The sequence below is a fragment of the Eschscholzia californica genome, unplaced genomic scaffold (assembly GCF_041429995.1).
Source record: "Eschscholzia californica isolate CP2 unplaced genomic scaffold, dmEscCali1.0.p SCAF_5, whole genome shotgun sequence".
Classification (NCBI taxonomy): Eukaryota; Viridiplantae; Streptophyta; class Magnoliopsida; order Ranunculales; family Papaveraceae; genus Eschscholzia; species Eschscholzia californica.
The window spans coordinates 5,693,760-5,813,223 of NW_028238472.1; the positions used below are offsets into that span (position 1 = coordinate 5,693,760).

Consider the following 119,464-nt stretch of genomic DNA (forward strand, 5'->3'; position numbering starts at 1 on the left):
AACATATAATTTATAACCATAATAAAACATTCATTTACATCCTAATAAAGTATATATAATTTATTATTAAGTTAAGATATGGAGTTCACAAAGTCAAAATCATTGAGCTGCAGATGTTTGCCTAATTTATATTAAACTACGATACTTTATGTTAAAGTACAGGAATTTATAATTCTGTTACGATGAACCGTACGGAAAAAACAAGATTCAAATCTCCAGAAGGATTGAAAACCGGATCTGAACAAAAAGTAAATTTCATTGAGCTTAATCTACATATCTTTAGAGGATTGAATCTTTCTGTATTAAAAAGTCAAGTAAGATTCAGTAATGAATAGTTAATTCATCAAAACAACTATCATTCAATAGATCCTTAGAGAGAGAAAGAAAAATCATAGATTCGTAACCATATGAATCATAAACAATAAATAGAAGATTGTTTACCTGACTTTGATTAGCTGTAATGAAATTTTAACAATTCCTTTGCATTAATGGAAGATTTAGATTGTTAATCAACATCTTGATAAACTAAAACAAATTCAAAGAAAGTTATAATCATATGAATGTTTTACCTGATACAGAATGGTGATTATGATTGCTGCAACTCAAAATGATTTTGTTTTAATGGAGATTAATGGAGGATTTACGTTCGAAACAGATGAAAGGAGAGAGAGTGAAACGATGATTAGGAACTTTTTTGATTTCAGTTACAATACTTGCTTATTATGATAAGATCACGATTGCTTAATATAAAACGTGATTGGAGAGAGAGAAAGTGAGATAAAAATGGAAAATATCTTAACGAATTGTGATCTTATAACTGTTTAGATATTTAAGAAAGGTTACTATGGGTATTAATAAATTATAATTATTCTAGGGATTTGTGATTGCTCTCTAGATTGAACCAAAAGAATTAGATATCTATTTCTAGGATTATTTTGGTTTTTATACCCTTTATGGGATTAGGGAGGACTAAAAGTCCTATTAGGGCCACTTTTTTGGGCCATACACCCAAAAATTCTTAAATTTATTTGTTATCGACAACAATTTAGGGACAAATCTTATTCATATTTGATATTTCTATGATAAGGTGATGTATATATGTTTGTGGGTCATAAATTAGTTTATTTTCCTTTTCATTAGCAACATAATATGTGTTGTATTTAGTTTTGTTTTCATGTTTTCCGTTTCTTAAATGAGATATGTGGAGGGGAAACTTCTGCATGTAATTAAAACACGTTCTACGTAAAAAGATCTCAATTTAGATAGCAGTGTAAATTTTACGAAAATTTTGTCGTACTAAAGAAATAAATAAAAGTCTATTACATGATCTACATTATGATTAATACTAACTTCCGGCAGAAGGAGCTTGTTGGTGAAATATTTCTAAATTACAAATTGTATAAACGAAAATAAAATCTAAATTCAATGTGGCAAGAGTCGATCAATTATAAATCACTAAATGTTTCTAGTATAAACTCGAAGAAGAGCCTTCAGTATATATATATATATATAAAAGGTATCATTGTGTTATATAGTATGTACTAGGTTTAAGTTAAATAATTAGTTCTTTCGGCTTCTAACTCAGTTTGCAATATTGTTTTTATTTTATCACTTTCAATATTAATGTAAATAATCTACTACTCATATGCAGATTTCTTTTCCTTGATTTACTACAGATATTACAATATGTGTTGTAATATATTTATCACTAAGAAATATTAGAGATTTCACACATCTGAAAGATTGGATTTTTTGTTATGTAATTAGAAAGTATTAACAACTTAATATATATATATCCTACGAGTCTCTACCCCTTTTGTCTCCCTGTCACCTCTATATATAACTTCATAGACATCAACATCCTCACTCCTCATCCTATTTTTCCTTCCTTAGTATTTCTCTTGTGTGGAGAGGTGAATAGGGTTTACGTTTAGGTTTTGAATATCATATTCTCAACCATTCAGAAACCACTGGGAAGGGTGATTCATATGATTGTTGTCGTATCGAGTTCGCTTGGTGCAGGCCGGTATCACTTCACACTGTGTTAAGATTATCTTATGATCGGTTCGTGAGAGGTGTTCCCGGCTTGCATCAAATGAATCCGATACTGCATCGAGTTTTCTTCAATTTCTTTTGCCACTATATATACTCCACCCCAGGTCAGTTCTTGATCTCATTCTTGTTCTTTTTATAATCTTTTTTAATTAAATTATCTTTGTTATTTAAGAATCAAAGCTAGATATTTTGTAGGTTTAGACTTTATTCAGTTTGTTATTAAATCTAAATAACATGACTCACTTGTCAAAGTTAACTTTGAATAAATTCATATATATATATCTTTTTGCATTGCAGATTTCATGAGTCAATCAGATCAATATTTTTAAGAAGTGTCAACAATGGCTTAACTAGTTGGTTGTACATCTAATCAAAAGGTATATAAATAATGTAAAGGTAAAACAAGTACTCATCTTACCCATGAGTTTGGGGAAATCACTATATGTTTATCAATATAGTATATTTTTACTTTCTTGTCGAAAATTACGTGCATTTACAGATACGTGATCTTAAAGTAGAGAACCTTAGGCTGAATGAAATCCAAAGGAAGGGCTTCCAGGATTTCAGATATCTTGATGATAGAAGAACCGGAGAGGCTTTTGTGCAGAGCAAATAGGGCACTCCTCTTCAAACAGAAGAGGATAATTCCTCTTAGGACTATGGCGGGGTTACTACGAAGGAACATTTGATGCAGAAAACGAAGGGGGCGGATGAAGGGTTATGAAAGAAAGAGAATTGTATTTAATTGACTTGATATCCCTTGATATTACATATGATCTTTATAAGATTTTTGCAAGACAAGTTTTTACAATTGCACTATGTAGGACTACATAACTATTCTAACATTCCCCCTTAAACGAATGACTTTTGCTAGTGAAAAATTCATGAGTTTGCTAAAAATTTGTAGAGTTTGACTTGTTATTGATATGGGACATCATTGTGAGGTTGCCCGTGTATTTGTATTTTGTTGTTGTTGTTATTCTTGTTGTTGTTGTTGTTGTTGTTTTTTGTTGTAGTTGTTGTTGTTGTTTCGTCGTCGTCGTCTTTTCTCTATTTGAAGAAAAGTCGGTGTCTATCTGTATCGTGTGCCTATCTTTTGATCGTCAGATCTTTTGTCTCTCGAGTATCTTCAAGTATCTTGAACTCTTGTTGGTTGTCAAATCTTTTGTCTCTCGATCCATCACGTTAATCACTCATATATATCATTATAACTTCTTCGTTCAGGAATCAATCAAGCATCATAGAAAAGAAGCTGGACACAATAGTAAAGATAAATTACCCCTAACCTAAACAATCAGGTGAACTTGAGATTTGATTATAAGTAATAATCCGAGTGACCGATGGAATGGTTTAACAACTAATGGGGATAATAATTAGTGAAGTATTTGTTTTTCTCGGAGTGAGACTTAAAATCTGAGTCAAGCTCCAATTTTCCTCGGTCAAACTTCATGCTGATTATTTTTCTCTTAGTGTATATGACTCATCTGAATGGTTGGTTTTGACATAGATTTGATTCAGACGATAAAATTCAGAGGCACAAATACCACCTAATTAATGTTCTCTCGAAAGCTCTAACAAATATTTGAGAATTCAATTCACATCCAAACTGATGATCTATCATATCTTTGTCAGTGGTGGATCTAAGTTGGGACTAGGGGGTCTATAACCCCCCTCAACTTTTAACAAACATATAATATTTAATTACAAAAAACAAAAGAAAAATATTAAAATAGAATAACTAAATGTGCCTTGCCTTTCTAATCAATTGTTGTTGGTGGCTCAATGGGTTGTGGTGTTGTGATGAGGTCGCGGATTTTACTCCGAGCAATGAAAGTGATATACTAAGGAGATCGATAATGAGATAATTATGAACAATTTCCAATCATTGGAAACTCGTAGTGATCTATTATGAATGTATGACTTACAAAAGTAAGAAACCAATTTAAAATATTGAGGCTTTGAATATCTTAGCATCAATTATTGGTAGCAAATACTTTTATCAATACATTTTTACTATTTGTTCAAGTTTGTATGGTTGTACATTTTGGACATAGTAATTTTTAGACCCCCTAAAAGTATTTTCTGGGCGCGCAACTGATCTCTGAAGAGAGGATTTGGACCGATTATATACTTGAATTATTGATATTAAAGACAAGAAAACCAAACAGCGTAAAAGAGTTTCAAACTAAGAAGTTTCCTCACTAAATCACAAAACTCAACTCACTCCTGCTCAAGACATATGATTGGGGTTGTTCCCTACCTCTAGTGACCGGGTCATGTTTCCTTATTAAGCCATCGTGTTCTTTTTTCTTCTGTTTTTGTACCCCTTGTCACATCTTCGTGGCAATTTGGGAATTATTTCTAGTTCTGGTATGGATATTGCATCAATAAGTATAGTAACGAAGATGTGCATCATTAAGTGCTCGGCTTGACACCGTCGAGTAACATGGTCACTATTATCAAACAGTACCTCAAACGTCATCAGACGGTTGAGTAATCACACGCCCATCAAAGGCTGTCGTAAACTCTTTTTCAACTACAAAATCTTTCTCCATATATATATAAGGTTACATAAAACCTTAAACACCACCTGTGAATAGTCCTGCATTTAGACGAATGGATGTTTCCGACAATCAGACTTGAAGGTTGGGTTTCGGGTCTACCGAGATCCAGTGCCAACCTTTAGATCCCCAACGTATCTACCATAGAAGGCGCTCAACATCTCGGCCGTCGGATCTCCCAGATCCGTTGATTACATCTCCATCGTCGGATCAAATCTTTGCTCTTAAAAACCAAGGGCATCGCTCATGGCGATGCAAAGTGGGTGCGCCTCTAATGCGCCCTATACGCCCACGCCACGCGCGTGGGTATTACGTGGTTAAGCACCTATCGTTTAAAGGACTCTACCATTAGTATGTGGAAAAGTCTATATGAGGATGTCAAACTTTCCTTATTTTTTCGATACAGTACTAATAATAAATTAGACGTTGTAGTTATCCTTACATATTCCCCAAGTAAATCAGTGATAAATCATTCATATGAAACCGGATTGACAAAATTTATGTTTAAATTCAAGAGTTAGACAATACAAATCCGATGGTTCGTGTTATTCCTGATTTGGACAACGTTTAGTTGCCCAGATTGGCCAAAAACAGATCCGGTTCCAACAGACTTTACGACTTTACAGTATTTCATGGTAGAATAGGAAGCAATCTTAGCCTCATTGTGATATTTTGGTAATTTAGATGTCATATTGTCATTATAGACCTTTCCTCTCCAAACCAACCTAAATAGTAGGTGGTTCATCGTTCTAATTGTATTATCAAATTTATCAAACAAGCACAAAAACAATTTATGTCAAACAAGAATCGAAAGAATTTATGCACATTTTGGTTGCTCTTCATCATGGCCACTAACTGCACAAATCATCAGAAAGAAGGTAACCCTTGGATGGCTACAAGAAAATAATCGCAAATATAGGCAATATTCACATGCAAGGTTTTATTTAGAGAGGGTTAGATTCGAACCTTGGGTTTTCCTGCATAGAGAAACATGTGATCAATGAACTAACTAACGTAAATGACGGTACGTTTTCTTTTGCGCGCTTATAAGCTAAAAATTAGGTTATTCATTACAATTTTTTTTATTATATGCAACAATTAATGGACAAATCTTATTCATATTTCTATTATGAATAAGATTTATATTATGTTTATGAATCTTTAGTTAGATTTCCTTTCCTTCTTATATTCAACATAATATGACATATGTGTTGTAATACATAATTCTTAATATTTATAACTAAGATATATTAGAGATTTCATATATCTAAAAGGTTGAATTTTTATGTAATTAGAAATATTTAACAAATTAACATACTATATCCTAGGACAATATGATAAAAATTTTACTATTTTTAACTTAATCACATATTCCACAAACAAGTCTCTGCCCCTTTTGTCTCGCTCTCACATCTATATATACATTTCTAACTTCATAGACTTCAGCATCCTCACTCCTCATCCTCTTTTTCCTTCCTTAGTATTTCTCTTGTGTGGAGAGGTGGATAGGGTTTATGTGTAGGTTTTGAATATCATATTCTCAACCATTCAGAAACCTCAGGGAAGGTTACTGATTCATATGATTGTTGTTGTATCGAGTTCGCTTGATGCAGGTCGGGAACTCTTCACACCATGATAAGATTATCTTATCAGTTGGTGAGAAGGTGTTCCCGCCTAGCATCAAACGGACCCGATACTACATCGAATATTCCTCAATTACTTTTGCCAATGTATACTCTCCACCCTAGGTCAACTCTTCTTCTTCTAGTTATTTTATACTTTTTGTTCTTTAATTTATCTATTTTTATTTAAGAATCAAATCTAGATATTGTAGGTTTAGAATTGTTTTCAGTTTGTTATTAGATCTATATAGCATGATTATCAAATTTAACTCTCAATCAGTTCATATATATCTTTTTGCATGAAAACGATTTCATGAGTCAATCAGATCAATATCCTAAAAAGGTGCCAACAATTGCTTGACCAATTGGTTGTGCATCTACTCAACCTATGCAGAAGTCACATGTTCGATTATACTCGGAAGTCATATGTTCGATTTACGGTGGAGGTAAAATCTATCTTTTATTTATTTTTATTAAAAGGTATATAAATAAAGTAAAGGAATATTTTTTTACTTTCTTGTCGAAAATTACGTGCATTTACAGATACGTTATCTTAAAGAAAAGAACATTAGGCTGAATGAAATTCAAGGGAAGGCCTTCCAGGGTTTCAGATATCATGATGAACAAAAGTAAACCTGTGGAAACTAGGGTTTCCTGGTAAGAGAGTAAAGAGGAGATTAGGGCAACACTTGAGTTTATATTTGGTCAACATGAATTGGTCATATGTCAACGGATATTGACCAAGCACAGTCAACAGGACCGGCCCAAAGTGACTTCTCCAAGACTTGTCTAAAGGCAGCTTCTATTCCTGTCTAAAGGCCACCATCACCTGAAATGGAAACAAGAAAGGTTGTTAACAAACTTTATTGTTTCAATTCAGTTTTCTGTTTTTAGTTTCTGTTAGTTGTGTAACTGTTTTTTTTTACCCTTTCTTCTCTAATCCTTTTTCTATATAAAGAGAATTGTAAAGACAAGACAATAATTGAATAAAATAGAGTTGAGAGCTTCTTCTTACATGGTATCAGTTAGGTTTTTAAAGATCCATAGCTAGGTTTTCTGCTCAACAACTCAAGAACAATCAGTCCACAATCTCGCAAAACAAACAACAAAGATCAAAATTCAGTTAAAATGGATCAATACTCAAAGATTATATCAAGTTTATACAACAAAGGTCAAAATTAGATAATAAAGATCAAATTCAAGCTACAAACTAAGTGATTGGAATCACTTACTCCTTTTTCAGACTCATCTTCCAGCTTTCTCCTGGTTCTTTGATCATCTCTTCATTTTCTTATCATGGCAGCTACTTTTCAAGGTAATCTTCCACCTATATCTTCTGTAACTAGCTTTATCACAGAAAAGCTAGATGATAGTAACTTTTTAATGTGGAAAGACCAAGTTGAAACATTACTTGGAACATATGATTTGATAGGGTTTGTTAATGGTACCATAGAAGAACCCCCACAACTTAAGATCATTCATGGTGTAGAACAAGTAAACCCAGATTTTTTAATTTGGAGAACAAAAGAAAGTTTTGTAAGATCATACATCAAAAGCACTTTGTCAAAATCTGTATACTTTGACACTTATGGATTAAAGACTGCAAAAGAGATATGGGATTACTTAGATCTTACCAATAATGAGGGTCTAGAATCAAAAAAAGATCAACTTAGAAGGAAAATACAGAATATTAAGAAGGGTAATGCTTCTATTTCTGAATATCTTAGAGAATTAAAACTTCTTGCTGATTCTCTAACAGCAGTCCATGATAAAATCAGTGAGTCTGAACTTGTAAGGATAGCATTACATGGGTTAAGTTCTGAATATGATCAGTTTATCATAGCTATTAGGGCAAATAATGAGCAACTAACATTAGCCCATTTAAAGTCAAGGTTGATTCAACATGAGCAGTGGCTAATTCAAAAAGAAACTGACCAAGAAGCTTACTATGTTAAGAGATATAATTCAAGACAACCCACAAGACAGCAAAATAAACCTTCTCCATCTTATTATAAAAATCAAGCTTATGCTAAAAGAGAGGGTTCTCCTCCTAAGGGAAATTCTTCCATGAATAATCAATTAAAAGGTCAAAAGGCTGAGGATTTTGATTTCTCCTCAGTCCCTTGTGGTCTCTGTAAAAGATGGGGGCATACACCAAATGTGTGCTATTTCAGGTATAAGCCAAACAGAAACTACCCTAGTTATCATACTGAAGCATACAATCCTCAAGAAGATATAGTTGAATGCAATAATGATGAAAATGCAGAAATGAAGTCTTATCCTTATGAAGAAGAGGGTATGCTGGAGTGTAATAATGCTGTTATCACACATTATAGCAGTGATGGTGATGATTTTCAGGAATGCTATACAGCTATTATGACAACAGATTTACATGATGAAATATTTTATGATTGTGAAACACATGATGAAGAATGCTATGTTTCTACAGACTCCTCAACCAAGGATAAATCTTGGTTGGCTGACACAGGAGCCAGTAGTCATATGACTCACAGTGAAGATAATCTTACTCTTATTCATCCCTATACTGGGTCAGATGCAGTTATGGTGGGTAGTGGCAAATTTTTGCCTATCTCTAGCACTGGTATGTCCAAATTGTCTACTTCTACTCATGATTTTGACCTAAATAAGGTTTTATGTGTTCCTCACCTAAAAAGAAATCTGTTGTCTATATCAAAGTTTACTAAAGACAATTCCTGCTCAGTTGAGTTTCTACCATGGGGCTATACTATAAAAGATATTCACTCTAAACAAATTCTAGCAGAGGGACCAGTGAAAAACAATTTATATCCAATAGAAGTTCACAATGTGGTGTTACAACATAGAGTAAATTCAGCCCTTTTATCTCAGACAGCATCACAGTATCATATATGGCATGCTAGATTAGGACATGCTCACAGTGGTGTTATAAAACAACTTCAAGAAGAACACAAAATTGAGTTATCTACTAAAATTGATAAGATTTTTTGTAAGTCTTGTGAACTAGGTAAAAGCAAGTGTTTGCCTTTTGAAAATTCTTCTACCACTACAAATACACCCTTATATTTGGTCCATTGTGATATTTGGGGACCAGCCCCTGTTAACACTCCAAATGGTGCAAGATATTATATACTTTTTCTTGATGACTTCAGCAAATATAGTTGGATTTATGCAATGAAACTCAGGTCTGACAACATAAAATGCTTCAGTCACTTCAAAGCCACAAATGAAAACCTTCTCAAGGAAAAGATTGTATATTTCCAGTCAGATGGGGCACCAGAACTCAAGAATGGTGAATTCAGAAAATTCTTGGACAAATGTGGTATTCTTTTCAGGTGTTCATGTCCTTATACTCCACAACAAAATGGAAAGGCTGAGAGGAAACATAGACATATCACAGAACTAGGTAATACTCTCTCTTTTCATTGCTCTTTACCAAAGCAATTATGGTTTGATGCCTTTTCTACTGCAGTCTATATCATAAATAGACTTCCCACAAAAACTCTACAAGGAAATACTCCATATGAGACACTTTTTCATCATTCTCCTAAGTATTCATCTCTGAAAATATTTGGATGTGCCTGTTATCCACATCTAGGAGAACTTAGAAAGGACAAACTTAGTCCAAAAAGTGTTCAATGTGTGTTTCTAGGTTATAGCAATGAACACAAGGGTTATAGATGCTATGACCCTTTAACAAAAAGACTCTATATGTCTAGACATGTTACTTTTGAAGAAGACAATTTTCCTTATGTCAACCTCAACAACAATATGTCTAGTGGTGATCAGATAATAAAGCCACACATTTCATTACCACTGCCTCCTATTGATAAACCTTTAACTAGGGCTACTGAATTAGGGACACCTAATATATCTATTAGTTCACCAGCTAATTCAGTCTCTAGATGTCTGGCTTCACATGATGAGGGCATTACTAGTACATCAACTAGCACACCAGCAACATCAATAGTACCATTACACTCTACACAGCCTAATCAGATTACAACAAGAGGCAGGAATGGAATTATCAAAAGTAAACAGCTACCTACTGATTTTGTGGCTCATTATACATCCCCTCACACATTAGATGTTGCTTATTTGTCTATTTTACAATTACCCTCTGAACCATCAAGCTATAAGGAAGCAGCTAAGCATACTGCATGGGTTCAAGCCATGAATGAGGAGTATCAAGCTCTCATTGATAATCAAACATGGTCTTTAGTTCCTTATCAACATAATATGAATGTACTTGGGTGCAAGTGGGTATTCAAAATAAAGCAAAAGAGTGATGGGACTATTGAGAGATACAAAGCAAGACTTGTAGCAAAAGGGTTTCATCAACAAGAGGGGGTTGACTATGATGAAACTTTCAGTCCAGTGGTCAAAGCAAATACAATCAGGCTGATTCTTACTATAGCCATCACAAAAGATTGGCAAATAAAGCAACTTGATGTCTCTAATGCTTTCTTGCATGGAGTTTTAGATGAAGATGTATTCATGATTCAACCACCTGGTTTTTGTTAAACCAGGAACAGAGAAGCTTGTGTGTCATCTCCATAAGGCTCTATATGGCCTTAAACAGGCCCCAAGAGCATGGTTCAACAAATTTGCATCTTTTCTTCTGACTTATGGGTTTCAAAAGAGTAAGTCAGATCATTCAATGTTTACATATCATCAGGCATCAACAACAATGATATTACTACTTTATGTTGATGATATCATTTTGACTGGAAGCTCAACTTCTCATATTACTACTCTTATCAGTGACTTAAGCAAGAACTTCAAAATGAAGGATTTGGGACCATTATCTTATTTTTTGGGGATTGAAGTATCTACTGATTCAATCAAAGGGAAATTACTTCTCACACAGAATAAGTATACACTACAACTCCTTCAGAAATCAAACTTGCTTGATTCAAAGCCATCAAAATTACCAGTTTCTAGTGGAAAAAGAGTTTCACTTACAGAGGGTGATGAGCTCCCAAACCCCACTGAATACAGAAGCCTTGTGGGAGCCTTGCAATATCTTACTCTCACTCGACCAGATGTGTCTTTTGCAGTAAATTACACGGCTCAGTTCATGCACAAACCCACAACAGTACATTTAGTAGTAGTTAAAAAGATCCTGAGATACTTAAAAGGTTCAATGGGATCTGGAATTACTTTATCCAGAGGAGATCTTACTACATTTACTGCCTATTCAGATTCAGACTGGGCTGGATGCCCTGACTCGAGAAAATCAACAGGGGGATATTGTATTTTCTTAGGGACGAGTCTTATTTCATGGAGTTCGAAAAAGCAAGCCACAGTGGCGAAATCATCTACAGAGGCTGAATACAAATCTTTATCTAATACAGCTACAGAGTTGGTGTGGTTATCATACCTTATGGATGAACTTCGACTTCCTCTAAATCGACCTTTCCATCTGTTTTGTGACAACATCAGCGCAAAATACCTTGCTTCAAACCCTATCTTCCATGCCCGAACGAAGCACATTGAAGTCGACTTTCATTACGTTAGGGATTTAGTTGCAAATGGATCGGTATTGGTTAATCACATCCCAACGAAAGATCAGCTTGCAGATATCTTTACGAAAGGATTATCAGAAGATCTATTTCAAAAGTTTCGAGACAAACTGATGGTGTTTCGTCTCTCCTCACCATCGGTTTGAGGGGGGCTGTGGAAACTAGGGTTTCCTAGGGTTTCCTGGTAAGAGAGTAAAGAGGAGATTAGGGCAACACTTGAGTTTATATTTGGTCAACATGAATTGGTCATATGTCAACAGATATTGACCAAGCACAGTCAACAGGACCGGCCCAAAGTGACTTCTCCAAGACTTGTCTAAAGGCAGCTTCTATTCCTGTCTAAAGGCCACCATCACCTGAAATGGAAACAAGAAAGGTTGTTAACAAACTTTATTGTTTTAATTCAGTTTTCTGTTTTTAGTTTCTGTTAGTTGTGTAACTGTTTTTTTTTACCCTTTCTTCTCTAATCCTTTTTCTATATAAAGAGAATTGTAAAGACAAGACAATAATTGAATAAAATAGAGTTGAGAGCTTCTTCTTACAAAACCAATAAAAAAAGATGATTTTCAAAATAGGAACGAAAAGCGATGGCTCTTTCATAGCATCCCTGCCTAAAACTGGAGGGCTAATGGTAGTAGACGAGGTGATAGATCGAAGAAGGGAGGTAGCTCTTTCACAGTCTTTTTTACTATCACTTTTGGTAGGTTTGATCATATGGAAGGCAGAAGATCCATGCATACCTCTCTAGTGGTTGCTCTTTACAGTGTAGTTGGCATGTCTGTAAAAGGTGTAATTCAGTTCTTCTCCACTGTGAAGAATAAACAAACATCAGATGAAGTGGCTTTGTTAAGCATTTGCTCTAAGGCTTGCTACTCTAACCATTTACATGTATCAAAGTAGGTTTCAAATGCTGAAAGAAAAATAGTGTGTGTAACTTTTTTTTTTTTGGTTTAGGTTGTGGTTGTTTTTTCAATTGTTCTCCTCTTTCTCCAACAACATTAGACAATTCTTTCAACAAAAAAAAATACAAAACTAGACAATTAACCAGTCCTTAGTAGGCTGCTCTCTAAGGATAAAAGGGGGCAAAAAGTTGGGGATTTGTCTTTGAAAATGGTAGAGAATAAGAGGTAGACCTATTCTTGATCCGAGTAGAGAGCGAAGATAAGTCATTTTCTCAACGACTACTCTCCTCACCTTCGGTTGTTCTGATCCAATGTTCAAAAATTCACTTTCCTACTTGCGCAGAATGTCAGTTTCTTATTTCTTCTTCTTCTTGGATTCTTCCTCTTTTTCAAATTAGAATTCATATACGAGCGATACGAAAGGGATTTCATCATCAATTGTCACCGTGGAACTTGTTCTTCTTCTTCGTTTCAAATCTAATAAATTGGAAATTATGAAGGGTGGTAGTGAAGTATTTCTTGTGATCATTAATTATCAACATGAAATATGTTTGATGGGAGATTTGTTGTTTGGATCCCCTTTCATACAATTAACTTACTGTTTGACTCCCTTTTTCCAGTGTTGCACTTTGGACTTTTTTTTTCAAAATAAAAGTTAAATATAACTTCTCCGAAACATCAAAGACTATTTTACCCTTCTTCATGATGTTAGAGAGAGAATGAGTCGAGAAGAGTTTTGGTTGGTGTTTAGCATGGAGACAGTTCTCTTAGATCTGGATAGGCAGTGCTATCTTTAACTCATCAGGATAGTGCTCCTGCAGAAAACTCTAATATAACTTCTTTCTTCTCTCACTTAGATCATCGAAGATGATGATCTCTCAGCAATTTCTTCAACATGAATCCATCTTAATCTAGGTAAATTCATTAAAATCACTTCAACTCCTTCTTCCCCATTTTTACAACACTGTTTAACAAAGTTAGGTGCGACGTTCCACCAACTAGCATTTGCCAGCGGATCAGCGAAAACATTTCCTTCTTTGTAAATATGTGGGGATTCAAAACATCATTTCTCCAATCCGAACTATTATGTTTCTCCAATGTTTCTGCAAGAACCAAGGAACGATGGAGGTGTCGCGAAATGCATGCAAAATTAACATAAAATAATATTCCAACCAGATATTCTTCCAACCCATAGTCCACGCCATGTTTACAGTCTGTATTACTGGCATCAGATCCGAGTAGACCGAATTTTGAATACCCAAAGGTATTGCAAAACAACCTAATACAAAGCCTCTTTTATTGTTGAATATCCCTCACCCTCCGCAATCAGAAACCTCTCAATTAGCGGCTCTATGCAACTATCAGGTGAACTTGAGATCGGATTATAAGTAATAATCTGTGTGAACGATGGAATGGTTCAACAACTAATAGGGATAATAATTAGTAAAGTATTTGTTTTTCTCGGACTGAGATTTAAAATCCGAGTCAAGCTTCAGTTTCCCTTAAGTCAAACTTGATGCTGATTATTTTTTTCTCTTCATGTATATGACTCATTTGAATGATTGGTTTTGACATAGATTTGATTCAAAAGATAAAATTTCAGAGACCCAATAATGTTCTCTCGGAAGCTCTAACAAACATTTTAAAATTCAATTCACATTTAGACTAATGATCTTTCATATTTTGTAGAGAGGACTTAGGTCAATTATATACTTGAATTTGTTGATATTGAAGACGAGAAAGGAAAACAACATAATAGAGTTCGAAATTAAAAAGTTTCCTCATTAAAGCACAAAATTCAATTCACTCCGACCCTAGACTTGTGATCGGGGTTTGCTCCTCACGTCTAGTGACAGGTCATGTTTCCTTATTAAGCCATTGTGCTCTTTTATCTTCTGTTTTTGTACGCCTTGTCACCTCTTCGTGGTATTTTGGATTTTCTTCTAGCTCAGGTTTGGATATTGCATCGAAACTGTAGTAACGAAGATGTGCATCATTAAGTGGCCGACTGACATCGTAAATGCCATATGGCAGCTTATAATTTCTTTGGCTTAGCACCGTCGCAGTAGCATAGTCACTATTATCAAACATTACCTCGTATCTCATCGGGTGATTGATGTATCATAAGCCCATCCAAGACCGCTGTAAAATATTTTTCAACTACAAACTCTTTCTATTTATAAGTAAGATTATGTAAAACCTTAAACACCTCAGTAAATTCCTCAATAAGTCTCTTATGAAACTAGACATGTCCTAGAAATGACTAATCTTCTTAGCGACATTAGCCTCATTTGAGAAATCCAGTCAAATTTGGCACAGGACTTTACTATATGTCACAGTAGAGGTGGAGTTAACATCCGAGTTTACTGTATTTCATGGTAGAATAGGGAGCAACATTATCCTCATTGTGATTTTTTGACAATTTAGATTTCATTATAGACCTCTGCTTTTCCAACCAACCTAAGTAGAGGTGGTTCATCTTTCTTGTTCTATTATCCATCTATACTTCACATAATAAAATTCATCAAACAAGAGCAAAAGGAATTTATATAAAACAAGAACCAAAGGAATCCATACACATTTTGGTTACTCTTCGTCATGGCCACTAGCTATAAATAGGCCCAACGTAACGTATTAATCATCAAACAATAGTTAGCCCTGGAGATGGCTACAAGAATATAATCACAAATACGGGAAATATTCACAGATAAGTTTTTATTTAGGAATGGTAAGTTCCACCGAACCTTGGTTTTTCCTGTGGAGAGATATACATGTGATCAATGAACTAACCAATGTAAATGATGGTACGTTTTCTTTTGCGCGCTAATAGACTTAATTTTAGGTTATTCATTAAAAGAAAATTTATTATATGCAACAATTAATGAACAAATCTTATTCATATTTCTATTATGAATAAGATTTATATTATGTTTGTGAGTCTTTAGTTAGATTTCCTTTCCTTCTTATTTTCAACATAAAATGAGATATGTGTTGTAATACATAATTCTTAATATTTATAACTAAGAAATATTAGAGATTTCAAATATCTAAAAGGTTGAAGTTTTTTTCTTATGTAATTAGAAAGATTTAACAACTTAACATACTATATCCTAGGAGAATATGATAATCTTTTTACTATTTTTAACTTATCACATACTCCACAAACAACAAGTCTCTCTGCCCCTATTGTCTCCCTCTCACCTCTATATATACATTTCTAACTTCATAGACTTCAGCATCCTCACTCCTCATCCTCTTTTTCCTTCCTTAGTATTTCTCTTGTGTGGAGAGGTGGATAGGGTTTATGTTTAGGTTTTGAATATCATATTCTCAACCATTCAGAAACCTGTGCGAAGGTTACTTATTCATATGATTGTTGTTGTATCGAGTCCGCTTGATGCAGGTCGGGAACTCTTCACACCATGTTAAGATTATCTTATCAGTTGGTGAGAAGGTGTTCCCGCCTAGCATCAAATGGACCCGATACTACATCGAATATTCCTCAATTACTATTGCCAATGTATACTCTCCACCCTAGGTCAACTCTTCTTCTTCTAGTTATTTTTTACTTTTTGTTCTTTAATTTATCTGTTGTTGTTTAAGAATCAAATTTATATATTGTAGGTTTAGAATTTTTTTTCAGTTTGTTATTAGATCTATATAGCATGATTATCGAATGGCCGCGGCTTTGGGGAATAAAGAAAATTCTCCGGGGAATAAATTCTCGAGGGAATCCAGATTTTTTTGAAAATTCTTCGGGGAATAAATTTTTATGGGGAACACAGAATACATTTTTTTGAAAGTTCTCCTCCATCTCATCTGTTCTCTCAGCCACTTCATCTTCTCGACACCTCATCATCTTCTCCGGCGAAGGTCGTCGGCCGACCAATTTTCCGGCCGACGACCTTCAAACATTAAAAAAAAAAAATCATTTTTTTTGCTCTCTCTCTCTCCAAATTTTTTTTTTTTCCCTTTCCTCTCTCTCTCTAGATCTATAAATTAATCTAGAACTCAACGATGCTAATCTCAATCATCTGGATGCCAATACAATTTTAGTGTGACAACAACTAAGCCCTAGGAAAGTAATGCAATTCCTATAAAATTGACAAGCAATAAGTACTTTCAGGTAATCAGGCAAATGATTAAACCTCCATTTATGATAAAGCTAAGGATGTCGAGAATCGAGACTGGACCCTAAGAATTTTCGACGATAATAACAATAGAATATTAAAAAAATCAAAAATTTTATATGCCTCAAAGTCAGAATTCAAGAATTCTGAACAGAATATCAACAAACAGATCTAGAACTCAACGATTAGAACCAATCAAACCCAATTTTTTATGAAATGCACATGGTAGGATTAGAATTTAACGAAGAAACTCATACTTACACTAATTATATTTCATTAATTGATAGATTCATAGAAGAGACTAACAAGAATTAATCCAAAACCAGATCAAGTCAACAAACCTGCCCATAATACCATTAACCATAACAACTAGGTGAGCCGGAAGGCGACGATCTTCTCCAGTCAGATTAACCGACTCTAACTCCATATAGTCTTTCTTATTTGATTCATCGGTAGTAGGATAATCATCATGTCCTGATTTTAAGCAACCAAACCTGAAACTCAAACTAGTATTCTTCATTTTCTTGCAATTGTTAATTTGCTTCTGGGATGAATCATTAAAAGATGAACTACTAGGTTCAGATTTTGTAACAGTTTCTGAAATCTTTTTAGATTCCATTATTTCTTTTCAACAACAAATCATGGGGAGAGTTATTGATCCAAAATTTCCTCAAATTCCTTCTTCCGTTTGGATTTTAAGTAGTTTTAAATTTTAATTGTATGAGAAGTGAGAACAGACCTTCTCTCTCTCTAGATCTTTTCTAGAGAGAGAGAAAAGAAAAAAAAAATTTAAAGAGAGAGAGAGAAAATTAAAAAAAGAATTTTTTTTTATGTTTAAAGGTCGCCGGCCGGAAAATTGGCCGGCCGGAGACTTTCGCCGGAGAAGATGATGAGGTGTCGGGAAGATGAAGTGGTAGAGAGAGGTGATGAGATGGAGGAGTCTTTTTTATAGCATCTTCTAAAATTAGAAGCCCCTTAGCAATAGAAAGAAACATAAAAAGTCAATCTTATTTGACTAATTTTAAGAAAAATCTTTATTTCGCGTAGAATTTTCTTTATTCCCCAAAGCCGCAGCCTTATCGAATTTAACTCTGAATCCGATCATATATATCTTTTTGCATGGAAACGATTTCATAAGTCAATCAGATCAATATTCTAAAAAGGTGCCAACAATTGCTTGACCAATTGGTTGTGCACCTACTCAACATATCCAGAATTCACATGTTCGTGAAAAACTAAGTTTCTTGAAGAACAATATTCGATTACTTCTCAACTTAATTGGTTTGTTTCAATTACAATGATCTCTTTATATAGAAGAGGTTTAGAGAGAGAGAGAGATAATCGATCTTAACTACCACTAACTAACACTAACTAACAGTTAATACTAATCAAATATAACACTATTCGCAGACACTCCTGGCTGCCTCTTATCGATAATGTGGGTGCTTCACTTTAAGCACAAGGGTGCGTATAACCGTACGACCGGTAATTCAGTTAAGCTGGCCATCTTCATCCTCAAGGTGTTCGACGAAATGCTTAGAGAGTTGTTCTCTCTTACAGCCCCCCTCAAACTCATGATCCGAAGAGGAAGGCATCATGAGTTTGCTTCGAATGAAATCAAACTGCGAGAAGACGAGTCCCTTTGTAAATATATCAGCCAGATTCTCTTCAGACGAGACGAACTTAATACTCAAAGTAGAATTCATCACCAAGTCTCGGATAAAATGGTAGTCTATCTCGATATGTTTAGTCCTAGCATGGAAGACCGGATTGGAAGCCAAAAATTTTGCACCCATATTATCACATGACAGACTAAGAGGAGTAGCAATTGAGACCCCAAGTTCTTCTAACAAGTAGGATAACCATAATAACTCTGAAGTTGCCAGTGAAAGAGCACGATACTCGGCCTCAGTTGAGGACCTAGACACAGTAGCTTGCTTCTTAGAGGACCAGGACACCAATGACGAACCCAAGAACACACAATAGCCACTTGTTGACCTCCTAGTATCCGGACATCCTGCCCAGTCAGAATCAGAAAAGCCTTGTAGAATAGACACATCTCCTGAATTAAGTATAATTCCTGCTCCAATAGTCCCTTTCAAGTACCTCAACACTTTCTTAAGAAGAATCAAATGAGCAGACCTGGGTTCATGCATGAATTGAGACAAGTAATTGACACTAAAGGTCAAATCAGGTCTGGTCATGGTGGCATATTGTAACCCACCAACCATACTTCTGTAAAAAATGGGATTATCTATAAGATCACCATCAATTTTAGAGAGTCTCTTTCCTGAAGAAATAGGAACCAGGCTAGGCTTGGAATCAGAAAGACCAGACTTGTCTAATAATTCAAGAGTGTACTTAGTTTGAGTAAGGATCAAAGAGGATGGAGTTCTCTGAACTTCAATACCCAAAAAATAATTGATGTTGCCAAGTCTCTTCATAGCAAATTCATCAGCCAAAGCAGCAAATAACTGGTCCAAAAGAGAAGTTGAAGTACCAGTAAGGATGATATTATCCACATAGAGAAGAAGAATCATCATTTGGCCAGAAGAGATGAACACAAACATTGAAGTATCAGAAATACTCCTAGTAAAGCCCCAATTTTGAAGATAAGTGGAAAACCTTGTGAACCAAGCTCTTGGAGCTTGTTTCAGGCCATACAGAGCCTTATGAAGATGACACACATAGGTTGGAGATTGAGGATCAGTAAAGCCTGGTGGCTGTTTCATATAAACAGTTTCAGAAAGATGCCCATGGAGAAAGGCATTTGACACATCAAGCTGTTGAATTGGCCAGTGATGAGAAATTGCCAAAGTTAATATCACCCTAATGGTCTGAATTTTCACTACTGGGCTAAAAGTCTCCACATAGTCAATTCCTTCTTGTTGGGAATAGCCTTGAGCTACAAGCCTTGCCTTGTATCTCTCAACAGTCCCATTTGAGTTGTACTTAACCTTGAAGACCCACTTACAACCAAGTATATTCATGTTTGAAGTTTTGGGTATGAGAGACCAAGTTTTATTCCTCAATAAAGCCTGAAATTCATCTTCCATTGCTTTCTTCCAATTCGAATCTTTAATAGCACTCTTATAGCTTGTAGGTTCTAGTATAGAATGGAGTTGACCCTTATGAACAGGAGCAAGAGCATGAGGAACAGAAAAATGAGCCACATGATCTGGAATGGATTTGGGTTTGATAATGCCACTTTTAAGCCTTGTCTGCATAGGATGAGAATTGAATTCCATAGGGTTAGGATTGAGTTCACTAACAACTTCTTCTTGAGGAGGGTCAGGTGAAGTAGGATTATGTGAAGAATGAAGAGAAGGATCATGAGATTCTGAAGTAGAAGGAGAGGATGGAAATACTTGATCATCTAGGGAGTATGTAGAGTGATAAGATGGACTTGTTATATTCACATTTGAGGGAAGTGAAGGAAGCTCAAAAATTTGATAAGTAGAGGTGGTAGTGATGTCTGACTTAGGTGATTTCTTCATTGTAGCATAAGGAAATGTGAATTCATCAAAAATAACATGTCTTGAGACATATTCTCTTCCTGTCTCAATGTCAAGACATTTATATCCCTTATGTGTAGGACTATACCCAATGAATACACATTTAGATGATTTGGGACTCAACTTATCACTCTTAGTATTTCCTAAATATGGATAGCAAAGTGATCCAAATACCTTGATCATATCATAAGCAGGTATTTTATCAAAGAGTAGTTCATAAGGAGTTTTATAGGAGAGAAGCTTACTTGGGGTTCTGTTTATGATATAAGTGGCAACTGCATAGGCATGAAACCAAAATTCTTTGGGCATGGAGGCTTGAAACAGTAATGTATTACCCACAGAAGTGATTTGTCTATTCTTCCTTTCAGCCCTACCATTTTGTTCAGGGGTGTATGGACAAGAGCTTCTGAAAACAATTCCACACTTAGTGAGATGAGCATGGAACTCTCCTTTGCTAAGTTCTGGTGCTCCATCACTTTGAAAATACTTTATTGGTAGTGAAAAGAGCCTTTCATTTTGTGTTTGAAAATGCTCAAAACACTTTAAGCTTTCTGACCTAACCTTCATAGGATATATCCAAAAGAATCGACTGTAGTCATCAAGGAAGAGAATGTAGTATCTCACTCCTGTCTTTGTAGTGACTGGGGCTGGTCCCCAAATGTCACAGTGAATTAGTTGAAGAGGAACTGATGATGAGCTACTAGATGTGTGAAAAGGAAGTCTCTGGCTCTTCCCTAATTGACAAGATGAGCACACATCCTTAAAGTTCTTAGATGTAATCTTGATTTTATTTTCTCTCTCTAAGAGCAAAATTAGCTCTTGAGAAGCATGTCCCAGTCTGTTATGCCAAGTCTCATCTGTCCCTCTTGCTAAACAAGCTATTTCATTATCTTCCTTAGGTGAAACATAAGGATTCATTTGAAAATCAATGCTATATAGATTATTCACCATTGGTCCTTCTCCTAAGACATCTTTAGACCATAAATCTCTAATAAGAAATCCCCAAGGAAGGAATTCCACACTACAGAAGTTCTCTTTAGTGAACTTTGAGATGGATAAGAGATTCTTCTGTATTTGTGGAACATGAAGTACTTTCTTAAGGTGGAAAGTGTTTGGGCCAGTAGCTAAGTTTGCTTGGCCTGTACTCACTATGTCTAAACACTTGCCATCCCCAATCATAACACCATTAGTACCTTGATAAGGAGTAATAGATTGCAAATTCTCTTGTGTATGTGTCATGTGGCTGGTTGCTCCTGTATCAGCTATCCAATTTTTATCTTTTGTACTCAAGGACAGGTAACTCTTCTCATCTTTCAAGGACTCAACCTCTTGTTCAGTCACAAAATGGGCTTGTTCCTCTTCTTCTTCTTGTAGATTTGAGCTATCTTCCTCTTCTTCTTCTTCTTCATCAATCTCTTGAAGATGAAGGTTAGCAAAATTTCTGGTTGCTGACCATGAATTCTCAGAGGAGAAATCTTTAAATCTTAACCTGCATTGTCTAGCAGTGTGCCCCCACTTGTAACATATCCCACAAGGAACTGTGGTGAAATCAAAAAATGCACTTCTTGGCTGAGAAGGAGCCCTCATATTCGACCTAAAAGATGGTTTTTGACCATTTTCAAAACTTTGGGTCTGGTTTGCAAACCTCATAGGTGATGATCTAGTGCTACTTCTGTTTTGAAATTTCTTAACAAGATATGATTCACTTGGGTCCTCATGTGTTTCTTGCTCCTTCAACCATTGTTCATGGTGAATTAACCTACTTCTTAATTCTCCAAAACTAAAGACACCATCTCTATTCTGAATAGTAACAACAAATTGGGAGTATTCTCTCCCTAGGCCTTGAAGAGCTATCCTAGTTAACTCAGAATCACTCACTTTGTCATTAACTGCTACAAGAGAGTCAGCCAAATTTTTAATCTTGCTCAAGAATTCAGCAATAGAAGAAGACCCTTTCTTTAAATTTTGAAGTTTATTTCTTAGAGAGGATTTTTGGGCTTCAAATTCTTGAAGAAAAACCATTTCCAAATAACACCAAATCTCTCTTGAGGTTTTTAAACCTAAAATGTCAGAAGCAATTGAATGGGTAATGGTTGCCTTTATGCAAGACTTAACGAAACTATCTGTTTTCCTCCATTGAAGATAGGTTGGATTTACCACCTCTCTTCCTTCCTCTACAACTAACTGAGAGGGTTCACTCATAGTGCCATCAATGTAGCACACTAGGTCGTTTCCAATCAGGGCATTCTCTACCTGATCTTTCCAAACCAGAAAGTTTGTTCCATCTAATCTAGCCGATATTAAATTTGTAAGATTTGGATTATAGGTTACCTGGTTTTGATTTGGATTCATCTTTCAATGGTTGAAGTTTGATTTCTTTAATGGTTGAAGAAGAAGACTGTATCTCTGATTCCTTGATGACAGAAGATCAGCTCCCTTTGTTGTTTCTTGATTTCAATCTTTCTTGAAAATCGATTTCTAGGGTTTCTTTATGGCTCTGATACCATGAAAAACTAAGTTTCTTGAAGAACAATATTCGATTACTTCTCAACTTAATTGGTTTGTTTCAATTACAATGATCTCTTTATATAGAAGAGGTTTAGAGAGAGAGAGAGATAATCGATCTTAACTACCACTAACTAACACTAACTAACAGTTAATACTAATCAAATATAACACTATTCGCAGACACTCCTGGCTGCCTCTTATCGATAATGTGGGTGCTTCACTTTAAGCACAAGGGTGCGTATAACCGTACGACCGGTAATTCAGTTAAGCTGGCCATCTTCATCCTCAAGGTGTTCGACGAAACGCTTAGAGAGTTGTTCTCTCTTACAGTTCGATTATACTCAGAAGTCATGTGTTCGGTTTACGGTGGAGGGTGAAATCTATCTTTTATTTATTTGTATTAAAAGGTATATAAATAAAGTAAAGGTATATTTTTTACTTTCTTGTCGAAAATTACGTGCATTTACAGATACGTTATCTTAAATAAGAGAACCTTAGGCTGAATGAAATTCAAGGGAAGGGCTTCCACGATTTCAGATATCATGATGAACAAAAGTAAATCAATCAAAAAAGATGATCTTCAAAATAGGATCGAAAAGCGATGGCTCTTTCATAGCATCCCTGTCTAAAACTGGAGGGCTAATGGTAGTAGACGAGGTGATAGATCGAAGAAGGGAGGTAGCTCTTTCACAGTCTTTTTACTATCACTTTTGGTAGGTTTGATCATATGGAAGGCAGAAGATCCATGCATACCTCTCTAGCGGTTGCTCTTTACAGCGTAGTTGGCATGTCTGTAAAAAGTGTAATTCACTTCTTCTCCGTTGTGAAGAATAAAGAAACATCAGATGAAGTGCCTTTTTTAAGCCTTTGCTCTAAGGCTTGCTACTCTAACCATTTACATTTATCAAAGTAGGTTTCAAATGCTAAAAGAAAAATAGTGTGTGTAACTTTCTTTTTTTCTTTGTTTAGGTTGTGGTTGTTTTCTCTGTTGTTCTCCTCTCTCTCCAAAAAAATTAGACAATTCTTTCAACAAAAAAAAATACAAAACTAGACAATTAACCAGTCCTTAGTAAGCTGCTCTCTAAGGATAAAAGGGGGGCAAAAAGTTGGGGATTTGTCTTAGAAAATGGTAGAGAATAAGACGTAGACCTATTCTTGATCCGAGCAGAGAGCGAAGATAAGTCGTTTTCTCAACGACTACTCTCCTCACCTTCGGTTGTTCTGATCCAATGTTCAAAAATTCACTTTCCTACTTGCGCAGAATGTCAGTTTCTCATTTCTTCTTCTTCTTGGATTCTTCCTCTTTTTCAAATTAGAATTCATATAGGAGCGATATGAAAGGGATTTCCTCATCAATTGTCACCGTGGAACTTGTTCTTCTTCTTCGTTTCAAATCTAATAAATTGGAAATTATGAAGGGTGGTAGTGAAGTATTTCTTGTTATCATAAAATTTCAACATGAAATATGTTCGATGAGAGATTTGCTGTTTGGATCCCCTTTCATACAATTAACTTACTGTTTGACTCCCTTTTTCCAGTGTTGCACTTTGGACTTTTTTTTCTAAATAAAAGTTAAGTATAACTTCTCCGAAACAACAAGGACTATTTTACCCTTCTTCATGATGTTAGAGAGAGAATGAGTCGAGAAGAGTTTTGGTTGGTGTTTAGCATGGAGACAGTTCTCTTAGATCTGGATAGGCAGTACTATCTTTAACTCATCAAGATAGTGCTCCTGCAGAAAACTCTAATATAACTTCTTTCTTCTCTCACTTAGATCATCGAAGATGATGATCTCTCTGCAATTTCTTCAACATGAATCCATCTTAATCTAGGTAGATTCATTAAAATCACTTCAACTCCTTCTTCCCCAATTTTACAACACTGTTTAATAAAGTTAGGTGCGACATTCCACCAACTAGCCTTTGTCAGCCGATCAGCGAAAACATTTCCTTCTTTGTAAATATGTGAGATTCGAATCTCCATCTCTCCAATCCGAACTATTATGTTTCTCCAATGTTTCTGCAAGAACCAAGGAACGATGGAGGTGTCGCGAAATGCATGCAAAATTAACATAAAATCACATTCCAACCAGATATTCTTCCAACCCCTAGTCCACGCCATGTTTAAAGTCTGTATTATTGGCATCAGATCCGAGTAGAACGAATTTTGAATACCCAAAGGTATTGCAAAACAACCTAATACAAAGCCTCTATTATTGTTGAATATCCCCCCGCAATCAGAAACCCCTCGATTAGCGGCTCTATGCAACTATCAGGTGAACTTGAGATCGGATTATAAGTAATAATCTGTGTGAACGATGGAATGGTTCAACAACTAATAGGGATAATAATTAGTAAAGTATTTGTTTTTCGTGGATTGAGATTTAAAATCCAAGTCAAGCTTCAGTTTCCCTTAAGTCAAACTTGATGCTGATTATTTTTTTCTCTTCTGTATATGACTCATTTGAATGATTGGTTTTGACATAGATTTGATTCAGAAGATAAAATTTCAGAGACCCAATAATGTTCTCTCGGAAGCTCTAACAAACATTTTAAAATTCAATTCACATTTAGACTAATGATCTTTCATATTTTGTAGAGAGGACTTAGGTCAATTATATACTTGAATTTGTTGATATTGAAGACGAGAAAAGAAAACAACATAATAGAGTTCGAAATTAAAGAGGGATTGGGCTGGACGTCCAAAAGGAGGCCCAAAATGGGCTGGGCGTCCACGGTTGCCCATAAATAAACGAGAGGTCCAAAATGTCAGGCCGGGACTTAAAATGACGGAAACAACCCTATAGCACAAAATTCAATTCACTCCGACCCTAGACTTGTGATCGGGGTTTGCTCCTCACCTCTAGTGACGGGTCATGTTTCCTTATTAAGCCATTGTGCTCTTTTATCTTCTGTTTTTGTACGCCTTGTCACCTCTTCGTGGTATTTTGGATTTTCTTCTAGCTGAGGTTTGGATATTGCATCGAAACTGTAGTAACGAAGATGTGCATCATTAAGTGGTCGACTGACATCGTAAATGCCATATGGTAGCTTATAATTTCTTTGGCTTAGCACCGTCGCAGTAGCATAGTCACTATTATCAAACATTACCTCGTATCTCATCGGGTGATTGACGTATCATAGGCCCATCCAAGACCGCTGTAAAATATTTTTCAACTACAAACTCTTTCTATTTATAAGTAAGATTATGTCAAACCTTAAACACCTCAGTAAATTCCTCAATAAGTGTCTTATGAAACTAGACATGTCCTAGAAATGACCTAATCTCCTCAGCAACATTAGCCTCATTGTGAGAAATCCAGTCAATTTTGGCACAGGACTTTACTATATATAATAGTAGAGGTGGAGTTAACACCCAGACTTTACTGTATTTCATGGTAGAATAGGGAGCAACATTAGCCTCATTGTGATTTTTTGACAATTTAGATGTTATGTAGACCTTTGCTTTCCCAACAACCCTAAGTAGAGGTGGTTCATCTTTCTTGTTCTGTTATCCATCTAGCCTTCACATAATAAAATTCATCAAACAAGAGAAAAAGGAATTTATATCAAACAAGAACCAAAGGAGTCCATACACATTTTGGTTGCTCTTCGGCATGGCTACTAGCTAAATGGGCCCAACGTAACGTATTAATCATCAAACAAAAGTTAGCCCTGGAGAAGGCTACAAGAATATAATCACAAATATGGGAAATATTCACAGATAAGTTTTTATTTAGGAATGGTAAGATCCTCTGAACCTCGGTTTCTCCCGTGGAGAGATATACATGTGATCAATGAACTAACCAATGTAAATGATGGTACGTTTTCTTTTGCGCGCTTATAGACTAAAAATTAGGTTATTCATTAAAAGAAAATTTATTGTATGCAACAATTAATGGACAAATCTTATTCATATTTCTATTATGAATAAGATTTATATTAATTTTGTGATTCTTTAGTTAGATTTCCTTTCCTTCTTATTTAGTTATTTTCAACATAATATGAGATATGTGTTGTAATACATAACTCTTAATATTTATAACTAAGAAATATTAGAGATTTCATATATCTAAAAGGTTGAATTTTTTTCTTATGTAGTTAGAAAGATTTAACTACTTAACATATTATAGTGAAACTAGTTACTACTTCAATTTTATTTGTAAATTAATCAAAAACACTTTCTTTCCAAATTAATGGAGAAAAACTAAGGAATAAAACAACTCAATATCTTTCGTATTTCTAACCGATAATGTCTGTTATCCAGAACAGATTATTCGTAGTCGAATCTCACTATCGATTTAAGATCGGAAAGAGGAATTGTATCCTTCTGTGTTTACTGATTTATTACTTTAAAAAATCAACACACTTCTGATTTGGAAAATCAGATTTTCTTTGATTAAGAAATCAGATAGACTAAAAAGAAAAAGAAAAATCGGAGGATAAGAAGAATAATAATTTTTTAATCGAGGCGAGGTATTCCTCTTTCCTTAATACAATTGACGCCCTGTATAGTACCAAAAAGTTACTGGCGTTTGTCTCCAACGATTACCTTTCGATTCAATGGTACTTCGAATCAGAAAGCAGTCGAGCTTGAAAGTATACTAACCTCTGACTTATGCAAATGGACCAAACTTCTTGCTTATGAAACTCCTTGAAAACTCTGCTAAATATTTATCTTAGACTCTCTAATATGATCTTCTCACAATGCTTGATGCTCTGGAAAAAACGGATTGAAATTTGGAGTTGATTTGGGTCCTATAAATAGGTTTCGAATAGATGCATTCATAAGGGACACTTCTGTTGGGGTTTTAGAGACGCATCTGTTGAGAAAGTAAAGTGACGGGTCACTTCTTTAGCAACAGACATGTCGGCTGGGGTTTGGGCCCTCAGATCTCGCTTAAAAGCGCGGAGGAAACGCCCTCCGTTAGATCTGATGGACAGATACCGAAAGTAGCCCGAAATCTAAGAAGATCAGCCGTTGGATGAAGTTTCGGGTTATGCCACTCCGTGCCCGACACGGACCTAACGCCATCCATTGGATCTGGCCTTTAGCGCGGAGAGAATGCCAACCGTCAGATCTGGACGTGTTCCCTTTGCGAGAATGGCCCCCAGACAAACTTTTCCGTATTGCCTTTTGGTCCCTAACTTAACCATTTTCCGTCCAAACTTCAGACTTGAATATCTCATTCATCCAGAATCGGATTTGAGTGATTCTTGGCTCTAAACTTAAGAGTTTGACGAGACAAACGCAATGGTGTGCTTCGTTTCTGAGTTTGACGACTTGAACCGATCCAAAATCGGCTCCGATTCCAACACATCTTTCTTGTTCTATTATCCATCTATACTTCACATAATAAAATTCATCAAACAAGAGCAAAAGGAATTTATATAAAACAAGAACCAAGGAATCCATACACATTTTGGTTGCTCTTCGTCATGGCCACTAGCTAAATGGGCCCAACGTAACGTATTAATCATCAAACAATAGTTAGCCCTGGAGATGGCTACAAGAATATAATCACAAACACGGGAAATATTCACAGATAAGTTTTTATTTAGGAATGGTAAGTTCCTCCGAACCTTGGTTTCTCATGTGGAGAGATATACATGTGATCTATGAACTAACCAATGTAAATGATGGTACGTTTTCTTTTGCGCGCTAATAGACTTAATTTAGGTTATTCATTAAAGGGTTATTTCCCTAATGGCCCCCTACTTTGTGACCAGCTTCCCGCCTGGCCCCCTACTTTACGAGAAATACCCATATGGCCCCCTAAAACCGTTAACTTTAACTTTCCGTCACTCTCTCTCCTCCATCTATTTTTCTCTCTCTGCCATGTCACGCCAACTCATCTGTTAGGCCACCTCATCACCTTCTCCGGCAGAGGTCGCCGGCCGGCCAAATTTCCGGCCGGCGACCTTCAAACTAAAAAAAAAAAAAAAAAAAAATTTTAATCTCTCTCCTCTCTCTCTCTCTAAGAACTCCGGCGAAGGAACCCTTCGCCGGAGTTCGTCTGTTCTCACGACAGACCAGATCTGTTCGTGAGAACAGACGGATCTGTTCTCACGAACAGATCTGGTCTGTTCGCCGGAGTTCTTAGAGAGAGAGAGAGGAGAGAGATAAAAAAAAAAAATTTTTTTTTTTTTAGTTTGAAGGTCGCCGGCCGGAAATTTGGCCGGCCGGCGACCTCTGCCGGAGAAGGTGATGAGGTGGCCTAACAGATGAGTTGGCGTGACATGGCAGAGAGAGAAAAAGAAATGGAGGAGAGAGAGTGACGGAAAGTTAAAGTTAACGGTTTTAGGGGGCCATATGGGTATTTCTCGTAAAGTAGGGGGCCAGGCGGGAAGCTGGTCACAAAGTAGGAGGCCATTAGGGAAATAACCCTTCATTAAAAGAAAATTTATTATATGCAACAATTAATGGACAAATCTTATTCATATTTCTATTATGAATAAGATTTATATTATGTTTATGAGTCTTTAGTTAGATTTCCTTTCCTTCTTATTTTCAACATAATATGAGATATGTGTTGTAATACATAATTCTTAATATTTATAACTAAAATATTAGAGATTTCAAATATCTAAAAGGTTGAATTTTTTTCTTATGTAATTAGAAAGATTTAACAACTTAACATACTATATCCTAGGAGAATATGATAATCTTTTTACTATTTTTAACTTATCACATACTCCACAAACAACAAGTCTCTCTGCCCCTTTTGTCTCCCTCTCACCTCTATATATACATTTCTAACTTCATAGACTTCAGCATCCTCACTCCTCATCCTCTTTTTCCTTCCTTAGTATTTCTCTTGTGTGGAGAGGTGGATAGGGTTTATGTTTAATTAGGTTTTGAATATCATATTCTCAACCATTCACAAACCTCTGGGAAAGTTACTGATTCATATGATTGTTGTCGTATCGAGTCCGCTTGATGCAGGTCGGGAACTCTTCACACCATGTTAAGATTATCTTATCAGTTGGTGAGAAGGTGTTCCCGCCTAGCATCAAATGGATATGATACTACATGGAATATTCCTCAATTACTTTTGCCAATGTATACTCTCCACCCTAGGTCAACTCTTCTTCTTCTAGTTATTTTATACTCTTTGTTCTTTAATTTATTTGTTGTTGTTTAAGAATCAAATCTATATATTGTAGGTTTAGAAATTTTTTTTCAGTTTGTTATTAGATCTATATAGCATGATTATCAAATTTAACTCTGAATCCGTTCATATATATCTTTTTGCATGGAAACGGTTTCATGAGTCAATCAGATCAATATTTTAAAAAGTTTCCAACAATTGCTTGACCAATTGGTTGTGCAGCTACTCAACATATCCAGAATTCACATGTTCGACTATACTCGGAAGTCATGTGTTCGGTTTACGGTGGAGGGTGAAATCTATCTTTTATTTATTTGTATTAAAAGGTATATAAATCAAGTAAAGGTAAAACAAATACTCAGCTTACCCATGAGTTTGGGGAAATCAACTATATGTTCATCAATATGATATATTGTTACTTTCTCGAAATTACGTGCATTTACAGATACATGATCTGAAAGAAGAGAACTTTAGGCTGAATGAAATCCAAGGGAAGGGTTTCTAGGATTTCAGATATCATGATGACAGAAGAACTGGATGAGATTATGGCAGACAACCAAATATGACACTCCTCTTCTAACAGAAGACGATAATTCCTCATGGGATTATGGCAGGGTTACTACGAAGGAACCTTTGATGCACAAAATCGAAAGGGAGGGACGAAGGATGAGAACAAAAGTAGACCGTTGGACAGAATAGTAAAAACAAATAAATAGCCCCTAACCTAAACAATCAGATGAACTTGAAATTGCACTGTATCCTCAAGCCGATAAAATTTAGATAAATGTTTCCATCATATTAGTTTAGATCTTGGACTAGCAGTAATAATTCGCATAAACAACGGAATGGTTCAACAACTAATAGAGATAATAATCAGCGAAGTTTTTGTTTATCTGTAAGTGAGATTTAAAATCTGAGTCAAGCTCCTGTTTGCCTCAAGTCAAACTTTATCCTGATTATTTTTGTCTCTAAATGCATGACACATCTGAATGGTTGGTTTTGGCATAGATTTGATTCTGACGATAAAAATTTAGAGATCAAATACCACCTAATGTTCTCTCGAAAGCTCTAACAAACATTTGAGAATTCAATTCACATTCAAACTGGTGATCTCTTATATCTTTGTAGAGAGGATTTAGGTCAGTTATTGTGAGAACTATTACTTTGATAGTTCTATAAAGATTAACTTGTAAATAAAGAGGAAGAATGCTAGGAAAGTAAAGAAGATTGTAGAGATTAATTCTTCTCTGTATATTGATTACATTCAGGTTTACATGTATTTATAGCAATAGAAAACCTAATTAGGGTAAATATATGATAACATACAATAAAAGATTCTTGCTAATCTTAATTACAAAGAGGAGGTGAAACCGGTGGGACCCATTACTAGACCCGACCGGGTCGGTCGTGGATGGCATATGGATCGGGTGGCCGATCCATATCCATTACTCTAACACTCCCCCTCAAGTTGGAGCTGGAATGCTAATGAGGCCCAACTTGCCAATATTGTTTCGGAAGGCTTCTGCACCAAGTGGCTTTGTAAAGATGTCTGCGAGTTGTTCCGAAGAGGGAGTGAATTGCGGAGAGATTAACTTTCCTTTAATCTTCTCACGAACCAAGTGACAGTCAATTTCTATGTGCTTGGTCCGTTCGTGAAAAACCGGATTTTCTGCAATATGAAGTGCAGCCTTATTGTCACAATGGACTGGCATAGGAGAAGAATGATTAATGCCGAGATCAGAGAGAAGTGATTTGAGCCATTGAAGCTCACAAGTCAGAGTAGCAAGGGCCCGATATTCGGCTTCCGCAGAAGATCGGGCTATTGTGTGTTGCTTTTTAGATTTCCAAGAAAGCGGACTTGAACCAAGCATGGTGACATAACCAGTGGTAGAACGACGGGTTGTCGGGCATCCAGCCCAATCAGAGTCACAAAATCCAGAGATAAGTAGCTTGCTAGAGGAAGACAGAAGAATGCCTTTCCCTATGGAGCCTTTGAGATAGCGAAGAACGCGATAAGCGGCGTCTAAGTGAGCGGAGCGTGGGTCCTGCATGAACTGACTAAGACTGTTAACAGCATAGGTGATATCAGGACGAGTGACGGTTAAATAGATAAGACGGCCAATGAGGCGGCGATACACGGAAGGATCCTGGAGTGGAACACCATCGGTGGGACTAAGCTTTAATTTTTGATCCATGGGAAACGGGGAAGTCTTGGAGGCTGTAAAACCAGAATCTTTGAGGATGTCGACAATATATTTTCGTTGACAGAGAAATATACCTTTGGAAGAGCGAGAGACCTCAATCCCTAAAAAGTACTGAAGGCGGCCAAGATCCTTCATGGAAAAGGCCGATCGGAGGAAACGTTTTAGAGAGGAAATTGCGGCATCATTATTTCCTGTAATGATGATGTCATCAACGTAGACCAGCACATATAATGAGGTGGTCGAATTTTGATAAGTGAAAAGTGAGTAGTCAGACAGGGATTGAACAAAACCCCGTTTGAGAAGGACGGAAGAAAACTTGGAAAACCATTGACGAGATGCCTGTTTGAGTCCGTAAAGAGATTTGTTAAGGCGACAGACCCTTGTTTCTCCTTTAGGAGAGAATCCAGGTGGTAATTTCATGAACACTTCTTCATCTAGGTCTCCCTGGAGGAAAGCGTTGTTAACATCGAGCTGATGAAGGGACCAGCCTTTGATAGCTGCGATAGAAAGAAGTACGCGGACGGTGACTAATTTTGCGACCGGAGCAAATGTGTCATTGTAATCAAGTCCTTCGACCTGGGTGTATCCTTTAGCGACTAGACGGGCTTTATAACGTTCAATGGACCCGTCAGCCCGAAATTTGATCTTATAGACCCATTTACATCCAATGGGTTTCTTACCATTAGGAAGATTAGTTAGAGTCCAAGTTTTATTGGATTGGAGAGCCTTTATCTCATTAGCCATAGCTTCTCTCCAATGAGGTGAAGTCATGGCCTGAGTGAAGGAGGTAGGTTCAGAATGAGACAGAACCGAAGTTAAGAAGACTTTATGAGAGGGAGAAAAAGAGTCAACGGATAAAAAATCAGTTAGTGGATAAGGAGTATCCGATTTAGAATTTAAAAACGGGAAGGAAACATTGTTACAATCATAATCCGCAAGATGAGCCGGAGGTCGTCGATTGCGAACCGGACGGACTAAAGTATCAACATTAGTCGGTATGTCGGCAGAGGCGGAACCGGAGAGAGCACGGTCAGAGGTGATCTGGACGGGAGAAGAGTCCATTGGGGTGCCTGTAAGATGTTGGCCCGTGGCTGTGTTGGCAGGAGCCGAAGCTGATGGGAATAGAGGAGTGCCTCCAGAGGAGGTGCCTGTAAGATTTCGTACAGTGGGTGTGTCGGCAGAAGCCGAAGTTGACGAAATTGGAGGAGTGCCTCCAGAGGAGGTGCCTGTAGAAATGTCATCATGAACGTGACCAGGAGGAGGTAGACTTGGACCCGTTAGATGCTCCCCCTGTGACCGAACCGAGGAGCTGCCGTTAGATATTGAGGCAGTGGGCTGAACCGAGCCCAGTGGTGCCGATAGAGGAGCACTACCGCGGCCAGAAGGGTAGTGAAAAGACCCATCATCCCTAATCGAAAGGAATGGGGCTGATGGTGAGGGAGGTGGCCGATCAAATTCTTGCATCGAGAAACGATCTTCTTGGAAGGTGACATTACGAGTCGTAAAAATTTTATGACTTGATAAGTCATAGACACGATATCCCTTTTGTCCGTTAGGATATCCTATAAATATTCCACGTGTAGCACGAGGATCGAATTTATGTTTTATATTTGTGTTATGTGCGTAACATAAGCAACCAAATACTCGAAGATGGTTAAGAGATGGAGGAGAACCGAGAAGGACTTCATGAGGAGATTTTCCTTGAAGGATGGGGGTTGGGATTTTGTTGATTAGGTAGACGGCCGTAAGAACACATTCCCCCCAAAATTTGAGAGATAAGTGGGCTTGAAAACGTAAAGCCCTAGCCACATCAAGAATGTGGCGATGTTTGCGTTCTACCACACCATTTTGTTGAGGTGTGTATACGCAACTTCTTTGGTGAATGATACCTTTTTTAAGAAATAGTAGTTGAAGTTCACGAGAAAGAAATTCCGAACCATTGTCGGATCGTATTGTTTGTATTTGAGGAAAGAGATTTTCACCATTACCGGAATGAACGTTTGAGATTTTATAGTGAAATTGATTGATTGTGTAGTTAATAAAATTGGAAAGTATGGCGAAAGTTTCCGATTTGGAGTGTAGTAAATATACCCAAGTACATCGGGAGAAATCATCAACTATAGTAATGAAGTATCGACAACCGGAATTAGAAATGACATTAAATGGTCCCCATAAATCTATGTGGACTAATTCAAAAGGTCGCGTAGTATTTGAAGTACTAGAAGAAAAAGAGAGACGCGGTTGTTTAGATATTGGACAAACATCACACGGAATTTTATTCATTGATCCACTCTTAATACATGGATTTTTAGAAATAATAAAATTAAAACGATCTAAAGAAGGGTGGCCTAGACGCCAGTGCCATAAATTGAAACTACTAGAAGAAAAAGGAAAAGTAGAAAATATTCTAGGTTCCGTGCGATAGAAATATAGCCCATCATGAGGATCACCAAGTCCAATCGTCCTTGTCGTTAATGGGTCCTGAAAGATACAAGATTTAGAGTCAAAAATAACACTACAATCAAGAGACTTTGTAACTTCAGAAACGGAGATTAGATTGAATTTAAACGATGGTATATGTAAAACATGATGTAGAATAAAAGTTTTACTAAACGGGACGGATCCAATGTGAAGGACATGAGAGCGAGATCCGTCCGGTAATCGAACATAATAATAAGGAGGTGCTTTTCTATAAGAAGAGAAAGATGATAAGTTTGCACAAATATTTTTAGCGGCACCGGAATCGATGACCCATGGAAGGGAATAAGAGTTGTTACCTGCTAGATTGACGAATGGGTCAGTGGTGCCCGCAGCCGAGGTGCCTCCAGCAGCATTGCCTTGTTCATATAAACGAACAAGGTGATGGTATTGCTCTTGGGTCATGGACGTCGCTGAAGGCGCCCCCTGCTGAGGTGGGTCAGAGACCGAACCGTTAACGGCAGAACCGTTAACCACCGAACCGGCGAGTTGATTGCTTCGCTGACGTGGCGGATAGCCGTGGAGCTTGTAACACGTTGCCTGTAGGTGACCGAGCTGGTGACAGTTATCGCAGTAGGGTCGGGTTCGTTTGGATCGGTTTCGGTCTTGTCGACCGGACCGATCGAACCGTCCAACCGAGGACTGCTGCCCGACAGCTAGGGCTGCGGTTTCCGAGCTTGCAAGATCCGAGTTAGTTAGGTTTTGTTGAATCTCCTCCTGTTTGACCATGCTATGAATCTTGAGGACCGATGGGAAAGGGTCCATGAGTAGTATTTGACTCCGAATAGCAGCAAATCGATCATGGAGTCCTTGAAGAAACTCCATGGCTCGATCTTGATTAGACCTATCAATGAGAGCTTTTCCATGACCACATAAACATGGTTCAATGGCAAGGAGAGATTGAAGCTCATCCTGATGTGATTTGAGAAGAGTAAAATAGGTTGAGACATCCGAACCTTCCTGTTTCAAGGTAGAAATAGCACGCTTAAGTTGAAAGATCTTAGGCGCGTTTGTTTGATGAAATCTTTCATAAAGATTTTGCCAGATTTCTGCAGCAGATTCATCATAAAGAATAGACTGACGGATGTCAGGATTGACTGAGTTGACTAGCCAGCTTGACACAAGGTCATTACATCTCTCCCATGCATGTAAATCAATGGGAGTTGTTGGTTTTTGAATTGAACCGTCAACAAATCCGAGCTTATCTTTTGCTCGTAAAGCCATCTTCATCCCTCGAGACCAGGAGGCATAGTTATCTCCACTTAAAAGAGGGGTAATCAGAATGGTGGTGGGTGAATCAGAATGGTGAATTCCAAACAAAGTAGAGGAGTTTGGTGGAGTACCAGGAGTATATTCAGAACTAGCATCAGTAGTCATGGTGAAATAAGAGAAGCAAAAAATTAATTATTTTCAAAGAAAAAAAACTTTATGGCTCTTATACCATGTGAGAACTATTACTTTGATAGTTCTATAAAGATTAACTTGTAAATAAAGAGGAAGAATGCTAGGAAAGTAAAGAAGATTGTAGAGATTAATTCTTCTCTGTATATTGATTACATTCAGGTTTACATGTATTTATAGCAATAGAAAACCTAATTAGGGTAAATATATGATAACATACAATAAAAGATTCTTGCTAATCTTAATTACAAAGAGGAGGTGAAACCGGTGGGACCCATTACTAGACCCGACCGGGTCGGTCGTGGATGGCATATGGATCGGGTGGCCGATCCATATCCATTACTCTAACAGTTATGTACTTGAATTTGTAGATATTAAAGATGAGAAAATAAAACAACATGAAAAATATCGAAATTAAGAAGTTTCCTCGTTAAACCACAAAATTCAATTCACTCAGGCTCTAGACTTGTGATCGTGGCTTTTTCCGCACCTCTAGTGACGGGTCATCCGGTCATGTTTCTTCATTAAGCAATCATGCTCTTTTATCTTTTGTTCTTCTAGGCCTCCTCACCTCTTCGCGGTATTTTGGGATTTTCTTCTAGTTTTGGTATGGATCAAAATTGTAGCAACGAAGATGTGCATCATTAAGTTTCCAACTAGCATTTTAAACGCTATATGGTAGGTTATATTTTTTTTTTTTGCTTAGCACCGTCGTAGTAACATTGTCATTATTGTCAAACATTACCTCAAACGTCATCAAAATAATCATAAGTCCATCAAAGACTGCAGTAAAATTATAGAATGTCCGGCCACAATCCCGGCCAAGGTAAGTGGCAAGCTGAGAGAGAGAAAGCTAAGTACTTTCCCTCTCGAAAGCTCAGCCCGCGACATACCCCGGCCGGGATTGTGGCCGGGCTTTCTCCCATTTTCCAACCAAGATTGTGGTAAAAGAAAGTTCAACTACAAACTCTTCTCAAACAGACATGTGAGAGATCCAGTCGATTTTGGCACAAGATTTTACTGTATTTCATGGTACATAGGAAGCAACTTTGGTTTCCAACCCAACCTAAACGGTAGGTGGTTCATCTTTCTAATTCTATTATCCATCTATCCTTCACATAATAAAATTCATCAAACAATAGCAAAAGGAATTTATATCAAACAAGAAAGAAAGGAATCTATGCACATTTTGGTTTCTCTTCGTCACGGCCACTAGCTAAATGGGCCAGATGTAACCTATTAATCATCAAACAAAATCAGCCCTAGAGATGGCTACAAGAATGTAATCATGAATATGGGAAGTATTCATTCACAAATTTTTATTTAGAAATGGTAAAATCGGAACCTTGGTTCTCTAGTGGAGAGATGTACATGTGATCGAGAACTAACCAACGTAAATGATGGTACGTTTTCTTCTGTGCCTATAAGCTAAAATTAGGTTATTCATTAAAAAAACGTTTATTATATGCGGTAATTAATGGACAAATCTTATGCATATTTCTATGATAAGGTGATATATATATTATGTTTGTGAGTCTTTAATTAGTCTTCTTTTCCTTTTTATTTTCAACATAACATGAGTTGTACTTGGTTTTGTTTTCATCTTTTCCTTTTCTCAGATAAGATATGTGGAGCCGAAACTTTTGCATGTAATTAAAACACGTTCGACGTAAAAGTCTTCAGTTTAGATAGCAGAAGACTGCAAATTTTATGAAAATTTTGTTGCACACATAGTAAAAAAATAAATAAAAGTATATTACATGATCTACATTTTGATAAATAAATTGTATAAGCGAAAATAAAATCTAAAGTTTAATATGGAAAAAGTCGATCAATTGCAAATCGCGAAATGTTTCTATTCCAAACTCGAAGAAGAGGCTTCATATATATATATATATATATATATATATATATATATATATACAAGTAGTGTTATATAGTATGTTCTAGGTTTAAGTTAAATAATTAATTATTTCGACTTCTAACTCAGTATGCAATATTATTTTTATTTTATCACTTCACGTATCAATATAAATAAACTACTTCGCATATGGAGATTTGTTTTCCTTGATTTACTATAGATATTGCAATATGTGTTGTAATACTATACTAGGGTATATCTCGTGTCATAGGGCATGAACAATTGCATTAATTAAATTTGACAAATTTTAATCTAGTGCTTCTGTAGGTGTCCCGAACATGTCACTCGACTCCCCATTATTTATTATTGTTACATTGTGGATACCCTAACTTTTTATATTCTACTTAAATTAGTTTTTTTTTAGTAAAATCAGAATTTTCATTCGTACAAAGAAATTCAATCCAATACATTACATGGTCAGAGCCTTTTGTCTCCTTTGAGTACAACATGGATTTTCTAAAGTAAATTACAACAGGAAACTTACCAAAGTAAGGACAAAGATCTTAAAGATCACAAATAAATTAGTTATTGTATTGAGAGGACAATTTCTTTTTTAAACCCTTACAATTTCTTTTGTTTCCTAAGAAAGATACGGGTTTTTTTTTAATGGATTATGTTATTTCTAAAAAGGACTACATCTTAAATTTTGAGAATGGCTTTTAGAAAATATCTTCTATTAAATAAAAAGATATTTGTCAATCATTGTTTCTCCTTTTGTTGTACTATATAGATTCTTAACATTTATGACTAAAAAATATTAGAGATTTCGTATATCTAAAAGGTTGAGTTTTTTTCCTTTATCCAACGAGAATATGATAGCTTCTTACTATTTTTAACTCCACCGACAACTAGTCTCTGCCCCTTTTGAGTTTTGTTTCCCTCTCACCTCTATATATAACTTCACAGACATCAACATCCTCACTCCTCATACTCCTTTTCCTTCCTTAGTATTTCTCCTGGTTGAGAGGTGAATAGGGTTTACGTTTAGGTTTTAAATATCATATTCTGAACCGTGCAGAAACCACTGAGAAGGGTGATTCATATGATTGTTGTATCGGGTTCACTTGGTGCAGGTCCGAAACTCTTTGAATCCGATACTGCTTTGAGATTTCTTCAATTTCATTTGTCATTCTATATACTCCACCCTTGGTCAGTTCTTCTTATCTTGTTCTTTTAAAATCTTTTTTGATTAAATTCATATAAAATGACCTCTTTTTTTATTAAAGCTGGCCCTCCTGATATAAGAATGAAGTATGAATTTGGTCAAGAGCTAGGAAGAGGTCAATATGGGGTCATATATTTGTGCAAAAATAAATGGACGGGGAAATCTTATGCTTGTAAATTGATTCGTAAGTATAATGCATTACAAGTCGAAAAAACTCGAGTGGAAGTAAATATTATGAAAAATCACTTACCTCAACATCCCAACTTTATAGGGTTCAAAGAAACATATGAAGACGAAAATAATGTATATATCATAATGGAACTTTGTAAAGGAGGTGATTTATATGATAGAGTTGTCGAGGTAGGACATTACAAGGAACGAGAAGCAGCGATTATCATTCGAACCATCGTCGAAGTTATTCAAGTATGTCATAACAATGGAATAATTCATAGAGATATTAAACTCGAGAATTTTTTATTTGTTGATGAAAAGAAAATAGAACCGATGAAAGTTATTGATTTTGGATTATCACTTATTTTTAAACCGGGCGAACGATTTTCTGAAATGGCCGGGAGTTTAAAGTACTTTGCCCCGGAAATGTTTAAAAAGAATTACGGGCCTGAAATTGATATATGGAGCGCGGGTGTGGCATTATATTGTTTACTTGCTGGAGCTTTTCCGTTCGATGGTAGAACTAACGAAGAAGTTAAACGTTCAATTCAAGAAAAAGAGGTTGATTTTAACAAAGATCCTTGGCATCAAGTTTCGCTTTATGCTAAGAGTCTAGTTTGTTGGATGCTTGAACCTGACCCAAGTATTCGAATAACAGCCGCAGAAATATTGGAGCATCCTTGGATAAAACAATATGCTCACTAAATGTCATACAGTTCATAACTCTCTTTCATTTTGCTTAAATCTCAAAGGCACTACCTGAATAACAAAACCTAACCTAGCTTTAGAAATTTTGTACAATCGGCTGCATCTCATTGTTTTTTCTAGACAATCCCTTATATAGAGAGAGAGATGGGGCAGAAGCATTTGTTTAATGAAGCCACTGAGCGCACAAAGGTTCTTGAAGACACCAAGCAAAAGAAGAAGCACCATGAGGGTACTAGTGACAAAATCAAAGAACTACATGACGAAATCAAGCAGCTACTGAAGGGGCGGATGCATGTCAGGAAAGCCGCCTTGTCCCCCACACAAAATGCTGTCTCTAAAGAAGGTACTACAGATGAAAATAAGGTCGACGAGAGAGAAAAATATTCAATGAAATGGTGGAGGAGATGACATATGTTGTAGAATGCAAAAAGAAACGTGGAAAGAAACTTCTTGCCGAGAGAAAGGTCGCGTTGAAGAAACGTGAAGAGAAACTTCTTGCCGAGAGAAGTTCGCACTGCCGAGAGAATGGACGCGCTGAATTTTGACATTATGTTTTTTCCGTTTATAGTTTAATGCTATTTACCCTATCAATAAGATTTGATCCAAATATTTCTTTAGTTTGTACCCAATTCTAAGTTTATATTTAATGTTGTTTACTTTATGGAATAATTCTAACTTAAGCTTCATGTTTTGCATAGGAAGAACAATAGTCTGAAATTTCCAATATCAAACGAGTATGACTAATAAAAGTGACTTTATCGAATAATTCTAACTTAAGCTTCATGTTTAGTGCTGCTTACTTATGGACTCGTTGTAATGGGCTCCATTTGATTTGGAGAAAAAGTTTCTTTGGTCGATAATGGGTTGAGCTTAGTATACCGAAGCAGCAAATGGTCCACGGGTAAGTGGTTAACCGAAAGAAAAAAGCTAAAACTAACAAACTAATATAGGAATAAACTAAATTGCACCGGAAAAACATTCTTCTCCCCGGACTACATTGTAAGGACTATGTACTTAATTCATACTTTTTTTCTTATCGTTTTAAAAATTAAACCAATGAAAAGACATGTAGTTCGAGTCAACAAGTGAGTTTCTAAATACCTTCTTCAGTATAATACTAGTGCGTATTATACTTGACTACTTGTACCTACTAGTAGATCTTAATAAAACAGTAAAAGTGAGAATCGGGTAGATGCAACAATCAAGGGGGATCTAGGATTCATGGAAGACATTAATGTGTGTTTGGAGAGTTGAGGAGGTGTTTGTAAGGAGGGAACAGTTGGGGTCGGCAATAACATCTTTTTTTTTGTAGTGAACTAAACCAATTGCCCATGGAAGAAGGAGGGAGAGACAGATTGTAGGCAACTAGGAGGCTTTTGGGTTCTATAAGTGGCCAGCATAAAGACCCTATATGATATTACTAAGTACACGATTAGGGGGCCAAGTAATCGGATGTGGTTAGTTAATTTACCAAATCCAATATGATACGAAAATCCAAAAATTCTACGTGTACATAAATTGGCAACCATCCCTTTGCTTAAACATCTCAAAATGGATTTGCTACAACCCAACTTGCCATGCCTTAGTCATGTTGTGATATCCTTACAAGTTCGTTACAAATTAATAATCTAAACCATTGTTGAAGTTTATAAGAAAATGTTGTTTCACCTCTAAGTAAGTCGATCACTTGGAATTAGTAGTTTTATTTTTGTTACTTTCTTATAAAGTACTTTAAGATGGTAATATTTTCAACAAATGTTGAATGTAAACCTAGTAGCTATATAATGATGGTACACTAAAATAACCAAAACCTAACTTTTCTTAGACATATATAATACTAATGCAATTGTGGGTACCAATAAATATGCTTTTTTTTTGTTGGAATAGTTGCTCTATATAGATTATAATAAAATATTTTTACAATACTGCTTAACTAAAAAATAAGGCACTTGCTTCCATATCTTGGCTCGTTTTTTTCTTTCTAGCCCACTTTGCCAGCTTGGCTGCATGAGAGTTTAACGTCCTCCTTGTATATTGAAAAAGGATGCTGTCGAAATTTCCTATCATATCTCGGATTTTGTGGATGTGAATCTTTGATTGCCATTTGATCGTATGCTTTCGATCTTGGATGTGCTTGATGAGGTTATAGTTGTCACTTTCGATGATGATGTGCTTATAGGCTCGGAATTTTGCCCATTCCATCCCATTGCAGATAGCGATAGCTTCACTTTCTTCACTATTCCTTGCTCTGGAGTAAGATGTAGCAGCTTTATGAACTTCGCTTCCTTATTATGCACGACTAGCCCCGTGCCTATAAAGGCATCAATAGATGTAAATGAGGCGTCGACATTAATTTTGAGGTACGGTTCGATGGGGGGGGATCCATTTTTCAATGCTCGTCTTATTTTCCGTGATGTTCTCATTAGGTTTTTCCGGGAAACTTTTAATGGTGTTAATTATATTATTAGTCTCGGCTTTAGTGCATTGAAAGCAACTGTCACATCTAGTTTTCCATATAATCCACAGTATAGTAGCAAAATGGGTCTTGTTTTTTGTATTGCATCTATGGGGAGAGTTTTTCCAAGAGAAAATCCACTCTTTAATAGATTCAATGTTTTCCGAGATGATATTAAAATGGAACCAGACGTTTTTGGCTATTGGGCAATGAAGGAGCGCGTGCTCAATCGTCTCGATTTTGGTGCATATGTGACAATTCATGTTGTTCCCTATGTATTTACCTATACGGGCTTTCACTGGGAGCGCCTTATTGCAAATTTTCCATAAAAATAGTTTGATTCTTGGGATGACGGGAAGTCCCTAAAGGAAATTCCAGTTTAATTGGTCGAGGTTCGGGGCTAGGTTTTCCCTTATTAGGTGATTGTACAACGATTTGACAATTCATGTTGTTCCCTATGTATTTACCTATACGGTCTTTCACTGGGAGCATCTTATTGCAAATTTTCCATAAAAATAGTTTGATTCTTGGGATGACGGGAAGTCCCCACAGGAAATTCCAGTTTAATTGGTCGAGGTTCGGGGCTAGTTTTTCCCTTATTAGGTGATTGTACAACGATTTGACCGTGAAGTTTCCGGACTCGGATAGGACCCATTTCAGTTCGTCCCTTCCTTCCTGTCGGATTGGAATCGCTTTTATCAGGTTTCGAGTGTTTTCGTCGAAATTGTCAATCAGGAGATTTTCATTCCATTCGTTATTTGTGATGAGTTGTGACACTTTTGTAAGATTAGAGTTTTGTTGATTCGTAATTGGATTGTTTGTAGTCGGAATCCAAATGTCGTGCCATATCTTCATGTCCTCACCAGTGTGGACTTCCCAGATGCTCAAATTGTTTATTTGGTTGAGAGATTTGCAAATATTCTTCCAGATCCACGAGTGGTGCTGCTTTGCTGGACCTGGATTTTCCGTATTAGGGTAGTATTTCGCTTTTAAGAATTTTACCCACGCTGCTTCCGGATTTGTCTTAATTCTCCATGCTTGTTTACTTAATAGAGCCTTGTTATCAATATCTGGAATGTGTATGCCAAGACCTCCCAAGTCTTTTGGGAGGCAAATCGACTTCCAAGATTTAGTGCATATGCCTTTTGACTTACCCCACCAAAAAGACTTTTGAAGAGTCATAATGCGTTTGCTTATGCCCTTTGGGATGGCGAAGCATTGCATCTGGTATCGGGGTACGGCCGTTGCGATCGCCGAGATGACCACCGTTCGACCAGCTTGGGAGAGGAACGCGTTGTTCCATCTCGAGAGTTTTTGGTTTATTTTATCCACCAAGTCATTGAATACTCTAGTTTTGTTGGGACCTATGAATAGCTGAGATCCTAGGTATTTCTCTAACGTGGACGCGTATTTGACCTTTAGGGATCTCATGATCATACGCTTCAATTTCGGATGAGAGTTCTTTGAGTAAAATATATTCGATTTCGAGTAGTTTATCATTTGTCCAGAGGCCTCTCCGAAGGTATTAAGGATGTTTTTAAGTTGCGCAATATTCTCTAGAGAGTTATGTCCAAAAATGATACAATCATCTGCAAACAGTAGATGATTTATCTCAAAGTTGTTGCTATTACTCGGGAATCCTTGAAATTTTCCATTCCCTAAATCAGAATTAATTAGTCTGCTGAGCCCTTCTATAGCCAGTGTAAATAGGAACGGGGATAGGGGGTCTCCTTGTCTAATTCCTCTGGAAGGGAAGAATGTCTTGCTTGGGCGCCCGGTCACTAAAATTGCCATTGAGGATGTCGATATACAGTTGTGAATCATGTTGATCCATTGGTCGGAGTAGCCCAGATTCCTCATATTAATATTAGTGATGAACGACCATTCTATTCTGTCGAAAGCTTTTGACATGTCTAATTTGAGCCCAAAGTATCCCTTTGCCCCTTTCATCTTTTTGTAGGAGTGGATGATCTCTTGACCTATAATAATGTTATCTGTTATTTGTCTACCCGGAACATAAGCCGCCTAGAAAGGAGATATGATGTCGTTCAGTGTATGTTTAAGCCGGTCTGCTAAAATTTTCGTGATGATTTTGTATGTGGTGTTACCTATAAATATGTTAGTAGTAATCACTTAGAAAACGCCAACAGAGGCCTAAATAAACAAAGAGTTGATGCATGAGCTGTAAACATATTCTCTTTGTAACTTAATCTAAGATAACACCAATATTAAGCATTACAATTTGTATGAATACTTGGTATGACCCGTGCCCGAATATATTTGATATTCTAAAATAAGAAAAGGGAAAAGAAGAAACTAGCAACCAAGAATATAATGTATAGGTTCTCTCTACTCACTGTCAATTGATTTTGAGTTGGACGGCCACAAACTTAATATGGTATTAGAGTTAGGCCCACACCTGATAGGCTTAAAAGCCACACGTGCTCCACCCGAAAAAAAAAACAATACGTGTTAGGCTAATCACACCACACGGGAGGGGGCATGTGATGATAGTCCCACATAAGAGAAAGGGTAACTAGCAACAAAGAATATAATGTATAGGTCTTCTCTACTCATTTTTAATTGATTTTGAGTTGGATGGTCACAAACTTAAGAAAGAAGACAAAGATAGTAAATAGAAAAAGAAACATTGTGAATGGAGAAGAAAATGAATGCAGCCAAATAATCCATTAATATGGCTTACAATTTTACAAAACCCACAACAAACCCACATCTTTTATCCAATTACAAAAAAATTAAATCAAGAAAAAAAAGGGGGAAAAACGTGAAAATGACATAGATTTGCTGACCTAGATTCATATCAAACAAAACTTTATTTAAAGGACATATATACACCTAACTAGTTAAAACAGGTAGGTGGCATTAGGGGTGGGAAAACGGTCCGAGAACTCGAGATCCGGCCCAATTCGTTCGGATCGTTGGAACCCGCTGCCCGATGTAAGTCCGAGTCGGGCTTCACCGGCCTGTTATTTCGGGTTATAGTGGGCGGGACTAGGACAAGGGCCTCTACCCGAGTCCCGGCCCAATATACCCGCCCGTTTAAGACCGCCCGCCCGTCTGCCCGTTACCCGAAACTTTAAGACCGCCCGATCCGTCCGGTTGTAAAAACCCTAGGACACCCCTTTATAAATCCCCTCATTGCTCCCCCCTTTTTCTTTCACGCCTCCTCTCTAGGTCTCTCTCTTCTCTTCCGTCTTCTCACTCTTCTCTAAAACTCTAACCAACCGAAACCCTAATCTTTACACTATACAAAATCCATAATCTTTAGTAACCGAAGCTTATCTTTGATGGTTAATGACGAGTAACACCACCTTCTAAAGCTCTAAAGTGTAAGATCTTCAACCTTGATGTACTGAACAATGAAGTTGTAGACTTTCTAAAACAGATCTTTCACTCGCTTAAGTCAGATATGTTTGATCAGACGAATCTAACCTTTGATCTGTTTGATCAAACAGATCATAGATATGTTTCAGTAAGGTGAAAAAAAGTGTATTTTTTTGTTGGTGTTGTTTATAGAATGTAGTTTATGGATATGTTTTAGAGACTTTAGTTATCTTTATTTTGGATCATGTAACTTTTTGTGATGTAAATTTTAGTTATCTTTAGTTTGTAGATTTGTTTCAGAAAAATAAGAGATATCATGTAATTTTTCATTTTTTTGTGGTGATGATGAATAAATGCAAGCAAGCCATTAACATTATGGGCCTCCATGACATAGGATACACGGGAAACCTCTTCACTTGGACCAACAAACAATTTTCGGGCAACTTAATCCAGGAGAGACTAGACTGCGCTCTGGTCAATCACAAATGGCTTTCCACTTTTCAGCACTCTAAACTCACTCACCTTCCCACCTTAGGTTTTGATCATAACCCCATTATCCTCACCACCAAAATCCCTTCTTCTTTGGGTCGAAAACCGTTCAAGTTCATCAAGAATATTACAAACAAACTTCAAAACATCCAAGACCCAGAGAGCTTTAATTACACCTACAACCACATCGAGACTCTCCTCCTTCAGCAAGAGAGCCTGTGGAAGGAAAAATCTAGGACAGCAAACATCAATTTGGGCGACAGAAACACTAAATTCTTCCATGTCAAAGTTGTCACCCGCAATCGTAAAAACCAAATCACTTCCATTAAAAAAGCAGATAACTCGTCGACCAATGACGAAGAGGAAATCTCGGCCATTTTCTCCACTCACCTCCAAAGCATTTCCACTATGGTCGGTTCCACTTGCTCCTCCAATCTTAGAGTGCTTCTCCCACCAAATCACTCCTTCTCAAAATGATACCCTTTCTCGATCCCTTTGAAAGAAGACATTAGGAAATCGATTTTCTCCCTCAAATCGGAAGCTGCTCCCGGTCCAGATGGCTACCCCCCTTTCTTCTACCAATCTAATTGGGAGACAGTGAAGGTAGACATTATTGAGATAGTCTCTCAATTCTTCAGAACTGTCACGCTTCCGCCTCAGTCGAATCACACCCATATCTGCCCCATCCCGTAAACCAAAACCCCTCAATCTCCGACTGATTTTAGGCCGATAAGCCTTCTCAACACTACCTACAAAATCATTACGAAAATTTTGGCCAGTTGTCTTAAAACTGTCCTCCCCGATCTCATCTCTCATTTCCAAGTTGCATATGTGCCTGGTAGGCAAATCACTGACAATAAAAAAATTTGGCCAGTTGTCTCTAACCTATCCATAAAGCATCTCCTCTTTGCGGACGACTGTAGCATTTTCGGCCAAAATACTCTGGAGAATGTGCACAACCTCAAGCAAATCTTGCATGATTTTAGTGAAGCCTCTGGCCAAATTATCATTTACGCTAAATCAAATATTTTCTTCTCCAAAAATGCGCACCCTAAATTCAAAAGAATGATCATCTGTAATCTCAAAGTCCATCAATCATCCACCAGATACAAGTACCTCAGCACTAATCTCTTCATCAATAGAAACAAAAGGCAAGCTTTCAATACTCTTCTAGCCCAAATAAAAAACAAACTCTCCAAGTGGCAAACAAACCTTCTCTCTCAAGCTGATCGCTCCATAGTAATCACTACTATTGCAGCGGCCGTTCCTCGATACCAAATGCAGTGCTTTGCCATTCTTAAAGGCATTAGTAACAGCATCGAGTCCCTCCATGGACTTTCTGGTGGGGAAAATCCAAAACTTTCCATACCATCAACTGGTCGGCAATATGTAAGCCCCGTAAATTAGGAGGGCTTGGCTTTAGGCTTCCTCACCTCGATAATCAAGTCTTTCTCAACAAAATCAACTGGCGCCTTCTCAACAACCCCCAGTCTATGTGGGCTCAGGTCTTCAAAGCGAAATACTTCCCTAAGTCTGTCAAGCCCACTGCCTCGAAACCAACCCATTCTTGGCCTTAGAAAGCTATCAGCAAACAGTTTAGCCATGTAGACAAACTAATCATCTAGGATGTCAACAAAGGCGAGAAGATAAATATCTGGCACGGTCACTGGATCCCCAACCACCCCCCTCCCATCACTAATCAGAGCAACGTTAATCTCACCTGGGTTGCCCAACTCATTACCAATAATAACTGGAATACTAACTTAATTAACAGTTGCTTTGATAGTGATACGTGCAGTGCGATTTTAAGCATTAATTTGCAGGCTGATAAGGAAGATGTAGCTACATGGTCTCTAACCAATTTAGGTAATTTCTCGATTAAATCTATGTATACCTACTTGAGAACAAGCAGTAATGAACCAATGCATGACGCAACAGACTGGTTTTTTATCTGGAATATGAACACAATACCGCGCATCAAACTATTCTTGTGAAAATGTTGCACTAATAGTCTACCCGTTAGAGACAAAATTAGAAAATATATAGGTAATATATATATATATATATATATATATATATATATATTTGTATCAATTGCAATGCTGACGAAACTCTAGATCACGTGTTATTGCACTGTGACTTTGCCAGAGCAATTTGGTTTCATTTTCAGGTAAGATCGGAGCAAATAACCACAGTCACGCAATGGATTCAGCAATGGAAACTATTAGATGAGGAACTTACTACATTATATGCTAGAATTCTATAGTTTATTTGGAAAGCTAGATGCGAAAATTGTTTTAACTCCCCCAAACAAACCCCAGTCCAGATGATAGAACGTATTAAACTGACGTCAACCACTCCACTCAAGTTTACGTCCGTACTAACAAATAAATTCAGGAACAAACCACGGCAACAACAATGGAGACCTCCATCGACACCATTCCTAAAGATCAACGGTGATGCTTCTTTTATGACGCTTACGGAACCGGCTGGAATAGGATGCATTATCCATGATAATGAAGCGAATTTTGTAATGGCGGTAGCAGACACAATTAGAGGCCAGAACGCAAAAGAATGTGAAAGTTTAGTTCTTCACTACAGTATCATGTGGGCAATCCAACTACACATCAAATACGTTCACATTGAAAGCGATAATCTTAATCAAATCAACTTCACAAACAACCAGATTGACGGACTTCACTGGCAATCACGACGTATCATAATTTCGTTGTTGAATCTCAGGAATCAATTCACTGAAATCATTTTCACTCATGTGCCAAGGGAATGTAATTCAAAAGCAGATGCACTAGCCAAATGGGGTAGAACCAGTGGTCAGAAGAAAGTCTGGAATGTTTTCCTCCTTTATTTCTGCGTTTATTTAGTTTGCTTGAGTTGTAAGAATTTTTAGTTTGGTTTAATATATCTCATCAAAAACAAAATAACAAAGGACATTGTCTGTAAAACTTCTTTTTTATGGTGCATTTTTTCTGACCAAATTTGAACTTGTCCTTTTGTTTTTGTCATTTACACCCATGACTCCCACAAACAAAAGACCCTAACCCTAAAAAGTTATACGTACAAATATTTAATCATGTGGTTTCGAAAATAATAAATGAAAATAAATATCCTGTGGTTTCTAAAATAATAAATGAAAATAACTTAGAAAAATTATGTCAAAAGTCAGAAATTTTTTATTGTATAATTATCAAAAATTCTATTTATCCCTCCATTTTGGTCCCTCCTCCAGCCCTCCGCTCATGTGGCGACATATCATTAGAGTATATGATGCACCCGAAAAGGTTGCAAACCCAAGCGGAGGTATCAAGTAGTAATCCGGCAAAGCCGGGATCGATCCAAGGATAGGAATGTAGCTTGGATATCGAATGGTCTTATTCGTCAGTTTAGATATCAAAGACTTACTTAGACAAAAGCGGAAATAAACGAAGATAATGTGAGGTTTATAATCGAATAAGCAATAAGAAAATAAAGTAAGTAAAACAAACTAAATTATCAATGTAAACGGGCGAGAGAGATTCGAGAAAAGAGTCGAAGGAACAAGAGTCGGGAAGCAACAAAAGTCGAGAGACAAATAAGTGAGCGAGGTGTCGAAGTCCGGGATTCCATGATAATAAACCTATAACTATGTACGGTCCAATCGAATGGATTGATGTAAATCTAGTCTCGATTCCTAAGGTGGACGTTCATAAGCACTACGTATGTCCGGAGATAATACTTAGTCAAACAAACTTCCTAAACGATTAAAACCGAATCATCGAAAGTGTTGTCTAGCCGCCTAACTATGTGAAGTGCATGACAAGACACATGAAATTTGGACGTAGACTACGATCGAGATCGATCACTTTGCCTAACCGATTAACTATGCGAAGTACTTGATAAGACACATGAAAAACAATTGACAAGTGTAATCGAAATATTATCAAAATATTAAATCATCCCATAAATAATCACGAATTCATCACATTTCATCTCATATAATCGACACACTAAGGTTAGGTAAACATGGTGACTGAATAAGAAATGGAAAGAAAATGATGAAAGAATCCCCCTTTTTCGATGTGGTTCGAGGCTAGGATCGTCGGGAAATATGAGTCTTTAAGGTGCAGTCGATCTCCCCTTAGCAAATTTTTGGGTTCCCCATAGCGACCATCATCATCTTCTCCATTTAGAACACAACTTCCATTAAAGCTAACCCTAGCTTTCTCTCTCTAGAAATTTCTTGTCCAAAATCAAATCAAACTACATGGGAAGCTAGCCAAGATGATGGGGAATAAAAGCCCTAAGGTTTCCGGCCAAGGAAGTGGCCGGAACACCATGAAAATCCGGCCAAAGAAAGACATGAAATCCGGCCAAAAACCATGAAATCCGGCCAAAACACTTAGATCCGGGCCAAAGGAGCTACTGGCCCTTGTTGCGCGTCCCGAGCACGCGTCCCTTGCTGCCGTCCCGAGCTAGGAACACTCCCGAGCTGCTTTGGAGCAGCTCGGGTTGCTGTTGTTCGGAGCAGCTGTTCACACGTTCTTCCCGTGCTCCAATAGCTGCTGCTCGGCCGCTCCCGTGTAGCTGCATGCTCCCGTGTTGCTCCCGAGCTGCTGCTCGTGTTGCTGCCCGAGCAGCAGCTCGGCCGGCCAAAGCTAAGCCGGCCTAGTGTGCTGGCCGGCCTATGCTTTGGCCGGATCCTCCTCCTTCCTCCTCTCTTTCTAGCCCTCAACCCAACCAAACTCAAGAACCCTAAAACCCTAAGTTGTAGCCCCCTTTTCTCTCTCTTCCTTCTTGCCTCTTTTCCCAGGTTGAAGATGATGAATAGTGTAACTTGAATAAAAACCCTAGACCCTTGACTTTGTCCATCATTAAAGACTCTTGACTTGGACCAAAAAGGGTGCCCATAGAATCTCTATTGTTCTCTTCCTCTTTGGGCTCTTGGGTTGGCTTCTTTCTAAAGCAAGGGAGTGCCTTCATAGAATCCTTGTTTTAAGACCGAACCTCGGCTTCTTTCATTCACAACTTTTCCGTCCGAACTCCGAATCGACTTCCGTTTTCACCGTCGGACTCGTCATTGAACTCACTTGTTGTTTGACTTCTGATATTGACCAAAATACCCCTGGTGCTCTTTTCTTCCCTTTTGCCGCATAAGATGAAAATGTGATAATTCGCTCTCTTTATTCCGAATTACACGCCAAACCCCAAATAAACTACCTAGCAATGAAAACACATAAATAATTAGAAATAAAACTCGAAACGAACTAACTCATCAAAGTTAAGTGACCTAAATGTGGCATTTTCACGCCACATCAGTATATTTTCTCACAATTTTCTCTCTAATTGCTCCACACTCAAGTGATAAATTGCCACATCGATGGAGGGCTGAGGGAGAGACCAAAATAGAGAGATGAATAGAATTTCTCATTAATTATTGTTATAGTGTACGATTAATTTTGAGGTTTTTATTGAGATGAATTAACGGGGGGGGGGGGTTGTTTGACAGTATTATCATTAACAACAAAATTGAGTTGATTTTGGTGTGTTGTTTATTTAGAAATATAAGAGAACTAATAAACCCATATCGACAGCTAAGCCAATGGAGGATGTATTTAGGTCATATGAGAAGGCCCCACAAAATAAAACAAACAAAGGCCCTACCCCATGGGTGTTGTTTTCCCTTTCTTGTCCAAACTCTGACTTAATAGCACAAAAACGGGTCCTTCAATTTCCATCAGTCCACCCCTGTTTCTCTCTAACTTACTACTTCCTATTAGTCACTGCTTTAGGGACATCTGAAATTTATAAAATTTTATATAATTGGTTGAGGGACATTTATAATATTTCCCCTCATCTTTATCCTCTTCCCAGAAATACCCCTATTTATCTTCTTCACCACTACCACATCACTACCACAATGCCACTACTACAACCATTATCACCATTGTCGTCGTTGTCGCCATCTTTTATCTTCCTTCATCTTGGTATCGTCTTAGTCGCAATCATCCCCTCCTCTTTCTCCTTGTTTTCTCCTTATTGATGGCGGAAGAACTTTTATTGAGACGAAGAGATTTGAAAGCCTTCATCTTTTAACAAAAAGAAGAAACCTTGTAAGATAAATAAATTCCTTCGGAGACAAGATGAAATCATTTTGTCCGACTTAAGTCCCTTCATTTAAGACGAGATAAACGGTTGTTGAGCAAATAAAAAGAGGAGATTGAGGACATATGCAGTTCCTTTCGACACTAAAATCAGTAATATGTTATATGGATTGATTTGGCCCCCCAATGTGTAACGACCTGGCTGCTTTGACCCCTGTAAGTGTCTGGTAGTTTGTTTTAGTTCCCAAAACCTAATCTTTTTTCATTTATTTCTGAAAGTATCTTTATGGAATTATTGTAAAAATGATTTTTTTTTAATGTATACACCTCGTCCCCTTTTTCTTCCTCCACCCTCAACTATTCTTCTTCTTGATAGTAACCGGATGAAGGTGCCGACGAATCATTCTCCTTCTTCTTCTTCCTCCGCTACAACCATCAACACCTCTTCTCTTTCTTAGCTTATCTTTTATGTTGCCCACTTGCCCTAGCTTTTTTTCCTCTCTCTTTGAGTTTCTGCTAGTAGGATTCTCGAAAGAAGAATTCCAGAGGAATTCTTTCATGAAAAGAATTGTCCATATCGAAAACCCTTCTTCACGAAGAAGTTCCTCTACAACTCCTTTTGGGCTCCCGGGGGTGAATTGACGGTGAAGAAGAACCTAAAGAGAGAGACAAAGACATAAAGAGAGGGAGTGAGTGAGTGAGCGACTGAGAGAGAGAGAGAAAAAAAAATATATAAAAAAAAAAGAGAAAGAAAAGGCGGTGGTGGGAGAAGAAGAAGAAATGTTTTTTTTTTAAGTCAGCGGAGAAGGTTGACGACCAACGACTTAAAACAATAATAAGAGGTGCGGTGGAGATTTTGATTCAAAAGCGAACCTTAAGCAAATCAAACATACGGTTCTCTAAAAAAAAGAAACTTTAAGCTCCAAGTTCAAACCAACATAAATCCATGAATCTCCTAAAAAGATAAACCTATAGAGATTGGAGAATCCGGTTTAATCTTCTCGAGGGAGAAGCCTATTTAATCTTCTAGGATTTTAGGTTTAATCTTCCCGAAGGAGAAGAAGAAGTGATTGAATCTTCTTCAAGTAACTTTTTAGATTTAGCGAAATTGATGATCAAATTATCAAGAGCTTCCCAATTTACAAGTATCAAGGAATCTATGGTTCTTTTCTTTTCCCAGATTTAGAGAGAGAAAGAGAAACATTATGTTGTTTTGAGGAATTCAGACACACTCGGACTAGATCAAGTCTGAGGCCCAAAGCATGGCCCTAGACTAGGCCCAGTCTGAAACCAGTCAAACTGGACAGTTCGACTCCTTTTAGACTGGGTTAGTTCGAAGTAATGCTTTGGGCGACCAGTCCAAAGGGAGCGCCTACAGTTGTCGAGGTTTGACCACGGTCAAACCCTCTTAGGAGGCACCTACAACAATGTTTGGAGGCGCCTCTAGATGCTATGGTCAGTCTGTCACAAATTTGGGGCCAAAACGGAATTAACCCCAACAACGAAATGTCTCCATAAATTGATGGCCCGATACAATTAGTAGGTGTCCCTATACCGGTGACCTTCCTTTACTAGCACTAGCTAGAATTGTGCCCTAAGAGAGAGAAAGCTATAGAAGAAGTAAAACCAAAAACAGACAAACAAAAGTTTTTCAAAAGAATTCAAATTTAGGTTAAAATGAGCCGTTCATCATCAATTCCTGATCTGTATCATTCCCAACTAAAACATTATCTTGCTGTCACCTCCCCCAAATTTTCTTTATTTTAAGGGTTTCTTCCATTAAAATCGCATAACTAAATTCCTTAAAATCTGGATCAGCCTGGGTTTTCATGTTACCAACCAGTTCACCCATTTGATTTCATTTCATTTCATTTCTAGGGTTTCTTTTTTGGGGTTAATCAATGATGAGGAGTTCTTCTTCTTCTTTTGATGGATCGGAAATATATTGTTGTTAGATTTTTAGTAAAACTTGAAGGAGATGGGGTCGAGTAGTAGTAAAAGTACTGTTGAATCATCATCTTCTTCATCGCAGAATGGTAGGAGGAATCGATTGATTGGAGGAAGTAGTAGGTCATTTCAGTGTTCTTGCCTTGGTCAATCATCTGGATCTTATGATAATGATAATGACGATGAGGTAAGGGTTTATAAAGCACTAATCTTTCTTCAATTTCTTGTGATTTTTTTGTTGGGAATTTTGTAATCTTGTTTTCTGTTCTAAATTTGGTTAAGAACATAGAGTAGAGCTGCAATTTCATTGAGAAAGTTGTGTTATTTATAAGGAATTTTGTGTATTTAAACCTTGTAATATGTGTTTTTAATCTGGTATAGAGGAGTCAAATTTAGGGCTTTTATTCTGCATAATGTGGTATATAATAGATTTAAGATTCATTCACTATTTATTTTGCTGTCTTAGTATGATTTTCTGAACTGTTCTTGTTCATATTCCAACTCGGAGTTGATTTCTCTCATCAAACTGAAATGGTGTCAATGTTATGTGTATCAGGTCTCTTATGGAAGGAAGAAAGAGATTAGGAGTTTGAGTAACGAAATTTCGTGTTCCGAACGAACTAGAACAGAATCCAATCAAGTGAAGCATGGAAGAAAGGATAAAGTTCGAAATAATGCTAATGAAGTACCTTCTATCAATAATGATGTGGATTGTCATGAATGGGATGGTGATAATGTTTCTCGAAACGATTCTAGAGCTGATAACAGTTACTCCGAAGTTACAAGTAATAGATCTTTGGCTCCTTCGGATCGTTCTCGTTCACGCTTTAGTTTCTTTCCTGGAAGTATAAGTTTCAGACTGAGTAGAGCAGCTAGTTTGGGGTCATCAAGTGCTTATTCTCTCTTCCCTAATGGTCTGAGAGATTCGAACACGGAAGAAGGTTTTCCTGTGAATACTGGTTTGACTACTAGTTCAATTAATGGGAACGGGGCTCATCTTAGTAGAGACTTGCTTCCAATTCACGGAATTAATAGATTGCCTGTACCTCAGTATGAAGAAACCACTTCATCCTCTGGGCTACAGTTAGAAAACCCGGATTCCAGGCCTCCAGTTCATCTTCAGAATGGTGAAATTATATCTACCCGAAATATTGCCAGAGATAATGAAAATGATGGGTTTCCAGCTGATCAAAATGGGCTCAGGAGTTTAGCAGATATAGAGAACACTGAAGCAAGACGTCCAGATAGACGGGTTAGAGCTCGAGAACCTGTTGAGAGAAGTGTTAGATTTAGCAGGACTCTGAGTGTTGGCAGACTACGGGATAGGGTTCTTCGTAGATCCTCATTTTCTGAGGCGTTGTTTGGTCGGCTGCAAGACGACAGGGAAACGAGAGATTCTAGTCAGGATAACAGGGGACAGGTTTGGGGTGGTACGGCGAGATCAGCAGATTTAAATGGGAGTGCTGAAACAATGCAAGCTTCGTCGAATTATCCTACATCTAGTGAGTTGAACTCTATGTATAATGGTCAAAATTATGATGTGGAGAATCCACGATCCAGAGATGGTAGGTATCAAGATATAGTGGAGCGTAGAACAGATTTTCTGGAGAGGAGAAGAAGAATAAGATCTCAGGTTGGTAATATCTTTCCTCAATTGTCTTGATAATAATACGGCAAAGAAGAACAACATATCCTGCAGAGTAAATAGGGGTGTCTGTCACTATACGCAGGGGCATAACCTGCCATTCGTACGGCATCTCAGAGGCTAATCCCAGTAAAAATACCAAATGATAAGGAAACCATTAACTTGATATGTCGTTTATGAATATCTTTATGTGGCTGTAACTTGTGAAGTAGAGCAGAAATGAGCTGAATGTTTCTGATCACTCATATTGTTAGGTTGAAGGTGGCGCTCGGTTTGGGAACAAATAATTGTAGACTGATACAGTTTTGACCTTAATATAACTTTTAATCATTTCGTCTTTTACCAATCTTCGTTAACTGATTTTTGGCAGACAGACAATAACCATTGTTTCTGCTTAAATTCAGGTCCGCGCACTTCAGCGTCTGGGTAGTCGCTTTGAGAATTTGTCTGGACATGAAAGGTCTTGTATATTGTCCGGTCAACATAGAACGGGCCGTTGTACATGCCGTACAACTAACCGCGCTACGAATCCGGATGATGACACAAATGCTAGAGCTAGCATATCTAGAATAGTTATGTTGGCAGAAGCTTTATTTGAGGTAAAGTTGTGTCACACTGTCTATTTTATTACATCCTTGTTAAAGATATTTAGTTTCATGAACATAAATTAAAAGTTTCACATTATTTTTCTGTTAGGTTCTGGATGAAATTCACCAGCAATCAGTGGTTTTATCCTCTCGTCCTTCTGTATCCTCAATTGGGTCTGTTCCAGCACCAAAAGAAGTGGTTGAGTCCATGCCTTTGAAGATATTCAAGAAGTCGCAGAAATGTCAGAACGAGGATGCTGCACAGTAAGTTGGTGTTAACTGTTATGTCCTTACAATTTGATGCAAAAATGGAAGTCCTTTACAAATATTTTACGAGTCAACTGGTGTTTTGTATTGAATTAACATAACAATCATCTTAAAACATATTATTTGGAAATCGCTTTTAACTCCATATACTTATCATTCATTGGGGTAAGTATCCCGTTCCAATCTCTAGAATGAATGCTTTTCCGATACCCAGTTTCATGTGAAAGTCATTTTTTTTTTTCATTTATCGAGATCTTTGTTTTGTTCTGCGTTTAAATAAAATATGATTTACTTACAGAAAACTAGTATCATCACCCTTGTTTTCGATTTTGTCACCAGATGTTACATATGTCTTGTGGAGTACGAGGAAGGAGACAGCGTGAGGATTTTGCCTTGCCATCATGAATTTCACCAGATGTGTATTGATAAATGGCTCAAAGAGATTCACAGGTACAAGCAAAGGATCGTATTAATTGTTTCCCACAACTATTGAGTATCCATTCTAGTTCTAGATTATCATGTATGAGGGTCATTTATAAAATTCCATATTAAGCTGTGAATCTAAAGAAACATAATTCTGTAAATGGTCTGAAGTCAAACACTACTATATCTTAGTCCATCGAACACATTCGACAGTTTTAAGTAAAACTAATACTACTGGTCGAGTCCGACAATTAGGTCCTTTATCGATGTAGCACTGGCAAGGGCATATTTATTGTTAACCAAAAAAGCTATTCATCTAATGATATTCCAACTGTTTGACAACAAGAGTCCATTTATGTGTGGACACAGTTTTTCCGACTCAATTTCATTTAATGTTTTGTAGTTCCAGAATTTGTTGAAAACAACTAAAACCACACAAATATGAATTTGTTATAGTTATAATTTTCTTGTATTAAATTAGGTATTTGAGCAAGTGGACTCATCTTCAATTTCTTTTCCTTCTCTTGTAGGGTATGTCCACTTTGTCGTGGGGATGTTTGCCGAACAAATTCTCTTGCCACCGAAAATTGAGATCAAAGCTTTGATCTTTCTACTCCTCCCCCAGAAAGACCTGGTCAAGGTTTACATATCTTGAAGTCTTGACCAAAAAAACCATTGATGGCCGGTGAGCTTTCTATCAGTTCGAGGAAAGAATGATTGTGGGCATTTGTGGCACAAAATGCAACCAAGGAAATACAGTATTACAGATTGGAGGATGAAGGAGGATATATCTTTAACCTCTATAAATTTGGTTTGGCCAAAAAATGAAGACAGTTTTGCTAAAATCGTCTATCAGAACACAGACATCACCCAAAAGGCTCGTTATTCTCCGATTTTGTTGTTTAAAGATGGAAAATATTAACAATATTATGTTTCATGAAAAAGCCAACAAAGTTCAAAATCTGGTTATACAGTGTTAGTTCTGTTTCTCTAAAATGTATCAGATGAACCTTTTAGATTGTTGGTGATATTTGTGGTGGGGGCTATATTTCAAGGTTTTCAGGTGAAAAGTTGGAATTGTAAAAGTGAAATCTGCAAATGTTGTAGTTCAAAATGTTTTTTGATTGATGTTGATTGTTGGGTAACTTTTTATGCCTATTTCTGTTACAGTTTGAAAAACATTCAAAATTTCACCTCAATGACTCAATTGGATACTTTTCAGCCTTGGGTGGTGTTTGTTGTATGGGACATCTAGGATAGGAATAGCAAATGTGCTATCTGTTTGCATATTCGAAGCCGATTCAGATACTGTATAATTTGTTCCTGTCAGCCCCTTTTGACAACCCTGACAAGTAACATCCTTTTGAGTTCCGATGCAAGGAAATCTAAGATGGAAAACCAAATCTATTTGTTCATTTGGAGAACTTGGTCCGAGTTATGTTACCGAGTTATATTTTGTTGATAGAATCCATTTTGTTTATACATCCAGATGAAGAAAATTTATGTATCCCGTGGACAAAGATGGAGGAGGTTTGTGTATTCAAAATTATAAAGGAGCACAAGTAATTATGTGCCCTCACGTACGATAATGAACAGATCCGGATGGAACTAAGGAGTCGAAGCACCAGGGAATCCAAGAACTGTATCCTACTTGAAACTTACAAAATTAGTGGTAAACAAACAAAAGTGGAATAAAGGCGTCCTTTGTTGCTATCGGCAGCCCTCTAAAGTTGTCTTGAGGGGGCGCTAATAGCATCAAATACGCCATTAAAACACCCCTAAACTGATTATGTGAACACATCGTATTTTTCAGATAACGCTCAAGTTTTCACATTTGTAAATGTATTTTTGACGATGTAGCTAAAATTCTACACTTTTGGACGCATTAGTCTATGTTAAGTACTCGGACAATTTACTAGTTAGCTCGTAATCGTGCACCCTCTGTATATACAACATATTCTCTAGTATACTTCAAGATAAAATCACATTTACCTCTTAATTTTATTTCATTCATGCATGATGTATCTATGCTTTAAATTTGGAAAGCAAGGAGTCAAGGACTAAAACAACAAAAACTACATGATTTCTTCAGTAAGAAAAGCAAATCCAACAGTTGCAAATAACAAATTAATTACTTTCACCGTCCCTAAAGATGACCAAATTTTTTAAATATAGAGAGAGAGAGAAAGAAGATAAATAAGCAGATATATATTATGGGGAGGAAATACACAATCACATTATCACAAGAAAAACAACAACCATGGCAACAATGGCCATGGCTTCTACTACTCTTCCTCTCCCAATTCCCACCACCACCTCTCAAACTTCCACCAACCAAAATCCCCCATTTTCAAATCTTCCCACCACTACCCACAATTCAAATCCCCATTCATCTGAATCAAAACCCAAAAACAAAATCCCCACAATTCGATCTCGTCTTAGTCAATTATGTCAACAAGGTCGACCAGATCTTGCTCGTCGTCTCTTTGATTCTATACCCAAACCTAATACTGTCTTATGGAACACAATTATCATTGGGTTTATCTGTAATGGTATCCCTCATGAAGCTCTTCACTTGTTTACTAAAATGATGAACTCTGTTTCTCTCTCTAAATCTGATACTTATACTTTTTCTTCTGCACTTAAAGCTTGTGCTGAAACTAAACAACTCAAATTAGGAAAATCTGTACATTGTAAACTTCTTAGGTCTCATTCTAATCTCACTAGAATTGTTAGTAATTCACTTCTTAATATGTATTCTAATTGTTTATACCCATCTTTTGAAATTGGTGTTGAAGAAAGAGAAAGTTTTTTACAATTTGATTTAGTACAGAAAGTGTTTGATAATATGCGTAAGAGAAATGTTGTTGCTTGGAATACTATGATTTCTTGGTACATTAAGACCGGAAGGTTTGATCTAGCATTGAGATATTTTAGAACTATGATGAAAATGGGTATTAAGCCAACTGTTGTTAGTTTTATTAATGTTTTCCCGGCTGTTGCAGCTATTGGGGATCGAAATAATTCGAATGTTCTTTACGGGATGCTTGTGAAATTGGGTAATGATTATGTTAACAATTTGTTTGCTGTAAGTTCTGCAATATTCATGTTTTCGGAGCTAGGGGAAATTGATTCTTCTAGACTAGTTTTCGATATGTCTAGTGAGAGAAATATAGAAGTTTGGAACACTATGATTAGTGGGTATGTTCAGAATGACTGTTTTGATGAAGGTCTCAATCTATTTCTTCGAGTTTTAGAGTTGGACGAGATTGTTCCTGATACTGTGACTTTTCTTGCTACCCTGACAGCGGTTTCGCAGTTGCAGAGGTTGGGTTTGGGGCAACAACTTCATGCTTATCTTATTAAGAATTCAATGGTGAAGTCTGTAGTGATTTCAAATGCACTTATTGCGATGTATTCTAGGTGTAATTGTGTTGAGATAGGATTTGGAGTTTTCGATAAGATGCCCGAAAGAGATATAGTTTCTTGGAATACCATGATTTCTGCTTTTGTGCAGAATGGGTTGGATGATGAAGGATTGATGTTAGTATATGGGATGCAGAAAGAAGGGATCTCGATTGATTCTATAACTGCCACTGCTCTGTTATCAGCGGCGTCAAATCTTAAGAACCATAGGTTTGGGAAGCAAACGCATGCTTATCTCTTCCGACATGGGATTCGATTTGAGGGAATGGACAGTTATCTGATAGATATGTATGCTAAATCTGGTTTAATCGGTACAGCAAAATTACTATTTGAGAACAATTATACTCATTCTACAGATATAGTCACGTGGAACTCAATGATTTCAGGTTATACACAAAATGGACAGATCGAACAGGCCTTCACTACTTTCAGAGAGATGATTAGTCAAAATGAAATCCCTAATTCTGTAACTCTGGCATCTGTTCTTCCTGCTTGCAATCCAGCAGGTGGAATCAGTTTAGGGAAACAACTCCAATGTTTTGCTTTCCGCCACTCCTTGGAGCAAAATGTCTTTGTCGGCACGGCTCTTTTGGACATGTATTCCAAATGTGGTGCTATAAGTCACGCAGAGAAAGTTTTCGATAGTATACGAGATAAGAACTCAGTCACATATACCACTATGATACTTGGCTATGGTCAACATGGGTTGGGTCAGAGAGCTCTCTCTCTATTCCGATACATGTCAGGATCGAACATGAAACCTGACGCAATCACATTCGTTGCAGTTTTATCAGCTTGTAGTTATTCTTGCTTAGTTGATGAAGGCATGGAAATATTCAATTCAATGGTGAAGGAATATAAGATCCAACCGACAGCTGAGCATTATTGTTGTGTAGTAGATATGTTAGGTAGGGCAGGAAGAGTAGTGGAAGCTTATGAATTTGTGAAGGAACTAGGCGACGAAGGTAATCTTGTGGGAATTTGGGGTTCACTTCTTGGTGCTTGTAGAATTCATGGGGAACTTGAATTAGGAAAAGTCGTTTCTGAGAAGTTGTTTGAACTCGAGAAAGGAGATCGTGCTTCGGGATATCACGTTCTGTTGTCGAATATATATGCTGAAGAGGGGATATGGGAAAGTGTTGATAGAGTGAGAAAAGGGATGAGAGAGATGGGTTTCAAAAAGGAAGTTGGTTGCAGTTGGATTGAAACCGGCGGTGTTACAAACTGCTTCACGTCAAGAGACCAAAAGCATCCCAAGTGTGACGAAATTTATGCTAAACTAGAAGAATTAGCTCAAGAGATGGAAGCTGATTATAATCTTACTCTTAGTTTGGAGAACGAATTCATCTAATTTTTGCGAAGTACGATTTGAGTTTTAGCCTACAAATCAGAAACTGGTCACCGAGACCACGCATGGGATGGTTTGCCATGGATTCCTACCGATGATCTGCCAATAGATTCACAAATCATTGACAAAATGTAGTTTGGGCTTCAAAATTTGAGTTAATCTAAAGCACTTAGAATCAGCATGACAGATTCAGACACAAATAGCTAATTGCTAGGTGATTGGTTTAACCTCAAATAGATCTTGAGATATAGTTCAAAACCAGGTTTTGAAGCGTCATGAGTTGAACTCATTTGTTCAAGGCTTTGTTATGTTGAATATTGTATGTAATCTTCAATGAAGAATGAACTACTTGTCTAATTTGAGGCACAAAGTTTCGGGTTAGGGGTGGCTAGTTCTTCTCACACAATGACAGAAATGTAAATTATTTGTCGAAGAAATTTTCTTGTACACATCAATTATGAAACCCAAGTTTGATTAGTGTGTCAGATGCTGAAGTTGTATTTGCAGTTTCTTGCCGGTAATCTAATGTACAAAATTAGGGTTGTATTTTGACATACTTGTAGCCATTTTAACACTGACAATATACAAAATTTGAAACCGATCCCACTTTTCTCTGACCTATCACTATATTTGCAGTGTGTACATGATTTTGTACTGGGCTAAGGCTCCACAAAACTCACCTAAAAGGCACAAAACTCACCTAAAAGGCACAAAACTTCCTAAGCTTGAAACTACAGATGTAGCTCGGGCTCTTGAACGAAACTACACCTATAGCTCAGCCTCTTGAACTCTCCTGCGAGACGTGAGACTATCACATTCCCTCACCTCATATTCAAGCGGCTGTCGGCCGTTGTACCAATTGAAATGACCGAAGCTCGGGTAGTAGTCGATGTTGTCTTCAACATTGTCACCCGAGTCAAGTCTAATGCATGCAAAGTTTTATTTCAACCCATTAATATAAATTTTGGAATTAAATACCATTCAATATGTTTGACTACCAAATAACTCTAAAATAAAGGTATAGGACCAGCTAAAGAAGATTTCAATTATGAAAATGATTACAGGTATAATAGTCTCGTAATATGAGCACAATACCTTACTTCAGTGTTTGGTTTGAAAAAAGAGTAGGTTGAAAGAAATTTAGTTGGTTTATTTATTAGTATTTGATATGTTTTCAAGTAAAAGAAATCACACACCAATCACTGCTCCGGTGGGTGTCTGGGATCCTTTCTCCAAAGTATACTATTTTTTTTTTCTAGAAATCGACTATGTTCTACGTTAGTCGTTACAAGGCATTAATACATCACGAAGATGTGATAAGCACGATAACAACCTAAGTTAAACTAAAAAATAGAAGAGGCCTAAAGTCTAACAAAATGAAAGAGGCTTAAAACTCAAGAAGATGAAAGAGGCCTAAAACCCAACAAACTTATTAAATTATTTATACGTATAATAACCCAAGTTTAATATTAGTCGAATTTCCACTTCTAGTAGATCGAACGTGGAACCTCTGCATTGCAGAGTAATGCACTAATCAAGCGTAATGCACTAACCAACTGAGCTACCAGTTGTTGACAACTATCCTATTATGTTGAGAAGCAATTGCTGATATATTTCCGTGTACCAAAATACAGGTTTTCTCGCATTCCACTCTACTGATATATTTCCGTGTACCAAATACATTTCTTTTCGCATTCCACTCTAGTGCACCAAAATGACCCATGAGTTAAAGGTCTCTTCATTCATGAGAGGGTCCCAAATCCCAATCTTTCGACCCCTATGAGAAAAGACTGTGCTCGTTGGTCACTGGCAGTGGCACTATGTTCACTTTTTTATCTTCACTATCATACTGAGAGAGTTTTCCCAATTCACCACCTAGAGAGAGAAAAGCGAGAGTGATTTCTAGAGAGAGAGAGAGATGAACAGCTAGAGTTGGAGATTTCTAGAGTTGAAGAGAAAGAGATGAACAACAACTATAACAAACAAGATCTGGTTGATCCTCAAAGTGATCACAGTTCCGATCAGTTCTCACAACAACCACAACCGCTACACCGCCGTCCTCGAGGTTTCGCTGCTAGAGCAGCTGCAGCTTCCGATGTGATGACCGTCGAGAACAGCGATGGAGGAGGAAGCGGGAAAGGAAAGAAAGAGAGAGAAAGAGAAAAGGAAAGGACAAAACTCAGAGAACGTCATCGCCGTGCTATAACCAGTAGAATGTTGGCCGGACTTCGTCAGTACGGTAATTTCACTTTACCGGCACGAGCGGACATGAACGACGTTCTTGCTGCTCTTGCTCGTGAAGCTGGTTGGACAGTTGATCCTGATGGAACAACTTATCGTTCTTCACCTCCTCATCCTCTACTACATTCTATTACTCCTTCTCCACTGGTAACTCAATTTCTCTCTCTAGAATTGCAAATCTACAAGTTTACTTGAAAGAATTTGAGTTTCTAATTGTTATGCAAAATTGAATTTCAAGTTGAGAAAGTTGTGTTTGAAAGTTCGTTGAATTTAATTTCAATTCTGAAAATAAATTCAGAATTCAATTTGACTGAAATTAGGTATTTTTACCCCTTTTGGAATGATGGATAAAAAGATGAAACTTGGAAGAGAATTAGTGAATGTCTGGTATTAATGATAAACAACTAGAAGTGTACTTTGTATACCATGCCCATTTATGTAGACAAACTGATATTCTGTCTTTACTTCATAATTATAAGTGGCATATGTATGTTGGCTGAATACCAGTAGAACGATTTCTGGGAATACCCAAAACAGACGTCGATATTCTCTCATCCTTCTCTTTTTTGTTGTTTTCTACCAGTAATTTCGACCGAAAATTTGCTGTGATATATATGCATGCAATTTCTAGTATCCCAATGTGATTAGTGGGAGTTAATATGGTAAGGGTGTTGTTTTAACACGGTCTGGATGCCCTTCTGATTTTGAAAGGTGGAAGGTATATGTAATTGCACTGGCTTGTAACTTGGAAGAGACTAATTTGTGCTTCTCTGATGAGCTTTGTAGTATAAGCTAGAATTCTCAATATTTGGGTTAATGCTATGTTAATTTCAATGAAATCTGATCCCATTGATCTCTCTATATTACATTCACAAATTACTACCGAACTATAGTTAAAGAACAAGAGATACTAAACATCAACAAAATTCTGAAAAGACTGCGTGCCACTAAGATTGAAGGTTTTGTTCGGATTAGTAGGTGGCACGGTATGGAGTATGCAATTATTAGTAGAGAACAAAACAGCAATATCTCAAAGAGAGTTCTGTATTATAAAAGTTAGATTTATTCTTACACAAAAACTTGATAAACTTGCCCCCTTTCAACATGTTTATCAGTATGCTGAAGATGATTCATGCTTACTCTCTTTTCTCCTTTTCACAATACTTTCTTTGCTTATGGGTTTTCACCTCTGGCACTCTCATGAATCTTTTTGCAGATACCATATCCTGTTAGATCCATAGAGACCCTCGTATCTACACCATCATCAAAAAATGGTGCCCCTAAAGCATCTGTAGACTGCCAAGCTTCCGTTCTTAGAATTGACGGTAGTTTATCACCAGCATCTCTGGATTCTGTTGTTGCTGCAGAGAGGGACCAAAGGAGTGAGAAATTCGGAAGTGGGAGCCCTATCAGCTCGTCACAGTGCATAGATGCTGATCAGGTAATTTAAATCTTTTTTGATATCCTAGTGAACATAGCAAACACAACAACAAACTATTTCCCTTCTCTCATGATTATGAACAAAAAAGCCCCCTATTGCCTTTTTCATTAGCTTGCATTAGTGGTTTTGATTGTACGATGAGAACATGGGTAAGTTAGAGATTTTATACTAGGGTGATCATATGTTTCAATGAAGTTGAAACTCGAAAAGCTTTATACTCTTGTTACATCTTCATCTCCAGTAAAATTAGAACACCTAGTGAGTAATGGGCAAGTTTAATTCCCTTTAAATATTCCCGGAGAGCTTGAAGCTAGAGTTACTTGAAAATTGAATTCATCAGTTCTAACGTAGAGAATTGTGTAGAAATCGAACTTCTAATTTTGAAGTCTAGTCATGTTGTTTCATATTTTCCGTCCATTTCAAATAATTAAGTGCTGTACTGGAGAAGCTGAACCTACATTATTCAAGGACACTATACACTCAATTATGTTGCTCAGAAGCTAGAGGTTTATCGTTTTTAGCTAATGATGGTGCTTATTTTGCGAACTCCTTGAATCCTAACACTGCGACATTCTTTCTGCTGTATGCTATGCAGGTTTTCTCTTTCTTATTTTCAGTATATAGAAGATATACGCTTTTTTCATTTTGAAGCTTTGCATTGTCATTTGATTTTTGCTATCAATGCATGCAGTTTATGCGGGATGTAGGTCCTCAGGAGCATGTGAACGATTTTACAGGAACTCCTTATGTTCCTGTATATGTGATGCTTGCTGTAAGTATGTGCTGCCTACTGCGTTATTGTGTATTCTGGTTATTAATGTATACATAGCTGAAGCAGTAGCTTAGTCAAGCAAGGGAACCTTGTCCCAAAATTTATGTTAGGTTTTAACTTTACGGATCTTCTCCACTCAACGCCAGCGCCATAAACTGTGTTTTCCCTTTCCTTTGCAACTGTGAAAGCCTAATCGACCTTGGGTCCTTGATGTTTATTCCTTGAAAATTTTGTTCTACTAGTTCAGTGTGGGATGGACATATTTGTGGTGTTTTAGTTAACTATAACTATTTGATTATTATTACTGTGGCAGACTAGTGTCATCAATGCTCTCTGTCAACTAGTTGATCCGGAAGGCATAAGACAGGAACTGCAGCAGCTAAAGTCTTCTCATGTAGATGGTGTGGTTGTAAATTGTTGGTGGGGCATCGTAGAAGGATGGAACCCACAGAAATACGAATGGTCAGGATATAGAGAACTTTTCAATATCATCCGGGAATTTCGTCTGAAATTACAGGTAACTCAAATGATTCTGTTATTATGCACGTATGGGTTTACCAGCACCTCTTGGTTTCTCTCCATTGCAGCTATGCCTCAAGTGGCACATGCATGATTTTAGTTTTTTTTCTTCAATTAGAGTGATTGAAATCAATAAAACCGAGTCATATTAAATTCGAGTAACATGGTGCCGGCGGCAATCTTTTGGAATCTATGGAAGGATCGTAACAATAAAATCTTTAAGGAAGCCAATTTAGATTCTAGCTTAGATGTGGAGGATGTAAAAGGAACAATCTTTATTTGGGCCAAAGTTTAAGCACTCATCTTTTGTCGATGTAGTGGGTAATTGGGAGGCCTGGATATCGTGAGCGGTATCCTCGCCTCCTTCTCTGTTTGTACAGTTCTCTTCTTTTAATATATTCATTCAACTTTTCAAAAAAAAAAATATTAAATTTGAGTGTAACATTCAATAGATTTAAATTCTTTCTAATTCATTTATATCTAACTTCTGTTTTTCTCGCTTATTCTTCAGTTGTAATCATCTCTTGTCAATGGTGATGAATTATATCAGTGAAAAGCTGTTGATTGACTTAAGAGATTCTTCTTATGTTTCCGTAGGTTGTAATGGCATTTCATGAGTCCGAAGAAAACGAATCCGGTGATGTACCAGTTTCTCTACCCAAGTGGATCCTAGAGATTGGAAGAGATAACCAAGATATATTTTTCACAGATCGCGAAGGAAGAAGAAATATTGAATGTCTATCTTGGGGGATTGACAAAGAAAGAGCACTAAAAGGAAGAACTGGTATAGAGGTACTGAGTTATGAATTGCTTTTATCATTATACCCAGATATTGAACTTCGAATGATGCATTTTTATTGCTATATTTGTTTCAGCTTTGTCTTACTGTCAATGGACTCCAAGTGGCTAGTTATTGTTAATTGTTTTTCGCTGTTGCCTTTCTTGTTACCTAAGCTCCTAACTTGTGCATAGGTTTATTTTGACTTCATGAGAAGCTTCCGCTCGGAGTTTGATGACTTTTTCGCCGAGGGGCTCATTTCTGCTGTTGAAATCGGACTTGGTGCTTCAGGAGAGATGAAGTACCCTTCTTTCCCAGATAAGATTGGATGGAGATACCCTGGTATCGGTGAGTTTCAGGTACTTGATATCAGTTAACTCTACTTTGTAGCTCTAATTCTGCAACTTTGATCATACCCGAGTCTTCTATATATCACAAAAGAGTGCTTCTTACACTGGTATTAGTTCTGAGAAAGAAGTACTTAACCATGATAACATAATATCTTGCAGTGCTATGACAAATATTTACAACAGAGTTTAGCAAAAGCAGCAGCTACACGTGGACACTTATTCTGGGCAAGGGTACCAGATAATGCAGGTCAATATAATTCTAGGCCACATGAGACAGGATTCTTTTGTGATCAAGGTGATTACAATAACTACTATGGGCGTTTTTTCCTCCATTGGTATTCCCAAACTCTGATAGAGCACGCAGATAACGTCCTATCTCTTGCTAGTCTCGCTTTTGAGGGGACACAGATAATCGTAAAGGTACGCAAAAATGAGCTTAGAAGTTTTTAATAGTATCCCTACGTTTATCTACTTTATTAGTTTATCTTTCTTGATGAATTGATAACTTTTGTCCTTCACTAGATATTACCTTGAACTCATCTTCGTTAACACATATTGAATAAATGAAGCATGAAACTTGCTTATTCAGAAACCAAGTGTGATAGTATAGCTGAAACCAAATGGTACGAGAGATACGAACTAAAATTTTTACCCTGAAATCTTCAAATGTACAGATTCCATCAATTTATTGGTGGTACAAGACATCTAGCCACGCAGCTGAGCTCACAGCAGGTTATTACAATCCTGCAAATCATGATGGCTATTCTCCACTTTTCAAGGTTCTTAAGAACCATTCTGTAACAATAAAGTACGTTTGCCCTGGGTTGAAGCTAGCTGCTTCAGAAAATGATGAAGCTTTTGCCGATCCAGATGGTTTGACTTGGCAGGTATCTCCTTGTTATTATTTGCACATTCTATACAACAGAATTAGTGTGTTTCTTCGGGTTTTGGTTAAACATTAAGATATGAAACCAATAGATACTTGGGAGATTTTATAGGGCCCCCTCATTTTTGTTAAAAGGCCCCCCTCAATGATTATTTCTCAAGTGAAATGGTTCATGGGGAGGCCTTTTAACAAAAATGGGGAGGCCCTATAAAACTTCCCACTCTTCAAAGATTAGGAAATAAGATTCCATCCGGTCTTTTGATAGGTACTAAATGCAGCTTGGGATCATGGAATCGATGTTGCTGGTCAAAACACAGTTTCATGTTACGATAAAGACGACTACCTTAGAATCGTTGAAACTTCGAAGCCAAGAAATGATCCTGATGGACACCATCTCTCATTCTTCGTTTACCAACAACCGTCTTCATTATTGCAGAGAGAAGCTTGCTTCTCGGAATTGGATTCATTCATCAAATGTATGCATGGTAGCAGCTATGAGGTTGCACAGTTTTGAATCTACCGCTAAACGGAAACCGCTCAAGAAGAGAAGATTAGGTGTTCGGAGTTATTGTGATCCTGCTAGTTTATGGGGAAATTGTATTTACAGTTAGTTGTTTCTAGTCTAAAATTCATCCCCTAAGTTAATTTTTTTTTCTTGATAGGAAGAGGAAATACTAAGGATGTCGTAAAGATATAATGAATCAATTGTCATCAAACCCTGCCATTATCAACCCTAGTTTTAATAACATGACCTATTTCAGTAAGAAAAAGAAGTTGCAAATCTTGAGTTTCCAAACGTTGTTTTTCTTGCCTCATCACAGCTGCTGAAATTAAAAATAAGGTTTCTTTGATTCAATAACTTAATTTGGAATTAGTAACTTGTTAATTCGACTGATTTATATTCCATGACAATTACATCCTCGATCACAAAGAAAGTTAGCCCTAGTGGCCTACATCAGCCAGCACAAAAAATTCTGACTGAAATCATATTTAAGAACTTTTAAGTTATAACGAGGAGCTTTAAGATGATTTCGTCTTCCGCCCTAAAAGGGTAACCTTGTGGAGCAAAATCACACTACTACTTGACTCAGATATCTATCAATTCACTACCAAAGATTCGATCTCTTCGGACCTCTGAGAATCACAGTACTGAGGAAATTCGCAGTTACATGGTCCGTTCCTCACCTGTGAAAGACAAAAACCAACTCTGGTTACAAATAATTTGCATATTAGATAAGAAATATGTAGTCTCTAGGGGTAATTGAACAAAAAAAAATGGAACTATAGACTTCCACAATCATAAAGGTGAAACGTTCGTTTTACTCGCACAAGTTTCATATTTCAACAATAAATTTTTCTATGAATCACATATAGGGTAGAACTAACTAGATCTTGTTAGATGTCAGATGAGTAAAATTTTATTCGGCTCTTTTTCCAGCTTCATAGTTCATACATTTGTTTTCTCATTATAAGGAAGTAACTCGATACCAGTGGATGGCCTTCATTATTCCTCTTAATATAAGCAAGTAGTACTGATTTGTCTAAATTCAAGGCTATATTTATAAACACATGATACGTAAAAACGTATTAAAAAGTACAAGATAGAGACAATCTATTGATCACATTTGAAATGAAAATCACACAAACCTTACGAAACGTGAAGGAAACTCTCCTATTGTTCCTTCTTATTGTGTCTCCTTTCACTACATCAACCTGTGACATAAAAAAAAAAGTCATTGACCACATTGAGCATAATATTGTCCATTTAGACTTTAATACCCCACCATTGTTATCTGATCTTTGTGTGTCATTAGTTTAGGCATTAAATGATATGGATCGACAAACTACTGTCTTGAGAACCATTATATCGTCGTCCACAGTTTTGCTGGACGGTAGTTCTATTGAAAGCTATCCACCAGGAGAAGGGATGGTATTCCTCCTAATGTATCCGTTATCTAGGTATCCACTTAGCAACACTTAAGCAACTCAAATGATTGAAGTCATCATTTTCTTCTATATCTTTTTATTGGATCACCGTGCTGCGAGACAAACGATCTCTCTTACTTTATTAGGCTGCCCAAGATTTTATGAAGCAAGGATTGCTGTATTCTTATTTAACGGGTTCCGAACAATAAATTGGGTCAACTCAAAAACATGATTATCAGAAAAGAACCTTCAAAAATGTGACCACTTAATAATGGTTATTATGTACCTTGTGATGTGGTATATAGTGATGCCAAGCATACCGCGCCTCACCAGACAACAAAAGCATTGACCGAGGAGGGAGGAAAAGCGATTTCCTTAGAAAGGTGGAGCAACTATCAGGGTTTTCACCTTTCTCATTAGCACTATCAGATGGAGGACGCCAAGAGCCTTGTGGGTATCTCCTGAACTCCATAATACATGGGCCTGCTAATGAAAGGCTGAAAATCGATCCCTCAAATGCTGAATGTGTGTCTATATGTGGGGACAAACCCACCCCAGGTGGGTATTCATTAACCTGTGACAAATCTATCAGATATATTAAGTCCTGAAAATAAAATTTATGGGAGCAAGAATGTAAACCAGCATATTGTGCTTACCGTTAGCTGGTCCAGAGTGTCCTTTCCAGCATCATCGAAGTCCGTAGAGGAATTGATCCTTTGAAGTATGGTAGAGACAAATGATGGAAGTTCCCCTATACGGTGCTTCGTATTAACATTCCTCGTCTGTGGAGAAAGTAGAAAAGGTTGAGTAGAACTGAAGGGGTTTCTATCAGTTACCATCAAAACATACAGAGCCAGCATTACAGAAACTAGATTAAACAATTATACACAGTCCAATGCTGTCAAATGAGCAATTAGGTGTTGCTCGAGGAGGTGCTTCATACGTATAGTAACTCGACTCGTTCCTTTAAATTTCCACATGTTTGTGAAGATAGCATTAAGCACGCTTAAGTCTTGCTCTAACCTAACCCGAAAGACCTTGCATACTTGGTATTGCCAACCATCTTGGAAGGCCAAAAATAGAAAAAAATGATACTATGTAGTTTTTATTATTCTGTAGCAGAAAATACGTTAATTAAAAATTGTTAATTATAGATTTTCTGCGTTTAAGTTTTCACTTTATCCAAACTGATATCCTACAGAGATGGAAGAGAGAAAGGGAATGGCCCATTCGTGCTTCCATATAAAGCTTTTATTTTGTCATAGCAAGATTGTGTTCCTTAATTTTATTTGATTATTTTTCATGTTTGATGAAAAACATTTAATTCAGAAACACAGACGTTAAAACAACAGTCACATATTTAGATTCAGAAAATTAAATGTAAAAAGCGAAGGATGATCTAAAATCCCTAGAGCTATGTGATGAGTGTCATAACTGAACTGCAGAGGAGGTTGAGAAAGTAATGCCACTATAGCAGTTTCAAGAAAAATGCAACACCATTAGAAAACATCTGCCTGGAAGTAATTATCAGCATAAGAGAAGACACGTATATGACTAGATGTAAGTCTCAACTCCTACATATAGTCATGAATCATTTCAGTTGTAACGACTTACTTCATACATAAACTCGTAGCCGTAGTGTTGAACTCTTCGTTTCGCAAGACCCTTCCATGGTCTATCATCCACTGCCGCAAGTAATTCCTGAATACAAACGCATATACAAAACAAATAAACAACGAAAGCCAAATGAAGCTTATGGCACTTTAACTCGAAGGAATGTAGTAAAACGAGCAATCACTTCAAGTTCCTAACCTCCTCCTCTATAGGACTAATGAAGTCATGTATCAAGTAGAGACCTGGAATTTGCAACTCTGAAGCCACCAAAGACACTGGAACAGAATCTTTAACCTGACAGCATAATAAATGAATTACTCATTTTAGTAGTGTACAACTACATCTATTATTATCGAGATCGTTAATATGTTAGTAAAGTAATAACTTAATAACTAAATTGTTCCATCCCATCCCTAGATATTAGACCGGGCGGTCTAGTAAATCACGAGAGTCCGTAATATAGTAGCTAAGCAATTGGGACATATCGATCCTCCCGAGTAACTTGGCGTCCGGGAGCGAGAGCAACCACAGCAGAATCCCCAAGTTAAGTGTTATGCTTGGGACTTTGAATTTGTGGGTTTACTTCGAATTATTCAAGGAATACTACAGTATCAAAAATGGGAGTGGAGACTTGGTATCAATTGGAAAACGATCACAAGAAACATGTAATTTTATCTAATTCGTTTCTAATTTTTTGTAACTTTTCCATCTCAGCATTTCAGTTCAATATATGATCAGTTTCTAAAAAAGGGAACGAAGAATCATACATAATCAGCCAAGTCACTCAACTCGGAACGAGGGATCGTGGAATCTCCCTCTCAACTGCTTGGCATAATCGCTAGTTGAAATATTTAAGATTTCAACTACACAACAATGTTAAGTTCTTCATCTTTGGAAGATAAACCTTTCAACAATAATTAAGTTAATCTAGGTCTCTGTCTGTTGGGTATTTAAGCATTCGACTAAGAAGTTATGAAATTATGATCCATGGGGTGGGTGTTCATTCAAGAACTGAATGTTATTAGGGTTTCAAAAACTAAGGAACCTCATTGGATGGGAGTTACAAAATTCAACCATTACAGTTAATTGAACTACAAAAACTATAATTTGAAACAAAATACTATAAAATAAGGGTAAATAAAAGTTGAGGATTAAAACCTGAGAAGAAGGTTGAAGAATAGAATAACGAATATGAAGAATACGACCACCAAAATTAGGGCAAGGAATACCGTCAAAAGCATTTAAAGCATTTTGAGCAGAAATTTGATCAAAGTAAGAAACAACAACACGAGCACCAGATTCATCAGCTGGATGAACACCTTTGATTTCTCCAAAGATGCTAAAAACTGATTTAATATCATCATATGAAACACCAACAGCTGGTCCACAGTTGGCTATATAAAGATTAGGGCTTGATTGAGAATTCAATCCTACTTTATTATTAGGACGGATGAACCTTGAACTAACCATTGTCAATTCACTCTACCCACAACACAAAAGAGAGAGAGAGAGAGGGGGAGGGAGGGTCTGGCCGCCGGCGCCTTGTAACCACCCTAGGAAGAGAAACAGAGACTTGGGAGGGTCCGCGCCGGGGAAACCACCCTGGCCAATATTAAGGGTGATAGAGTGTTTTGGGTGCACGCGTGGGCGAATGGGCGTTTAGGGTGCTTTAATTTTGTACTTCGCAGGTATGGGTCCTCGCGAAGAGCGATTGGAGCACTTCTCTTTTTGAGTTTGAGATATACTCGGTGCGGTTTAAGATATCGCGACCCAATAGTCCATATAACATGAGCCATTCGCATAGATCTGTTGGAGATCCAATAGTGAGGTGATGCGCGGACATGACCATTGAAGATTCTAGGATCTGGGCCCCTAGCTGCACTTGACTGTTGGTAATCCGTAATGGAAGCATTAGACTTCTAAGCAGACATTTAGTTCGTTAGAAATCCGTATTATTTGCTCACAGTGCGACAAATGTGCGGATCAAATTTTCAAAAGGTAACGTCGTTTTAACATGGGCAATAAACACAGATTTATGGTAAGTAACAAGGTATAAATTGTGTTTAGAATAGAGATTACTAAACTCTGTTATTCTCTGTTCTCTTGTTCTTTTAGTATTACTATTTCTTTTGTTTTATTAACTTCTGGTTTTAAAACAAAAGTTTGTATTTATATTAGAAAGTAATGGTTTTCAAATGGATTCTCAAGCAAAAAGAAAAAAAAATGAAACAGTCTACCTCTGAATTCCAAGAAAGAACTTTTATTAGTTTATCAGTACTTTAGATATTGTTAGTAAAGATGGAGATACCGAAGAAATATAATATCGATGGTCGTGTAACCGTCTTTCTTTCTTTTTAGCTATAGTAGCTACTTGTGATTTTTGGGGGCGTACAACCTCTCAGGACAGCAGTCCGAATCACTCCTTGCTCAATGAAGTTGTATTCTAGCAATTGTAGCTACCAGTACTGTATGTTTGAATTGCTTATTAAACCGACAAACTTGTGTTCTTGCCAATGTCTTGGCACTATTTTCACAAGCTTGTCTCGATTTCAAAATACTTCATTTCTCTCCAAAAAAAACTTAGAAACATCTATTTGTAATCCCCAGCCCCTTGGTTTACTCTGCCTCCTTTTTTATCAAGCGGTGGTTCATTCCGAGGTGAATCATTTCGTTCAAAGACAGACAACATTTTCTTCAAATCTCGTTCTTTACATTTGAATAAATACAGGAGTATCCGTGTTTATAAAATATTTATCGACCTTTGCATTACAGTATCCTTCAGCGGTAAGATCATTGAAGCCCTGCAAATTCATTGAAGACATCTGAGTATCGGGGACATGTGAGAAATGATCGTCCCACCTGATTTAAGAAAGAAAAAGAAGGAAATTGTTATTCCCATAAAAACAAAGAGCTGACACCAAATATGTCATCTAGTGTTTAGGAAGAACACACCAATTTCCCAAGCTACATAGTAGGTAGTGTCGAGCCAAGTCGTCTGTATAACTACTCGATTGATCTGTCTGAGTGTAGTTTGCTTTCAATGTTGTGAAATTTTCTTACAAAACATAATTTTCAATGCAAAAACACTAGAAACGAGATGATTGTGTACCTCTTTGGTCGATGAATCTTCTCTCTTCATTATTTTGTTGCGACCATAATAAAATTTTGACATAGTTTCAACCGTTGAAACACCAATATAAAGCTTCAACAATAATGGGAGGGATCATACAGGGAAAGAAGCTTGAAGTGGTGGGGTTGGTGCTAGGGTTAATCGCCGAGACAATAGAGAGAAAATAGAGGGCTTTCATTAACTTGGTGTGAATTTGACTTGAACTGCATATAACACTTGACTTTGTCATAATAAATTAACCAAGTCAAGCGTTGTTCGTGTGAATAACAGTTTATTTGGGTTTGACTAATATCCCTTCGTGTAGTGGAGAAAATGAGCAGCGTAAACTTATCTAACACCAGAGTAATTGCTAAAATTTTAGGGGATAACTTCCATCAAAATATCCATTGAATTTTTTTTCAGCCTTCGAGTTTGGACAAGCATCCAAATAAGACTTGCATAGACTAACACAAATTCTATATATTGTTCAAGTTTGCAGTGTTTGCATAGGGACCAAACCGGGATGAAATAATGAGGAAGTTGTTTCTAGCAAGATCAACACATAGATTTTACGAGAAACTTAGGTGTGCAGATTGTATAGTCCTAGCCTCCTAGATAATGGCTAGCCTCCTAGATAATGGTTAGTTTATTCCTGATATGGTGATATCCAACGCCTATCGTTTTGAAACAAAAGTGTCTAGATGTACCGATTTTATCACTTTCATATTTTAAGCTAGGGTTAACTACCAGTATGTCGGCATCTGATGAGTGATGGCAATAGTATACTACCAAGATCTTTAAAACACTAGGAAAACAGCCTAACAAAGTCATAATAGCTACTTAAGATGTTATTTGTTTTTTTCTTTCTCAAAATTATATCGGAATCTGACTCAAAACTTAATTTCGCTATACTCATTAACAAACAAGCAAAACTTGGACGAGTCGACAACTGAAAAAAAAAATCACTACCAGAGCCTCAATTTACTGATGCTGAAAAATTCTCTTTGAACAGGCTGATACTGGATACACTTTGGGTTCCTGCCTTAAGTTACAGAAAGTTACAAGGAAAGTTGCAGAAGCATTCTTAAAATATATGTTTGTAAGTTAAAAGACTGCAATGTGATTACTGCAACATTAACCATCTGAACAAAAAGCCCTTAGGTTAGTAAAATTTGTCACCGGCTATTTCCCAGCTGAAATTTGAAGATGTTTACTGAAACAAGTAGTCAAGTACTTTTAAGATGCAGAGAGTGGGATAGGTCTCATGGCAGTATGGATCCGTCGAAAAGCTGTCCTAACTCTTTCTTTGAGACCTTCATTCTCGCTTTCAACATCTCCACTCTGACCGTCAAGATGTGCTACGTTTCCATCCACAGTGATTACCAGCTTCCCTTGCTCACCGATTTTCACATCACCGAATAGTGAAACCAAAAGAGACTGGATCACTTTCTCTGTTGTTTTCCCAGTTTCTTCCTCTGTTTTAGCAGTCTCTGCCTCTGTCGTGATTTTCGGCATTTCCCTACTAATGTTCAATATTAAAGCAACAATTGAGTCTGAAACCATATCGCTGATTGGCTCTGATGTCCACTGAACAGAAACATGCTTCTCTGATTCCTGCTTCACTGTTACTCTCTCGTGCACTAGTATAGCAGGACCTTCAGATTCTTCCTCGGGGGTTGATTCCACATTCTCGTAGATTTGTTTTAGCCTGTGCGTTATCACACCAAATGCCCCGGAGTATGGTACAGAGATCCTCTGAATAATGTTTGCAGTAGATAGCTGTGAGAAGACATGAAGATCATCTGGAGCCATTATCTGATAAGTAAACCCTTTCTTTACTAGTAAGCCGCTAACTGTTTCGCCTACTTCTGGGGTTTGCGCAGCAAGTTTTCCCACTGTTTTAGCCATTTTCTCAGAGTTGAAGTACATTTCAACAGACTGACAATTCTTCGGAGACATGATTTTGGTGTTTTTATCAGCAAATTGGGTAATGAGCTTCTGTTTGAGCCTCCCCATCTCATTGGCTTCTCCGTGAACAAGAATTATGTTTGGGGGCATCAACTCCTTTAAGAATGTACTTGTCTGTGCGAAGTCCGCGTGAGCTGAGAAGGAAATGTAGTGAACTTGCATGTTGAGAGGTGCAGTTAGACCGTTCATAAGGGTCACTTCTTTGGGTTCGTTGATAATACTCTTTGCCAGTGTTCCTTCGACAACATATCCTGGTATTACACATGCATTTTTCTTATCAGAGCACCACTTATCGAATAACTGCCTTGACAAACCACTTTGTAACCCACTTGGACTTGCCATCACAACTGACGGGCCTACATCGTCGAAGTTCTCGATGCTCTTTAATGGTGATATATGCTTGAAGTCGAAGGGATTTGAGTTAGCAAATTGAGTCCTGATTCTATCATTCATGGAATTGATGTAGGTTTGATAAACAGCCATGCACCTCTTGGCAAGAGGTGATGCATAGTAGATGGGTATATTATGGAGCTCTGGGTGGTTTGCCCAGTATTCATCGAGAATGAGAAGCAACTCCTGTGCACGACCCAAGGCAAATGCCGGAATGAGGACACGACCACCTTGGGAGATAGTCGAGTGAATCACATCAGTGAAACGTTTTTCACGGACAATCCGTGGCTGGTGAAGCTGGACACCATATGTGGACTCAATTATGCAGATATCAGGGGAGAACTGAGGAGTCTCAGCAGCACGAAGGTGACGATCTTCCTCACGGGAGTAGTCTCCTGTGTAAAGGACCCGTACTCCAGCAATGTCAACCATGAACATGGCCGCACCAAGGACATGACCGGCAGTGTAGCACCAGAAGCGGATTCCGTTCACTTCAAGAGTTTGGTGGAAGTCAATAACCTGCATAACAAATTATGTGCAATTAACATGAGAATGGAATTCGAAGTCTTAAAAAGAGAGCTACCTATAACTTTTTAACCGGGAAAGACCTAGTTATCATGGGAAGATTAATTGTCAATTTAGTCAGTTTCTATCATATTAGCAGTAGCAAAATCACATTCTAAAATTTTAAGCTATCTGCTTTACTAGAAATAACAAACATAAAATGCACCACAGATCAGTTATATATGAAGACTTGACGAATGCAATAATAAAGCAAGTGTAGCTGATAGCTCACTCTTCAACATCATGAAAGCTTATGATAATTCAAAATGTACAGGCCTATGTTCTCAAATGGGTCGGTTCATACATTTCCAGTAATAGATAGATGAAAGTGATAAGCCATGTTCTTAGCTACGGTTTCGTAGCTCAAAGAATTGTACAAAACTTGCTAATTTGATAAAGGGCTTTTCGAGTGTAGAAGAACAATAAGTGTAGATGGAGAGTAGACCTATTAAGTTATGGGAAATAAAGATCAAAGAGATAATGTACCTCTATTTTATCCATGGAGCGCAGAATGTCTTGCTCGTCGTATAACATATCTTCAACTGAAACCTTGCTCACTTTTACATAATCCGACAAAAGTAACCTGTAAATGGCTTTTGTTGCATGCGTCATAAAAACACGGCCTTTGAAGGTAGTCTGCCAAGCATATCAGCACAATAAAAGTTTATAAGCAGTATACACGGATAAACGAGTTACGGTACATACTTGTCAGTAGAAGACTAGAAGTTACATACCTTCTCCAGAAAATATGGAAGTGATGCCGCATGATCCAAATGAAAGCTGCAATAAAAATCAACTGTCGTAAATCTCATAAAACTAGTTTCAAAAGAATATATTAAATAATAGCTTGGATCTCTACATGCAGATGCAAAATAGCTCTGGATTGGGAAAGAAATTTTTTTTTCCTTTTTCATACTTCTGCAAATACCAACACATTCAGTCTAAAGTATGTTATCTTATTAAGAGTTATTGCAGAAGGCAAAGAAACTAAAAAAAATAATAGTTAAACGTTCCTGAACTAAAAAAGAACTCCACTTGTTGGTAGTAGTTCCAGTAAATTCTTGAAACCACCCCCAAACACGGAAACTGCTAGTAACGAATTATAAATCATAGAGCCTTTTCAAATGAACAATCTTTGAAACTCGTAATAGTTCCATCAAGGGTAAGCTTTGTAACCAATGAAATTTGCTAATACAGACATCCCATTTATGCCTTAACATTATCCTATGATAGGATTACTTATTAGTCAGACATGAATTTAGCAAAATAGTGTGTTGAAATTTGTAGTTTTTAACATAGCTACAGATATGCAAAACCTATTCGGCAAATTCATATCAGCTAACTTGAAATTGGCTTATATAATGACACATTAGTCAGCACCGCCAAGGCATAACTGAGATGTGAACATTTGCAAAAATTCTAATGGTACCAAGCCAAAGACTTTCGTACATGAATTCTTTTGACGGGCAAGCACAAAATACACTCGTACAGTACTTATATATATATATATATATATATATATATATATATATATATAGGTATAGATTATGAATTAAAGATTGGGCATACCCCAGGTTACATTCTTAGGTCTTCATCAAGTAAATCAATTGTTTCAACCCCCCACATGAAAAGTAGGGTTTCAAATTGAGATAAATAATTGGTTGCTTCTTAAATAATTGCAAATATTCACTAAAAGGAACAATTTTTAGGGATGCAAGATAAAGGAAGAAACTTGAAGGAACCATACTGAGTAACTAGAAGAACATCAATGGCTGAAGGATCAATTTCATCAAAGTAGGGCAAAGCAGCCATTCCTGAGTAAGCTGGGTGAATTCCACAATCGAACTACCAATCAAAGAAACAATTAAAAACAAATTAAAATAAAAGGAACAAAACCCTAAACCCCTGAACCTGAGAAGAGAAGTAAAATGACAGGAAGAAATGAAAGAAGGGTGGATGGGAGTACCAAGACAGTTTTGCCTTTGTAAGACATGAATACACAAGAACGACCTACTTCACTTCCTGCACCTAATGGGGTAATTATGAGCTGATCTCCTGCTTCTCTTGTTACCGACGAACTCCTTTTCAGAGACTTAGTTGACGGATCTTCTCCAGTTGTTGCCATCTCTCTCTATCTTCTTCTCTCTTTCACTGGGGATGGTAGTGATGATGAACCTGCGTACCGGACGTCTGAACCCTAGTTACAATTCCTAGTGATGTACCGGTCCCATTACCGATTCTATCCAAATTAGGACAGCTTTAAAGGCGCCCTGTCTAGTGTAAACGGCGCCCCCTCCCCCAGGGCCCGCCAAAAAGAAAAATTCGAGATCAACTGATCAAGATTGTATTTCAACAAAAAAAAAAAAAAAAAGTGGTCATGATTGTGAGGTGAATTTTTTATTTAAAAACCCAAAAAATGGGGTCAAATACTAGATTAGGCCCACCATACATTAATATTTCTTTGAAAACACATTTTCATAAAAATAATCAATATCAAACCCAATTTCGGATCCCCATGTACTGTTTCCCATCTCTAGGAACCCACTACTTTAGATAATCCCATCTCTACCCTTTATATATAAAGGTTTCCCTCAAAATTTCAATATAATATTTCTTTCCCTCTACACCAGATTTCCTTCCATATTTTTCCTCTCTCTTCTCTCCTCTCTTTTTCCCTCTCTCTCGAGATTTCATAACAGGAGCCGAAACTATTCCTCCGGAAATCTCACCCTTCCATCCACCGGTAATATCTCTTTCATTTGTTTTCTTTCTCTCTCATCTTCATCATTTTCTCTTTGGTTTATTTGGTTGCTTTCTTCATCTCTCATCTCTCATCTTCATCATATTTTCTTTAAATTTTCTCTTTCTAGATTCATCTTCATCTTCATTGCTTGCTTTCTCTCTCATCTTCATCATTTTTTTTTGGTTTATTTGGTTTCTTTCTTCATCTCTCATCTTCATCAAATTTTCTTTAAACTTTCTCTTTCTAGATTCATCTTCATTATAATATTTCTTTCATACTATCATCTTCATTGCACCTTCCTTCCTTTACACTTTCTCTCTCTGAAATTTCGTTTTGATAAAACTTTTACAAAGTTTTTTGTTTAAGAACTGAAAAAGTACAAACTTAGATCTATTTTTCGGTTTCTCTCTCTAGAAATTACGTGTTAGTAGATATTGATGTTTAACAGACAAATTGACAAGTATTGTAAGCATTTTAGAATATGTTGTTAGCACAATGTTAATACAACGAGCAAACTGAAAAATGTTTTCTGTATTTTTATAGTTGTTACCATCAAAATCCAGATTTTGTGTCTTACAAAAATTGATTCGTGTTTTAAGCATTTTAAATTTGTTGTAGAAACAATGTTGATTCAGGGGCCAAACTCGAAAATGCTTGCTCCAAATATTCACTTAGTGATTGTGTTTTTTAACTTGTATAAATATTTTCGGCAATGATGATTTTTTGGTTGCAGTTCCTTGGTTGATGTTTGCAATTCCTAACTTGCTATCAACATCTTCTTAGATGTTTATGTTTTTGCAATTATGCTTTGAGCACGAAACTATTATTAGCAATAAAGATTTAATTACTTCATTTGTCATCCTTCTCTCTGCAAGTACATTAATGTTCCAAACAATTTCAAATATGTTTTAGTTATACCAAGGGTTTGGTTTCTTTTATTAAGTTGCTCTCTGATAGTTTTTATTTGTTTGAGACATATTTTAAAATGTTACTGTACATTTTCAGAATAATAATCAAATTGTGAAATGTTGACAACATTTATGTTTGTGTCCAAGTTTGCATGCTATATGTTTTCGGAAAATTTCTGAAGCTGATAACAATGTTATAATTGTCCTATGCAAGGAACCATTTGCTGCCATAAAGCGGAAAGAAAAGGGAGAAATGAGAAAGAAACAGAGGTGGTTGAAGGAGAGAGGAAAAACATCCTTGGGATAAAAAAGTTGTCCAGATTAAATGTACCTTAAAGTCGGGCTAGAAGAAACTTGCACAAAGAAAACGGGCAGAATTGACAACTTTAACGAAGATTGGAAAATTAATGAAAATAATTGTTTTCGTGTCAACAAAACTCAAAATGTTTTGGATTCTTAGAGTGGGATTTCCGCTGTAACTACATGTTTATATAGGTTGGATTTTGTTGTGAGGAAATTTGTAGATGCTTTTGCAATAAGCTTCTTTTGTTTATTGGAAAACCGAAAAAACAAGAGCAAATTTGTTTTCGCTTTGAACAAACTGAGATGTGTCAGAAGTATTTTGATGTGTTGTATTTGTCAATATGATTTGTTCGATAATAGTGTTCTGTTTTATTTTCTTTTTTTTGTTTGCAAAAAAATGGATGTTATCTTCGAACAAAATCGGAAATGTAGATAAAACTGACTAAATAAATCAAACATTTTCGAGTTTGCTCGTTGCATGAACATTGTTTCTAAAACAAATTTAAAATGTTTAAAACATCAATTAATTTTTTTAAGGCACAAAATCTGGATTTTGGTGGTAACATCAATCAAGTTATGTTGAAGACATTTGGGGTTCTTTTTCAAACATTTATGGTTTTGTTGACGACATATTGTGTTCAGTTTCAGACATTCAGGCAAATGTTGATGATTTTTAAGTGCTTTACTTGGTAAAAAAAACTTTTGTCTACGTTTAGCATTTTGGGTGGTTTTGAAAACATTTATAGTTATGTTAAAGACATTTTGGGTTCTGTTTCAAATATTTACGGGTTTGTTGTAGTTATTTTGGGTTTTGTCCCAGACATTCATTGATTTGTTGATGAATTTTGGGTGTTTTACTGAGTAAATAAGTCTTTGTTCTTAGTTTAGAATTTTGGAGAGTTTTTGAAAACATTTAAAAATATGTTGAAGACATTTTGGGTTTTGTTTCAGACATTCAGGGGAATGTTGATGATTGTTTAGGGTTTTACTTGGTAAAAAAACTTTTGTCATTCGTTTAACATTTTGGGGTTTTTTTGAAACATTTAAAGTTATGTTGAAAACATATTGGGTTATGATTTAAACATTTGCGGTTTTATTCTTGACATTTTCAAGAATGTCACCTACAATGTTGGACATGTTCATAACATTTTATGATTAAGTTAACAAAAAATTTGTTCTTCAAAATATATGAGATGCAGAGACAATAAACAGTTTGTCTCAAGAATTAAACAAAATATGAAGAAACAATCAATAATGTTATGGACATTCTTCAGGTGCGCTTTTGTACATTGTTTGACACTCTTTTGGATGAATAAGAAATTTACAAAATAAGAGTTAGCCATGTAAGGATCCATTCACTACAACATGAGTTAGAATGTCTGGAACAATATATAAAATTCATAGACAAAAAGAAGAGTTTCTAAGACAAATAAGCAACATATGCAAATATCTAATTCATGTTGGAGACATACGGAAGAATGACAATTACAATTGGGTTTGACATGATTCACAAACTAGCTTTTCTTATCATTATTTTGAGAAGTAACAGGTACTCTATCCGGTTCCATAGATGAAAATTCTGCAAGCGGAATGAACAAATGATTATATGCAGTAGGAATATTGGAAAATGCTCGAGACATTAAAACGAACGTTATCAACATTTCTAAAAATGTTTAGAATTAGCGAAAAATGTCAAAGACATTCTCATTCAGAATGAATCCCGAATATGAAGAGCAAAAATATAGATTAAACAATTGATAAGTATGCTTCTAACAAAAGAGAAAGTGTTCTCATTATTGAAGAAGTGTCGGTATTTTGAACAACAAAAAATGTTTAACGAAGAACAATCACTTTTGTACCAAGTAAAAAAAAAAAAATCATCAACAAACCCCTAAATGTTTGAAACATAACCCAAAATGTCTTCAACTTAACTTTAAATTTTTCCCAAACCCCTAAAATGCTTAACGAAGAACAAAATCTTTTTTACCAAGTAAAACACCCAAAAATCAACAACAAAATCCTAAATGTTTGAAACATAATCCCAAATGTCTTCAACATAACTGTAAATGTCTCCAAAAAAACTCCTAAAATGCTTAGCGAAGAACAATAGCTTTTTACCAAGTAAAACCCCAAAAAATCATCAACAAACTCCTAAATGTTTGAAACAAAACCCCTTAACGAACAACATATTCTAAAATGCTTAAAACACCTGAAAATTTGTCTGTTAAACATCAACATCTGCTAAAACGTAATTTCTAGAGAGAGAAACCGAAAAATAGATCTAACTTTGTACTTTTTGGGTTTTGTCCCAGACATTCATGGGTTTGTTGATGAATTTCGAGTGTTTTACTGAGTAAATAAGTATTTGTTCTTGGTTTAGCATTTTGGGGGGTTTTTGGAAACATTTTCAAATATGTTGAAGACATTTTGGGTTATGTTTCAGCCATTCACGGGAATGTTGATGATTGTTTAGGGTTTTACTTGGTAAAAAAAACCTTTTTTATTCGTTTAACATTTTGGGGGGTTTTTTGAAACATTTAAAGTTATGTTGCAAACATGTTGGGTTCTGATCTAAACATTTGCGATTTTGTTCCGGACATTTTGAAGAATGTCAACTACAATGTTGGAAACAGACCCCCTTAACGAACAACATATTCTAACATGCTTAAAACACCTGACAATTTGTCTGTTAAACATCAACATCTGCTTAAACGTAATTTCTAGAGAGAGAAACCGAAAAATAGATCTAACTTTGTACTTTTTAGTTTCTTAGAACAAAAAACTGTATAATGGATTTTACCTTGTTAAAGAAATTAGAGAATGTAGAAGTAAAACTCAAAAATCTTATAAGAAGATTGAACATCATTAAATAAAACTTATGATTGTATGATGATGAAGATTAAAGAAGAAGAAGAAGAAGATGAAACATTAAAGAAGATGCAGCATTAAAGAAGATGAAGATGAAATCATACCGGTAGTTCAATGGTCGGACTTCGTTTCCGAAGAAACTAATTTCATGTCCGATCACCCAATTCCGGTGAAGGTAGAAAGAGAAAACGATTATGGTCTTTAGCTTCTGGGAAAGTAAAAAAGAATGAAGAAAGAAAAAGTAAAAAGTAAAAAATCTTGGTTTTTGTAATAAGAAGACTGACCAAATTAATTTGGATGGGAAAGTGGGTGGGATTTTATGGGCATGATTTTGTGTAATAAAGGGTATAGTGGTACTTGTACATAGTGGGTTTTTTTCTCATTAATATTTAAGATTGGGCCTCTTTCTTGTTATTCCTCATATTTTGGGCCTTAGAATAACGGGCCCTTGTGAGGTAAGGGTAGGTCAATAATACTTTTCGCAATTATTCGAAAAAGTATTGCGAAATTTTTTAAATGGAAGATGAAAATTTTACAAGATTATTCGAAAAATTAATTTTTAAGGGAAAATAAAATATTTGTTTTTCTTCTGTAACTCCCCTGCACATTTTATGTAGCAGAAGAACCGTGGGATCCTTGGATATGACTTTTTCTGTGGGTTTTATACAGTCCTCCGAGGCTAAATGTTTGTTTTTTTGTCGAATTCAGATATGAAATGTGATATGAATTTTAAATTAGATGGAGTTAAATTTGGGAAGTATTTATCTTACTGCATGAGTGTAAATAGTCTAAAATTACATCAGACGGCCCTTGACATGTAATTACGATGGTCAGTCATATCGAACACAAAATTATTTTTTAAAAATTTGGGAGTGTTTACTCCTTGCTTGCGTGAACGTAATATTGCACCCTATTTGTTGGCAGCATACGTTACTGAACGATTCTTTCAGATTTTTGAGATATTCAATATATTTCAGATCACCTTGTATCCTGTTTTTAAGTGAGACTCATTGATGAAGTAATATTAGCATTATTTTCCTTGCCCAAAAAAATTCGTCTAAAACAAAAATTAGAACAGATTTCGAGTAAATTATATCTCATAAATAATCTGACAAACTATTTAGACCATGACTATATCATTGTAGTCTGACACTTTTGTCGAGGTGATATATGATACAAAGATTGATTATAAGAGACTTATCAGAACACTATACGCGTCTGATCTATGTGACAAGGGTCGTATCAAACTATCATTACAAGATTAGAAGTATTACGAATAGCAATTGTACTCAAAGAATACATCAAAATAATAAATGCAATCACCCATTTGCATCCCCTTGCTTATTTTGGAGAGTCATCAATGAATTTCATCCTCTTATTTCTTCTATGTGACCTTGTTTTAATCATTTAATTAATATGAACTAATTCTAATCTTTTAATTATGTATAAGAAATTTCGTTTGGGTCAAACACACGGTTATGGCACGATGAATCACACGGGTAAGGACAATCAATCTTCTGAAATGGTTTTCGATCGTAAAACCAATCTCCAATTGCCTTTGCAATAGGCTGCAAACTCAAACGACATTCGATAAGTATAAAACTCTTAAGCAAAGTAGCTAATAATATAATATAAGGATCGAATCGAAATAGAACTGCTTACAGTATTGTTCAATACAGGAGAGTTATTCATTAACCAAGTTTCCTGCATTTCTGTTTGACAATGAGCATAACAGGAGTTGATGTACATTCCTCTTGATGTTGATTTCCCTAGTACTGTCAATGTACTTAGAAACTCTAACCTGAAACCTGTTCAAACCATAGTGTTTCTCTTCAATCTTAGATGCCATATATACATCAAGAATTCTAACATAATTTCAAGAATATGACTATAATGACTCAAAGCTTATTGGTTAGTGATATTGCCCATGCCATCTAGGCCCAAGCCCAACGAGTACATGGTTTTGTTTATGGAAATCGGTCTACGAGCCCATGTAAGAAACCTCGACACTAACTAAGCTCTTGATCTTGCACCTATAGTCCAGTCTCTGGGCACTCACCTAGAAAATATTAGTCTCCACCCTAAGAGGCGAGTCGTTCTGACTTTTATACCCTTTGTAATGACCCAAGTCCGAAGAGTTATTTGTATTGTTATTGTTTTCACCGTTCAAGCTCAAGCCAATTCAGTATAAAATTTTGTTCTTGGCCAATGCTCCATGAGCCCCACATAAGGCCTTCAAACTTATTAAGCTTGATGTTGCATCTGTAGCCAGTCTCTAGAGCTCTTGAAAGTGATATGAGGCCAATACCATAAACCAGAAAGATCTTTTCTTGTCTTCTGACTCGGAGGCTAATATCAACTCATTGGTCATATATTCGGGCAGATATATCCGTTATAAACGTGTGGGCATACAAGTTCAACTCTAAGAGCAAGCCGTTCAAAGTTAGAAGTTTTTTAACAGAGTTGTGTTATATTGAGATATGGAAGATATATTGGATATGGTGACTACTAATATACAAGATATGGAAGATATCGGAAGATACAAAATATATGAGACGGATCGAGATGAAGAGATCCGACGATAAAAGAAGAGACCAAGACATATGAAGATCAGAAGATATATTCATATATTCAAGATATCTCTTATATTGTATTCTTTCCTAACTAATCCATATCTTGTATATTAGTAGTCACCATATCCAATATATCTTCCATATCTCAATATGTTAAAAGGCACATTATTTATAAACCAAAGACGAAAATAGTAGAAAGAAGCAGGAAAAGTTCAGAAGCTAACCTTGCATTATATGAATCTGACTTGGAGAACATTTCCTTATATCCATCTTACAAGAATGCCATGTTCCATTAAGATCAGCAACTTCTGGTACAAAAATGTTCTTTATCTAGAAACAAAATAGAGTGGAGTGATAGTATAAGATATTACAATTCATCCTTCAGAGTTTAGATCAATTACAAACAGAAAAAGTAATAGGATACGTGATATAAGACGGATCAAGATGAAGAGATCCGACGATGAAGATGTGTCCAAGCAAAGAGATACGTGTGTAACACGTGTATGTAAGTGACGGATCAAGAAGACGAGATCCGACGATCAAGAATAATTCAAGATATGTGAAGATATTTCAAGATATATGAAGATCCATGATATTTACTTTCTTATATTCAGAATATCTCTTGTAACTATCTAATGGTAAGATTAGATAGATTTTATATTATTTCTTAGTTTAGTTAGGAGAAACTAGGAAACCCTAAACCCAAGTTATCTATAAATAGGAGAAGGTTCTAGAGATTAAATCATCGAGTTATGTTTGACCAATGTAACCGATCAAACCCACAATTGTATGTGGTGATTATTAATAAAGAAGTTATTCTCCGTGGATGTAGGTTTTGAGTATCCGACCGAACCACGTTAAATTATCGTGTCACTATTTATCAGTATATCTCCGATTATTATATAATGGTGATTTTAACAAAAAAGAAAAACATTTGCAGTTCCCGTCGAAGTTGAATGAGTCTTAGCTAGGTGGTTTTTGTTTTTTCTGATTGTCTGCTTCTGACTATCTGACTTGTTGAATCTATATAGTCTGACCCAGATGAACCCAAAATAGACGTCATGAGTCAGACAAAAACATATATTCTGAAATCTTACTCGAGTTAATTCAGACCTCGAGTCTAAATTTAGATCTGACTTCAAAACAAAATACATATACTACCTTAGAACAAAATTCAAAATAGTACCTACATATACTACCTCAGAACAAATTCAAAATAGTACCTGCCATGAATCGTAAGCTGCATTCAGTATAAAAAGTGGCGTCCTGATCTGTTGCGCTATATGTTGTGGGAAAAAGCACTGCAGTCATATATATATCGTTAGGATGATAATATAGAAAGAGTAGAATTTTTGCCGAAAGAACACCGTGAATTCACTTACCAAATTTGGGTTACTAAACTTTGAAGTGCAAAATGCAGGCAAATTCTTTACCGATCCCTATATATATCGAAAGTAAGATGATTATTCAAGTCATGTGTTTTGATCAACTAAATAAAACAATAAACAATACACTTACGTGCGTTTTGACCACATCGTTAAAATATTCTTGTATATGCATAGCTCCAGATATATCTTTTCTGTTATGAAGAAGAAGAATAATTCGATCTTATTAAATCAAACTAACGAAAATAAGTTCATTTCTTCTTCTGATTTAGACCCAAAACTCAAAAGTAAGTATACAAAGGAGTAGTCATAGGAGCTTACACATTTACAAAGAAACCAGCATCGGCAATGCATTTTGCTTTAGTGCCCGTAGGTAGAAGAGCACGAAAACTGTCACAGTGAAGAATGGACGTCAAACCACCAGCAGAACAACCAGACAGAATAGCCTATAAACAATTTGTTTTCATTATTTTGGGGATAAGTTGGTAAAACGAAAGAAAATATCGATTTTCTTCGTTTTGGATTGTTTGTTTAGGATCATACATTTTCAGCATTTTTCATTCCTTTTGCTAGTAACTCCTCGATAACAGCAATCCAAACTCTAGCTCCTCTATGATGAAGATTGGTTGCCTAGTCAAATTTTTCGAGTACCCATTTTAGAAATAAAAAGAATAGTAAGTCGAATTCATAAACTTTTCACTCTTAAGTTTCATGAAATGACTCACTGGATCTACTGCTTCTATGTCTCCAGTAAATGAAGAACCATCACAATATCGAATCTTGACTCTATTCCAATTATGAAAGTCTGAATCGAAATCCCAAAATCAAGTTTCAGCGAACGAAAAGGAATTATGCGGCGAAGCTCTAAACAGACAACTCGTTGGTAGATTTAGAAGTCTTACCAGGGTTGAACATTGCCATATTGTGCAGAATACCAGAGAAAGGGAGGTCCTTTGCCATTTTCTTAGACGAACCTAAACGATTGTCTTTACGTGCTAGGCAAGTTGTAACATTGTTACACCATCCTCCTCCCTGTAAACGGGAACACATTTGGATCAATAACCACATATAATGAAGAGTTTAACAAAAGCAACAACCTTAAGCACGGATGACGGATCATCTAGAACCGAGACGTTGAATTGCAGAAAACTATTAAAACTTGATTAAAAAAAAAACTAGTGACTCTACAGGTGTAGATTATGGTTGGGCGAAGAATTTTACGTATAAAGAATGCAAGTTTAGTGCAAATCAATGTTAGATTGTTCATCACTTTGGAACCGAATGAGTTGAGATTAGAGTGCGAGGATAATCTGACATGGACGAAGGGTATCTCATAACCAAATATATAATATCTACGTCCTCTCAACTCATTGTTAATTGGTTTAGACTCGGATGTCTACAAATTTAACATTGTACCAGAGCTAAGACAACAAGTCCTAGGGCAACGCGATCACTTGTTCCACGTAATCACGTAATGCAACAAAAAGAGACGTGTTAGGCTCAAAGAACCCATACATTGGGGGGGGGGGGGGGGGGGGGGGGGGGGGGGGGGGAGTAGAGTAATCCCACATAGACAAAGGTACTATCAATACCAAAAATATAATAGCAACGCCCCTTACACTCATGTCCAATTGGTTTTGAGTTGGATGTCCACAAAGTGAATTCCGTGTTTTATGATGTCTAACAGACTCAAATACATACAAGAGAATCATTTGGGTGGTCAAAATTTAACTCTGAAGGACTCTGAGATGATGGAATTCGACTTCTTAAGAATGAAACAAAACTATGTACAAGTGACGTAACAATTTTTTCCGATTTCCAAGTGAATACTGATTCTTGAAGGAAGCTCAATCAATACGTATTCAAGACTTAAAAATCCAGTAGATGGTTGGACTTAAAGAACAAACCTCAATATGAACTAACCAACTGTTAATTCCAGAGCCAAATCCTTTATCAATATGGTAAGCTGGAGGACTCCCATCCAAACAAACTGCAGAAATGCCACACGAAAGTAGTAAAATTTAGACTAAGAATCTATAAGAATGAAAGCTCTAATCAGATTTAATTAGTAAGATGAGCTTCTAACTCATGAACACTTAAAGTTTATACCAGCTCCTTTTGCTACCGCGTTCTCGACATAAGTGATTCCCACATAGCCTCCGCTCGTCTTTAGAGTGGTCGATAAGAAGACTAGTGCACATACTAATCCAAGTAATTTTATGTCGATCATTCTGCAAATGCAAAGGAAAATCGATAGAGTCAAAATAAATAAAGTAATAGTTACGACCCATGTCTTAGAAAATATCGATATTGTTCCTCCTTTAGACAATCAGGCCCAAGCCCGACAGGTACAGGAGTTTGTTCCTAGGAAAGACTCGACAAGCCCACCCAAAAGGCCTTCGACACTAATTAGTCACGCACCTATAGCCCAAACTCCGAACATTCTTCTAAACAATATGGATCTGTCACATTAGATCTAATCACGAATCCCCACAAACAAACCCTCCTATCTGTTGGGCTTGGGTATCTAAAGCGAAGACAACATCGCCTTTAATGTGGTGGATTAACAGAGTAAAATAATTACTAATTCACATCGAATAATCGATAAAATCAAAACTAAGTAAGTAGTAATCTAAATTATGAACTTCCGTTAAAACTTCTCTCATTCAATCATTAGGCCTAATATAATAGAGTAAAGTTTCTAGCAATAAAACAGAAGATTGGTATCACCAATCAAGATACTCATTATGATCTTCAATCAACAAAAACTACTTATATAACCCTTAAAACCAGAAAAAATTGATTACCCTTTTCTTCTTTCAATCAAATTTAACACTTTCATGATTCAAAATTCAAACTTATCAAACTAACAGAAATCTCCAAATTCAGCCATTCTTCAAATAAACAAACTTAGAACAATAGAACTTACCTTAAGAAAAACTGAAGGAGAATATGGAACAATGGTGAATTTGTACTGGTTCACTTAAGTTGCCGGAATCTGACCCAATACTCTGTTTGATATGTTAGTTGAGTATGGATGATCTGACCCACTACAGTTAAGGTATACCTACAAGCTATTAGTATTAAAAAATTTGGGGAAGAAGAACAGAACCCAATAGCCGACACTTATTCACTTAGATTTCTTAAACTTAACTAAAAAGGTGTTTTTTTTAATTCAATTCTAGAGAGAGAGAGAGAGAGAGACTCTAGTACTATTTTTTTAATGAGATACAATTCAGAGTATTAAATAATTTTGTGGGGATCCAAAAAAAAACAGAGAAACTGTGAAAGAATAGTGCTACTTAGTTATGTGAAATAAATGGTGGTGGTGAAATTTGAGTGGATGAAAGAGAAAGGGTAAAGAGAAGATTAGCTAGAGAACCATTAGAATTTAGAGAGAGAGAGAGAAAGAAAGAAAGAAATGTGTTAAATTATGATTGTCGTTAGTTAGATCAAGGAGTATGGATGGACCCAATAGCTTTTATTATCTTGGTATAAGTTAGTAGCTGTCATCCAATTAGAAAAAGAATGAGAAAAGAGGAAAGCACAAAAAGAAAAAAGATGGGAAATTTTCAAAAAGGAGAGAGAAAAAGGAACTCAATTTGTTGATGATGATGATAATAAAGAAAGAAAGTAGTTTGTGGTTTTTGGACTTCACATGAAAAAAAAAAGGAAGGGGTTTCTATCTCTTGGAATTTCTTTCAAATCTCCTTTTGGATTTCCCACTTTCTAAACTAATTTTGAAAGAAAAATAGCAAGTTCACACTTCTTGTTAATCTTGTGCACATAAACTCAACTTAAAGACATTATATAAGAGTGTCCTATTTAGATTTTACTAAAATTAGGTATCAATCTTTAATGGTGTCTATATTAGATATATATTTATGATAGTTTCACCACAATGACTCTCACTATAAGAAGGGCAAGACAGCTAGAGTACTTTTATGATGGTAATATGGTGTAGTTTTAGCTCTAGTATTCTAATAATTTTTTATGTTAAAAGCATAGTTTTCATATCGTTTCGAGTGAAGATTATATTTTTAAATTACATTTTGTCATTAAAAATATGAAAAAGGTTCTTTTACCTAGTCAATATTCCATTTGAGTCCCAATCACATACGTCGGTTGGGATTCGGCCAAATAGAAGAACACGCCTGAAAAATAATGTGAAGCCTACAGTTATGGATACACATTTTAAGACTCAATGCTACTGAGACAATCGAGTCAAATAAATATTTGTGGAGGAAATGAAAGAAACACTCTGCCTTATACATTGCTAGCTAAAAAAAATTCTTTTCTTTATTTTTGGTAAAGAAAATGAGATGAATAATAAACCTCTTAGACATATATATATATAAGCCGGAACTTTTGTAGTATCTCTTTTCTCAAGCAGGTTATCCCGCATCAAGGTAGTACTAATGAACAAGGTGTAGCTAAAAGCACCTAACCTTTGTGCCATAAGCAGGCGACTTATTAGTTTGCCATAAGCAGGCGACTTATTAGTTTAAGTAGGGTCATGAAAATTGACCTAAACCTAAACACTTTGTAAGCTTCCAGATTTGAAGTGTTCCCTTCTATCCTTTTCTTTCTAAAATATATAAATAATCAATTAGAGTTTTTCCCAACCCATTTTCAGGCAAGTAAATATCTCTAATGATATGTATAAATATTCCCTAACCAATTATTTGATGTTTAAATGTGTCATGTATAAAGGTCAACAAGCGTTTAGTGGAAAAACAGAGTACATATAGATTTTATGAAAAATAGTTCAAGTGCTAATAGATCCGCGCATATAGCACAAAACTCTAATGCCTTTAGCAGCACCCTAATAAATCTAATCTACCATTAATGTGGTAGGCCAACGGAAGCCGGCAAACTCTCATTGTAGTAGTTTAGTTGCAACCAAGTTTACGTCATTTAGTTTTTGAGTTTCCTGTATTAGAGCATTTCCAATGCATCATTCGATTTTAAAAATTTGACTGTCACATTAGATTTTTAGAAGGGAAATGATAGAGTGACTTAGAAATTGGTACTTAGAGGGTGACATATTTCCTCATTTAGAAACAAAAGCGGTCCCCCACCGTAGTCAAACTTTGAAAAAATCTTGTCTTTTAGTGATTCCACATCAGCTGGGCATTAAAATGCCAAAAAAACTGGGCACTCTAGCATCTCCCTTTTTAGAATTTGGTAAACTTAGTTTGGATCTCTAAGATGATGCAAAGGTAGTTAGATAGAGATATCTCAAGAGGACAGTCTAAAAATACAGTGTCCTCTTAAGATATTTCTCATTGTCTAACTCATCAATATCTGAATTCCAACCAATAGAAATCAAGTCACATAAGTAAAAAAGAATAAGTTTAGAGTTTTGCATTGGAAACGCAGAATAATTGAAGGTCTATATTATTGCTTCTTTAGGAATAAAATTCTCAATTAGTACTTGACACGCAATTTAATATAATTTTTTTTGAGTTTTGCATTGGAGATGCTCTTGGAGTGTTGGAGAATTAGGAAATGACATTGCTTCATCATCTTAGGATACGAAGAAAACCTTTGGTTGCACATTTTATTTTTATTTTATGTGTGTTAGTCACTTCCTTTTTAATCGTTATTTTATTTCTTTTATGCAAATGCATCTCCATTAAGTAGTATTCATGGTTACTTCGTCTTCTCTATCTACTCTACTGTTTTCTCATTGCTTAAAGAAACTCAAGGTTACTTCGTCTTCTCTATCTACTCTACCGTTTTCTTCTTCTATTATACTTCCCGAATTAGGAACATGATCGACGGATATTCAAGAACTCATAGAAGCTATCAAGTACTTGACACCCCTAGCTTTCAAACTATAAATCTGGACTATCGCATCTCAGACTTCCAAGAAAGTGAGAAGTCCATTTTTCTCTCTTTCTCGTTCGACAATAGCATACCCTTACCCCATTAGCATTGACCCGAACGCTTTCCACCACCCACTAGGGCCACGACTCCACATACAAGCACCCATGAGTTGTTGACCCACCCCAAGTCCCTTTAGGCACCCATAGGTTGCCCAATACCAACAACACTTTCATATACTGCTATAGGCAGCCACCAGACCATTCAGACTTGTATGATTTTTTTGTTGTTGAGAGATTCAGACTTATATGATTGACAGGGCCGTGCCTGAGAGTTTAAGGGCCCCGTGCGAAATTTGTTTCTGGGCCTTTTACAACAAACAAAATTTGAATAAAGTATAATTTCTTTGTTAAAATGTATTCTTTCTTTGTACAAGATATAGTATAGAATCTAAAAGTGGGTTTTTGTATCATGATTTTCACATGCATACCATCGAGTTTTTTTTACGAATTTTAGATATCTATTTCTAAAAATACTTCAAAAAACGAATCCAAATACGTAACAAAATGGTAAAAAGAAGTGTAACAAAGTAAAAAATTAAGAGTCAATTAGCAATGTACCATCAACATTAATTACAAAACCGGCTAAAGAGCAAAATTAATTTGCAAGAAGTGGGTTTCGAACCCTGGCCAAACAGGTAGACTTAGCCACTTCCAACCAGCCCAGCTAAGAGATGTTTTACATATGTGCTTGTGTCTATATTTTTTAAGTAATAGCTATAAGGATATTATTGCAAATGGGCCCTTGTCGGTGGGGGGCCCTGTGCGGTCGCCCTGCCGGCACGGGCCCAAGCACGGCCCTGATGATTGATAGATCATTTTTTCTACATCAGTGGTATGGCCACCTTCAAGAGGAAAGACGTTCTCTAAGATGTTTTCCGTTTTATTCTAATCGTCTATGTACGTTTTATCTTGATCAACCAGTCTCCATGTTAGAAAGAAGAAGATGAATGAATATGAATCTCTTATTTCTTGTGTTAATCTAATTACAACTTGAGATTACATATAAATAGAGTTTTGGAAAGAGAAAGAGTAGTGAGAGAAAGTTGTTATAGTAACCAACTAACTTTCTAACAGAATCATAACTAATATTTTCTCTAACTAACTTTTCACATTTTAACTAACTTAGTATTAACCAACTAATTGTGATTAATGAATATCCTTAACAGCCCCCTTCAAACTCAACATGGGTGGAACAATGTTGAGTTTGGATCGAAGAGTAGAAAATCGAGAAAGAGATAGAGGCTTGGTTAGGATGTCAGCTAGCTGATCATGAGTTGATATATGTCTAACTTGAAGTTTTTGTTGCTTGACCATGTCTCTTACAAAGTGATAAGCAATCTCAACATGCTTCATTCGATGATGAAAGATAGGATTAGAAGTGAGATAAGTAGCTCCCAAATTATCACACCAAAGTAAAGGACATGATGTAGAAATGATACCCAATTCATGAAACAGTGATTGAATCCAAATCAATTCAGAAGTAGCATCTGCAATAGCCTTGTATTCTGCCTCTGTGCTGGATCTTGCTACTGTGGTTTGCTTCTTAGAGCACCAAGAAATCAAATTAGAACCCATGAAAACCAAAATACCTCCAGTAGATTTCCTATCATCAAGACAACCAGCCCAATCAGCATCTGAATAGGCTTGAAGATTATTATCAGAAAATCCAGTAAGAGAAAGAGTGGATTTGGTAATGGTAAAAGTGTGATCAATAGTGCTTTTGAGGTATCTAAGAATTCTCTTGACAGCACACCAATGATCTTGTGTGGGTTGTTGAAGAAATTGACATACTTTATTGACTGAGAAGGAAATATCAGGTCTTGTAATAGTTGCATATTGAAGAGCACCAACTGTGCTTCGATATAGCTTAGTGTCAGAGTCATTTAAAGGATACCCAACATCTTTCTTAAGAACACAATTAGTTGCCATTGGAGTAGAGACTGGATTGGCCTCAGACATCTTGGTTTTGAGTAGAAGGTTGCTAATATATTGCCTTTGAGATAGCAGCAAACCATTGGAGGAAGGAAGAACCTAAATACCAAGAAAGAAATTAAGGGAACCAAGATCAGTAATAGCAAATTCAGAAGACATGGTAGCAATTGTCGATTGGACAAGAGAGGGATCACTGCCTGTGATGATAATGTCATCAACATAGATAAGTATATATAAAGCATGAGAAGAAGTAACTTTATAAAATAAGGAAGTGTCTGTTTGAGAAGCTAAGAAACCATGGCTGAGAAGAAAAATACTTAGTCTATCAAACCAAGCTCTTGGAGCCTGTTTCAACCCATAGAGAGATCTTTGAAGTTTGCAAACATGATGTGGGTGATCTGAGTCTATGAAACCAGGTGGTTGACACATGTATACCTCCTCTTTGAGAAAACCATTGAGAAAGGCATTCTTAATGTCCAATTGTCTGAGTACCCAGCCTTTAGACACTGCAAGAGATAGAATGATTCGAATTGAGACTGGTTTAATAACTGGACTAAATGTGTCCTCATAGTCAATACCCTCAACTTGATTGTATCCTTTAGCAACCAGTCTTGCCTTGTATCTTGAAATAGTCCCATCAGCATTCTTTTTTATTCTAAAGACCCATTTGCACCCAATAACATTCATGGAGGATGTGAATGGAGTAAGAGACCAAGTTCCAGTTTGAATTAGTGCATTAATCTCATCAGACATAGCTTGTCTCCATTTAGGATCTTTAGAAGCTTGAAGATAGGTGGTAGGAGTGATAGTGGAGAGATCATCAGAGGTAGAGACAGTATAGACTTTGGGTTTTCGAGTACCAACCTTACCTCTTGTAATCATAGGATGAGAGTTAGTAATGAGAGTAGAAGGAGATGGAGAGGGAGCAGAAGATTGAACATTAGGAAGAGATGGTATATTGAGAAGAGATGGATCAGTGGGAAGAGATGGATTAGTGGGAAGAGATGGATCAGTGGGAAGAGATGGATCAGTGGGAAGAAATGGATCAGTGGGAAGAGATGAAATATTAGGAAAAGAGGAGACAATAGGAAGAGATGGAGTAGTAGTAGAAGCTGGGATATGAATAGAAGAAGGAGAAGGAAATGGTGGAGGAGGAAGAGAAAAGGATGAAGAAGGAGAAGAGTCAAAAGAAGAGGAAGATAGAGACTCATAGGGAAAAGAGGCTTCATCAAAGATAACATTGGAAGAAATGATAATTTGATGAGTTTTAGGATTCAGGCATCTGTATCCTTTGTGCTTAGGACTATAGCCAAGAAAGATATGACATGAGCTTCTATAATCAAGCTTATGCTTGTTAAATGGTCTTAGACAAGGAAAGCAAGCACAGCCAAAAGTTTTGAGATAATCATAATCAGGCTTAGTATGAAATAAGGCTTCTAGTGGTGAGCTATGTTGTAGCAATGGAGTGGGTAGTCTGTTTATTAGATATACTGCTGTTTCAAAAGCAAAATCCCAAAAACTTAGAGGCAAATTAGCATGAGCTAAGAGAGCTAAACCAGTTTCCACAATGTGTCTGTGTTTTCTCTCAATCATACCATTTTGAGCATGATCATGTGGACAAGAAACTCTATGACTTATGCCATTTTGCTTAAGATAAGTGGAGACATTTCGAAATTCTCCTCCCCAATCAGACTGAATACTTTTAATCTTAAGAGAAAACATAGTTTCAACATGAGATTTAAAAAGTAGAAAGGTAGAGAAGACATCAGACTTATGCACAATAGGAAATATCCATGTATATCTTGTGAAAGTGTCTAAAAAGGTAACATAATACCTGTAACCATTAGAGGAAGAACAAGAGGCTGGACCCCAAACATCTGAATGTATTAATTCCAATGGAGAAGTAACATTTGAGGTACAAGACTTATGAGGCAAAGAATGGCTCTTAGCCATTTGACAAGAAGTACAGACAAAAGGTAGAAGAGAAGAAAAGGGAAGCTTATTTGATTGAATAATATGCTTCATGGTTCGAAAAGCTGGATGTCCCAATCGAGAGTGCCAGTCAGGAGCAAATGTGGAGGAAAGGACAGCACTCTGTGGTGAAGAAGTAGTCTGAAGCTTGAGATGATACAAACCATCCTCACAAGGACCATGAACAAGCTCTTGATCAGTTTGAAGATCCTTGATATTGAAAAAATCAGGATAAAATTGGAAATAACAATTGTTATCTTTTGCAAACTTATGAACAGACAAGAGATTCTTTGTAATTGAAGGAACATGAAGTATATTATGCAACAAAAAGGAGTTAGAATTTGAAGAAACATAAGTAGAACCAGAATGAGAAATAGACAAACCTGTGCCATTGCCAATCTTCACTTGTCCTTTGCCTTTGAATTCAGATTGAATATTGAGATTAGATAAATCAGAAGTAACATGATGAGTGGCACCTGAGTCAGGATTCCAAATGGTAGAGTTTGGAGCAGAAGTGGTGGATGGAATGGAAGAATTGGGAAAAGAATAAGTGTTATGAATCTCTGGAAAATAGGTTTCATTATCAGTTGCTTGATATACATCAAGAGATTGTGAAGGATAGTGATAATCTGATTCAACATATGGATGGCCTTCTATAGGATAATAGGAGTAATCTGGAAGAAAAGTATTTGAATCATCAAACTCAGTGACATAGGATTGATGATCTTGAGAGGAAACCCCAGATTTAGGCTGAAAATTGGCATTATTTTTGTTGTAACAGTAGTAAGCTGAATGACCAGACTTACCACATATTTGACAAATGACTGGTGAGGACGAAACAGAAGATCTGCCTTTAAAGATCATTCTGCCATGAGAACGCAAGTCATGACGACCTCTGCCTCTATAATGAGAATAAGAAGAAGGACCTCTATGAAATCCTCTGAAATTAGAAGCTTGAGTCAGATTAATGGAAGAATTGGCAAGATTAAATGAATTCTCATGTTGTAAACGATTTTCATCAATGAGTAGAAGGCCAAGTAACTCACTGATAGAAAAGGATTGAGAGTTGAGAGAGAATGCTGCTCGAAAGGAACCAAAATCAGAGGTTAAGCCTCTAAGAATTATATCACAAAGATCATCATCATCAATTGGTTTGGAAGCTTGTCTTAACTGTAAAGCAATCGATTTTGCCTTATTAAAGTATGTTTGAATGGAGTCTGAACCTTTTCTTAGGTTTTGAAGATCATTTTTGAGATTAGAAACTCTAGCTTTCGAATGAGATGAATATGACTTTTCAAGTTCAGACCAGACTTCATGAGAAGTTGTTAAATCAAGAACTTGACTGTGTGTTTCTTCTGTGAGAGAAGCTAGAAGCCAACTAAGAATCATCTGATCTTGCTTATGCCAATTGATATAGTCAGGATTAAGAGTAGGTGGATCAGAAGGATGAAGATGAATGAATTTGTTTGGACATGGTGATGATCCATCAACAATACCAAGAACATCATATGATCGTAATAGAGGAAGAAATTGAGATTTCCAGAAAATGTAATTTGTAGAAGAAAGTTTGTTGGAAACATATTGATTAACAGTGGAAGGTGAAGGAAGTTGAAAGGAAGAAGAAGATGAAGATAATGAGTGTGGTGAAGAGGTAGAAGAAGTAGCCATGAATCGATAAATTGAAAAATTTACTAGAATTGAAAACTAAGAATGAAAGAAAATTGAAAGAAAAATGAAGATTGATAAAGGAATTTTGACAAAGAAAAAGGTAAAATTGAAGAAGAAAGAAGAAATTTCGAAGAAAGAGAAGATAAAAGCTTACTTGAAGAAGATGAAGAATGAAGAAAACTTGAAAATTTGCTTTGGCTCTGTTACCATGTTAGAAAGAAGAAGATGAATGAATATGAATCTCTTATTTCTTGTGTTAATCTAATTACAACTTGAGATTACATATAAATAGAGTTTTGGAAAGAGAAAGAGTAGTGAGAGAAAGTTGTTATAGTAACCAACTAACTTTCTAACAGAATCATAACTAATATTTTCTCTAACTAACTTTTCACATTTTAACTAACTTAGTATTAACCAACTAATTGTGATTAATGAATATCCTTAACACTCCATTGCACAGTTTCGTATTTTTCATAGAATTTTGCGGACAAATGATGTTACAGAACAAACGCTTTATCCTCTTGATAGATTTCCTTGATTTTTCATGAACCTTCAACGTGCTGAACCTAAAAGTCAATATAGAAAGGAGCTCCAAAAATAAAATTTTAGAAAGTGTATATATCTTTACCATCTTCTTTATCCACATATATTGTTGTCCATAACGAATAGGATCCCAACATAGATTGGAAAATCCTTCAACAATTATGTGTTGAAATTAAACATAGAATTCTCAGTAACTCTCTCCAAATAAACATCAACATCTTTTTTCTGACATTGGACTCCATGAGTCATCACTTTACATGACATTTATACATCATGAATACATTAGAGAATAACGTCATAGATTGAATTAGCACCCTAATCGTCATCATATATTAAAGCATCTCGGATTCTAAAGGTCATATAAAAAGTTTTAAGGCAACTATAGGAGCCTTAAAGCTCATCTATTCATACATTTACTTTGTTTACTGTTTTAATTATACGAGATAAGTCTTAATGATATCTACAAAGATCCCAAGACCTCATGGATGTAAGAGAGGGTGCCCAACCATTGCACCATAAGGTGGTGGACTACATTAACACTAATCTCCCAAATATGATCCCAAATACTACTTGATGTGAACACAACAGTGTGAGTGAGGGATCAAACTATGACCTAAAAAACATCCAAAATATAGTAATAAACATTAAATAAAAAGGATATAAGGATGATGAGTAGTTCTGTTTGAATTCATCCATGGAAAGATAACTAAAACAAAGACTAAAAGAGGCAAGTGATAGCCAATGGTTGCCCTTATGGTGTGGCTGACCAAAGGTCATGTTTGGATATAAAAAAAGTTATAAACGGTAACCTTGGTGAATCCTAACCGTTCCTAATTAGTAGAGAATCCTACAAACCCTTCAATGGGTTTCTCTTGTATTATAAGGATGTTAGGCTCATTCGACCAGTGGCGAAGCCAGAAACTTTTATGAGTGGGGGCACCTTTTTGTTACATGTAATGAAAAAGTTCCACAGTAAACGATCAAGCTAGAATCGAAAAGCAAGAATTTTATTTATAGTTTAGATATTCCGAGACAATTTTGATGTATAACAATCAATCTCTAATTTTCTCAATATGGATCTAAGATCTTTCCTCCAACTAGATTCTCAAAATATACTGAAATAAAAAACAAAGGAGGGGATGAAGAGATATGGTGAAGATTAAGAAGAACGATGCTAGATGATGAAGAGGAAGTGATCGTAATGGAAGAAAAGATGAAGATTAAGTTTTCTTTCTAATAACGTGTTTACAAGAACAAAAGTCTAAAAAAGACGATTTTGAATTTCAAAATACAAATCACCGAAAAATCAGACAAAATCAAAATTAAGTTGGACGTTTAGAAAACTCATCGTCTCTACGAGGCCATTTTATTTAGTTAGTCACTTTGAGGAGGTCAAAATTGAGTTATCTCAATTAATAAAAACTAATTTTAAGCCAAGCATGACCTTTATAATGTATTTTTTATAAGTAGTCATCTTAAACCAAGCTATAACTTCAACTAACTTAAGTAGTAGATATTTCAGAAAAAAAAAAAAATTCTAGAAAAAAGAATGTTGTGTGTGGGACTCGATCCCTTGACCTCAATAATGAAACATACTCACTTCACCAACTAAGCTAAGGAAGAATTGTGTGTAAAAAATGGAATATATATATATATATGTATCTAATATAGCGACAAATGTCACATAACATTAACGAGCCACGTTAGGGTCGTGGGGGCCTGCGCCCCCACGGGCCCCTATGTGGGCTCGCCCCTGCATTCGACCAATAAGTGCCTACGTCAACCAGATTCGAAGGAAAAAAGTCTTTGGCTAATGAGGCAAAAGGAAATAGAGATAAGTCTTAGTAAAATAGTTACAAAATAAGGGTCAAAATCGAAGCTCGTCAAATATAGAGGGCGAAACAGGTGAACTGGTCACGTCTTGGGGGCTAGAAGAGTTTGAGAAGTTTTATAGGGGCTCACATTCTTGCTAAAAGGACCTCTCTTTTGAATTCAGTACGAGTCCACAGAATACATAGGTTATTGAAGTGAGTTTTCGTGGACTCGTACCGAATGGTTGTGAGAATAGTCCCACATAGGAGAATGGGTAACTAGCAACCAAGAATATAAAGTATAGGTTCTCTCCACTCATTGCCAATAGAAAATGGTTGTTTAGGTCTAAAAAATTATTATAATAACTAAAAAAGCCTAGACTTTTTTCTATTAGGTAGAAGTTACCACAATATTATGTGTAATAATAGGTGAAGTTTAAAATAATATTGATAATTATTATTAAGGTCATTTTTTTTCTTTATCATTCCCACAATACCCTTACTTAATAAAACTCTCCCTCTCTCTCTCTAAAAACACATTTAGGTTTTTTTTCTTTCTTCTACTCGTTCTTATTCTTCTACCCGTTCTTCTTCTTCTTCAAATCATCTTATTCTTCTTCGAATCATCTTCTTCTTGACTCGACCTAAGTTTGAGGTTCCTGTTCTTCATCTTCTTCATCCAAAGATGATGAGTTTGATGTTCCATATGGTGGTCCTCTTGGATCAAACTATGGTGGTAAGAAGAAGAGAAATTTGATAATTATAATTGTAGCTGGTGTTTTGGGTGTTGTTGTTTCATTGTTGTTAGGGTTTGCTATTTGGTGGTGGTTCTTCTTAAGAACTGGTCAATTTGATAATCAATTAGAACAAGGGCATCAATCAATTCTCACTTTGCTTTCTTTATATAAGTCAATCTTTATACCTCCAAATCTCTTACTTGCTTTCACACAGACTCTTCCTACTTTCATAATGTGATCAATATATGAACCAAGCCAACAGATATACGAGAGATATTTTACCCAATTCAAAGGTATGAACTATGAAGCCTCAAAAGTGAAAACAACTCAGTTTGCATTGTTGCACATGCAAACACATGTTTGCAAAATCGCAAATGCAAACACTTGTTTGCAATATCGCAAATGCAAACACTTGTTTGCAATATCGCAAATGCAAACACTTGTTTGCAATATCGCAAATGCAAACACTTGTTTGCAAACGTTTGTTTGCAGAACAGATTGCTACAAACAGTTGTTTGCATAACAGATTGTGCAAACACGTGTTTGCAGAAAAACGTAAGCGAAAAAACACCGTATTTTTCTGGTTTTTTTTTTTTGAAAAAAAAGTATTGAAAGTGGATCTTGTTAGAAAGCTAATGAAAAATCATTTCTAAATACATAAATTTTATTGAAATCCGACATCTCAAACAAAAGTTATATCGATTTAAAGTTTAAAGAAAAATAAAAGAATTTAGTTACACAAAAAGACAAAAAAGGATAATTTAGTCTTTGTATACTTTTTGACCTGAATAATAATTTTCAAATGTTTTGTGCTTTTCTACTCATTTTCAATATTATTTTGACCTTTCTAGTTATTACCCCCATTGCCAATTGGTTTTGAATTGGATGGCCACAAACTTAACAGGGTATCAGAGCTAGGCCCACACGTGATAGGCTTAAAAGCCACACGTGTTCCACGTCACCCGTAAAGGAAAAAAACACACGTGTTAGGCTCAAAGAACGCCACACGTGAGGGGGCGTGTGAGAATAGTCCCACATGGGAGAATGGGTAACTAGCAACCAAGAATAAAAAGTATAGGTCCTCTCCACTCATTGCCAATTGGTTTTGAGTTGGATGACAACAAACTTAACAATGGTCTCTTGAGGATTCGATGGGCTTGTATCGAAAGTTCTCCTATGAATTCGGTGGACTCGTACCGAATTCACAAGGAGGGGCACGTTTTGTTTGTTAAATAATCACGTAGGAAAATCTATTTTCTAGAAAAAAAAAAAATTTGGTTATTTGGTAAGGCATAATAGTAAAAAAAATGATATCTTGAAGGATTATTATTGAAATTAAAATTATTTTAAATTAGTGACTTAAGAGTGTGTTTGGATGGAGGAATTATGAATTCGTAGGTTCATGAGTTCAAGTGAACTAAAGGTGTGTTTGGAATCATAATTCCAAGTGAACTAAGTGAAGAAGGTTCATGATGATTGGGTGAAATTTGTACGAGCGGCCATGGATTGAGTTCCAGTCGTGATCTATATAATTATTAAAATTGAAGTCTGCCATGAATATGCATGTACGACTTAAAACAGAGAGCCCCATGAATTTGTTTTCAACTCATTAGTGATGGCTAAATTTCATTGTCATCAACAGTGGTATTGAGGTTAACCAGTTGCCAGCCCCAATAATTCTATTGCATTGGACCATTGGTTGTCTAGATAGATCTCGTGACAATGTTGATGTTCCTATACGTCGCCCGACTTATTTTGGTATAATTCTGATCAGCTTAGACGGTCGGGTAAGATTTAGAGAGAAACAAATCTCACTTTTCTCTCTAAATTCTGGTCCCTCGCCTAAGGAGTTTAGGATTCTATTGGCCTAAAGGTCGGATGTAATGACATTTTTGTACGTGTAACTACATGTAAAATGTAATAGCCCCCTTAAGTCTTTCTATTTTCGAATCCACTTATTTAATTTTAAAATTGGTAAACTTAAAAAAATTGCAATTTGCTTATTTGCTAAATAATGTTTATACATTAGTTGGAAAAAAAATTTACAATTTCATAAGGTTTCAATATTTTTCTTGATCAAAAAGGGTTTGAGATTGAATTTTATCAGCGAGATGTGATAATCTCACATTATTTGGGAGAGCGTCTGGTGTAGTCTGAGCTATAGGTACATGCTCAAACTTAGTAAGTGTCAACGTCTTTTGAGAGCTCATTGAGCTTTGGTCAACAACAAACACCTTACTCATCATCAAAATTATTTTCTATTCATGAAGATAAATTACAAATACAATTCTTTTCATGCGCGCAAAAAACTCTAAATGGCAAGTCATTATCATTTTTTCAATTCTAGATAATACTTCAAGAATAAAAACCTCTAAATATCAAATAACCAAATAATATTGAGCCCATTATATAGCAACGTAATGGGCAAAGCTACATGGATACTAACCCTGACTCTAACCATAATTAGAATTTTGGAATAGGGTGAAGATGAGATAGTAACATTAAATAAAGGCCACTGTTTTGGGGAAAGCATTAAAGTTTCCGGGGAAGACGGTGGAAAACAAAAAAAAATCAAACCAAACACTCCTTTAATGTCGCCGGAAAAAAGTCGCCGGCCGAATGTTGCCGGCGACTTCATCATCTTCTCTCTTCTCTTTCTCCTCTTTCTTCTCTCTCTTCTCCCTCTCTTTCTCCTTAATGTCTCCGGCGAAGGGGAGGACTCCCTTCGCCGGAGCTCGTCTGGTTGAAGAAACAAACCAGATCGTCTGGTTTGTTTCTTCAAACCAGACGGGATCTGGTTTGTTCTTCAAACCAGACCTCCGGCGAAGGGGCTCCTCCCCTTCGCCGGAGATGGAGAATAAAAAAAAAAAATTCGTCGGAGATGGTGTAGTCGTCGGAGATGGTGGAGTCGCCGGAGAAAGGAAGAAGAAGCTGAAAAGGATTTGGTTGTTTGGGGGAATAAAACAATCTAATTTTTTTTGGTTTCCACCCAAAACTTCACACCCCGGAAACCATTTAGCTTTCCCCAAAGCGCTGGCCTAAATAAAATTTGAGTAGTTTAGAATTTTGAAATATGTAAAAGAAAGATAATAGCATTTAATAAAATGCCAGTAGCTCAGTTCGTCCTGTTTTTCACGGCTCATGCTCACAAGCTAGCCACACCTAGTTTTCTTTGCTCATGCTCACCCTACAAGCTAGCCAGGCCTATGTTTGGATCATGGCTCTCTGCCTTTGGCAACGTTATATGTTAAGCTTCATTTCATTCACGATTTATAATTTTTGTATAGTTAAAATTATTTCAAATTTTTATTTATTATCTCACGTGGAAATTCTCTTTCTTAGTTATCGAGTCCGACCCTAAATCTACTCCAACATATAATTATGTAAAAAGAAGATTAGGATCCACATAATTTATGAAGGCAGCATGCAGAAAGGGGCCTTAAATGCATTATGCATGTGAAGGATGAGAAACAAAGGAGCAAACAGTACTAGTAGGACAGTGTGACCATTAGAAAAAGTTGAAGTAGCGATTGAGAAGTTATTTTAATGGTACAACAGAATTCCCTAAACTGTCGGTGAGAATCACAGATCATGAAAAAATAGACGACTCTGATGCAAATCATTATCACAAAAAGATAGTCGTATTCATTGATCAATACCTTTCAGATGTTGAAATATCTTCCCCAATTTGATAGTGAATGTTTTTTCACTCGTAAAATGTATGGAATTATCAATTATATATTCACTCACTTGGTAAGAGTTACTTATTTTTCCTTTTAACTTAAATCTTGTTTCTTGAAATATATACTTTAAAATTTAACAAAAAGTATATGTATTGTTTAAATCTTCAAAGTTTTATATTTTCTTCGGTCGTTCAAGGGATCAATTTGTACACACTGGTGGTACTCCTGCAACACGCTTCTTAAAGTCACACTTGAATACATAACCTCCTAAATATTCCATCCTGGCTAGTGGCCAACTAAGATTTTTCTTTTTCGTCTAATTTCTTTGGAAACTAATAAACGGAAAACCCAAGTTGATATAGGTTGCATCATCTAAGACAATTTTAAAATCGGGATGCACTCTCTACATGTCTTTAATTTGAATTTTCTAGAGTATCTCAAATTTACATATGATTATAACACTTCATATTCTTTTAAATCAAATAGAGTGTGGTTGACTCTTCGAGAAACTAGATGAACATGTTAGATGATACTTGATGATTGGTTAGGTGCAGTTATTCTATATTTGTTTGGTAATGTAAGAGTGAAACGGATATGAAATGGAAAGGCAAGAGAAGAGTGTTAGGTGGTAAAAATACTCCTAAAAATAGGAAAATGTCCCCACAATTAGTTCCCTTGCCGGAAAGCAAAGATCTTGTTTTGAATATTGCCCGCTTGTGGATGGAATCTGATAGTTGGTGCCCTCACTGCCCTCCCATTGTTGTGGACCCACCTTTAATTGTGGCCCCCTCCTTATAAGTAGTAAAAATTAGGAGCTGCATAATTTTTTTTGATGAACAGGAGCAACATAATTTTAAAACAACAATGCTATGTGGTCCGGTAAATAAATAGTATGACTCATCCAGACATTAGCAATTTACCTTGTTCGGACCATTTGGATCAATTGTCGGACAAGACAATATTGTCTTAACATCAATATGAATGTTAACAAATGTCAAAGCGTTAGTCGAAGGACCGGACCGCACCCCTCGTCTAATTAGATCATTGAATACAAATATTCCTTCGGATAATTAATTTCATACAATTTTAGACTTCAAGATTATCCAGTTATGATTTGTCTATAATAGTACATTATTAGGACATTTTATATTTAAAAGATGTTCTATATGTACTTGTTGCGGCTAATGAAAGTTATTTGTTTTACTGATTCTTTTATCTCATGTGCCAATTCTCAATATTACTATTTGGGCTTTCGTTTCCGTGATTTTTTCAGACATTCTCTAATTTATTCAGTTTTCTTTCTACTCATAAGTTTTCGATATTTTCTGTCTAGCCTGCTAATAACTATTTGAGACGGTTTTCTTTAAGCGGGTCTGACAGATTCCTATTTTTTTCGATAGCGTTGGAATCACAAAATTTTTTGACAAAAGAAGTTACCCAGCTGATGTGGTGGTTGTGATATTCATCTCTCGACGATCCAGATTTAGTCAAACTTTCAAACCACAACCGCCACATCAGCTGGGTAACTTCTTTTGTCAAAATCTTTTGTGATTTTAGCATTTTCTATTTTTTCCCGGGTGCGAGGGCCAATAACTATAGCATATCCAACACCTCAATGAATTCATAGAGCTAAAAGTTTATCGGTTCCACTACAAACTAATGGTTTTGAGTTGAATCGAACTAGTAATACGTAGGAAGCTTATCGATTCCAGTACAAGGAGTTGTCTTTATCTTCAAATTAAGTTATGTATTACCTTTTTAAAATATAAATATCGATCCTATCTGTTTAGTGGTATCATTATTTAAGGTACATTGCATATATATTACAAATCGTTATTTTATTTTTCATTATAATTTTTCAGTCATTAACCTCACTTGTCGAATTGATTTTGCTTGCAACCCAAATATTCACATATGATTCAAGTTATAATTTCTCGATCAAAATATCTACTCCTGTTACATCCAATTGAAAACCAAACACGTGTATTTTTTCTTTGTTTCGGGTGATGTGGATCACATGTGGCTTTTAGGCCTGTCATGTGTAGGTCTAGTTCAGATACCATGTTAAATCTTTGGTCATCTAACTCAAAACTAATTAGCAATGAGTGGAGAGGACATAATTATTATATTCTTGATTAATAGATAGTCTTTCTCACATGTGGGACTATTCTTACAACTCCCTTTATAGAGATCCATCACCTCTAGGATAAATATATCACATCGATTGAAATTTCAAAACCCATCACCCCATCAAAATTTGACTTGAGTCGGACCGCCTATATTTTAGTTTATAAATGTTGATGGCTGTTTATAACTATTATTAGATTTTGATTAAGCTGATTTTTATATACAAAATATGTACATGATAAGGAGAATAATTATCCTCGCTTGGTTAGACATACCCAAAATATTTAAACAAGGTGAATTATAGAAAAATATTTAGTTAATTTTTCTAGAAATTCAATATTAATGATTATTATTAAGATTTGTTATTAGTTACACTAAACAACAATACTACATAATGTCATCGTCATCACCCACCACCACTAGCTCCACTACAAACAACAACCACCACCACCACCACTGCAAACACGACCACTGCAAACACCACCATAATTCTAATATTTCTAAGTTTCAAAGATAACCATTGGGTGGTATAGTTGTCATAGGCACCATTGGAACAGAGAAATATGGTTCAACTGCCATCACTTCATGTCTCATTACTTCACCACAATAATTAACATCTTTGTTGCCTCCTAATCCATTATAAACTCCTTTAAGCTTCCTCAAGATGTAATTATTAGACAGCAGACACCTCAAACAAAATCTGTTAAAACTACTTCTACCAAAATGATAACCTTGTTGAACATTATTCTCTCCTATACAACTTGATGATGAAGACGGTTTTCGACTGCCTTTTCGACATCGATAACTCGTCCCGTTTAACACTTTGACATTATCATTTTCGTGTCCGATAACACTGTAATATTCTAGCTTCTTTGATAGATTGCAAACCTTGTTTCGCCGGAATCCGGTTACACTAACAAGTTGAGAAGCCATTAAAGAGAGAATGATGTTTTTTAGCTCTATCTAATAGTACTAAGTTTGGTGAGAACCAAAGGCAACAAGAGGGAGAAAGGCAAGTTCTTTATATAGAGGTGAAATGAATTCAAGTTGGGCCTGAGGTGTGACAATTGAAAGAGATGAGGTCCTTTATGCTTAAGTCGGGATTACTTGAGAGTACAATATTCACGTGCATGGAGAACCACAAATTAAGTTTAGAGAAATATTATTTACCCGAAAATGGGATCAACCACAACCTGAAAGCTGTTGTGGTCAACTCCTATTAGTCTGTGCATTTTTCCCTCCACATGTCTGGACCAATGCGAGCCAGCCACGTTAGCTTTCGGCCAATCGTCGGCTCACTTTTTTAATTGTCGCCCTACTTTTTCAAGTCAAATAGCATTTTTGATAAGTTTAAGGGTAATTTAGTCATTTCAAGGAAGTGCCATTTTGGTGTGGGTGAGCCCATATACTTTGGATGGGAGTGTGGGGAAACCTACCCAAGTACTTCTCTAAACAGTTCAACAAAAAAAAAAAAAAAGTACTTCTCTAAACACTATTTGAAGAAGTGTTGGGTCCACGAGAGAGAAGAAAGGTTTTTAATTTGTACAATTGAGAGAATCTCTATCACATCTTTTGAGTGTTTTGATGGAGTATTTTTGTTTGATTTGTCAAGCAAGTTGATGAAACCAAACAAATTAAATACCAACTTGGCAACTTGGTTGGACTGTTTCTTTTTATAAACCAGAATATCATTCATATGAAAGAACTCAATCCAAAACATTACGTGGTGAAGAGAGTTTTGACTCCTTTAAATACAACATGAATTTACTAAAGTAAATTATAATCAGTGGCGGATGTGTGTTGAGACTAGGGGGGTCTATAGACACCCCCTCAACTTCTTTAATTAAATATATGATGTTAAATAAATAATAAAAAATACTTGAATAGGTTAAGTAAATGGGAGTTGCTAATGTAAACAATTGGGGTTGTTGGCAAACTTGCGGCTATCTTCTTCTCTCTCGCTCTCTTTGTAAAAAAATAACCGTCCCTCCCTCTCTTCAACCGTACTCAGATCTACGCCTCTTTCCACCGGCGAAGGGTCCTCCCTTCGCCGGAACCCTTTTATGTTTCTTTTGTAGTTTGTTCTCCATCAATAAATAGTTTCTAGGGTGGTTTTCCTTCTGAGATTGAGTTTCTAGGGATTGTTTTCTGGACTCACCACACATCGATTCTTTCGATTTGTTAAAGGATTCGAACGATTTAGTAACAGATTGATGGAGTGAAAGAGGAAGAACTAAAGAGAGATTTGGGATTTCTAGGGTTCAACAGGAATCGAAACAACAACATTGAGCTGTTTGAAGCTTCTTGAATCTTTGGATCTATCAAGTAACAAGCCTAAACAGAAGGACTCAAAGACTTGTTCGGCAGTGATGGTGGTGGTTGGCCTTGCGATTTACACTCATCGGCGGCGGTGGTTCTCTCGGTTGGAGCAATCTTAGTATAAATTTATCTTTTTCGTCGACCTTAGGGTCTTTTCATTCTCGATCTTCAGGATCTTTTGTCGACCTTTAGGGGTTTTTTGTTTGAGTCTGACCAATTTGTTTCCCTTCCTGAAGCACTTTACATTTGAAAGTTTAATGAACTTATAGTATGTAACTCTCATGTAATTCTCAAAGAAATAAAAATTATCATCCATGTAACTTGTGATTGAATCAATTATGAATGAAATATGGTTTCAAAAAAAAAAAAAAAAGTTTGGGGCTGTTGGCTCAGTCGGTAAAGTGCCATCGTACTAGCATATGGGTCTTTAATTTGAATTTGACTTTTCCCATTTTAATGCTAATTGTGTTAGGAAATGGTAATAAATATAGGTAGTCTGTTATTTGTTTTTTTTGATAGCAACAAAACATAATCTTTGGCTTATTACTTAGAGCTCATGTTTGGGTCAGGGTCAATTTGGAGGTCATGGGTTGTTCAATTCCCCCGAATAATCTTTTTTGTTGTTAGCTTAAAGGTTATTCTTTTATATATTTTGTCGAATTTTCCTAGCAAATTTTAGTTAACTGAATTTTTAACTTTCGAAAGACAATTTCATAAAATATGTTGAAACTAATCTTAAACTCATGATATATTCAAGAATTATTGAACTTTGGTACAAATATAGTAACTTGATTAGAATTTAGGCTCTTTTATCAAGCGGTTATAGTGCTTATTGTAATCATAATTCATGATATACCTTGTATTATTTTTCGGTGATGTATAAATGTCTTGTAATGACTATCGAATTCGATTTCTTAAAAAATACAAACAAATATTTTTGATAAATCTATAACTACGAACTAAGAATTTCTAAAATCTTAAAAGAATCTGTTTATTATCTGCATAAATTTGTATAGTTGTAATTGTTAGAATAGATGACGTATTTTTATACCCTCCTGAAGGTAAATTCTGGATAAGCCACTGAATAGATGGCGTATTTTTATAGACCCCCTGAGGTAAATTCTGGATACGCCACTGATTACAACATGAACTTGCAAATGTATAGGAACATAAAGGTAAAGGAGTACAATATCAAAAAAACGAAATGAAAAAACCTTAAAGATAACAGAATGAAAAGATCCTAAGTATCACAGATGAGAAGACCCTAAAGGTCGTAAATTATAAATGAAAGAAGAACCAAGGATAGGTTGTTGATGGAGTAATATGTTTTCCTCTTGATCGTAGAAATTGTTGTATGTAATCATCATTAGATCAAACCCAAAAACAAATCAACCCAACAAAAGACAAACAAGAAGAAGATGATGAACACGATGTATTTGACGAAGAAAAAGATCTCAATTCGATTTTCTCCTTCAATTTCTTCTGACGGTCCCAACAAATTCTTTTCATTTGGTGTTGAAAATTGTGAAAAAAATCAAAATCAAAATCCCAATCCAACCCATCACCCTCATTAATCTCTCCAATCACATAACCACTCTCTTTCTCTCCCTAGAAAGGAGAGAAAGAGTAAGCGGTACTGTATAAAACTAGTGGGAAGATTGGATCTTAGAAAGAGAGCAAAGTGATGAAGATCACTTAAGAGAGAGAAGGAGACAGTTTCAAAAATCTCGGTTAGGATCAGAGAGAGAAAGAGACGGTCATAAATTTCATCAACTTGGTTGGACTGTTGAATGAATGATGAATATCTACCCTTTTGAGAATTTGGATAACCTTGATGAAGTAAAGTGTAATTTAGATTTTATTTGGGAAAATTATAACTTTAATATCAACAATATTCTATATATATATTCGCTCCGAGTAACTAAATAATTGTAATTTACTCTAACAACTTACTTTAGATCTCCTTTGACATTGTTAGATTCGTAACAGACGTATATGCCAACTCAAAGTTAAATCAGAGAAACTCCAAATTGAACACGCACACAAATAAATAAATTAATTTATAAATATTCATTATCTGTTATATAGTAGCAAGACTATAACTTGGGATAGCTTATCTTTGGAGGTACAAGCTATTTCTGTTTTCTTAAATAGTTTTGATTAATTAAAGGGTTATTTTCCGATTGGCCCCCAAAAGTATGACCAGCTTCCCGCGTGGCCCCCTAAAGTACCGAAAATGCCGAGATGGCCCCCTAATATGCTTTTCCGTCCACCAGTTGTTACCGTCTGCTTTTCGTTTCCCATTATACCCTTACGTCCTGTCACGTCAGCCAACCAGCTTTATTTTTGTCATAAATGCAAAAGATTTTGGGGAGATTTTTGAAATATCCCTTTTCAAATCCAACGGTTGTGATCCCAAGCGTCGTTTTAGGAAACCCAAACGTTTTACCCTACAAAAGTCACCGCCTTTCTCTTCAAGTTTTACTTTCCCAAATTCACTTTCTCCCTCTTTGTTTGATTCAACTCTTTTCTTCTCCAAATCGAAATCGGACATGGGATTTCCAGTCGAAAAATCATAGATGTAAAACTCCATTGTGGTGGTCGTTGCGTGGTACAGATTTTCTCCACGTTCATCACAGTGAGTACGTCGGTAGTGAAGAATTCATTACCTTTGATGTCGATATCACTTCAGACGATTTAACCTACATGAAGTTGTTGGAGATTGCATGCGAGTCGAACAATTTGCCAGAAGGAGAACTTTTGATAAACATTGGCGTTATTGTTCAGAGCAAGGGGTTTTATGGTGTGCTTTCTAACAACTCTGAGTTAGAAACGGTGTTCCAGAATGCCAGAGTAGATCTTGTTGGTGGAGGTTACCTTCATTCTTCGTCGAAGTTGAATATCTTGAGTTTTCTCCCCCTGAACCCATTCTCTACCTTGGGTGGAAAAAACTTCCTAGGACAAAGTTGATTGGGTTTCGTTCAAGACAGAGGTCGGAGAAAGGAAGAATGGTGGAACAGAGTAGACCAGTCATTAGTGGTGCAAGGGAGAGAAAAATGATTGTTGGAAAGAAAACAATGGTGGAACAGAGTCCAATTTTAACCTTAGGGTTTGAAGAAGAATCTATTGAAGGAGATATGGGGTCTACTGTTGAAGAAAACCCAAATAACATTGATACTGAGATAGGAGCAGAAACAGAGTTGGCGTCTACTGTTGAAGAAAAGCCAATTAGCATTGATATTGAGATGGGAGCAGAAACAGAGTTGGGGTCTACTGTTGAAGGGGGTCAAATTGGCATTGATATTGACATGGGAACAGAAACAGAGTTGGCGTCTACTGTTGAAGGGGTCCAAATGGACATTGATACTGAGATGAGAACAAAGTTGTGGTTTACTGTTGAAGGGGGGCAAATGGGAAATGATACTGAGATGAGATCAGAAACAGAGTTTGGGTCGATTGTTAAGGGGGGCCAAATGGGAAATGAAGCAGGGTGTACTACTTCCTTTGATTGGGCTTCATTTGATTGGGATGAATTCATGACCCAAGATGATGTCTCATGGAGAACTATCCTTCGAGACATTGTGGGTGTTGAAGAAGTTGGTATTCAGACTCAAACCTCAGTCAATAACGCAGATGAAGAAGTGAACAATGAGGGTGAGCTGGGTGGTGATGTTGATCCTCAAGAACATTATCATAGCTCTACTTCATCAGAAGATGAGAGGGGATCTGATTCTTATGAATCAAATGAATATGATCCTAGGTTTGAAGACTTTGAGGACTTTGTGGATGGGACTGAAAATGTGTACAGAAACGAAGAAGCAGTGGCAGAGCGTGAACCAGAGCAGCTTCTCGAGATAGGAATGATGTGGCCGACTCTTGAAGAGGCAAAAACATTCATAAGATCTTATGCCATTTCTGATGTAGTCGCAGCGGAATTAAAATAAGAACAATAAAATAAACGAAGAACTGTAAAGAAAACGATAAATAAACTAAAACTTGATTAACTTCAATGGTTTTTCTCTTCAATGTGAACAACAAAATAGACTAGACCTCCTTTTATAGGATAATAGACTTTCCTAGATAGACATAGACTCAAACTAGGATTCCTAAATATTAAAGAAGCTAAAACATAGAAACTATTAAATAAAAGAAATACCGAATTTAGGTAACTTCCTAATCCTATACTAACTAGGACCACTAATGTAGTCGACTAGGTCGTGGGCACGCGTGAACGTGGGCCCACGCGTTATGCGCCTGCATCAGCTCCCTGTTCCCCAGAAGGTTCGTCCCGAACCGATTTCGATGAAGAAAACAAGTTGATGCACTCGTATACGATGAACTTTGTCATGGCGATCCATAATTCCCACTTCGAACGAAGTTTGCACTGGAATGGAAGGATACTAATGTGCAAGTAATCGTCAACCTTGTACTCAAACTCATATGCCAATGATTCTCGCAAAATTAACCTTAGTGAATAAATAATGTTCATCTCGCCATCTTCCCACGGTAGGCTCAACCACTTAATCTTCAAGAAAGTGTGAAGTACTATGAGCAAATGTGAAGTAAGAGTAATTGTAACAAATTTCCAAAATACTTCATCAATAGCCAAAGTATAAGCATAACCATCGCTAACTAAGATATCCAAATTAATTGTTTTGGTCGAAGTTTGTCGTTGTGCCATATGCGATGTAGCCAAAATTTCTATCTCCTTGATTTTTCTAAGAAGCATAATATCGAACATGATATAGGCGTCAATGAACAGGCACATGTGTGGCCTCCTGTATTGTAAAGTCGAGCCTCGGTTTTCAAAAGATAAAGTAGCTAGAATCATTGTCTTATTTACCTCTTCTATAGTCGGATAAACCCCTCGAAGGAATAGTGTATCGAGCAGGTGATGGGCGGCTTCCAAACGGTTCCATAAAAAAAAACAAGAGCTTGGAATTGTTACACGTTTATTTCCAAGACCTGACTTAGTCATTCTGGTGTCATGAATAAAACGATTAGTTGTTATAGCTTGATATTGTGAAACCAAACTATTCATAATACTTATATCTTCATCATCCTTGAAATCTTCATCAGCTTCATTGTTAATATTTTGTAAAGGATTGGGCCATAACTCCTCTGTCATTATGTCAGCAACCTCATCATGAAGCAATGCCACAAATCCGTTATATCGAGTATCACTGAACAAAGGGTAGCTTGTTTCATGTTTTCTCAAAATTAACTCCATTAGCTATGTCAATATCCTCCTTCCACTTGATTTAGGCACCACTTTTCTTAGTATGTTCTTCATCAGAGAAGAAGAGTGTCTTTGTGAGGCTTTTGTCTTCAAAGTAAAGAACCTGATGGAAGTTGCAATACGCAGATTTCACATCTTTAAAATCTTCGACATCTAAAGAACCTAGGTGATGGAAAACCTTTTGTTCTTCTTTGTTCAAGAGATCGCCAACTGCTAGATGGCTAAAAAAAGAATTAAACCAAAAGTCATGAACGAAGTTGATGATCCAGCTCCTTACAAGCAGCTCGATCACGTTATACTGTTTTTCCACTTCAAACACCTCTCCACTTGCTTTCTCATCTAGCTGTTCAAGATAATATTGAATTTCCCACAACTGTTTAATGGATAAAACAATTTTTCCGTCAGTTTGTTCTTTTTCTTCAACCTCGACTCGTTTTGCGACTCTATACTTTTTCCCTCTATCTGTGTTGTAACCTTTTCTTTTTTTGTTGAGACCTGGAGCCCACTGTTTGTTTTCTTCAATTGATATGTGAAACCTAGATGGAAGTTGTTCAATTGGTATGTGATCTTTGACCATTGAGTATAGGTTCATTGTAAGAATTGGGAAATTGATCCTCTTTTTCTTAATTGTTTGAAGAAAATTTTGTAGGAAGAGATTTGATAGAGAAAGCGGCTGATGCGTATTTAAACTAACCTAAGTAATAGGCTAAAATAAATCCGTATTTTATAATAAAATCCGCAAGTGCACGGGTCTATGTAGTGTAGACCTAGCAAGTACGGGTCGATCCCACGAAGACAAGTTGAAACTATTTTTAATCCTAAACCAGTGAATAAGTAACTTTGAGATTCAGTTTTGATGATAAAATTAAATAACAAAGCAAAAATAATAAATGATTGAAAGAAAATCAATACGGAAAAAAAAACCTAGAGATTTTGAATCCACTCACGAAATACTTAGAAAGAACATCTAACAAATTAATCAAACACTTTTTTTTTATCACTCAGACTTTAGGATATGATATCTAAAGTCCGGAAAATGTTTTCTTTAAAACAGTCTTAGCTTTTTATATCCACTATCGTTTTAACATTTAAAATAGTTTAACTATTACTCATCAAACAAATAAGAATAGACCATCAAAGACTTAATCTAAGCATGATATATCAAATCTAAAAGCATGAGTAATGAAAAATTAATTTAAATAATAAATACCAAGTGGGAATCAATACATGAAGAACAATAGAGTATCGGATTAATTTTATTAGTGTATCTCTAAAAGCAATCTCATGGGTTTCATCATCCTCTCTAGATGGAGGATTAAAAACCCATGTATACAATGATCATCATGAGGAAGTTAAATACAATAAAAGAAATAAAAGAAGGGATTAAGAGAGAAATCACCCAAGAGAGTTGCACTTCTTATCTTCTCATCAAATCTTATCGTACCTAAATGCCTTCTTTTCTTCTCTGCCTCCTAGTTCTCTTCAATATTAATTGCTCTCTCAAAACTTCCTAAAAAATTCTCCCACTTCTTCTCTGTTTACTGCCCAAAATTTCCTCCCCTTTTGACCATAAATCGATTGGTATTAATACCCACATAGCTCCCTTCAAACCGGTAAAATCTTTCCCTCTATCTCAATCGTAGTCTCTGTAAACCTCAAAAGCCCCCTGTTGACTACTTTGAATTGCATTACCCGGTGGATTTGAGTTTATCAACTCTAAAGTGATAAGTATACAAAGCCCTTGTGGGACCCATTCTTAAAACAACCAAAACCCACATTGAAATTCACCTTTTTGATTTGGTTAAAAGGACGGGTCCCACACATCATTTCCTAACCTTATAATAAAGTGGCCATCACGTGTGCAGTGCCCAACTTGAATTGCCAAATTAATAGTACAACATCAATATGTGGAATGGTGGATACTTCTCCATTTAGTCCATGCAAAATGATCACTCCTGCGTAACACCCCCCATCAAATGTCTTTGTTGCACAACAACCTCAAAACTAACTTTAGTTGCACGGAATGAACTATTTTTGGTACCAAAGTATACATCAACTTCCCATTTCTATTGGCTTCTTGACATTTTTGTGTTATTCCTGAAAAACTAATTAAATTGATTAGTTTCATCAAAATTAAAGACTAACGAATGTACATTGATGATAAATAAATGAGTTCTAGCGAACTCATCAGCGACGATGTG

General features: G+C 36.3%; 7 protein-coding genes and 1 pseudogene across 7 annotated transcripts; 4 read left to right on the plus strand and 4 right to left on the minus strand.

Annotated features, from left to right (window-relative positions):
- Positions 1-34,382: 34,382 nt before the first annotated feature.
- LOC147536547 (uncharacterized) lies at positions 34,383-36,156 on the minus strand. Its single transcript, XM_086638710.1, has 2 exons — positions 34,908-36,156; positions 34,383-34,611 (listed from the first exon to the last, which is right to left on the minus strand). Exons 1-2 carry the CDS (start codon positions 35,983-35,985, stop codon positions 34,577-34,579), a joined length of 1,113 nt encoding a protein of 370 aa, XP_086494836.1. The 5' UTR covers positions 35,986-36,156; the 3' UTR covers positions 34,383-34,576.
- Positions 36,157-39,134: 2,978 nt separating this feature from the next.
- On the plus strand, positions 39,135-39,971 carry LOC147536548 (calcium-dependent protein kinase 7 pseudogene; annotated as a pseudogene).
- A 13,935-nt stretch (positions 39,972-53,906) lies between these two features.
- On the plus strand, positions 53,907-58,375 carry LOC147536549 (RING/U-box superfamily protein). Its single transcript, XM_086644583.1, has 6 exons — positions 53,907-54,495; positions 54,865-55,941; positions 56,358-56,552; positions 56,650-56,804; positions 57,147-57,257; positions 57,761-58,375. The coding sequence occupies exons 1-6, from the start codon at positions 54,340-54,342 to the stop codon at positions 57,819-57,821; spliced, it is 1,755 nt and encodes a 584-aa protein (XP_086500709.1). The 5' UTR covers positions 53,907-54,339; the 3' UTR covers positions 57,822-58,375.
- A 986-nt stretch (positions 58,376-59,361) lies between these two features.
- LOC147536550 (Tetratricopeptide repeat (TPR)-like superfamily protein) lies at positions 59,362-62,489 on the plus strand. Its single transcript, XM_086641762.1, has one exon. It carries the CDS (start codon positions 59,491-59,493, stop codon positions 62,005-62,007), a length of 2,517 nt encoding a protein of 838 aa, XP_086497888.1. The 5' UTR covers positions 59,362-59,490; the 3' UTR covers positions 62,008-62,489.
- A 1,170-nt stretch (positions 62,490-63,659) lies between these two features.
- On the plus strand, positions 63,660-69,772 carry BMY2 (beta-amylase 2). The gene is made up of 9 exons (XM_086644584.1): positions 63,660-64,392; positions 65,462-65,686; positions 66,378-66,458; positions 66,772-66,975; positions 67,575-67,769; positions 67,950-68,114; positions 68,265-68,525; positions 68,780-68,992; positions 69,257-69,772. Exons 1-9 carry the CDS (start codon positions 63,967-63,969, stop codon positions 69,503-69,505), a joined length of 2,019 nt encoding a protein of 672 aa, XP_086500710.1. The 5' UTR covers positions 63,660-63,966; the 3' UTR covers positions 69,506-69,772.
- Positions 69,773-69,821: 49 nt separating this feature from the next.
- Positions 69,822-74,276, minus strand: TRM9 (RNA-binding (RRM/RBD/RNP motifs) family protein). The gene is made up of 7 exons (XM_086644585.1): positions 73,690-74,276; positions 72,730-72,825; positions 72,532-72,618; positions 71,574-71,699; positions 71,204-71,491; positions 70,639-70,704; positions 69,822-70,176 (listed from the first exon to the last, which is right to left on the minus strand). The coding sequence occupies exons 1-7, from the start codon at positions 73,999-74,001 to the stop codon at positions 70,090-70,092; spliced, it is 1,062 nt and encodes a 353-aa protein (XP_086500711.1). The 5' UTR covers positions 74,002-74,276; the 3' UTR covers positions 69,822-70,089.
- Positions 74,277-76,590: 2,314 nt separating this feature from the next.
- Positions 76,591-80,951, minus strand: CPSF73-I (cleavage and polyadenylation specificity factor 73-I). Its single transcript, XM_086640803.1, has 5 exons — positions 80,529-80,951; positions 80,310-80,407; positions 79,297-79,342; positions 79,049-79,198; positions 76,591-78,517 (listed from the first exon to the last, which is right to left on the minus strand). The coding sequence occupies exons 1-5, from the start codon at positions 80,685-80,687 to the stop codon at positions 76,877-76,879; spliced, it is 2,094 nt and encodes a 697-aa protein (XP_086496929.1). The 5' UTR covers positions 80,688-80,951; the 3' UTR covers positions 76,591-76,876.
- Positions 80,952-86,610: 5,659 nt separating this feature from the next.
- Positions 86,611-93,122, minus strand: LOC147536554 (pectin acetylesterase 8-like). Its single transcript, XM_086641221.1, has 13 exons — positions 92,272-93,122; positions 91,452-91,573; positions 91,250-91,332; positions 90,245-90,374; positions 90,068-90,147; positions 89,886-89,972; positions 89,664-89,788; positions 89,476-89,536; positions 89,340-89,396; positions 89,181-89,258; positions 88,182-88,287; positions 87,047-87,192; positions 86,611-86,952 (listed from the first exon to the last, which is right to left on the minus strand). Exons 2-13 carry the CDS (start codon positions 91,570-91,572, stop codon positions 86,824-86,826), a joined length of 1,203 nt encoding a protein of 400 aa, XP_086497347.1. The 5' UTR covers position 91,573; positions 92,272-93,122; the 3' UTR covers positions 86,611-86,823.
- Between the last annotated feature and the right edge of the window lie 26,342 nt (positions 93,123-119,464).

Excerpts from the sequence above, each read along its gene's own strand:
- LOC147536547 (XM_086638710.1), bottom strand. The coding sequence starts at position 35,985 with ATGACTACTGATGCTAGTTCTGAATATACTCCTGGTACTCCACCAAAC. Across the intron at positions 34,612-34,907 it reads CCCATTCGTCAATCTAGCAG|GACCCATTAACGACAAGGAC; the intron begins GTAACAACTCTT and ends TGTATCTTTCAG.
- LOC147536549 (XM_086644583.1), top strand. The coding sequence starts at position 54,340 with ATGGGGTCGAGTAGTAGTAAAAGTACTGTTGAATCATCATCTTCTTCA. Across the intron at positions 55,942-56,357 it reads GAAGAAGAATAAGATCTCAG|GTCCGCGCACTTCAGCGTCT; the intron begins GTTGGTAATATC and ends GCTTAAATTCAG. Across the intron at positions 56,805-57,146 it reads CAGAACGAGGATGCTGCACA|ATGTTACATATGTCTTGTGG; the intron begins GTAAGTTGGTGT and ends TTTTGTCACCAG.
- LOC147536550 (XM_086641762.1), top strand. The coding sequence starts at position 59,491 with ATGGCAACAATGGCCATGGCTTCTACTACTCTTCCTCTCCCAATTCCC.
- BMY2 (XM_086644584.1), top strand. The coding sequence starts at position 63,967 with ATGAACAACAACTATAACAAACAAGATCTGGTTGATCCTCAAAGTGAT. Across the intron at positions 64,393-65,461 it reads CTATTACTCCTTCTCCACTG|ATACCATATCCTGTTAGATC; the intron begins GTAACTCAATTT and ends ATCTTTTTGCAG. Across the intron at positions 65,687-66,377 it reads AGTGCATAGATGCTGATCAG|TTTATGCGGGATGTAGGTCC; the intron begins GTAATTTAAATC and ends CAATGCATGCAG.
- TRM9 (XM_086644585.1), bottom strand. The coding sequence starts at position 74,001 with ATGGTTAGTTCAAGGTTCATCCGTCCTAATAATAAAGTAGGATTGAAT. Across the intron at positions 71,700-72,531 it reads GCTACGAGTTTATGTATGAA|ACGAGGAATGTTAATACGAA; the intron begins GTAAGTCGTTAC and ends CTTTCTCCACAG. Across the intron at positions 71,492-71,573 it reads ACACTCTGGACCAGCTAACG|GTTAATGAATACCCACCTGG; the intron begins GTAAGCACAATA and ends GATTTGTCACAG.
- CPSF73-I (XM_086640803.1), bottom strand. The coding sequence starts at position 80,687 with ATGGCAACAACTGGAGAAGATCCGTCAACTAAGTCTCTGAAAAGGAGT. Across the intron at positions 79,199-79,296 it reads TTCCATATTTTCTGGAGAAG|ACTACCTTCAAAGGCCGTGT; the intron begins GTATGTAACTTC and ends TATGCTTGGCAG. Across the intron at positions 78,518-79,048 it reads GCTCCATGGATAAAATAGAG|GTTATTGACTTCCACCAAAC; the intron begins GTACATTATCTC and ends TTTGTTATGCAG.
- LOC147536554 (XM_086641221.1), bottom strand. The coding sequence starts at position 91,572 with ATGATCGACATAAAATTACTTGGATTAGTATGTGCACTAGTCTTCTTA. Across the intron at positions 89,537-89,663 it reads GCTGGTTTCTTTGTAAATGT|AAAAGATATATCTGGAGCTA; the intron begins GTAAGCTCCTAT and ends TCTTCATAACAG. Across the intron at positions 87,193-88,181 it reads TCAGATTCATATAATGCAAG|GTTTCAGGTTAGAGTTTCTA; the intron begins GTTAGCTTCTGA and ends TGGTTTGAACAG.